Source organism: Schistocerca piceifrons, chromosome 4, assembly GCF_021461385.2.
Source record: "Schistocerca piceifrons isolate TAMUIC-IGC-003096 chromosome 4, iqSchPice1.1, whole genome shotgun sequence".
Lineage (NCBI taxonomy): Eukaryota > Metazoa > Arthropoda > Insecta > Orthoptera > Acrididae > Schistocerca > Schistocerca piceifrons.
This window is the reverse complement of record NC_060141.1, coordinates 735,732,662-735,876,840: the sequence shown is the minus strand read 5'-3', so window position 1 is coordinate 735,876,840 and position 144,179 is coordinate 735,732,662.

The window sequence follows — 144,179 nt, the reverse complement described above, 5'->3', positions numbered from 1 at the left end:
TCCCGTCAGATCACCGAAGTTAGGCGCTGTCGGGCTGGGCTATCACTTGGATGGGTGACCTTCCGGTCTGCGGAGCGCTATTGGCAAACGGGGTGCACTCAGCTCTTGAGAGGCAAACTGAGGAGCTACTTGATTGAAACGTAGCGGCTCCGGTCTCGGAAACTGACATACGACTGGGAGAGCGGTGTGCTGACCACGTGCTCCTCCAACTCCGCATCCAGTGACGCCTGTGGGCTGAGGATGACACGGCGGCCAGTCGGAACCTTGGGGCCTTCATGGCCTGTGCGGGCGGAGAGGTTTTTTTTTATAGAAAGGAGCGTGCTGTCATGTAGCCGGCATTGCCGGAGAGTGTCGTTTGATGAAGATAGCTCTGGGCCATGTTTTTGGATGTGAGGAGTGAAAGAGAGATGTATAGAGATAGCTAGACAGATAGAGAGAGAGAGAGAGAGAGAGAGAGAGAGAGAGAGAGAGAGCAGAACTAGAAGTTGTCTGTTTTCTCTGCTCAGTAGGAGACCCAGTGTATGGTGAACAGCCTAAAATAGTGTACAGGATGGCAGCCAGTCAAGGAATATTTTAGGGAACCAGTTTAAAAAGATTTATTTCAAAGGCCCAGTGCAATCTTTACAAGTTTTCTCCCAGAGTGATTCACACCGTGTCTACGTGACACAAGTCGCTTGCCTTTCAGAACTGAGGTAGTCCTGTCCAGTTAAAACTGCTAGCGAATTCACGCCATTGATTTTAGCCAATTGCGTGCGCGGGATACCGATCACGTGTGTGGACGCTGGAGTGTTCCGCGGGCGCGGGGCAGAACACAGTTGCTTGTCTCTCTTGCAAACCAGACCTCGAGCTGAACAGACGTCTTTTGGAAGGCAGAGCCTCTGGCTCCGCTTTTCACGACCGACCACCAATGTAAGCTAACATGAACCGCTTCCCCTTCCGTTGCCCATTTTAATTAATTCTTCGACATCCTATACTGGCCTAAACCTGCTAACTTCCGACCCTAGGAACGCCCTTTGTACTCCGTATATTGAAATATATCCTTTTTATTGTACTTAATTTCCTGTTTTGTCATTTAACGGCAGCCCTGGTTGTCCACTATCAAATGCTGACCGCTCGACCTCCTGCACACTGCCGCTACAAGGCATATTTAACAACCTTCTTCCCCCTTCCCTGCCTTTTATACATTAACACTGGTGTCAGAAGTTTCTCTCCCCATCCCCAAACCACGTAGTCTTTTACAATTGGTGTCAGGAGTGGGGTGTAACAATTATATTCTTCCTTCCCGGCGCGTACTCTTTTACAGTAGGGTTATAGAACTAGTCAACATTTTAACATTTTATTTGGGTTGCAGCACATCAACATTAACTCTACTGTTTTATCTGTGACGTTCTTTTGCTGTAATAAATGTCATGGACGAAAAGCCTTAGCCGCGCGAGATTAGCCGAGCGGTCTGGGGCGCTGCAGTCATGGACTGTGCGGCTGGTCCCAGCGGAGGTTCGAGTCCTCCCTCGGGCATGGGTGTGTGTCTTTGTCCTTAGGGTAATTTAGATTAAGTAGTGTGTAAGCTTAGGGACTGATGACCTTAGCCGTTGTCCCATAAGATTTCACACACATTTGATTTTTTTTGAAAAGCCTTATATTCATATGTACGTCGTCTCAAAGAGACACAAGCCTACACAACTAAATAAAAACGTTCTTAGTTCTAGAATATGTTCAGTGCGTAATGAATGCCAGAAATCGATTATGGAAGAATCATTTTGAAACGAATAAAGCTTATCTGATTTCATTTTTTACAATGAAATTGATTTAAACTAATCAACTCCACTCCGGTATCATTAGGAACCTGAATTATATTTTGTAGTTTACAACTTATGAAGACGACTTTCGAATGACCCTTGCATTATCTACGTCTTTCAGTGAATACTGACTGGAAAAAAAAGAGTCGTGCAACGTAAAACAAAGTTGGTAGGATTGTTTCTACATCCGAAAAATGATGTCTGTTAAAATTTCGCGCCAGTTGCATAAGAGTGACGTTAGTAGCGCCACTATGACGCTTGCTTGAAATACACGCTGTAACGGTTGAGTACCTTTGAGACTGGATGTGGCGAATTGATGTTAGTCAAGAATATCTTTAAGGCGGCCGGCTGGTGTGGCCGAGCGGTTCTAGGCGATTCAGTCTGGAACCGCGCGACCGCTACGGCCGCAGGTTCGAATGCTGCCTCGGGCATGGATGTGTGTAATATCCTTAGGCTAGTTAGGTTTAAGTAGCTCTGAGTTCTAGGGGACTGATGACTGTTAAATCCCATAGTGCTCAGAGCCATTTGAAACATTTTTTTATCTTTAAGGCGACAAAGACGCCATTATCAGTACCTCACTGGAAGCCGGATTTTCCTTCCGCCGTATCACAGAAGGACTTGGCAGCAACGTAGCCGCTAAGGGTACCAGCGGCAGCGCTGGCCTCGAGAATAAACTGCAGCAAGCAGACCGGGCCCCGGACGGCTACGTAGCACTACCGACGGGAAGATCATAATGTTCGGCTTATGGCTCAGCCGCATCGTCCTGAATCTGTGGTGCCGTGCCTCGAAACCCATCGCGACGTTTTGGTATTTTTCGACTTTGAGCCTCTCTGGCGGAATCGCTAGTTTTGTAGAATCTCTTCGTTAGAGAGGCTTGTGGTGCGAATGCGGTGGGTGAGGTGGCGTGTGACGGACAGCAACGAGAGTCTTAGCAGCGGCACCCACTGGGAAGGTGGCAAGCGGGGCCCCGTGCTGGGAGCAGCCCGTGTATGTGCCGGTGAACGATTTGGCCACACAAGGAGCGATAGCGTGGCCTAGCTGTAGACTAGAATCGTTGTTTGGTAAGTTGCAGGCTCCCATTTTGCATGTACAGGGTGTTTCAAAAATGACCGGTATATTTGAAACGGCAATAAAAACTAAACGAGCAGCGATAGAAATACACCGTTTGTTGCAATATGCTTGGGACAACAGTACATTTTCAGGCAGACAAACTTTCGAAATTACAGTAGTTACAATTTTCAACAACAGATGGCGCTGCAGTCTGGGAAACTCTATAGTACGATATTTTCCACATATCCACCATGCGTAGCAATAATATGGCGTAGTCTCTGAATGAAATTACCCGAAACCTTTGACAACGTGTCTGGCGGAATGGCTTCACATGCAGATGAGATGTACTGCTTCAGCTGTTCAATTGTTTCTGGATTCTGGCGGTACACCTGGTCTTTCAAGTGTCCCCACAGAAAGAAGTCACAGGGGTTCATGTCTGGCGAATAGGGAGGCCAATCCACGCCGCCTCCTGTATGTTTTGGATAGCCCAAAGCAATCACACGATCATCGAAATATTCATTCAGGAAATTAAAGACGTCGGCCGTGCGATGTGGCCGGGCACCATCTTGCATAAACCACGAGGTGTTCGCAGTGTCGTCTAAGGCAGTTTGTACCGCCACAAATTCACGAAGAATGTCCAGATAGCGTGATGCAGTAATCGTTTCGGATCTGAAAAATGGGCCAATGATTCCTTTGGAAGAAATGGCGGCCCAGACCAGTACTTTTTGAGGATGCAGGGACGATGGGACTGCAACATGGGGCTTTTCGGTTCCCCATATGCGCCAGTTCTGTTTATTGACGAAGCCGTCCAGGTAAAAATAAGCTTCGTCAGTAAACCAAATGCTGCCCACATGCATATCGCCGTCATCAATCCTGTGCACTATATCGTTAGCGAATGTCTCTCGTGCAGCAATGGTAGCGGTGCTGAGGGGTTGCCGCATTTGAATTTTGTATGGATAGAGGTGTTAACTCTGGCGCATGAGACGATACGTGGACGTTGGCGTCATTTGGACCGCAGCTGCAACACGGCGAACGGAAACCCGAGGCCGCTGTTGGATCACCTGCTGCACTAGCTGCGCGTTGCCCTCTGTGGTTGCCGTACGCGGTCGCCCTACCTTTCCAGCACGTTCATCCGTCACGTTCCCAGTCCGTTGAAATTTTTCAAACAGATCCTTTATTGTATCGCTTTCCGGTCCTTTGGTTACATTAAACCTCCGTTGAAAACTTCGTCTTGTTGCAACAACAATGTGTTCTAGGCGGTGGAATTCCAACACCAGAAAAGTCCTCTGTTCTAAGGAATAAACCATGTTGTCTACAGCACACTGGCATGTTGTGAACAGCACACGCTTACAGCAGAAAGACGACGTACAGAATGGCGCACCCACAGACTGCGTTGTCTTCTATATCTTTCACATCACTTGCAGCGCCATCTGTTGTTGAAAATTCTAACTACTGTAATTTCGAAAGTTTGTCCGCCTGAAAATGTACTGTTGTCCCAAGCATATTGCAACAAACGGCGTATTTCTATCGCTGCTCGTTTAGTTTTTATAGCCGTTTCAAATATACCGGTCATTTTTGAAACACCCTGTAAGAGCGCTTCGGTTGCAGAATACTAGTGTTGCCCTAAGGATATCGGCGGTTGGAGATCTGTACAGCCGTCGTTGTACTGTCGCTGCATCCTGGTTGCATTTAGACGTGAGTTCTGGATAGCTGCACGTGACGCTGGGTAACCTTATTATTGAGTACTTGCCCATTTGTGTGATATAGGTGTTCATCTCGCAAAATTGTAGTTGAGCCCACCCTTGTTGGGCCCAATTAGTTTCACCATTCCGTGACTGGCCATTTGTTGGTTTTAACTGTTCGTGGTACAAGATTTCCATTGACTTTGCCTAGCATGAGGTTATTACGTTGTATGCATCTGTGGGACCAGTGGTAACTGATTTATGTTTCAGTTCTTATCACGCCAATTTAAAGATGTGTAACATATTGCCAGGAGGTGTGCGCAAGACTGACGAATGAAATAAAATAAGATTGCAAGGTTACTGCTCTGTAAACCCACTGACGTAGCAGCGGATGAATCCTAATGCTGCAGATTTGTTCTTGAGTTAAGTAATTACCTTTTGTCACGGAACAGTTCACGTCTCTTAATTCGCCGTTCATGTGAAGGAGTTTTGCACCTAAACTTGTTTTCAATTTGTTCGGTTATCCTCTACAGTACATGAGCAAATTTTAAATTGTGCCACAAGAAAAACAGGTGTGTACAAAACTTGTGATAAGGTGGATCCCGCTGTAATTTATTGCATATTTCAAGTGATTTTGTTAAATTGGGGTTATCTGTATATTGTTTTTGTTTTTGAATTACTGTCAGTTTTTTATTACAAATTGGTTTAATGGTTACTACAAGCAGTTTTGAGACAGTATTCGGGATTTAAATTTTTTTTATTTCAATTACTTACCGAGTTTGAGTTGAAACTTTTGATTGATGTTATAATTGCTTTGGGCTCAAATTTCGTACTACTGTATCACCGGTATTTTACCCCTGATATGGGATCAGTGTAAATATTATCGATTAAGAGTAAGCCTAGCAATGGCTACTCTTTAAAAGAAAAATGTAGAAGGGGATGAGCCGTGGCTGGCTCGATTCATGCTTATCTTGGGTTAAACCCTGGTTGCAGTCTTGTGGTTTTATATCTCCTGCGGTTATCGCGGTAATGTTGCTGTCTGCGAGTGCAGCAGCAGCGTGTATCGATAGTAGTACTGCTAAACTATCTTTGGTGTGGCGGATATACACTCCTGGAAATTGAAATAAGAACACCGTGAATTCATTGTCCCAGGAAGGGGAAACTTTATTGACACATTCCTGGGGTCAGATACATCACATGATCACACTGACAGAACCACAGGCACATAGACACAGGCAACAGAGCATGCACAATGTCGGCACTAGTACAGTGTATATCCACCTTTCGCAGCAATGCAGGCTGCTATTCTCCCATGGAGACGATCGTAGAGATACTGGATGTAGTCCTGTGGAACGGCTTGCCATGCCATTTCCACCTGGCGCCTCAGTTGGACCAGCGTTCGTGCTGGACGTGCAGACCGCGTGGGACGACGCTTCATCCAGTCCCAAACATGCTCAATGGGGGACAGATCCGGAGATCTTGCTGGCCAGGGTAGTTGACTTACACCTTCTAGAGCACGTTGGGTGGCACGGGATACATGTGGACGTGCATTGTCCTGTTGGAACAGCAAGTTCTCTTGCCGGTCTAGGAATGGTAGAACGATGAGTTCGATGACGGTTTGGATGTACCGTGCACTATTCAGTGTCCCCTCGACGATCACCAGTGGTGTACGGCCAGTGTAGGAGATCGCTCCCCACACCATGATGCCGGATGTTGGCCCTGTGTACCTCGGTCGTATGCAGTCCTGATTGTGGCGCTCACCTGCACGGCGCCAAACACGCATACGACCATCATTGGCACCAAGGCAGAAGCGACTCTCATCGCTGAAGACGACACGTCTCCATTCGTCCCTCCATTCACGCCTGTCGCGACACCACTGGAGGCGGGCTGCACGATGTTGGGGCGTGAGCGGAAGGCGGCCTAACGGTGTGCGGGACCGTAGCCCAGCTTCATGGAGACGGTTGCGAATGGTCCTCGCCGATACCCCAGGAGCAACAGTGTCCCTAATTTGCTGGGAAGTGGCGGTGCGTTCCCCTACGGCACTGCGTAGGATCCTACGGTCTTGGCGTGCATCCGTGCGTCGCTGCGGTCCGGTCCCAGGTCGACGGGCACGTGCACCTTCCGCCGACCACTGGCGACAACATCCATGTACTGTGGAGACCTCACGCCCCACGTGTTGAGCAATTCGGCGGTACGTCCACCCGGCCTCCCGCATGCCCACTATACGCCCTCGCTCAAAGTCCGTCAACTGTACATACGGTTCACGTCCACGCTGTCGCGGCATGCTACCAGTGTTAAAGACTGCGATGGAGCTCCGTATGCCACGGCAAACTGGCTGACACTGACGGCGGCGGTGCACAAATGCTGCGCAGCTAGCGCCATTCGACGGCCAACACCGCGGTTCCTGGTGTGTCCGCTGTGCCGTGCGTGTGATCATTGCTTGTACAGCCCTCTCGCGGTGTCCGGAGCAAGTATGGTGGGTCTGACACACCGGTGTCAATGCGTTCTTTTTTCCATTTCCAGGAGTGTAGTTTCTACTGGGCGGTGTGTAACCAGTCGGTCGGTTGGCGTGGAGCAGCAAGGAAGTCTCCGTCGCGCGTACTCTACCCCGGGCCGCTGGCGGTGTGCACGGCGGTTCGAGTGTGAGGTGCTGCTTGCGAGTGCTACGAAGTTCGTCGCCCACTGATCTTGGACATGAAAGTTGAGTCCTCACTTAAGCTACTATCGAGCTTCAACTGTTTACATTTTCTCGATTGATCCTGGTTGTCTCTTTTGGGACAATCCCGCGAGCAACAATGCGTGTGTATTCAAGTCGGCTAAGATTCCAGCCGTCTTTCTGTGGAGTTTAACTTAATTTATTCCCTGTTATTGAAGTTGACCAGCGGTATCTTCTGCATTGTGGCCGTTGACGTTCCGGTTACCTGCCCTCCTCGTTGACGTAATTTTCTGCAGTGTATTTTCCTCGTCGGGTTGTTGCTGTCCAGCACGGTGTGTGGTTCTACAGCTGAAGTGTTGTTGGTCGTTGCGGGCGCCAATATTCTGTGTGTCGTTGTATTGAAATCTTGTGCTCGTTTTGCTGGTTGCGTGGAGCGGAACTGAATTTGTTCATTGGTCGGTCGGCTGTGTATTTTCACGGCCGCAACCGTTCCACTGCATTTTAAGACACCTTCGTTCAGTCACAAAACATTTCAATGCGTGATTTCGAACACACGAAACCCAACACACAGTTTGCAAAGTATTAAAGATGCTACAGTGCAAAGATACAGCATTTTTTGGGGAGGGGGGGAGGAGAAGGAAAAGTAAGTTACTATCATGATATATTGAAGTAGTGTTTTACATTAAATCTAGAGCATCAAATACCGACAGAAACGATAAACGCATGGGATTATTTTAATTACAGTACTACAGATTTATTTTAGGCAACGGTTGGGACACAAGTGTAGGAAAGCAGTGTGTGAATTCTTATGTGCTATTTGAACATCGATGATGATAATACATTAGAGTTTGCTAGTATTTAGTGCCATAAATGATACTGTTGCAGATTCATAAAATATTATAAGATTTGTTACTTAACCTGCAGACAGGTGTACAAATATGAGAGTACTTTCTCAATTTTTCAGGAAAGGAGTGTTACCCAATTCAGTCTTATCCTTAATGAAAAGAGGAAGTGTTTTTGTGAGTACATATTTCTCTTTCCTCTAATATATTCATAGTAGCACCTTTTTCTGCTAAATGTAATATTTTCATATTGCTTTCAATGTTTGTCACTGAATGGTTTTCTTCTGCACTGTGTGTTGCAAACGTAGATTTTTTTCTTTTCCATGCTTTAAGGTATCGAGGTGTTCTTTGTACCTAATCTCAAAACTTCTGCCTGTCTGACCAAAGTAGAATTTTGGGCATGAATCACATTGGAGCTTGTATATTCCTGATTTGGTTACGGGACCTTGGAAAGGGTTACATCATGGATCACGTTTAGCTGTAATTTATTGTTAGTTGAAAAGCTAATATTAATATTCTTTCTTTTAAATAAGCTTGGAGTTTGGTATGATATTGGGCCAATGCATGGTGTATCAGTATATTTAGATTTGGTTTATTCAGGAGACTGGTATGTTTTGGATTGAATGCTGTGTGAGCTGCTGTTCTGTGGGGCTGTGGCTCTTGTTTTTATGTTGTTGTGGAGTTTGTCTATAATTATAGGATCACAGGTATTAATTGTGTCTGTGGTGTTTCTATTTTCAAAGGTATAATATTTGGCAATGAGGTCTTTCAGGTAATAGCTTATAAAAATATATAGAGGGCTGTTTCTCGACTTCACTGTTGAGCGAATAGAATAGCTTTCTTTATGTTTCTTTGGCTGTGCCCATAGTTTTGGTGAGAGGGTTTCATTGTTATACAGCTGCACACTTAATAAATGTTCAGTAAAAAGTTAGTCATTTAGAAGTGTACGGAGTTTATTTTGAAATTTCATTGCAGGTCAGACTTTATTTTGGTATCGTTGTTGCTATGGAATATTTTTAATATTTTCTCTATAGATCCCTTTTCATCTAATATGATAATAGACCTTCATTTATAAGCCTTCACTAGGAATACTTTACCTTATGTTAATTTGATGTTGATATCTTTCAAATCGTGTACGTCAGTGTTTCTGTGGGTGTTATTTCCTTTTAGCTGTTTCAACTATCAATTTATTTGACTTAAAAGCTACTGCATTTTTCTCACATGTATATAGTTTCGCTGTGTTCAAATGTGTGTGAAATCTTATGTGACTTAACCGCTTAGGTCATCAGTCCCTAAGCTTACACACTACTTAAGCTGAATTATCTTAAGGACAAACACACACACCCAGGATCGAGGGAGGACTCGAACCTCCGCCGGGACCAGCCGCACAGTTAGTTTGGCTGTGTCACATTTGTTTGTGGCTGTGAAACTTCAAACATGGCTGAGAATGTATTATTGCAAGAAAACTACTAATACAAATGCGCCAGATGGACAATTCATGTAAGTAACATTCCAACACAGATATGTAGTGAAACCATTTTGGTTACACACTTGCAATTTGTATTATTATTTTTTTTTTTTTTTTTTTTTTTACTGGGGCAACTCGCAGGAAACCTGTGTACTATCTTTATTGATGAAAGAATGAAAAACCGTCTGATGATGAATTTGAAAAAAATCGAAACCAGTAACAGTACTTTTTGATTAAAGTAACGTAAAACCAATTTGTGGCTTGTTGCTATTCTGCTATTCACCGTCAACAATTTATTCTGTCTAACAGCCACGGTCTCCAAAACTGTCTGTCTGTGACAGAATTTTGTTAAGTTTACCTCGCCCGATAATGAGAAATATGTATGCTTTCAAGAAACACAAAATGAACCAAACAACAACGTCTCTTAATATCAAATTCAACAATGAACGTCTCTCTCTAAATGTAGTCTCGAAACATGTGAAAGTCAAAGTCAACTGCAAGAATAAAGCTGCTAGGTTAGCGAAACAAATTTGTGAAATTATTTGGTTAAAAACTGAAATAAAAACGCAACACGAGAAAAAAGAAAACCTAAACAATTCATGTAAAACTTGCATCTGCAGACAGGAAACAGCCTCTCGCCTTTACAGTTCTCACACAACTTCCAGCACACAGATGATAAAGAAAATAAGAACAATAAGGAAACTCATGTAAACAGAAGACGAAATAAGAAGCCTTAAAATCCATTAATAATTCTGACTGGGATAAATGTAAACGAACAAGTCAACACAAATTTTTTGACAGGGTAGTTAAAACCTCTGACATCCAGTTCAGTAACAATGAACTTACTCTATTAGATAAGAGTCTGAATCATCCTCTCACAACAAAAGTCAACAGTCACAGTGTCAAAAATCTCATATCCTGTACAAACTAGATACATGTCAGAATGAAGCAACAGTTTTTAAATAAAACAAATTGATAATGAAAGAGGTAAAAGGAAATAATACCTACAGAAACAATGAGCTAAAAGATTTGAAAAATATCAATATCAAGTTATCTGAAAGTAAAGCAGTCATAATAAAGGCTGATAATTTTTTTGAGAATAAGCTTACTTGGTCATGAGAGAGCCCACAATCGTGTATGGATAGCTGTGTTTGTTTTTCTGTGATATGAGAGATCTACCACAACAGCTGGAGTATGGTAAGATAGTACTTTACCCGTACACTGTTCTGCTGTTAAGTTTGTCTGCTTCTTGCTGTATGGAACCTAAATGCGAGAACTTCTTAGTATCTGCTGTGTCGTAAGTTCTCACTAGTCGTGTGAATCACACAAGGCTGCATTTTCCTACTTCCTATTAGGTCGGCTTCTTTATCTATTGAGTAAATATTTCATTAATGATCTTAAACTAATTTCTTGGCGAGCTGGAGCCTTGAAAATTTAAACACAGCTCAGAACTGAAAGACAATGAAGTATCAACTCGCTTTCTTCTCTGGTGTGTGATGGAAGATACTTTGTGAGTCAATGACCATTTCTCCCTTGTATTGTTCCAGTTGCAAATGGTTCACGGGAACAACAATTGCTGCTAAGCTCTGTGTAAGCTCGAATCACTCTAATTTTTACCTGCGTTGTCTTTTAGCGAGATACAAATAGGAGGAAACAAAGTATTGTTTGACTCAAGTGAAGAGAAACAGAAAAAAAACCGAAACTTACCACACGTTTCTGTTGTAATCTCATAAAAATGTTTGAAATCGATTAAAAAATTTAACACATACGACACCTTAAATCAGAAAATAATTTTAATAACCTGACATTGTCGCAAGAGGAGGGATCTCTACATCAAAGTAAAAAAGCTTCGAGTAGAAGTTTTGTTGTGCAGATCGCAGTTGATAGATATCCAAATTAGTAGTTTCAGGAAAGTTATATTGCCATCTTCAGATCTGTAAGTATTACAAATATGTTACAGAGTTTGCACCTGTCATACATTATTTCGAAAGTAAAAAAAGGACTTTAACTCAGTTTTACGTACTATCAGATATGTGAGATATAACCCCCCCCCCCATGTGAGGCACATTGCCATCAGGCCATTGAGAACGTTGAGGTAAACTGTGAAAACTTTAAATATTACCAATATTTTCATACCTATTAAAAATTCACGGTTACAAATTGTCAGGATTGTCTTTGTGGATTTTTGAATCTGTATGAGGCTAGGAAAAAGTCCTTTATAGTTTGTAGTCCGATGTAAAAACGTGGTATATACAAACTAGCTAAGTACGAAGCATTTCGCAGATATGTAGTTATTCCAATCTTCTATTAGTCCATCTTCTCCTGCCCCCTGTTTCTACCCATCTGTTTCTCCCCTCTGTCTACCTCGTCCTCTCTCCGCACTGCATGCCTATCTCCTCCTCTTGTCTATCTGTCCATTCTTCTCTTATTCATTCTACATCCATCTCCTACCACTCCTAACTGTGTCCACCTCCTTGTTTCCCCTCTCTGTCTCTACATCTCCTCTGCACCGCTTCCCCTGTCTGTCTCCATGTTCTCATCCACACCCGAATAACAATATACTGGTTCTTGTACCCAGCGTATTTCATTCCAAATAGTAAATAACGTGCTTATACGTGCTTATCTAGTTTGGTTGAAATCTATCCAGAGTTATAGGAGGAACTTTATATCTGTGTTTTACTCTTGCACACAAATTTCAAATGTATTTTACACACATTTAACGTGTTTCACGCATATTTATAAACGTATTTCACGTTTATCTTGTCAATTTTGCCCTGAAGTTACATTCTCACGTAGATTAGTGTTCAAGACGTCTTATCTCCTGAACTATTTGTCATACATTTTCTTAAAAGACATCATAGACTGTATAAAATATTTATTATTACGTTTGAGATATCGGCCTTATGACCATTTTCAAGTAACACTGCAAAAGTTACATTCTGTCAGAATATAAGACTATCTGACATGAGTCTTATATTCTGACAGAGTGTAACTTTTGCAGTGTTACTTGAAAATGGCAATAAGGCCGAAATTGCAATCACAATAATAAATATCTTATACAGTCAACGGCGACTATGATATCTTTTAAGAAATAGTATATGACTGTGTATCCCAACCATGAGAAGTTAATCATTTGTCATACAGTAGTGTATTTTTAAGAATACGTTGAGTGTTATATGTGAATACTGTTTGCTTATTGTGTCGTAACTAGAGTTTGGAATAAAGACTTAATAAATTAAAATGTCATGCCTGATGCGGTAGCAATACTACATAAAAGCGAAAAAATATAGTAAGGGATCGACTTTTTCTCCTTAACAGTTAGATGCCGTTGGGTGAGAGGCGAGGGGGGCTATCAGCCAGAAAAGGTCTCGATCAGTTATGGAATTATATTCACAGTTTGTTGCAAGTCACTAAGTGTTTTCACTCTCAGATATTGCATGAATCGTAACGTCAAGAAGAAGCCCTGCGACAAACAAGAAAGTTGGTAGGCTTGTTTCGACATGGTGTCTATTCACATTTCGTGCCACTCGCATAAGCGTGGCGCTAGTGGCGTCACTATGAGTATGCTAATCAGGTTTGTTTTAAATACACGCTGTATCGGCCGTGGAGTTAGTTATCTTTGAGATTGGACGTGGTGAGTTGACGGTAGTCAAGAGTGCTATTAAGGAGTCAAGGACGGCATAATCAACAGTTCACTGATTTCGAACGACGTCGTGTAACGGGGTTACGAGAAGCTGGATGATCCCTCTGCGCTACTGCAGAAAGAGTTGGCAGGAATGTAGCCACTGTACAAGACAGCTGGCAGCGGTGGTCACGAGAATGTACGGTCGCAAGAAGACCGGGCTACGGACAGCCTCGTGGCACTACCAAAAAGGAAGACCATCGTGTACGGCGTGTGGTTCTGACGCATCGTATTGAATCTGTAGCAGCAATATGAGCAGCATTTATTATCATAGAGACACAAAGAACTGTTATAAATCGATTACTACGACGACAGCTCCGAGCTAGACGTCCAGTAGCGTGCATTCCACTGACCCCTAAACCGCCGCCATTTGCGACCAGTGGTGTCAAGTGAGAGCTCACTGCAGTGCAGGGTGGAGGTGTCTTGTGCTCTCTGATGAAATCTGGATCTACCTCGGTGCTAGTGATGGCCGTGTGTTGGTTACAAGGAGACCAGTTGAGGGCCTACACCCAACCTCCCTGCGTGGTAGACACACTCGATCTACACTTGGAGTTACGGTCCGGGGTATGATTTCACATCACAATAGGATCACTCTTACTGTTATCCCACACACTCTGACTGAAAATATGTACGTCAATCTGGTGATACGATCTGTTGAGCTACCATTCATGAAAAACATACCAATTGGTGTTATCCAGCAGAATAACGTTGGCCACATACCGCTGTTGTAACCCAACACGCTCTGCAGAATGTCGACACGCTGCCTTGTCCTACTCGATCACCATATCTGTCTCCAGTCGCCGGCCACGGTGGCCGAGCGGTTCTAGGCGCTTCAGTCCGGAACCGCACGACTGCTACGGTCGCTGGTTCGAATCCTGCCTCGGGCATGGATGTGTGTGATGTCCTTAGATTAGTTAGGTTTAAAGTAGTTCTAAGTTCTACGAGACTGAAGACCTCAGATGTTAAGTCCCATAGTGCTCAGAGCCATTTGAATCATTTTTTTGTCTCCAGTCGAGCACAAATGGTACATCTTCGGACGAAAACTTCAGCGACATTCACAAGAGGCATTAACTGTCTCACCAGCTGCGACGTAATCGCGTGTACAAACAGTGATCCCATACTGTAAAATGCTTTATTATTCCAGTCTCTGATCACAAATGAATTCTTTAGACGATGACCGGTTTCAGTCTGTAATGACCATCTTCAGATCTTTTTTACATCATGTCCTAAAGTGATACGGCCAACTAGGTTGGCAATAATCACTATGTGGACGATGTGGCCTATTCCACACCATATTTCAAATCTAAGTGACGATGCTATGCCGATTATATTTATATGTTTTGACGATGCCACTATGGCCGTATCACTTTAGGACATGATGTAAGAAAGATCTGAAGATGGTCATTACAGACTGAAACCGGTCATCGTCTAAAGACTTCAATTGTGATCAAAGACTGGAATAATAAAGCATTTACGCATTAACTGTCCCTGTGTTGATTGACCAAATGTAAGCGGCGTGGAAATCCATCCCACCCGTACAGTACATTAATTGCACGTTTGCAAGTTTGAATTCAGCACTCTGGCGGTTACACCAGTTATTAACGTACCAGCATTTCTCATTTTCAATAGTTTATCTCGCGCTTACGTTAACCAGTGATCTTGCAATGTCAGTCACTTAAGTATGTCAGCTAGGCAAATGTATTCCCGATATATCATTCCACTACATTTTTATATTTTGGTGTTGCAGTTATATTTTAAGAAGTGTAGTCGCTGGCTACGTGCGCATCGTTAGCTACTCCTCTTTCTCACCCTCAGTACCCACACTTCTTTGGGTGGCGGTTCTTATCACCACAGTGGTTCTTTCCAGACAGTAAGTGATATGTGTAGCAAGTATGGTTGAAATGGATAGATCGGTCTAGGAGGAGATGTGGTACATTCATGGATATGTACATACATCCGCTTTCTTAATATATAGATTCATTTCTCTGTAAAGTATTGTTTATTGTAAGAATCTCGATAATATGGAAAGGTCCTCAAGAATTGCTCTGAAAAGTATAAACGCTTACACAATCTATTTAACGTCTCTTGAAACCAACCCCGAATCCACGATATTTCTGAACCGGGCAAAAAACTGATAGTAGCGCCCAACCTACCGCTCGAGGGTTTGAGATAGGATGCCAAAAATTTCAAAAATCGATTTTTAATAATATATTCATTTGTAGCGCATATTTTTTGGAAGAGTTTAATGCATAAAACATTTATGTTCGAGGAAATATAAGACATGTTATTTAATCTTAAGTGGGCCAAAGTGCAATTCCACGCCTCTTCACACAGTGAACACAAGACCGTGCAAGGTAGTGCTCATTTCGTCAATCCTTTGGGCCCTAGTATTTTTTCTCTCTTCTCTTGCTACAGCTCTACAGGGCGTGCTTTCCTTTCTGCGAAAGAATCTATTACCTCATCACCGTTCGAAAAACGTTTTGGTACATGAAAAGTCAAAACGTTGTTCTTTTATACTGAAAAAACTGTTGATACGAATATTACCAAGACTGGTGCTGTTTCTCGGTCAGATTACGTGTATTTTGTCACTGTCTGCTACTAGATAAGACGAAATAGGCCTTCCTAATATCGCAGCAGTTGTAACAAACGCCAAAAAAGAGAGACTGTTTTGGCACAAATGGTTATTTTTATGTAACTCATTTACATTAGTAACAAGACAGACTATATTTCACGAAGTAGCAATATCGAATACCTACTAGGCGTGTTACAAGCAAAAAGTTTTATGTTAGGAAATAGTTTCACATTTCATTGATACGCTCCAGTTTCTCAAGCATGAGATCGAAAAGTAGCAGTAGTTCAAAAATTTTATATAAATTTGGAATCGTCGTATTTTTCCGTATTATTTGTGTGATGTCCCAGTTTCTTCTCATTCGTCGTTCTAAGAAACAATCTTCCCATCACTAATTCCTCAATTATTGCTGCCTCTGCCAAATCATATTCACCAACCCTCCCAATTATCCATCGTTTATTCTCCGCTTAGGCCTTATAACGTGTTCGTTCAACGCGTTTTCCGCGCCATTCCGAGAATCGAACTTAAGCGGCTGCTAACCGAGGACTATACAAGTGGCCCTTAGTAGTGTGGCGATCTGGCAACAATTTTCTGTCAGCATTTCGTTTTCTTGAAGACACCGAGAAGATAATATGCAATCTTTCTTACTTGTTATTCTTGTTAGTCGTTTATTTTCGGTATGGTAGTCTGAATCTATGGACCTCACTAGTAATTATAATAATGCTTATCATTCGTACACACAGTCAACCACATAAACAAACAGTGATTGGTATCATTCGTACACACAGTCAACCACATAAACAAACAGTGATTGGTATTAATTTGTTCGGGTTTATTCGGATCAGCTCATTAAATCCCGTCCCCTTTTTATGGGGGAAAATTATATTTTTCTTGATGCGATGGGGATTTCCCTGGCAGAGACATGGTTCAAGTGGCTCTGAGCACTATGGGACTTCATTGCTGAGGTCATCAGTCCCGTAGAACTTAGAACTACTTAAACCTAACTAACCTAAGGACATGACACACCTCCATGCCCGAGGCAGGATTCGAACCTGCGACCGTAGCAGTATCGCGGTTCAAGACTGTAGCGCCTACAACCGCTCGGCCACGCCGGCCAGCGGCAGAAACATCATGTGCACTATGCGCACATTCGAAAATCAACTTATGAGTCATTAGTAGATCAACTTAGAGTGTGTTGGAAAATATTAAAAAGCAATAGAAATGCGTTTCAAAACCATATGAAAAATTGATAACTAACGTGTGCTGGATGTTAGGCGCTTTGTGAGACAATATTTTGTTCTTCAAGAATATGAATTTGACGCCCCATGAAATTGCCGATCGGAGCCGATACCTTGGTTTCCCCTGGCAGATCCGTGCCTGCTTGAAGCAACTAGTACTTCCTGTGTGTACCAACTTCCCTTCGTCATCCCATGGTTTCCAGTTTACGGAAAAGACGTGGGCGAAACGTTTACTTACTACAGGGTGACGGACAAAGTCCGTAGATCTGAAGGTGGCAGCCACACAATAAAAAGTTCCAATGATGTGCGACGTTGTCAAATGGAGCTCGTATTTCATTTATGGCACACATAAGCGTGTGAGGTGCTTATCGCTCACTCAACGGCGGTTGCCCCGTTCAGTCGGCCAAGCCGGAGTGCTCGCGCTGCGCTTCGTAAAGAGCTCTCGAAGAGGGGCCATCAAACATTTACGCGACGGCCGACAATGCTCGCCTGTCGAGCTTTCAGCGAAATCCGGCTCCGGCCGTGGGCCTAAACCTGTGGATGGGGCGGGCATTAGCTGCGCGCGCTCGCGCGGGAGCTGAAACTCGCGGCGGCGCGGACTTTGTCTGCTCTGCCCTTACTGCTGGACCCTTCCGTTTAAGTGCTGCTGGCTCCAGCGACCGTCAGTTCTGCGTCAATACTCATTACGAGATCTGACCCAGCAGCCTGACATCGGTGAACGCAAGAACACTGTCTCGCATATCGTTAGTGATAAAGTGACCGGCACTTTCAAATTTGTAACCCGCTTATGAAAAGTTGGTATTACACTTGTCACCTCCATCCCACTATCTTCACTACTGGCCATTAAAATTGCTACACCACGAAGATGACATGCTACAGACGAGAAATTTGACCGAAAGGAAGAAGATGCTGTGAAATGCAAATGATTAGCTTTCCAGAGGATTCACACAAGGTTGCAGCCGGTGGCGACACCTACAACGTGCTGACGGGAGGAAAGTCTCCAACCGATTTCTCATACACAAACACCAGTTGACCGGCGTTGCCTGGTGAAACGTTGTTGTGATGCCTCGTGTAAGGAGGAGAAATGCGTACCAAGACGTTTCCGACTTTGATAAAAGTCAGATTGTAGCCTATCGCGGTTGCGGTTGATCGTATCGCGACATTGCTGCTGGCGTTGGTCGAGATCCAATGACTGTTAGCAGAATATGGAATCGGTGGGTTCAGTGGGGTAACACGGAACGCTTTGCTGAATCCCAACTGCCTCGTATCACTAGCAGTCGAGATGACAGGCAGCTTATCCGCATGGCTGTAACGGATCGTGCAGCCACGTCTCGATCCCTGAGTCAACAGATGGGGACGTTTGCAAAACAACAACCATCTGCACGAATAGTTCGACGGCGTTTGCAGCAGCATGGACTATCAGCTCGGAGACCATGGCTGCGGTTATCCTTGACGCAGACAGGAGCTCTTGCGATGGTGTACTCAACGACGAACCTGGGTGCACGAATGGCAAAACATCATCCTTTCGGATGAATCCAGGTTCTGTTTACAGCATCAGGATGGTCGCATCCGTGTTTGGCGACATCGCTGTGAACGCACATTGGAAGCGTGTATTCGTCATCGCCATACTGGCGTATCACCTGGCGTGATGGTATAGGGTGCCATTGGTTACACGTCTCGATTACCTCTTGTTCGCATTGACGGACGTTACATTTCAGATGTGTTACGACCCGTGGCTCTACCCTTTATTCGATCCCTGCGAAACCCTACATTTCAGCAGGATAATGCACGACCGTATGTTGCACGTCCTGTACGGGCCTTTCTGGATACAGGAAATGTTTCATGGCTGCCGTGGCCAATACATTCTCCAGATCTCTCACCAATTGGAAACGTCTGATCAATGGTGGCCGAGCAACTGGCTCGTCACAATACGCCAGTCACTACTCTTGATGAACTGTGGTATCGTGTTGAAGCTGCAGGGGCCGCTGTACCTGTACACGCCATCCAACAAACTCTGTTTGACTCAATGCCCAGGCGTATCAGGGCCGTTATTACGGCCAGAGGTGGTTGTTCTGGGTACTGATTTCTCAGGATCTATGCACCCAAATTGCGTGAAAAGTTCTAGTATAAAATATATGTCCAATGAATACCAGTTTATCATCTGCATTTCTTCTTGTTGTAGCAATTTTAATGGCCAGTAATCTGTATAACTAAATGGTTAAAACAGTTGCCCGGAGCGAGTGGTAGGGCGCATATCTAAAGACTTGTCCATACCAAAGTAGCAACGCCAGACGATAGTAAGAATTTGCAGAACGATCTGTAGAGAATTGAGGAATGGTGCAAGCTCTGGCAGTTGACCCTGAACGTAAATAAATGTAACATATTGAACATATAGATTGGAATAGAAATCTACAACTGTACAGCTACACTATTGATTACAGACAGCTGGAGACAGGGTCTGCTGTAAAATTTCTATCAGTAACTATCCAGAACGACCTTAAGTGGAATGACCACATTAAACAGATGGTGGGAAAAGCAGATACTAGCCTCAGACATCGGAAGAACGTTAAGGAAATGTAACTCATCCACGAAAGAAGTGGCTTAGATGGCGCTTGTTCGCCCGATTCTTCAGTATTGTTCATCTATCTGGGATCCCTACCCGGTAGCACTGATAGAAGAGATAGAGAAGATGCAAAGAAGAGCGGCGCGTTACGGCACGGTATCGTTTAGCTGGCGAGAGAGGGTTACTGAGATGCTGAACAGATTCCACTGGCAGACGCTACAAGAGAGGCGTTGTGCATCAGACGGAGAGATTTACTATTGAAATTTTTGGACAGCACTATTCAGGGGTAGTCGGTCAACGTATTACTTCCCCCCACATACATCTCGCGTATTGACCACGAAGAGAAAATTCGATAAATTAGAGCCAATACAAAGGCCTACCTACAATCGTTCTTCCCACGCACTATTGGCGAGTGGGGCCTACCTACAATCGTTCTTCCCACGCACTATTGGCGAGTGGAACAGGGTTGGAGGAATCAGATAGTGGTACCGAAAGTACCCTCCGCCACACAGCATTATGTGGTTTGCGGAGTGTGATGTAGATGTAGATGAAGACTTCCACAGGCGTATCATAGATCCTAAAATAAACGGTTTAACACCATGCAATATTCGCCAAGGAGGTCTTACGTCAGAACGTAAAGTAGTTATCATGCTTTCAAATGGTTCAAATGGGACTTAATATCTGAGGTCATGAATCCTCTAGAGCTTAGAACTACTGAAACCTAACTAACCTAAGGACATCACACACATCCATGCCCGAGGTGGGATTCGATGGATGAATGGATGGATATGGTGTTATGGACGCTCAACAGTGTAGTCTCTAGCGGCCTGGGATTCGAACCTGCGACCAGAGCAGTCGTGCGGTTCCAGACTACTGAAGAGCCTAGAACAGCTCGGGCACACCGGCCGGCTTCAGGTTTTCAGTTAATTGCTTTTGGTCGATGGGAGAAGAATACGAAACTAATAAAACCGAGATAATTAGAGTATTGCAGTTATAAACATTTCACGTGCTTAACGTCAGATACACTGCTGACGATTCTTCTGGGTTGTATGGCCGTGGTCCAACGTAGCCTTGGAGGAAACGTTAGGGATTGAAGTATTCCATGGACCATTGCCATACAACACGGAAGAATTCTCAGCAGCTGAAACATCCGGTCGTGAAATCCTTCATTCTATGGTCAGATACACTGACAAGGGGATATCACGGCGTTGTTATCATGGATTTACTTAAAACTTCGTATAGCATTAGCAGGCTATTAAAATAATATAATGTGCAAATAGTAAAGTACACTACTCTGACAATTCCGAGAAAAACGTATGAGCAGGTTTACGCGTCTGTTATGTAATGATGTAATTGTACGTAGGTACTGGACGTTAGAATTCTTAATGGTCAGGTGGTTGGCGTTCAAGCTTCGTGAAACAAACGTGTATGAAGTGACGGTTTGGCTCGCGCTCAAACCTTCGTTTTTGTAGTTCAAGTGAAAACTCTGTGATAGTCAAGAAAGTTGCACCTACACTATTCGTTCTTGCTACGTTGGCAACGTCTCACCACTACGCAGGCTAATTGCCACGTGAGGCCTGCCTCTGCGTCTGCAGCTCGAAGCGTCGAGGTGCAAAGTAGTTCCGGGTACGTTACCAGACTGCATGAATAAGAGATTTCGCAAATCACGACAGGCATACATTGTCAGGAAAACTCTATAAGAGTTTTCATTTACTTGTCGATAGTTAAGAACATAATTGTTCTAATAATCAAATTTAATTAAAAATGGTAAGCACATAAATAAAATGCAGTTCACTAACATTAAATGCAAATACACGTACTTTTTGAATATTATACGGGGTGAGTCACCTAACGTTACCGCTGGATATATTTCGTAAACCACATCAAATACTGACGAACCGATTCCACAGACCGAACGTGAGGAGAGAGGCTAGTGTAATTGGTTAATACAAACCATAAAAAAAATGCACGGAAGTATGTTTTTTAACACAAACCTACGTTTTCTTTAATGGAACCCCGTTAGTTTTGTTAGCACATCTGAACATATAAACAAATACGTAATCAGTGCTGTTTGTTGCATTGTATATATGTTCTTTTTTCATGTATTTATTTATTGTTGTATTTTTTTATTCTTGCTTTGGTTATTTTTAACTGGATCCTACAACCGCCACCAGAAGCTTCCGAGACGTCTTCGCGTAATGAATGTAAGGGGGACTCCATCTAAACCATTTCCTCAGAGTATCAAAATGTTCAAATGTGTGTGAAATCTTATGGGACTTAGCTGCTAAGGTCATCAGTCCCTAAGCTACTTAACCATAAATTACCCTGACGGCAGACACACACACCCATGCCCGAGGGAGGACTCGAACCTCCACCGGGACCAGCCGCACAGTCCATGACTGCAGCGCCTTAGACCGCTCGGCCCTCAGAGTATCAATCGTGTGCCGTGAATCATTTTTAAGTGTGTCTTCTAGTACTCGGAACGCCCCAAATGGCAGGAGGATCCTCGAATAATGCGCCTTAATAATTCGATTGTCGTGTGCGGTACAACGCGTGGTGGCTCAACGCCTCATGAGCCGTCGTCAGGCGGACCCACAAGTCCAGAGCGCTCTCGGGCGCGGCTGGCCAAATGTAATACAGCAACATGCCTTCAGCCAATTGACGGCGTTCGTTCTGATAGTGGGAAAGTAAACGGTATCTGGGTGTAGGAGCTCGTCCGGCGCGTTAGACACTGGCTGTCGTTGCAACAGGAGCGGCAGCATACGTTGTACAAGATCCCAGCAGCTGCTCGTGACAGCATATGTCAAGCGCTGCATGTCCGAATCGACGTCTGTGCAGTGCGGACACTAAGGGTTGTCGTTGAGGGGAATGGTATGGAGGCGCTGGCGTGTGGCTAAGTTCCGTTCACCTCCACATACTACAAGGAACGAGCGTACGTGGGCAAATATGAGGCGTGGACTGCTTGCCTCACGCTGGTCCAGCGAGTGGTTGAGTGTTGTTGTTCGACGTTGTTACCGCGTTGTCACGCCTGAGAGATGCAGTAGTAATCTCTCGTGATCTGCGCCCTTGTCGTGGGTAGAGCCTCGATCATGTAGCTCAGTTCGACCAGGAAATCTCGGATGTGGGCAAGAGACGGATCTACGTGGCCCACGGCTACCAGTGGACGAAGAAGATCTCGCGGTGCGACGATCTGTAGCAGCGACACCGTCAAGCTGGTGCTGGCCGTGCTCCATGTGAGCCGCATCGTCCGTAGGTTCAGCGCCAGCGCACGATTGTGGACATAAGTCAAACCCAGGCCCCCTGCCATTGAAGGCCTTGTTAAAGCAGTGTAGCGAACTTTGAATATGTGCCCTGAACTCACAAGTCCATACGCCGCCTGGAAACTGTGGGCCATGGTGACTGTTAGTGGAAGAGTGTGCGCAAAATAATTAAGTTTTGACGCTAGGTAAGTGTTCACGTAAAGCGTTCGGAGACTCATATCCATACTGCGGCGTCTGCTATCACAGACCAGCGCCCGTGTCCTTTGTAGTATCTGGCGATGTGTGGCTGTCGCAGTTCGGCGAACTGAACTGCGGAACTGCACCCCCGAGGAGTTCAGTGAGAGAACCTTTTGGAAGGGGATCGCTGTTGGGTAGAGAAGGCCTCTCCTGACATCCATATACGTCGTCTCGAGCATGTTGACGACGCTGCCTCATACCGCGCCATAGCCACACAACTACTGAAGCGTCGCTTGGATTTCGTCGGCCGATCACACCAATAGCACCACGTCGTCTGCGAAGGCAGCACATCAGAAGGTCACATCTCGAATGCTAATGCCTTCCAGTCGTTGGTGAAGGCCGTGCAGCGCAGATTAGAGGGACGCCGCGAATAAGACTTCTGATAAAGGACATCCCTGTCGCACCGACCGTCCAAGAGTGATGTGTTCAGTCTGTTGGCTATTGACCATAATCCAGGAGCGCGCCCCGTGGATTAAGCATAAGACCACCCTGACGCCTGCGAGAGACTCATTCGTTCGAGCATGACGCGAAGGAAACTGTGGTCGATTTGATCAAAGTCGTGATCAAAATCGACGGCGAAAAGGGCGCGTCGCTCGGAGGCGACAGGCCGCTGCCTACGCCGTGACACCGCGGTAGGCGTCAAGTGCCCTGTGGTTGTTGTTGTCACCACCTAAACACCTCTGGTCAGGATGGATCATGCGTCCGATGGTTGTCTGAAGACACGTGCGGAGGAAAGGGGCGAAAAGTGTATAACCGCTTTCAGCAGTGTAAGAGGACGATAGTCGTGACTACGGTGAAACTGCTCGGTTTGGGAACTGGTATCATGATGCCTTCAAGGAAATCTGTGAGGATGGTAAAATAATCACGGAGGAGGTCTTGAAACATTTGAATCCAATGAACGCCCATCAGGGGATAGAAGGCGTGGTAGAATTCGTTCGGTAAGCTGTCTGGGCCCGGTGACTTGTTCTGGGAGCCGCGTGCCAAGGCCACTGTTAAGTCGTCAGCAGTAATGGGAGCCAGCAGGGCGTCGTCCTGGGCCACCACTCTGGGGTCAGGCAGACCGCACAGGATGTCTTCGTACTCGCGAACAGTCTGTGGGGCCGGCTGGAATGGCCGAGCGGTTCTGGGCGCTACAGTCCGGAGCTGCGCGACCGCTACGGTCGCTTGTTCGAATCCTGCCTTGGGCATGGATGTGTGTGATGTCCTTAGGTTACTTAGATTTAAGTAGTTCTAAGGGGAATGATGTTAAGTCCCATAGTGCTCAGAGCCATTTGAACCAGTCTGTGGGTCCTCGCCATAAACCGTCCTGTAATGCTGGACGAATGCCGCAGGGATGGCACTCTGCGAGTCGATGCATCCACCCTCTGCTGCCTCTGCTGTTATTATAAGGTGGCGCTTGCGGTGGCGTCCCTCTCTGATATCGTGATACACGTATGCCGTTTTGGTGGGGATGGTATCTTGCAACCTCGCCCAAAATCGGGCTCCGTCAAACTGTTCCATGGTGAGACGGATTAGGCGAGCCTTCAGACGATTAACCACTGTCTGCCGTTGACGTAATGGCCGCTGGATCATTAGTTCCCTCAGTGCAGTGTAATACAATTCCGACGTCGCCCGACGTCCGCACGCTCTGTCACTGCCAAATCCCTTGAGTGTCCGTCGGAGGGCCAGGTTGGCGCTGTCGAGCCACCAATGTAAGGTGGAAGGATGTGCATGCTAACTCCGGAGGCACCGGTCCCAAGTAGCAGCCGTGTCCCGCCGACATGCGTCCTCATACGGGTAGGAAACGTTCACCGTCCATGGACCACTGCTGCGGTATGTGAGCTGTCGGGGGAGTGTGACCGAGCATATGTATGCCAAATGGTCGGTGAAGTGTGTCGGCCAAAGTTCCGCGTCCCTTGTCGCGGCGCGGAGTCCTTGGGAGACGTATATCCAGTCAAGGCTGCTGGCAGAGCGGTTGGTGAAACATGTATAGCCACGGCGGTCCTCGTGAAGGAGATGCCACTTCCTGTGGGGAGCCAGGTCTCGCACGAGAGCCCCTAGTGCTGGGCATGTAGAGTAGAGCGGTGTTTGGTATGCTGGATCCAAGACACTATTAAATTTGCCGCCTATGATGTAGTGGTCCGTATTCCCATTCAGGAGTCCAGCAATTTCGTCGTAATAAAAGATGACCTTTTTCCTGCGATGAGGTGAGCTGGAGGGCGCGTAAACATTGACAATGCGGACTGCTCCCACAGTGACGGCAACACCTCGTGCAGATGGCAGGTACGTAACTTCCAATGCCTCGATGCCGTCGCGTAATAGGATGGCGGTTCCGCCGGCACCGTCGCTTGAGGGATGCTGTAGGCTGCAGGGGCGGTGGTAAGGCCATGGAGTATCATATTACAGTGGATAAAATTACTTCAGAAATCAGCGAATTACAGATTCAACCATTTTTTAAATAATATTTAGCAATATAGGTTACAATGTATTTCAGACACATTTTAACAAAAGAATAAGAGTAGAAAATAGCTTACTATCTAAACCAATAAATATCATTTAACTTAAAATAGGACTCTTATTATTTATTAAAACACATTTTTTCCCTGAACTCGAAAATTATTACCAAAAACTACTTTAAGCAACACTAAATTTTACCAATTTGTCGTTAGAAGACCCAAACCCTCCTTTTGTTAAGCGATATTCCATTCCCCGAAACCCCCTCCCCTGCCATTAGACTCCCCCCCCCCCCGTCCCCCTCTGAACCGACTTCTAGAATCGCCCCTGGTAGGCTGTGTATCGACAAATGTTCAATTGTAGCTCAGGATGGGCTTCTTGAAGGGAGGTGATACCCACGTCTGTTGCCTGGAGCATATCATGGAACATGCGCGTTTTGATGACACAATGTATGCTGTTATCGTTGACTGTGCACACACAGTAGGATTGAGACTTCCAAATGCGGAGTGTGGAGATGCAGATGACGGCCTCCCGGTGATAATGGGGCCACCTGGCTACCCATCCTTGTGACAGGTATCTTTAAAGCGGTCCTTCTGTGGGTGTTAGGCTCTCCTCTCGTGGGGCGCCGGTCCCGTGTGGCGAAGGAGTGTCCAGGGTGTCTGGTGAGTCTTCTGCCTTCTTTTAGGGAGCCCAGTCACCGAGCGGGGAAGGGCTCGGTGACGGCTTCTCGTCATAGACATTGGGCTCCATCACCTGGTCTTTCTCCTGAGGGCTTCAGTCGTGGGAACGTCTAGGCTGGGTGAGGCCACCTTACTGTCCGTTGCGTCAGATGCCTACCTTGAGGCGGTGCTGGTAGATTCCGTTGGCAACGACGTGTCAGAGACGGCGTCGGCAGCGTGCTCCTGTCTCCGTCCTGTCGGTCGCCGAGAGGCGGAGTTTCTTATGACGCTTCGGCGGCCGTTGTTTGCGCGTCCTTGTGTCCGCTCCCGTCGAAGGGCTGGGGTCACTACCGTCGGCCATGAGGCCGGCGTCCGGAACCGACGCCTTTGGTACGACAACGGTGGTGGTTGTAGTGGTGGTGGTGGTGGTTTTAGTCGTTGTGTCTGTCAAGGGCGTCTCGTCTTGCGGAGCCGCCGCCACGGCGTCGTCGGCTACTGATCTCTCAGGCGCATTGGACTGCAGCATGGGTGCCGCATCTGTGCACACCGCCTGCATCGCATCCACGTACGTAAGCGGTAATGCTGTCGGCACAGCTGTCTGTATTGGTTCCACACGTGGCACCTGAACAAGGCGGCGCTGGCCTTCTTCTCCACACCGGTACACGTCCGTGGTTGCCCGTCATAAATAATGATGGCTCAACAACATTCGATGAACACGTAGGACGGCTCGTGTTTGCGGATTTCCATGCATACCTGTCGGAGGCCATTCAGCACGAGATAGGTTTCAAAGGTGTTCTACTTCTCTTCCGTGTAGCTTAGGACCGTTCCATATGGCCGCAACGCATCGGTGACGAGCGCTGCCAGGGCTTCGAACGGCAGTTCGAATGTGTCCACCATGCGCACTCCATACACGCGTTGTCCACGGTATGGCCAAGAAATCAAGACAAACATCCAGGAATGTGAAAAAGAAGCTGGAAGACCTGCTAGAGGCCAAAGAAGGGCCATCATATGCAGCAGGACAGTTTTAATTAACTGTAAGTAACAAATTTCAAAGGTATTTTTCTTTAAAGTCAGTTTCCCGCAAACTAAAATTTTCAATACATGTTGTTGTTGTTGTGGTCTTCAGTCCTGAGACTGGTTTGATGCAGCTCTCCATGCTACTCTATCCTGTGCAAGCTTCTTCATCTCCCAGTACCTACTGCAATCTACATCCTTCTGAATCTGCTTAGTGTATCCATCTCTTGGTCTCCCTCTACGATTTTTACCCTCCACGCTGCCCTCCAATACTAAATTGGTGATCCCTTGATGCCTCAGAACATGTCCTACCAACCGATCCCTTCTTCTGGTCAAGTTGTGCCACAAACTTCTCTTCTCCCCAATCCTATTCAATACTTCCTCATTAGTTATGTGATCTACCCATCTAATCTTCAGCATTCTTCTGTAGCACCACATTTCGAATGCTTCTATTCTCTTCTTGTCCAAACTATTTATCGTCCATGTTTCACTTCCATACATGGCTACACTCCATACAAATACTTTCAGAAATGACTTCCTGACACTTAAATCTAAACTCGATGTTAACAAATTTCTCTTCTTCAGAAACGCTTTCCTTGCCATTGCCAGTCTACATTTTATATCCTCTCTACTTCGACCATCATCAGTTATTTTGCTCCCCAAATAGCAAAACTTCTTTACTACTTTAAGTGTCTCATTTCCTAATCTAATTCCTTCAGCATCACCCGACTTAATTCGACTACATTCCATTATCCTCGTTTTGCTTTTGTTGATGTTCATCTTATGTCCTCCTTTCAATACATATGCCCTATTATATCAGAAACTGTCGCAGCTAAATGAATATTTTCAGAGATTCTGCATAACATAAAAAGCCACCTCTCGTACTAAATTCATTAATTCACCCATTAGCAAGTTCACAAAAAGTATTTTCTGCATAAATAACTTAATATTTTTGTTAATAAATTGAAAAAAGTATTTCTTAAGAACCATAAAATGGATAAAGTAGATTTTAGTACAGTTGACACTATTAGCATCATGTAACATACAGAAAATACATTAGTTTTCTCAGAAATGGGTCAAATACTTGCCTAAATTAACATGTGTTAGATAGGCACGGTATGGTCCCCTTAAACATCAGCTGCACCAACGCCCTCAAACGGGAAATTTTTGATCGTCCATTATAATTTTTCGGTGCGGTTAAATGGAATAGAACCTGACGAACAGGTGCCTCGTGTCGCGTTAAGGCGCGAGATCGTTAGCACTTGGACTTCGCTGAACTAATACCAAGACAGTGCCTCCAATCGGGAAAGGCGCAACCAGCTCTGATTGCTCCAGAGAACCTGATAACGGTAGCGACTGACTGCTTCTTACCACTATCTACAGTAGTTAATATGCCTTACACACTTGAAATGTACAAACAGCTTCTAGCAACTAGACTGAACCATTCACTAACATTTCTCTCTCTCTCTCTCTTTAACACACACACACACACACACACACACACACACGTACACAAAATATTTTTATGTCTATGGTTCTTTTTCCGTCTACCTACCAAAATCACAGTCCTCTTTTCGATCCCTTAGAAAGATTTCTTAATCAGGGACCAGTACACAGTGCTACTCTTTGACAGACTAAGAATCCATCTATTTTAACCTGTTACATACAAAAAGAAATACTCGATCCTGCACTAGGATTTCACATTTCTGTCTTGTGCAATACATAGGGCTGTGCCTCTCCAAATCTTTACAGTTGTCTCCCGTTTAGCTTCATGGAACATTATGTCGTGTCATGATCAAATATTTCAGATGGGACGCTAACTTACAAGAATAGCACATGCCACTCTGATTTTTGTACTTTTTTATATTTATGGTACATGGAGTTCGCAACTCAAATATCACTAATCCAAAGCAAGTCTATGCAAGTCTAAAAAATGCTCGAGGAAATCAACTTCGAAATTTCCGAGCATCTGTAATTCCTCAAATACAGGTAAGTTTTTGGATGGGCTACGTGGCACTCCAGTAGAGCGCTCGTTTGCCATGTGGCTGGCATCAGTTCGATTCCCGGCCGGTTCAGTTTTTTCGACAAAGGTGCATGTTCTATAATCATTTCCACAAACCGCAGATACATATAGAGGGAAAACAGATAATTTCTATTTTCGTTTTAATTTTAACGACGTTCTCGGTGGAATGAGACCTATTAAATCTATTATTAACAATCTGCAATGAAAACTAGAGTTTTCTGCGCGATACGTAATTAGAAGTGAGAAGACGTGCACTTTCCACGAACAAAAATTGACAGTGTGATATATTCTGGTTAGTATACATTTGATGAACTTAATATTTAAACGACGTAGGTATTCGAGCGGTACGGAAAGAAATGAAAAACCTAACAACCAAAATAAGTCTTGAACCATCGATCCAGCGATTACTCTGTTTGTGTATTTTATCATTTACCTAAATTATCGTAGAAGATGCGTATTTTGTAAAAATCTCCCTTAGACAAGAATCGAATCCACGCCAAGCAAATGGCAACCATGCATTCTACCACAGAGCAAAGCGATCCATCGAAGTATGGTAATAGTTTTAGGAAAGTAATAATGATCGGAAAACTTCGAAGCCGGTTTTATCGAGAAATTTTTAGATTTTCATGGAACTGTTTTGGTAGATTCACATTTCAGTTCTGAAGTTCAAGTATCACAAAATAGTCTTAGTGCTCGCTGCTTCGCTCGCGTATGGCTAGCAGAGATTTTTAATTTTTTGTTTTCATTTAGTGGAACTGTTATGTTGTTTACAAACTGCAATACCTTCAAAGCTTCACATGCTAATTAACGCCATGTAAACACGGTCTTTTCCGAATTTATTTTTGACCAAACAGCGAAACCAGCAGCTGAAGTCCAAAGATTTTGTTAATCATGCCTTCTGCGTTCTTGTGAGGCTATTTCCATAGCAACTTTCATCCCCTAATAAATATTTCTATATATCTAACCTAGAAGGGAAACAACAATTATCGTAAATTTAGCTTTAAATTTTTTTTAATGTAATGACATACTTTCTTAAGAAATTTATCCCTTATTGCACTCCCTTGTGTATTGAATACCCAGAAACACTTATTTTCTTATTTTTAACCGACAAGTGAAATACCAACTGTGATAGATGTAGCCTTAAAATTCCTTAGTAGTCCTTCAGTAATTCTTTACTTTGAAGAAAATTTTCTCACACTGTTTTTCCTTTTAGTGGTTGAATTAACACAGATGCTGAACACGTATTTATTTACTTTTTTTATTATCTGTCTGAGAAACCAAGCAAAAGTATTCGTAGTTCTAGCTTCAAAATTTCCTTAACAGCGACAGACTTTCACTTTGCCTTTCATCTCCATTTCACCCCCTTGGGAGCGGTATTTCGGGGAGTCCCTTCTTAAACGATGTCTGTACTACACTGATATACGCATGTGTATTCAAATACAGGGAAATGTTAACAGGCAGAATATGGCGCTGCGGTCGGCAACGCCTATACAAGACGAAAAGTTCCTACCGCAGCTGTTACATTGGTTACTGCCGCTACAGCGGCAGGTTATCAAGATTTAAGTGAGTTTGGACGTGGTGTTTTAGTAATCGCACAGCACCTCCAAAGCAGCGATGGAGATTTTTCCCGCACCACCATTTCACGAGACCATCGTGAATATCAGGAATCCTGTAGAACATCAAATCTCCGACGTCGCTGCTGCCGGAGAAAGATCCTGCAAGAACGGGACCAACGAGAACCGAAGTGAAGCGTTCAAAGTGACAGAAGTGCAACCCTTCCACAAATTGGTGCAGATTTCAGTGCTGGGTGATTAAAAAGTGTCAGCGTGTCAACCATTCGACGAAACATCATCTATATGGGCATGCGGAGCCGGAGGCCCACTTGTATACCCTTGATGACTGCACGACACAAAGCTTTACGCCTCGCCTGGACCCATATGCACCGACACTGGACTGTTGCTGACTGGAAACATGTTGCCTGGTCGCACGAGTCTCGTTTCAAATTGTATCGAGCGGATGGACGTGTACGAGTATGGAGAAGAGGTCATGAGTCCATGGACCCAGCGTGTCAGCAGGGGAGTGTTCAAGCTGGTGGAGGCTCTGTAATGGTGTGGGACATGTGCAGTTGGAACGATACGGGACCCGTTATACGTCTAGATGCGACTCTGAGAGGTGACAAGTACGTAAGCATCCTTGCTGATTATCTTCGTGCATTCATGTGCATTGTACTTCAGGAATTCCAGCACGACAATGCGACACCTCACAAGTCCAGAATTGCTACTGATTGGCTCCAGGAACACTCTTCTGAGTTTAAACATTTCCACTGGCCACCGAACTCCCCAGACATGAACATTATTGAACATATCTTGGATGCCTTGCAAAGTGCTGTTCAGAAGAGATCTCCAACCCCTGGCACTTTTAGGGGTTTATGGACAGCCCTCCGTGGTGTCAGTTCCCTCCATCACTACATCAGACATTAGTCGAGCTCATGGAACGTCGTGTTGGCCACTTATGAGTGCTCGCGTTGGCCCTACATAGGCATGGGCATGTAGAAGATCCACACACGCTCCAATTTTTCAGTTTGTATCCTTAGCGGTTTGGGCTTGGATGATGAGTGAATGAATCAGTCAGTCAGTCAGTCAGTCAGGACACTGCCTTTTATATACAGGGACTACATAAATCCGAATTTCATGGGTCTCCTTGATAGATCAGTTGTACCCTCACTGCTGCCGCTTTCTCCTTTCCTCGACTCGGCATAAAAATGAAGCACAATATTCATTGTGACATTCGACGACGCCATATTCTGAATACCTCTAAGTTCTTAACACATACACCGCCTTCCTCATTCTTTGCCTTTATTAATCAAATCCCATATATTTTATTGTTATATACAAAAATTGCAATAGAGACTTTAGCATTTGCCTTACGACATCGTCGTTTTCATGGAGCAAAGCAAACATAATCTAATGACACTGTTTCAGACTGAAAAGAAGTATTACAACGTGAAAGATGGGACGCATAGTACTAGAAATGAATTAATAACACACCTTCCGACAAACTCAGAGAGACACCCTGAAGACATGTCATGATTTCAGTGTCATTTCGCATATAAACACATATGGCGAGCATGTAAACGAGCACATTTGCAATTTTTTGCACAGATACAACGGCCACCAGAGTTCATTATCGTTTTCCCCGTTTTGTGTTGTTGTCAGGCCTGGTAGGGTGTGTAAGGAGCGTGAACTGCTTCAGATTTTACGTAATTACTTTGAAAGACACGGAGATGCTGCATACAGAGATGCGTTATCAGCACGTTACAAAATCTGAAATGGGTCTCACTATGGGCCTCCCCTTGACCGGTTGGTCGACTAGCGCAATATCCTGGATTGTTCGGAAATTTGCATGTGGCAGGGCACCAATGTACACTGAAGAGTCAAAGATGATGATGATGATGATGGTTGGTTTTTGGGTCGCTCAACTGCGCGGTTCTCAGCGCCCATACAAATTCCTAACCTTTGCTCAGTCCAATCTCGCCACTTTCATGAATGATTAAGAAATGATGAGGACAACACAAACACCCAGTCAAAGAGTCATAGAAACTGCACGACGTGGTATGCACCCGACTGATATCCGAAGTACCGCTAGAGGGGATTAACACCGTGAATCCTGCAGGGCTGTCCGTAAAACCGCAAAGTACGAGGCGTGGAGATCTCTTCTGAACAGCGCGTTGCAAAGCTTCCCTGAAATGCTCAATAATGTTCGTGTCTGGGAAGTCGGTGGCCAGCGGAAGTGTTTAAACTCAGAAGAGTGTTCCTGGAGTCACACTGTAGCAATTCTGGAAGTGAGGGGTGCCACATTTCTAATTGTCCAAGTAGGTCGGAACGCAAAATGGACATGAATGGATGCAGGTGATCATACTATGTCCATTCGTAAGGAAGGTATGGATTTGACGTCAAGTACTTTGATAGCAAAGAGAAAAATGTGTGAAGTCATAAGAATGGTACTTCCAGAGCCACAGCTGGCAACAGGGTGTATTTCTGAAACTTCCCTTATTGTCGAATGTTGTTCAACTGAGACGACGATCGTAACATTTAGTTGTAATTACAGGAATAAAATATATATGTGACCGATTTCTTAGGAGGATTAGTCTACCTGTGCGTGCATGGCGCGTAGCGCCGGTGACCTGTGCGGAGATGATTCACGTTTCCCATTAACGGTAGGAGCTGTCCGAATGGAGAGCCCTCTTGGACTGTAGGAATGTAGATGGCTGAAACTTGTTGTCCTCTAGACGACAGAACTAACACTTAGTATGTGTTGAATAGCTTTCATGACCATGTAGGTATTTGAGAAGACTGAATATAGAGGTGTGTTTGCGCTGGATAGTTATCCCATTCCATGCAAATTGTTTGGTTGACTGCCTCTGCACATTTCGCGCCTTTATTTAGTTGAGAGAAGATCTATTGTGGTGTGTGCATCTAGCATGTGGAAGATTCGTTTGCCGATTTCCTAGACTTGAGAAACACCTTAGTTCACCTTGTAAATTAGAGGGATGGTTTGGTATTGCTCCATTACCCACATCAGTATTCATGGGCGGAAATTTGAGTTTTCTCTGTTTTTTCGAGTTTCCGCCTTCGCAGACATGACAAGTTTCTAGTTACTCAGTGGTTTACAGTACGCCCCACCTAGCTAAAGTTTCCTGTTTCTAGATAAATAATTTCCAGTCTATATTTTCGAAATTATGTGGTGCGAGCGAATGGTACTGATCTGCTGTGTCCTTAATATCGAAAATTATTGAGAAATTGGTATAATATTATGGCAAACCATGCAAAAATACATGTGCTCTTGTAATCCCAGAGTCTCTAGATGGTTGTGGAAAAAGGAAGCAAACAAGCAGGTCTGGACCAGAAACAGTAATGCGTTTGCGCCGAGGGGGAACGAGCCCGAATTTGTAGAACAGTTCTGAGAGTGACTTTGGTCCTCTGAGGGCGCTCTGGTCACCCATTGGGTGTGGATGACCGCCGACCTCGCAAGGAAATATCTATTGCTGCGAGGACAGTATGCGTTTATGTATGAATGATGTAAAAGGGCTGATTTTGTATGGCGAAGGATAGGAATTGTGTGTTTACTACATCTACACGGTATGCCGTGATATATTGATGGGTTGGAGATCTGTTTTGAGCTCTAATATTCAAGCTCCTGTCCTCTTTGGGAGAGGAGTGTAATTGAGTAAGAGTCTCTCCATATTGGACGATCTGTAGGCCACTTTTCTGCGTTTAATTGTTGGTGCAATATGGTGATCTGTAGAAACTACGATCATAATGCTCTATTCTTTCAGAAGACATCTTTTGTGCTGGGACATAGGAGCGTCTACAAACTGATTCGAACAAAATGGAGGCAAGGTATGTACGGAAAGTTCTGAGAAAGGAGGTGTTGAAAGACAAGTTGTAGCAGATCATCTATCTCTGGCGGGGATGTGGTCATTCATCTGCCACTGTGGAATTAGGACATCTCCAGACCTGTAGCTTTAAGATCCAGAAAATTCTGGCCTTTTTTTTCTCTTCTGTAAGACATGTTTCGAATTCTGGTTTTCGTAATTATTCTGATTCAAAATGGTTCAAATGGCTCTGAGCACTATGGGACTTAACTTCTGAAGTCATCAGTCCCCTAGAACTTAGAACTACTTAAACCTAACTTACCTAAGGACATCACACACATCCATGACCGAGGCAGGATTCGAACCTGCGACTGTACGGTCGTGCGGTTCCAGACTGTAGCACCTGGAACTGCTCAGCCACCCCAGCCAGCTGTTCCGATTTCTCCCGCCTTACCCCCGTCTGTGTTTAGACAGTGCTCTCTTTCCAAACAACAAGAGTGCTTTTATGATTAACAGTGTTTTTGTGAGCATTCTTAGGCTTTTAGCAGTGAGAACGTTTAACGTTTCTGAGATGTATACTGATAGCAGGATGAACATTTCGCACCATGCGTCAGCCATGATGGGTACACGTGGACAGCTAGACGCATCTTGCATGTCCCGTTAGGACCGCTAGGAACAATGCACTCTGTGCAACACTGTGAAGTCAGTATCTGCAGGTATGGTGTCAATGGTAAACACATGTGCTGCCCAGAGGCGTCTCGCATATGGGGCTTGTGTAAGTGTTTCTTGGAGTACTGTGATGTCATTATAATACTCAAAGAACTCTAACTGTACACCCAAAAATAGATCCAACTTTCACTTGCTCGCTGTAGGCAGCAGCGGCGTGAGAGCGATGGCTCATGATGGCCTGCATTCAGCAGTCGCTCGCAACAGCGTGGATGTGGGCGCAACCTTGCAGCATCTGCGCCCTGCAAATAGGTCTTCGCTCCCATCCAGTCACTTCAAAAACAGTGCCCAGGTGATCACGTATTACCAGAGGAATTTCTCTAGTGTCAAGTATGAAAGGGATGCTGCCGCCTCATGTCTGAGAGACCTGAACAGGCACCTGTGCATGGCTTGGCAGCTGCAGGTGCATCCTGACATCTGGGAGCGTGTGTGGTAGCTCCTGTGCTGTCCAGTGGACAAGGGGTGGCGAGCGGTGCCTGCACATGTTGTTCTCACGTCTGTTGCATTATTTTTCGAGCAGGTCTGTAGGCTGTGCAATGCGTTATTTGGACAGTTTACGAGTTGATTTCGTATCTGCACATCAGTGTACTGCATTCTTTAGCAGGAGTTTGCATGTCTGTGCGCTGTGTAGTGAAATTATTTCGGTAATTAAGGAGTTGTGTGCGTGTCTGCAGAGCGTTATTTCAGTAATTTACCAGTAGGCTACAGGTCTGTAGGCTGTGTGTCGTGACCCCAAGGATGTCAGAGTGTGTGTTTTGTATCAGTGTGATAAATATACTACCTGAAATTCATCCCTAAATAAGTGTCTCAAAATAAATAAAGTAAGTTACCTTTAATTTACGCCAATGGTCACAAACTTTTTGTTAACAGATTACCAGTTTCGGTCTTGAATGACCATCATCAGATCTGTTTCATAAAAACAAAGTCCTAATGTCTGAAGCCATAGTGGCATCGTCAAATGTTAAATGCAGAATCAGCACCAGCATCGTCAAATACATGTAAATAACATCACATGCACAACTCATGTTGTCAGTAGTACTATGGCCGCAGTACATTAGGACTTTGTATTTATGAAACAGATCTGATGATGGTCATTAAAGACCGAAACCGGTAATCTGTCAACAAAAAGTTTATGGCCATAGACGTAAATTAAAGGAAACTTATTACACATGTGAGTAACTTTTTTTCGCGACGATGTCGCAGCTCGTGAAAGTAGTGCCATGTCTGGCTTACGACAGAGTCAAAAGGCTCTGTAAACTGAAGCAGAAAATCAGTACCGAGGCAATGAAGATTACATTCAATAAGCAGTGTCTCGCAGCTGGTGTCACACCGAACTATGCCAAAGTGAAAATTAAACAGCAGTCAGATCTCGCCTTATCAATTAAATCTAAAAGTGAGATCAAGTGGGTTAGGGCGCAGATACGTAAATCATATAAAGACTTGCTAAGAAGTGAATCTTTCGAACTACATTTACAACTAAGCAACGAACTTTCTTGTAGCCAGTTTCAATTTGTGTGGAAAGAGAATACTAATAGAGTTAAGATTGATGTCGAGAAAATTACAGAGAGGCATAACAAAAAATTGGCTAAATTGATAAAACCTTAGAATGTACATATTGTGAAAGGTAAGGGTGGCATTGGGGAACATCGTTTCAATCACAGGGTAGCTAATTTAACAAGTATTGTACTGATTAGTGATGAAAATATGTTGCTGAATAAAGGCCTACAACATAACATCACTCCACATGTTAGTCAGGAAAATATTAAGCGAGTAATAGTTGAAACTAAAATGGCTTGTGAAGCGGCTGGGATGACGAAATTAGAAATTGCGTACACAGCTGTTAAGGTTAATAAGGCGTTGTCTGTTCAAAATAGTTCTAATAATGTGGTAAATCACAAGAGCCGTATTTTAAAAGGTCTCACTACCAAGATAGAGAAGGAGAAAGCAATGGTCATTCGTGTTGACAAAGGGAACACGGCAGTTCTTATATATGAAGATGATTACATTAAGAAAACAGAAGAGTTTCTTGCAGAAAACGATGTTATAGAAATTCACAAAGACCCAACTGATAAGTTTTAGACTAGTTTGCAGCAAAAGATTGACAGCTCCCAGTTTCTTCTTAAGGATTATGAAAAGAAATCGCTCAAAATGATGAATGTCAAACTTCCCCAGCTAAGATCTCAAGTTGAGATCCACAGAGATGAAAAATCCGGTTCGACCGATTGTTACCAGTATGTCATCACCATGCTATAAATTACATAAGTTCCTTAATAATAAACTTAAATCGGTTTACACATTCAGTAATTGTTTTGGGCTCAAAAATAGTGCTGAGCTATCGAATGTAATTAAGAATATACATCTACCAGATAATGCGACATTAGCATCCTTGGATGTAAAAAATCTTTACAGTAATGTCCCAGTAAAAGAAACTATTGACATTATTAGACGCAATCTCCTCTCCCACAACAAGATTAGTGTTTCAGAGTCTAGAGAACTAATTAAACTTCTAGATTTTGTCTTAGCTTACAATTTCTTTACCTTTAATGACAAAATTTATTATCAAAAGGACGGTCTTGGGATGGGTAATAGCCCGGCTGGCACTTTAGCAGACATTTTTATCAGTGATTTAGAATGTAAATTTTTTTGCAAGTATCCACAACTAAAAGATAAAACGATTTGTTAAAAACGGTATGTCGATGACAGTTAATTACTGATAGAAGGTGACACCAGTGAGGTCAACACATTCGCCCAAGCAATAGGTAACATGCACCCCAAAATAACTTTTACCACTGAAATAGAAGAAGATAGCTCCATCAACTACCTTCATCTCACTATTAAGAAAGTTAATAACAAACGTAAGTTTTCGATTTTTAGGAAACCAACTTGTACAGACAGTATCATCAATGCCAGTTCATGCCATTCTCCCCGATGCAAAAAAGCTTTCTTCACTTCCATGGTTCACCTGCTCCTTCGTCTACCTTTGGACGAAAACGAAATACGTAAAGAACTTAGCATTTTAAAGCAGATCGCGATAGCTTACAGCTTTTCTATAAATGACGTCACGCACCCCTACAGTAGGCTAAACAAAAGTTTAACAACAGCAGGCACACACACACCCACACACAAAAGAGAACCGGTAAAGATAGAATAAAAACCATTCCTTTGAAAGATAACGGCAAAATCTCCCTGCAAATAGAAAAATGTTTTAAAAAGTCTGATGTCAGATGTGGCTTTCAGGTTAATAACACCCTAAAACTACGAATAAAACATAAACTGAAAGGTAACTGTGATAAATTTGATGGCTCTGGAGTATACAGGACTGACTGCAGTAACTGTGACAAATATTATATCTGCCAAACAGGCAGCTCTTTTAAATTAAGTTTTAAAGAACACTCACAGCCACGATACAAAACGGCTTTGGGACAGCATTTATCTGATGCTGGCCATTCCATAGGGAGCATTGAGAATTGTATGCGTATTCTTCACAGAGTGGAAAAGGGCTGTGCCCTCAATTTGTTACAGGCGCTTGAAATTTATAAAGCTAAAAATAGAGAACCAACTAAACTGTTTAACTGGCAGAATGACTTTGTGCCCAATGTCTACTTATAAATAAAGTACAGTCCTTCCTCTCTTTAGCGGCCCAGTGCAGGCTCAGTTATTTTCCCCTAGAGTCAGCCATCTTGGGTTACATCACGGAATGGACAACAGCACCCACTGGTGAGGGTATTGTATACTAGGTAAGTTGGACTCCAGACCCCATGGCGACTACACTTGATGGTGGTACTGCCTCTAATTGTTTAAATAAATAGTCCATGCTGTTCATATACCACATATCTATCTTGGTTATTCTGTTTCCCCCCGTCAGTTTTGTGCTGCTTTCCGACCTGAAAATCCCCTCGACCAAGTCTATCGGTGTTACATCTCGTTCTTTTGCTCCATCGTCGATTACGTTCATTGGTCAGTGTCGTCGCTAGCTTCAGACGTTTTACACTTTCAAAATCAGATACGTCGCTCAGGCAGCCACTAGCAAGCAGAGACCTCCCACCTGCTCTCATCTGGAATGCAGACCGTGTGGAGGCCCCACATCCAACAGGTGCTGGTAGGCCTTCCAATTTTTCATACAAATAACCTAAAGATAAAAGTTTGTTACTAAAGGTACGACCTATTTTGATATTCAGTCCCACGGATACCGGGATACCGGCGCTTCTCTGTTGGTCTCCAGGTCGATGCGATGCTAAGCCTAAACGTTCCCTCTTTTCACCGAGAACAATCACTGCAATCACTTACAACGCTGTCGACCAAAACAAGGCGACAATTTTTTAAGTGACGTCCAAGCTCGTTTTCTTGCTCATGCCTCATCCAGTTTTGTTATTGAATGGTTCAAATGGCTCTGAGCACTAAATTCTGAGGTCATCAGTCGCCTAGAACTTCGAACTAATTAAACCTAGCTAACCTAAGGACATCACACACATCTATGCCCGAGGCAGGATTCGAAGCTTCGACCGTAGCGGTCGCTCGGTTACAGACTGCAGTGCCTAGAACCGCACGGTCACGCCGGCCGGCATTTGTTATTGACAGAGACGCACTAGCACATGGGTTCTCAAAACGTGTACAGTGTGCGTCGAAGTGAAAAAAAGTTCAGGGCGAAAGGAAACCGAGGACAGGATTTGTTGAGGACACCGACAACTGAATGGAATGATTTCCTGAGCAGAGAATATGGACTGAGAGTAAATCACACAAAGATGAAAGTATTGGCGAATAGAAGAAATTAGATTAGATACAAAATATGAATTTGGCACCAGAGGGCCCACTACGCGAAATGATTCTGCTAGTTTGGAGACAAAACTACAAAGGAATTTTCTAAAAGCATGGAGCATAAAATCGAATTGAAATGACTGAGAGACTGCGGCAACCGCAGATGTCTGTGCAACAACCACTCACAGACCGCATGTGGCAGCGCTATCTGTGGGCGACATGTAAAGTGAGACGGAGGCGGTGGGCGGTGGTAGGGGGGGGGGGGGAAGGGGCGGGACGCAAAGAATAGTGCTGTTGTTGTGGTAATGTGGAAAGGGAGAAATTTTTCTGACGTCCAAAAGTGCTTGATCAGTGGCTTCCGGGCCAAGGGGGGGAGCGTTCCTGAAACGCTTAATTTTTTAAATAGGCTGGTCGCACGGATAATGTATACCATGCTTGGCAAAACACCTCTGCCCAAAACCGGCGGTGAGCAGCTGTGGTGCACATCTGACCATAGATGACACGAGTGAATAACGGCTGCGGAAATGAGTACGAGTGAACGGACGTGCAACTGTTGAGAAACTGACTGTCCAGATGAACAAAGGGGCTACCAACAGTGTCTTCTCAACGAACGTCCAGTGAACGTTGGTCCGTATGGGCCTCACCAGTAGGTCTGTTGTTCATCGGCTACAAATGCTGGAATTTGCGCGCCATACAGCCAATGGATGTCGATTGAATGACCCTGGGTAATCTCAACAGTTTGGAAGACACAATGGATCAACACAAGTACGCACCTACCTTGGACACCGGGTCCAGCCGTACATGCAGTTTGTTTTCCCTTGGCACAATGGCATATACCAGCAGGACGATGCAACGTGTCACACAGCTCGCAGTATATGTGTGTGACTTGAAGAGCACCAGTACAATTCTACCGCCTTCCCCAGGGCACCAATTTCCCCATATTTAAATCCAATCGAGAATCTATGAGACCACCTCACCTCACAGATTCTCAACCGAGAAGGCCACTGCACTGAAGAAACCATGGCTCCAATTCCCTATCGATACCTTCCAGAACCTCACCGACTCGCTACCTGCACGTCTCGCAACGTTCCGCCCTGCGGTAGGTGGTCATTCAAGTCTTTGACAAGCGTTCAGGTTAATGTGTCTGGAAAATGTAGAATCGAAGCGTTCTTGGTGGTGTCAAAATTGAATGCTGAAAATTATGTGCGAAAAAGCTTGTCTTTACATCCCCATATTGCACCGAGCGAACCTGGACATTTTCTGCCTTTGCAGCTGAATCAGCGTCAGTGACGGCCGTGTGGAGGACCCTGGTTCGATTGCCGATGCATGCAGGGGCCTGTACATGGTGGGGCGAATGGAACGGGATGCACGCAGCCTCGCGATGCCAGCTGAGCAACTGCTTGACCGAGTAGCAGCGGCTCCAGCCTATATCTCTGACATCGATCTGTTGTAGAATTGTAGAACAAGTTTTTTGTTCGCGTATAATGTCATTTATGGAAACTCAGAATCTACTCTGTAGGAATCGACATGGATTCCGGAAACAGCGATCGTGTGAGACCCAACTCGCTTTATTTGTTCATGAGACCCATAAAATATTAGATACAGGCTCCCAGGTAGATGCCATTTTCCTTGACTTCCGGAAGGCGTTCGATACAGTTCCGCACTGTCCACTGATAAACAAAGTAAGATTGGTTCAAATGGCTCTGAGCACTATGGGACTTAACATCTGTGGTCACCAGTCCCCTAGAACTTAGAACTACTTAAACCTAACTAACCTAAGGACATCACACACATCCATGCCCGAGGCAGGGTTCGAACCTGCGACCGTAGCAGTCCCGCGGTTCCGGACTGAGCACCTAGAACCGCTAGACCACCGCGGCCGGCAACAAAGTAAGAACCTACAGAGTATCAGACCAGCTGTGTGGCTGGATTGAAGAGTTTTTAGCAAACAGAACACAGCATGTTGTTCTCAATGGAGAGACGTCTACTGAAAGTAACCTCTGGAGTGCCACAGGGGAGTGTTATGGGACCATTGTTTTTCACAATATATATAAATGACCTAGTAGATAGTGTCGGAAGTTCCATGCGGCTTTTCGCGGATGATGCTGTAGTATACAGAGAAGTTGCAGCAATAGAAAATTGCAGCGAAATGCCGGAAGATCTGCAGCGGATAGGCACTTGGTGCAGGGAGTGGCAACTGACCCTTAACATAGACAAATGTAATGTATTGCAAACACATAGAAAGAGGAATCCTTTATTGTATGATTTATGATAGCGGAACAAACACTGGTAGCAGTTACTTCTGTAAAATATCTGGGAACGATTTGAAGTGGAATGATCACATAAAATTAACTGTTGGTAAGGCGGGTGCCTGGTTGAGATTCATTGGGGGAGTCCTTAGAAAATGTAGTCCATCAACATAGGAGGTGGCTTACAAAACACTCGTTCGACCTGTACTTGAGTATTGCCCATCAGTGTGGGATCCGTACCAGATCGGGTTGACAGAGGAGATAGAGAAGATCCAAAGAAGAGCGGCGCGTTTCGTCACAGGGTTATTTGGTAAGCGTGATAGCGTTACGGAGATGTTTAGCAAACTTAAGTGACAGACTCTGCAAGAGAGGCGCTCTGCATCCCGGTGTAGCTTGCTCGCCAGGTTTCGAGAGGGTGCATTTCTGGGTGAAGTACCGATTATATTGCTTCCCCCTACTTATACCTCCCGAGGGGATCACGAATGTAAAAATAGAGAGATTCGAGCGCGCATCGAGGCTTTCCGGCAGTCATTCTTCCGGCGAATCATACGCGACTGGAACAGGAAAGGGAGGTAATGACAGTGGCTCGTAAAGTGCCCTCCGCCACACACCCTTGGGTGACTTGCGGAGTATAAACGTAGATGTAAATGTAGATGTAGAAAACTGACAACGGCCGGGGAAGACCGGTGGCAGACCGCACGGCGCTCCATACAGGATCCAAACACGCCATTGGCGAAGGACGACACGGTGGTCGGTCGGTATCGATGGACGTACCAGGACCTGTGATCGAGGTTCATGTTTGCGAACACAGACAGTACCTAAGACATTCTGCTCGCAGTTAACACGGACATAGTTCAAATCCTTGTTCTGCCATCGAAGTTTGTGTTACTTTGGTTACGCTTACAAGAAGACTGTACGAACTCTGTTGCACCGATTTGATTCATACTGACAGCGTGAGTAAGGGAACGATTAGGTCTCCTTCGTATGTAAATGGGGAGACGCAACTCTCTACCGTTTCCGAGAAAATTGAGTCTAAAGATTTTAGGCTTGGCTAGTTACTTCGTATGATGGTCACTCATATTCAATGAGTCCGCTGACGAGCGAGTAAGCACCAAGTTTCATAGTCGCCAGGTCTCTGGATCTAGTCTGGCTCCCGGTAATTCTTTTTTTTTTTTTTTTTGTTTTCGTTCCATGGAATTCTAACAACAAATATGCGTGGTAAGCGACGACACTGAGTGGAGACCGAAAAAAACCATGCACACGCCAACAACCAACTTTCATTACATATGCTGTACGTTGTAATAATCATTGTTTTTCCATGTTCCTGTTATCAGCATCATCCTGATTCGTGCAGTGCTCCACAGGTAACACTTTATACTTTCCACAAATAGGTACAATAATATAAATGAAGCTGCTTCTCTGATCTGATTCACAGTTGTTGTTGTGTATTCCATTTTTATATCCAATCTTCTTACGAATTTTTTTTCCTTTCCTCAAGATAAAGATCACGAAAAAAAATGAATCAGTAAACACTGATAATTTGCACAGTCATAATAATTCGGTGCTTCTGAACACAAGGGCTTACTCGCTCTGCAGCGGGATCGTTGAGAATGGCGCCCTTCGGAAGTAGATAAGCACACTCGAAATTTTCAATCTCCAATTTCTTGAAAACGGTTGAGAATTGCATCGTCCTGTTTGCATACGTTGAAGTGTTAGTCGTGTCCTGTACGCCTTGTCAATATAAATCGAATCTGCGAGGCAAGTTTGTACCGTCCCCTTATTAGACATATGAATTAAATGGCGGGACGGATTCTTTGAATAATCCCCATTCTTCTCGATCTTAGCTGCTATCTCGTCGTTAATAACGTCGACGGAAAGTTAAAGACTAATATCCCTTTTTCCATCCCCGCACAGTGTTTTTAGTTTTAAGCCTGCGCTGCACAGAAATACGTCGAAAACTATAATACGTGGCGTCAAAGCCAAAGGACGCGCAACGCAGCCAGATCGCAGAGTACCAGTCTAGCTGAAAATTGCTGTAGCTGACAGAAAGTTTCGAGCGTAAAAACAACTAACAACGTAAGCGTACGGAAACGATTGATCGCCTCGTATCACAAAGGGAGCTTCGTTTGGGACAACGGAGCGCCACTCAGAGAGCAGGTGGTGGGCGGGGGTCGGTCACAAAGTGACCGGCGCGGCGGAGACGCTGATTAGCAGTGCTGCCAACCCCCGTGGACCTCTTCCTCCAAACCTTTTTCGCACGCAGCTCGGCTAATTGGATCAGGCGACATCGACTGGCGGTCGCCTCAAAGGGCCCTCGCATCAGCGCCAGCTACCCGCCACGGCTGCCATCGCCTGCGTCACCCCCACCCCTCTCCCCTTGCTCCTCCCTCCTCCTTCCACCCCCGAACACACACGTGAGCGCCGCCGATTTTAAAATTAGCCTGTGAAAATTTACAGGTGCTTTTGTGCGGAGCGCGCTTGCTAACGGCGACGTTTTTCGGGACTGACACACACACACACACACACACACATACATGTGCGCACACCCCCTGCACTATGCTCGGCCGTGTCGTGCAGTATAAACAAGCACCGCTGTCCGCCGAGAGCGCGCAAACAGGTGCGCCGAGCCGGCTATTTTCTCTGTATCACAAAGCAGGCAGCAGGCGTCGCCAACCGCGCTTCCAGTGCCGTCTCGTATTCGTTAATTGGGTGAATGTTTACCTCTCGGCATCGATGTAGCTTTTGCTTCTGCTACATCAGACCGGTCAAGGAGCCGCAAGACGAAAAAATTGTCCAAACTGTGCATTGAGTTTATGTAGTTCCAGCGTCTCATTAGAAGAGAAAAGACCTTCAATGTATGGTCATATTTTCAATGCAGAAAGACGTATAAAAAGAGTTGAGCAGTCCAGATAGGTGCAACGTTTTCGAAATTCAGAGAAAAATGGCAATAAGCTATGTGGAAAGACGATTAATCCATATACAGGGTGGCGAAACACTGTGTCACGAATTTTTAACCGTGGATAGCTGATGCCAGTAGGAATCAAAATTACGGATGTTGTGTAGGTCGACAACGCACAATTTTAAAACTACGGATACTTGACACCACGTGCTCCGATTCGCCGCGGGATTGTGCCGTTGCCGGGTGCTCTGGACAAAGCATGACCGCGAATGCTTTGCCTGCCGGAGATCGCGATGTATCCAAGGCGACCTGCACGCTCTGTGGTAGCGCGCCAGCCTCCTACTCTAGGGCCTGGAGGCGAATTCGCCCTGGTTCCGACACATCCATTCTAGAGTCATGATAAGACGTACCGGGAACAAACCCGCCAACAGCTGTTAATTCGCGTACAGAAAGACTTTTACAAATTGTGTCGACCCTTTTTTGTAATTCGGATTTTCTTTACTTGAAGCAGGTGCTCGAACTGACGACCCTCTGACGCGACACAAGCTTGGTAACGTCGAACTGTGTTTTCGCGAACTCTTTCAAAGATTCCTGGCGTTGCCCTGATGTGATTGACGGTATGCTGAATGCGGTCCATTTACTCTTCTTCGTTTCTAGGTGGTTCGCGACGGGTGGGTGAACTGGAACTTGAAGAATCCTCACAGGTAAAAGTCTGGTGGCTTGAGGTCTTGTGATCGTGAGGGCCATGTCCTACGAGCACATCTGCCAATTACGTGGCCGTCGAAAATTTCGTTTAAAAATCCGCGCATAGTACGACTGTTACGCGCGGGCGCCCCATCATGCTGCAACCACATGCGTAACCGTATTGCCCAGGGGAACATCTTCCAGCGGGCTTGGTGGAGTTTATTGCAAAAAGTAAAGGTAATTAGCCATGGTAAATCGAGGAGGTAGGTTGACCGGCCCTATCAGATGGTCACCCACAATACCTGCCCAAATGTTGAGCGAAAATGGTGTCCGTGGATGTACGTGACGTGATGATTTCCCCTTTCCAAGTAATGCACGTTTCGACTGTTGTAAAGGACACCCCAATGGAAGGTGCACTGGTCAGTGAACAATAAAATGGCGGGAAAGTAGAGATCTCGTGCAACGCGTCGCAGAGACCACCGGAAAAACCCTTGCCTGTGTTCATAGTCCGCCACAGGATTTAGGTCTAGGACAGTGTGGAAACTAAACAGATGCTGGCCATCATCCCTCAAAACCTCCCAGACTAACTGATGAGTGACCCTCATGTCGTATCAAACCGCTCGAGTACTTGTCGTAAGTGCTTCCTCGAAGCGCTCGAGAACAGTCTCTTCAAATGTAGCATCCCGTCGTGTTCGAGGTCTTGCGGTATCTCCGTGATATCGCGCTAACGAGCCTGTTTCGCCAAGTCGCCGGTGAAACGTTTACTGGCTACTGTTCCTCACAAAACCATCGAGCTTCATGCACATTGCCGTCGGCTAGTCCATAAACAAAAACCATATCTCGTTGTTCTTCAAACGAATACTGTGCCGCCATGCTTACTGTATGACTAAATCGCAGGTGACGTGTGTGTGCTCCGAAGCGAAGGTTACGTGTCAATGCCACTGAGGTGAGGTAGAAGCAAACAGGAAGATCTGATCGACACGTGTGCGTATCACGTTGGGACAGCGAGGGGCGAGCTAAGTTTGATTTGTGAACCGACAACCATAGCGCTGTACGTCAACCGACGAATGCCAGCATGGCACTCCCACGGCCAACCGGAGCGCGTGGCGCCAAGTTTTCATAGCTAAAAGGTGGTGCGTTGTCGACCTACACAACATTAGTAATTTTGGTTCCTACTGGCATCAGCTATCCAGGGTTAAAATTTCTTATCACAATTTTTCTGTATATTATAAAAATGTATGTATGTATGCGTGTACGTATGCATCCATGTTTTACAAAAATGGTTCTAAAGGCTCTGAGCACTATGGCACTTAACAGCTGAGGTCATTAGTCCCCTAGAACTTAGAGCTACTTAAACCTAACTAACCTACGGACATCTTACACATCCATGTCGAAGGCAGCATTCGAACTTGCGACCGTAGCGGTTGCGTTGATCCAAACTAAATGGCCTAGAACCCCTCTTCCACACCGGCCGGCCCCATGTTTCACATATCCGACGAAACCACTGGACCATTTTCAACCAAACTTGGTACGCGCATCACTTACTGTGTGGAAAGCACCATCTACTTCTCAAAGGCATGGGGGTCGGGGTGAAAAAGCAGTGTAGGCCACGGCGATGCACAAATACCCACACTTTATTCTACCAGTATTTCAGAATGAGACCACTTAGTGACTCGCATTAAACTTTACACATAATTTCAAACCTTTACGGAACTTTTCTCAATTATAGCATGTTGAACCCTGTATTGTCGTCGAATATGTGGTGTCTGGGAAACCTGCTTTCCTGGATCGCTAGACAACAATAGAAGCAAATCGTATTAAAGAGTTTTATTACGAAATGAATCAACTACAATACTTAACTTTGACGGTGACATAGATGTGTCGAAAGCAAAGGGCGACAGATAAAATAAACAATGTTCTTCAGTACATACAGTTCCTAAGTCGCTGCTGTCTAAGTGCCTAATCTTGATGGTACTGCAGAACTGGGCCGAGACCAGTCTGACCGATGACCACGCTGTCTGGTCTCCTTCCCCAAAACAACCAACCGAGACCAGTCTGCGCTGCACTTATGTTCTCTTTGCACAGAAACCGCTGCCGTCGCGTTTTCGTCCTGGAGAGGGGTCGGTCAGCTTTCAGTTGGCTGACGTCTTCTTCACAGCGCTCTCTCCTCTCTCGATTTCGACTGGCGTGCCGGCGCTTGACTTTACGCCATAACATAGCCTTTTTGAAAATGGTGAAAGGAAAGAAGTTTATCGCTTACTTCATCGAGTAAAACTGCCACATGAAGCACGACGTTTCAATTGATTACTTCTGTACTACAAGCTGTCTGTCTGTGGCTCTGAGCACTATGGGACTTACCATCTATGGTCATCAGTCCCCTAGAACTTAGAACTACTTAAACCTAACTAACCTAAGGACATCACACAATACCCAGTCATTACGAGGCAGAGAAAATCCCTGACCCCGCCGGGAATCGAACCCGACTACAATCTGTATTCGCGACACATTTTGCAGACAATATTCACATGTACCACGGAATTCTTTCCTTCTTTCTTTCTTTTGCTTGTGCCTGTTTTCCCTCCAGCGGAGACGCAGCAGGGTTGGCATGGTGATGTGGCAATGTTAGTTTAAGGGGTGGCCGGATGCCCTTCCTGCCGCCACCCAGTACGCCCCCCCCTCACCCCCCCCCCAGGAAGGAATGAGTGTACCCCAACAGTATGCGACTAGTGTAATCCATGGAACAGAGCAAAAGTGAGCAGATGTCTGCGAGCCGTGGAACTGAGCCGCAACTTGGGGACCAGCCCGGTATTTACCTAGGGGGATGTGGAAAACCGCCTGAGAGCCACATCCAGGCTGGCCGGCACACCGGCGCTCGTCGTTAATACGCCGGCGCGCCTACCCGAGTCCACCTGGCGGGTCTCACATGTAGCACTGAGTATACCATCAAAATTATACCACTGCACGACACATAGTTCAGGAGATACGATGTCTTAAACATTGAAAATGAAACTGCAGGGCCAAATTCGCTAGACGTACACGTGAAATATGTGTACAAACACGAGGGATATATGTTCAATACATGTCAAACGTAGGAGTGTTTGAAATGTGCGCTCGCGGGCGAAGCCAGCGCTAAAAAGTTCATTCTAAACCACTGTAAGATTTGCGCTCGGATTAAAAAGGATTGAAGATTAGGACGCTAAACAGGATCGTCATCAGCACGGTTTAAAAGTGTTACGGTGATTAACCCCCACTATTAAGTGTATGCATCATCGACGCAACGAGGAAAATGAAACATTCAGGAATGGGATTGAAATTAAGGGTGAAACGAGATGAACGACAAACCCCTCTTACGACGTTGCTGTTCTCAGTGCCAGCGAGGAAGAACTGCAGGACCGATTAAATGGAATGAACAGACTATTGAATCTGAGAAAATCGGAGAAAGACAAACGTATTTATGAGTAGCAGAAATGAGTTTACAGTTGAGCTTAACATCAAAATTGGGGGGCCACAAAGTAAATGAAGTAAAGGAATTCTGCCGTAATGGCGTGGAGGTCGTTAAAGAAAGAGTAACACAAGTGAAGAAAGCATTTCTGTCGAAAAAATTCTACTAGTAGCAAATAATGGCCTGAATTTGAGGAAGGAATTTTTAGAACATGTATTTCTGGAGAGCAGAGGTGTTTGGTAGATGTTTGGTAGTGAATCGTGGACTATCGGATAACCAGAACAGAAGAGAATCGATGCGTTTGATACGTGGTGCTGTGGCTTTACTGAATTAAGCATTGATCAGAAAAAAACCGAGGAGATTCTCCGCAGGAAAAAAATGAGGAGAAGAAGAGACAGAAGGAAACGGCATGTGTTGAGACATCAAGGAATAATACAATATTGCAGTGCCTGTATTATTCTTATTACGAAAGTTTTAGCAGTGCAAGGCCTTATTGAAGTGGTACTGGAAATGATGGAACGTGATGGAGGTACAACGACAATAGCGTAATGGCTGCAGAACACTGTCCCCAACAAGTGCAACAATTCGTGATACTCGGGATACATTTGAAGCGGGCGGTACTGTTCAAGATGCGCATAAGGAATGGTCTGGCCGACCAGAAACGTCAACAGGTCCAGCTTCCAGCGCTGGCGTGTTGCAACATTTTACTTGGTTGCCACAGAAATCTGTGGAGCAGATGCACATGAAAGCAGGGTCAGCCGATCAGTCGAACGATGAATTCTGAAGGCCGCAAAGCGGAAAGTGTGCATTCCAAGATAGCTGACCGCTATGAATGAGGACGACCCGGATTGAAGGATGGATTACTGTGGGTGATTTAAAAGCATACTTCGTGAGGATATAAGTATGTTTCAATGCATTTTGTTAATGTGGGTTACCTACATCAGGGTCAGGTATGCACTCAGGGGCAAACCTACTGTTCTCCTACGACTGAATGGTACTTAACCTATTGTTCTGTTAAAAGGATCCTTCCTTTTGATTGGCAGGTACTGAATCTATCGTTCTTCCACCCCCCCCCCCCCCCTCCCCGCACAGACACACATACCCCAATCCCCTCCCCCACCTCGCTGCTACAGGTACACTTCCAGGTCTGAGTTATTGGAATAGTACCCTCTCACTCTTAGGATTTGACTGACTACTTAATTAAATCGATAAATTAATTAACATCTGCCCCTCTGGTAAAACCCCAGCCACTACAACCCCCCTCCCGGAAATTGGAGGCAAAAAGACTCAGCTGATCGATCACTTGGAGGGAATTCGATTGCTGTGTATGGAACATTGATTAAACAATTTAGACAATGTGTGTAATATTGTTTATTTCAACAATTTAGGGGATTCAAGCCAGTGTATGGAATATATGGAAATCGGTGGTTCTTTGGTGGAGGCGAAGAATCTATAACAGGAAATTCAAGGATGTAGTGTTTATTTTTAAAAAATTCAGTTTGTGGGGGCTGGATTCCTCTTGCACATCATTCTCCGCTGTTTGGGAACATGTAGGTCTTGTAGGAAGTAATTACTTGGGGCAAACATGTTGCATAACCTAATGTTCGGCACTGTACTCTGGGTGTCTTAACCTAATGTTCTGTCCTTTGTCGGCACTTAACCTATTGTTCTGTTACGTAGTTTTCCAAGGCATCTCCATTTCCTCAAACTATTATACCGCCTTTGATACCAGATTAAGCAATTAGTTATGTCATCTCACCATTTTCTGGTGCACATTTCACATGCTTCTGAACGCCGTTTCTGCCGCATTATTCTTTGTCACCCACCCCCTTAAACTATTGTACTGCATTTTACATAAAAATTATGCAAATTAACCTATTGTGCTGCACTTAACCTGCTGTTCTACTCCATGTCACACACTCACGCACACCCTCCCCTTAACTATTGTACCACTAACACCATTTTGATGTAAAAAAATTATGCAAATTATTTAAATCAATATTCTTTACATATCTGGGTAGTTTTTTCTTTTTTTTTAATTCGTAGCATCCTATTGTTTGGTGAAATCGATGGAATGCAGTTTAAACAAAAGATCGCTAATGAAAACCACATCCAGCCACTCGACGCCGACGCCGACGCCGACGCCGACGCCGCCGACACCACACACATGCCCAGGATTTGGGATGGACCAGCGGTCCCTGCAAAGTGATGACGTGGTCATCAGCTGCCAAAAGACGCGTAGGTGTCAGTTCAGGTCCCGCAAGGATGGGGCAACGGCATATCTTTCATAGTTCACACTTGAGACATTCCTGTGGAAATATGTTTTCAACTAGGCACCGTTGCTTGCGCGATGACGTATAGCTCCAGTGCGGGCTAGCGCCGAGAGAGATGTTCCAGTGTTTTCCAGAATAGCACAGAGTGCAGAGTTCCTAGCGATACTAATGGGACAGCCCGTTCCTCACAGAAGTTACCCATCAAACTGCTAATGCTGCAGGTGTGGGAGCACCGTCTCCCATTGTTTCCTGCAGACGAGACTTTCAGCGGCAAAATTATTTTATACGGATGTTTACATTGCACTGACAGTTAAACCCCGCAAAAGTTGTCTACAGATTATCAAATACATACAGGGAGCCAGGAACTACAATAAAATATTACGATTTCTGCAGCAGTCTCACACCAATCAATGTACAGGTAATGTCTCCTCCTGACGGCTGTGGTTCTGGAACGAATATCAGTATCTATAGCGCATATAATTTTCCACGTAAAAATCTTTCTCATACCGTCACATTTATCGATATGCTGAATCTATACATCCCTCACAATGGGACACATACTCCTCTTCTCTGATCACGCCACAGCATAAGCCGCAGTAACATTACATTGCAAAACATACACATTTTACACAAACAGTGCTGTTATCTTTTCTGTCTGTACAGCGACCGAAGAAATTATGCTATGCCTGCACTCACACTGGCTATTTGTCTCTGTTCTCCTCAGTCCTAGGAAATTATCTAACAAAGTCTTCGAATCAGCGCATCTGGAAGGAAACACATCCTGCCAATGTTCTCTCAAACAAGTTTTATGAAGGAGAGGCGTCCAGCACTATGTGTGATAATGAATGCTGCACCCGAAGACGTAACGCTTGAAAAGAAATCACCGATGCGGGTCGGTGTACTTAAATCAAGATCGCTATCGATAGGACAACAAGTAAAATGCGAGGGTACGCTTAGGGGTACCGATGAGGGGACGTATTGTTACAGCCGTATTGCACATCGTGTATGTTCACTATAGTAGGTCCAGTTGAACACTTGCATTGCTATATTGTTCAGCTTTTTACGAAATGAATCTATCACCACTTACTTTCGGGTGTACTTCTCAGTGCATTGAAATCGCTGTTCACCATGTCCAATCTATCCTTCCACTACGATTAGACATACGCAGCCTTTTTTTTGTTTTTAAGTGAATAGTAGTTTGATTACTTCCCACAGTCGTATGTCAGAACATAAACCACGTTACCTTCACGTTGAAGCAGCAGCATAATATTTCTCACTCTCAGTTATAGGTGTATAAAAATATTATGATACGTCCACATTTGCATCAGCTGGGTGTCGTTTCCGCATTGCAAAATGTCTCCCGCCATTACGTATTTGTCGATGAATAAAGGATGTAGCTACAATTTAAAAAAAGCCCTAGAGTATTTTCAGTTTATCGATTTCACCACTTCCACGAAACCTTTTGGTATTTGTATACTTGTAAATCCAGCCATCACACAGTGGCTTCTTTTATGTATTCAGACCGCCAAGTCGAGTTTTGTGTCAGTACGTTCCATGCATAGCCTCCACCACACACGATTTTCCCCTGACTAAGCTATCATTGTGAGTGGTAAATGTACTAGAGTACGCTCAATCTGAGTTAATTTTCACAGGCGGAGCAGGTGGGTGGAGAATCCGCAAAACTGCTGTACTCTAAGCCCATTTTTAAGTTCATGTTTTTAAGCACCGGATCTGTTTAACACTTTGGAGTAGGAGTAGGACGGATCTGTTGTTTCAACTGGCGAAATTGAGTTTGTTACGAAAAACAAAAGAGCCTTCTAGAGTGTCATACAAACTTTTTGTTTGTTACATGTGCGAGAAACGGTGACTTAGCGATACAGCCCTGTTTAGATCCTATAATGTGTGTGTGGGAGCTGAATTTTCGAATATCATGTTACGTAGAAACCTCCTATAGGCCTGAATGCAAAGAATGCTTTATAAACAGCGTGCAATAGACTTTTGTTTGTATCTTTCAGCTCACTAGCTTTCTGTAACTGAATAATCACTATGAATCCATTGTCTTTCAGCTATCAACTTCCAGTGAGTGTTGGATGCCTGTTATTAAGGAAATGTCTTTGTTCTGAGGAGCGGTAGTGAGTGTACTGTGCAAAGTATGATCGTGCTTTAGTTATCGCTATTAAGGGAAGATAGTGACTGCGTGACTCTGCTTGTTCAGCAATAGATCTGTAGCCACACATTAGAAAAAATATTCCATAGCTCTTACTTCCTTAATATGATACGACAATTAACTTTGAGAACTACGGATTCAGGGGAAAAGAGAATGCTACTGCTTGCAGCGTGTTTGAGCTGGTGAAATCAAGAAATGCGTGTAATATGCTCTTGGATATTTATATGAAACTGATGAAGAGTCGTCACCACATCAACGCTTTTGATTATTACTTGTTCCCTACACAACTTGTACATTACTACGTGATATATATTTTATTTGCCACCTGACTTATTTCCAAAGTATGACCCATGCTTTAAGTACTATGACTCGAATTTGCGATGCCACACTGATGGGCAGCCATCAGCTTCCCTTACGTCACTTTACTTTAAGCTTCACAGTAACGTGATTCGCTGTTTTGTGAATCGTGTAGCGGTTAATTTGTGAATAATGGTTTTTCATAAAACGAGGGAGGCGTGACTGTGATGCAGAATGCGGGTGGGGGAATAGCAGATATTAAGTATCATTTAGCTGACGTAAAGCACATATCAAACATTCACTTTGAAATCACTTAAAGAATTGGACAGTTACTTTGTTTCGAATTCATTCAAACAGAGGAAATTAGTAACAGCAGCGAAATTAACAAATGTGCCGTCATACCGTAGAAAATCATGATGCCTTTGAAATTGGTGAACTATACTTTCACGCTAAGCTCCAAACTGTTTAATGTTTCCAAAGCCATAAGGAGCGTGACTATGGGCATAACAAAATCATCTGCAATTGTAAAATAATTGTTAGCAATCGACACTGGCAAACAAATACGTAGCTGCAGCTGTTCGCAACTAAAAGCACCATTTGCTCCAATGTTTCACTATTGTAAGCTTAAGTGAAGTAGCCCGCTTTGCCCCGATTTATGCTTCCCAGATTACGTCCATTTATAGTCAGTTTGAGGAAAATGTCCCGGTTTGTCAGATAGAAATTTTTGGCAACCCTAAATACATAGAAAGGTGAACGTAAAGTTATCGCGAATTCTTACGTTCGGTTTTGTCGAATAGGAAAAATTCCACTTCCAGCTGGACACAGGCAGTGCTCGCAAACCGGCACAGACTTGTCCAGCGTGGTCAAACTGGCTCCGACCTGTACAGCGCGCTCAGACAAGCATTCACCTACTGGTGGGGTAGAATGCTGCGTTCCTATTGGCTCCGTGAGGGAAATGGAAGGTTGATGGGGCAGAGGGTACATAAAGACCATTCTAACCCCAGTTGCCTTTATTCTTTTGTCAACCACCATAGTGTGAAGTCGATCGTCTTGTTCTTTTTTTGTGAGCATCAGTCTGTTCCTTTCTTGTGTGCGTGTTTCTTGTTTAGGTACAAAAATGAAAGGTTCAGCAGCGGCATCAAGCACTGTCGGTAGTGCCAGTGATGGCAAACGGCAGAGATCGTTGGAGCATGATGGGGAATTACCTGGTAAGTACAGATTCCAATCGCTGACTCTAACTTTTCTCTTCCACTAAGAGTTTCATACTATTGAATAAATTTTTTCTTCTTATTGTTTTAGCGCATATGCACCAACACCAAAGTGTGGATGATATGAACCCTATCGTGCAACAGCAGACACAGTGGCACCAGCTGCTCCATCAGCAGCAGCAGCATCGGCAGCATTGTAAGTATTCATTCAATCCCCACACTACTGGTGTGACCAGCGAGTCCGTAGATGATTTCGAGAGAGATCAAAATCGATAGCGGTAACTTCTTTTTTCACTAAGTATTTCATATGAAGTACGTGTCTTATTGTTTCAGCATACATCCAGCGGATAATTGAAGAAGCTGAAAGGCAACAGCTTCAGCAGTGGCAGCAACAACAAGGCTTGCTACTGCACCAGCTGCATCAACAGTGGCATGAACTGCAGCAGCGATCTCATCGTAAGCAGTATATATGTCTTTCATTGTATATGTAATCTAATGTGACCAACGAGTTTGAGACTGTTGTAGATGATTTAGAGGGACCAAAATAGATAAATATTACTTATTCACTAATAATTTCATATTCGTGCAGTGTGTGTCGTGTATACGTAGTTTCTTTCGAAGAAATTCATTGTTTATGTAATATGTTGTAGCTGAAGTTGTTGTTGTAGATGATTTCGATAATCAAAAACGATAATACGTACTTCTTTTCTTTTCACTAGGAATTTCTACCACTTCCTCTAACATCGCTAGGACTGGCTGTATTTTTATTCATTTAGATAAAAAGGAATAGAAATGTTAAGATTCACATTCATGCCAAAATCATTGTTTCGATACTAAAATTGACCAAATTAAAAAATTTGAAATGGGTAACACCCAATGCGTGAAAAAAGCTTTACAGTCCCAGAAAACTAACTGCGAGTGGGGCACGCATTTAACACCTAAGTTAACGATACTAATATTCGCAACATTGTGAAATGTTACCTGAGTTCCAATGCTGCAGTACCAAGAGGTCCTGGACGCCCTGCAGGTAATTCACACCAAAGCAGAGTGCTGCATGATATTAGATATGACGAAACAAATCATCTGGTAGCCATGGTGCCACAGCAAAAAAAAAGACGCTGTGTGGCAGAAAACTGCAAAAGGAACCCCAACAACAATATGATGTTGGTTTGTGCATAGAACGTTTTGTGCCATATTATAGAAAGCGAATACTGCGCCTGAACTTGATGTAAATCACATACAGTGTATTATTTTACTTGCTGTCATATATTCTGCCTAAAATGTATGTTCTGCCTAGCGTGACATACATGTTACGCCTTTTTTTGTTTCAATTATTGATTATTTTTTTGTTTTGATTGTTTATTGCTTTTCTTTGATGACAATAAAAACATAAATATCTAATTTGTAGAAATTAGAAGAAAAAATAATTCAGGCAGAAATGGATTAAGCGCTCTCTCCGAAAACAGGTTACAGTAAACCAAAACATCTTTCTTTTTGTCATCTGTGATTGGGTGACTGAGAAGCACTTCAGCTCGTGGTTGAGAAAAGAGTTTTGTAATGGTCCATTCGCGTTTATGAAGAGACTTTCGTCCTTTCTGAGACCTCTAGAATGCCATTGCCTCCATATCGGTCTTAGCGTTTCCCATAACTTCGTACTTGTACAATGGTGTCCAGAATTAAAGCAACAACTATTGTTTCCCAGTCACGTGATCACGATATAATCATACTATCGGCTTACGTCCGTGCGATCGTGATCTGCACGGAAGATGGCTTTCCGGTCCACGGACAACCACGCCATCGCTGACGTCAGCGCACCTGTCAGACGGGGTGGCATGCCGGGTAGTCCAAAGCCACAACCGCTGTGTTCACAGTCACAGACGGTGCAATATGGCATAGAAAAGACTTCTCGAGACTCCCTGCTATGGAGGGTCACACGAAGAATGGAAGCGGGGCAGTTTGAAACTTATGTGGCCCGATGCCTTAATATGAATCGTTGTGTTGTTCCTCGGATGTTGCAACAGTTATAGAGACGAGGGGAGGGCCAATCATGTGTGACATGAGGAAAAGAAGACCGTTAACTGGCTGTAATAACATGACGGTACCGCCTTAGTACTGCACGGCAACTGGCATCTGTCCTCAAAGCATCCACTGGACGTCTTGTATCGAGGCTAAGGGTGTACAGAAAGCATCGGCAAAGGGGCCTTTATTGTCGGAGACCTGCTGTATGTGCACCTCCGACGCATCTTCACAGAAGGGAACGTCTGGAGCGGAATCAACAGTATGCCACCTGGACAGATCTAATTTGGTCTGGAGATTGATCCTGGACGGATTCGCATCTGGAGGGAACATAGAACACCGCTTCGGCACCCAAACATTGTTGAAAGAGATCAGTGTCGTAGAGCATCACTAATGGCGTGGGCAGAGATTATGTTGGCTGCTCGAACAGCTCTTCATGAAATTGTACGGTGAACTGCCAAGGTTTAACTGCTGTCAGGTGTCGAGATCTGAGACTTCTTGTCCGATTGTTCCTAGGTGCTGTGGACCCAGACTTCGTATTGATGGACGATAATGCTCGCCCTCATGGAGCACAGATGGTTGATATTTTTCTTGCAAACGGAAGATATTGCACACATGGTGCAGCCTACTCGCTCTCCCGATTTGAATCCCACAGAGCATGTCTGGGAAGCACTAAGAAGACGGGTTGCATCACGGCAGCATCCACCAACAACTCTTCAAGTCTTACCAGCAGCTATCCAGGAAGAATGGGCCCTATTGCCTCAACATGGGGTTGATGACATCAGTCAGAGCATGCACCGTCGTTGTCAGGCCTGTATTGGTGCCAGAGGTGGTCACACCCCATGCTGAGCCCATTAGTCAGGTGTTTGAATGTGTGCGCAAATCCATTAAGCTGGAAAAAACTAAGAAAATTTTTGTCCAGCGTTATGCATCTTGCAGTTGTTTGTTCTGCATTCTTTACATCGTTTGTACTTTACTATCACCCGTTAGTACTGTTTTGTGGAAAAATAAAGGCAACCTTGCCAAATTTCCATTTTTAGCTTTAATTTTGGACACCAATGTTCGCGAAGATTCATTTCATTTCACTTACGTGATCTAAATTTGGTAGACCTTTAGACAGGGATTTCACGTCTGTCATACTCCAGTCTTCACCAAGGTTTCTTACTTCAGCCATTGATTCGCAGACCTCATTGTATTCCTCTTTTGTTACAACTGTTGGCCTCTTTCGTAGACGTTTCTCTGCTCAACGGGAAATTGTGTCAGCAGGTAACTATGGCCTTGTAACAAAAATTATTAATATTGGTAGCAAGCAATTTTATTACGAGGGAGCACAGAATCACAACTGATACTAACAGCTGCTCTGCGCGGGAACGTCTGGCCGTGACAGGAAATCACGTGACTGGATTAGGCGTTTCCTATGGGGAATAATGGACTAGTTCTTCTTTGCACGAAATATATATGTAGACATATTCGAATTTGCTCTAAACCAAGAATTTATACAGCATTGTATCATGACCCATGTTCAACTTCACTTAAATTGCGTGGCGTATTTAGATTCTGCTCATCCGATACGTACCGTTCCATTAGGCCTTTCTAACGCAAAACATCAAGTAGTAGTTTGGTCTCAAAATTCATTAACACCAAGAGACTCATGCACTCAAAAGCGCAAGTGTAATTCCGAGGCAAGTTATCGTAGAGGAATGCCCTATCACGCCGGTGCTGCATCTCATGCTCACCGTAATTATTCTCGGAAAGCTGAGGTCGTTGACTTGCCGATGGCTCTGCTCTGGAGGACGTGGGCGGGCTACAAACTGCTGCCTGCAACTCCGAATCCCGGTCCCCCGGTAAGGTGAACTTAAACTGTTTGTCCTGACGCCACTATATCATCCATCTCTGAAAGGAATCCAACAAGAACCCCCCCCCCCCTCCTAGAATGTGGAGACCAAATAACTAATCCCCTATTACACCATGTATGTCTCGTGTCCTAGGTAATACGAAAATGTTTGTATGTGCTAGAACGTGGCACCCATTCAAATGAGGATTATACATGACTGTTTTCGCCAGAATGCAAACCACCCCTACGCGACACGGACACATACACATCATCTTCTTCGAGGGACTGTGCACCCCTCCCACCCCTGCCCTAGCAGCCAATCAATCGCTTGCTTCTTTCTTTAAAGGTCCTCCACCCCGTCCCCCCTCCTCAGGCTGAATGACACCACTATTTCAGAAAGAGGAAGAGGCATCGTACTCGCCTACGGCGCCAAGATACACCGAGGAGACAAAAGTCATGCGATACCTTCTAATACTGTGTTGGAACTCCTTTTGCCCTGCCTAGTGCAGCAACTCGCATTGGCATAGACCCAACAAGTGTGGGTGGTCAAATCAATCGTTCGAATTGTTCAGAAAGTTCTTTAAACAAATCACGACGAGTTGTGGTCCAGAGAGAATGTGCATTGTCATCCATAAAAATTCCATCGTTGTTTGGACATATGAAGTCCATGAGTGACCGAAAATGGTCTCCAGGAAGCCGTGCACAACCATTTCTAGTCAGCTGTCGGTCCGGTCGGACAAGAGGACAGACCACACCATTATGGAGACACTAACAGCCTGCACAGTGCCTTGTTGACAACTTGGATTAGTGACTTCGTAGGGGTCTGCGCGACACTCAAACCCTAGCATCATCTTTGACAAACTGAAATCGGGAGTCGTCCGACCAGACGACTGTTATCCAATTGTCTAGGGTCTAACTGATGTGGTTACGAGCCAGGAGAGGCGTTACAGGCGATGACGTCCTATTAGCAAAGACACTCGTGTCGGTCGTCTGCTGCCATAGCCCATTAACGCTAAATTACACCGCAGTGTCCCACACTGATTTATGCTCTTATTTCACGCAGTGTCGATTATCTGATAGGACTGACAACTCTACCCAAACGCCGTTGCTCTTGGTCTATAAGTGAAGGCCCTTGGTCACTGCGTTGTCTGGTGAGAGAGGTAACACATAAAATTTGATATTCACGGCGCGTTCTTGACAAATGGTTCAAATGGCTCTGAGCACTATGGGACTTAACTTCTGAGGTCACCAGTCCCCTAGAACTTAGAACTACTTAAACCTAACTAACCTAAGGACATCACACACAACCATGCCCGAGGCAGGATTCGAACCTGCGACCGTAGCGCTCGCGCGGTTCCAGACCGTAGCGCCTAGAACCGCTCGGCCACCCTGGCTGGCGCACTCCTGACACTGTGTATCGCGGTATACTGAATGCGTCTAGCTCAAAATACCATTCCACTTTGAGAGCCTGTTTCTTTCTGGAACCGCGCGACCGCTACGGACGCATGTTCGAATCCAGCCTCGGTCATGGATGTGTGTGATGTCCTTAGGTTAGTTAGGTTTATGTTGTTCTAAGTTCTAGGGGACTGACGACCTCAGAAGTTAAGTCCGATAGTGCTCTGAGCCATTTGATTGTGTTACTTCCTGTCGTACAGCCATAATCACGTGGAACACCTTTTCACATAATTCACCTGGGTACACATGGCACATACTACCTTCATTTTTATATGCTCATATCGTTTTCCAGTGACTTTCGTCCCCTCACTGTACTTAGAGCCGGTCATAGTGCTGCCACATGTCCCAATTTTCGTGGATGTTTCCGATTTTTAGGGGTATCCGTGGGCGTCCCGCATGAGCTCTCGCTGGATACCGCTGAAGTCTCAAATGGTGGTGGTTTGGAGCCAGTGGAATGCACGCTGCTGGACGTCGGGCCCGGAGCTGTCCTTGAAGTGCCAGATTTGTAACAGTACGCTGCATCACTGTGGTGCCGACTGCTGCTCACACCTCTGCAGCACACGCAGTACGATGCGCCACAGCAATACGCCAAACGCGATTGTCTTCGCTCTCTGTTGTGCCACGTGGCCGTCCAGCGCCCATTGTTCTTCCGAACGTACATTCATGTGGCCACCCCTGCCAGCAGTCATGTAGAGTGACTACATTCTTGTCGAGTTTTTCTGCAATGCAACAGACGCAACATCCAGTTTCTAGTAGCCCTATTACGTAACATCGTTCAAACTCAGTGAGCTTGGTGGCAAGGTAGTACATTAACATATACATCTATATGGTTACTCTGCAATTCACACGTAAGTGCCTGGCAGATGATTCATCGAACCATTTTCATATTATTAATTGTACAATCTAACGTTAATTATTAAATATGTTTCCGGATTCAGTTATAAAATAATGTTATAACTTGGTGATGATTCATCTGTTTTGAAGAAGATATGTAAACACTTTTACTTTGTAAAGTCTTTGGAATAGTTACTACTGCAGTGGTGGGCATAGGCATACCTGAGATGGAAACGCACGTATTTTGCTAATTTGCGGCGTGACAAAAATCGAGATTGTGTGATCAGTGAGGTATAGAACAAAGGGGTAAAATAAAATATTATAGCAACAGGCAAATCTTCGCCACTTATTTAGTGCAACAAGAACTCGTAACGTTAAATCAAAATTTAGTGGAGCAAGAATGCACTCCTAGACACTGCAAGACTTTGAGCCATTGACACCAACAACAAAATAACGAAGATAAGTTATTATTTTGTATATCTTACACCACTAGAAACTTTTGAAAATAGTGAAGATACTATGACAATGAATTCAGTAGTGTTGTGTGGGAGGGTAAGATTACAACCACCAGTTGCAAGTCTCGATTTTCTGCTAAATAGATCGGGCAACTCCAGCAGCTCCTTACCCGGATCACAGTGCCCCCCGCCGCTTCTGACGCACAGTGTCAGATGTTTGGCGCGAGACGCCCTGTGTACTAATTGCTGCAGAGCCGTCCACGACCGCGACCGGATCCGGCAGATTCTGCCTGCAGCGCACACAGGCAGCAGCGTGTGTAGTGAAGCGAGCGGCTGCAGAGAGGCGGCAGGCGCCCTGCGAGCGCGCCGACTCTTCCAGCGCGTGGCTGGCGGTTACCGCAGCAGGCGGCCGGCGCCGAGGCGACACGGCTCTTCCATTAGACACGGCGGGCCAGCGGAGCCAAGGTCGCGCCTCCACCAGCGCTCCACCCACCACCTGACACCGCAACCCGCGCGGCCACCTGCGCCTGACCTACTTCTGCGTAGTTAGTCCCACCACCCCCACTTCCCCCTGCCCCCTCCCCAGCTACGCCCATTGTATGGCTCCCTTTGAGATTACGAGGCTCGTATGAAAATAAGACAACCAAGAAATACCGTAAACCGAGGTTCCTTTAGCCCAGTGTTTTTTTATTATTTATTTATTTTTATTTTCCATGCGATACGGGAACCTTAGTCGAAACATGGACTCTGACCACGATCTATTGATTACGAACTGTAGATTAAAACTGAAGAAACTGCAGGAAGGTGGGAATTTAAGGAGATCGGACCTGGATAAACTGGCTAAACCAGAGGTTGTACAGAGTTTCAGGAAGAGCATAAGGGGACAATTGTCACGAATGGGGGAAAGAAATACAATGGAAGAAGAATGGGTAGCTCTGAGGGATGAAGTAGAGAAGGCAGCAGAGGATCAAGTTTGTAAAAAGGCGAGAGCTAGTAGAAATCCTTGGGTAACAGAAGAAATAATGAATTTAATTGATGAAATGAGAAAATATATACTAATACAGTAAATGAAGCAAGCAAAAAGGAATGCAAACGTCTCAAAAATGAGATTGACAGGAAGTGCAAAATGGCTAAGCAGGGATGGCTAAAGGACAAATGTAAGGATGTACAGGCTTATCTCACTAGGGGTAAGATAGATACTGCCTACAGGAAAATTAAAGAGACCTTTGGAGAAAAGAGAACCACTTGTATGAATATCAAGAGCTCAGATGGAAACCCAGTTCTAAGCAAAGAAGGGAAAGCAGAAAGGTGGAAGGAGTATATAGAGGGTCCATACAAGGGCGATGTACTTGAGGTCAATTTTATGCAAATGGAAGAGGATGTAGATGAAGATGAAATGGGAGTTACGATACTGCGTGATGAGTTTGACAGAGCACTGAAGGACCTAAGTCGAAACAAGGCCCCAGGAGAAGACAACATTCCACTAGAACTACAGACAGCCTTGGGAGAGCCAGTCCTGAAAAAAACTCTACCATTTGGTGAGACAGATGTATGAGGCAGGCGAAATACCTTCAGACTTCAAGAAGAATACAGTAATTCCAATCCCAAATAAATCAGGTGTTGACAGATATGAAAATTACCGAACTATCAGTTTAATAAGTCACGGCTGCAAAATACTAACGAGAATTCTTTACAGCCGAATGGAAAAACTGGTAGAAGCCAACCTCGGGGAAGATCAGTTTGGATTCCGTAGAAATGTACGAACACGTGAGGCAATACTGACCCTACGACTTATCTTAGAAAATCGATTAAGGAAAGCAGACCTGCATTTCTAGCATTAGACTTAAAGAAAACTTTTGACAATGTTGAATGGAATACTCTCTTTCAAATACTGAAGGTGGCAGGGGTGAAAAACAGGGAGCGAAAGGCTATTTACAATATGTACAGATACCAGATGGCAGTGATAAGACTCGAGGAACTTGAAAGGGAAGCAGTGGTTGGGAATGAAGTGAGTCAGAGTTGTAGCCTCTCCCCGATGTTATTCAATCTGTATATTGAGCAAACAGTGAAGGAAACAAAGGAAAAATTCGGAGTAGGTATTAAAATCAATGGACAAGAAATAAAAACTTTGAGGTTCACCGATGACATTGTGATTCTGTCAGAGACAGCAAAGGGCCTGGAAGAGCAGTTGAACGGAATGGACGGTGTCTTGAAATGAGGATACAAGATGAACATCAATATAAGCAAAACGAGGATAATGGATGTAGTCGAATTAAATCGGGTGATGCTGAGGGAATCAAATTAGGAAATGAGACACTTAAAGTAGTAAAGGAGTTTGCTATTTGGGGAGCAAAGTAACTGATGATGGTCGAGGTAGAGAGGATATAAAATGTAGACTGGCAATGGTTCAAATGTTCAAATGTGTGTGAAATCTTATGGGACTTAACTGCTAAGGTCATCAGTCCCTAAGCTTACGCACTACTTAACCTAAATTATCCTAAGGACAAACACACACACCCATGCCCAAGGGAGGACTCGAACTTCCGCCAGGACCAGACTGGCAATTCCAAGGAAAGCGCTTCTGAAGAAAAGAAATTTGTTAACACTGAGTATAGATTTAAGCTTCAGGAAGTCGTTTCTGAAAGTATTTGTATGGAGTGTAGCCATGTATGGAAGTGAAACATGGGCGATCAATAGTTTGCACATGAAGAGAATAGAAGCTTTCGAAATGTGGCGCTACAGAAGAATGCTGAAGATTAGATGGGTAGATCACTTAACTAATGAGAAGGTATTGAACAGAAGTGGGGTGAAGAGAAATTTGCGGCGCAACTCGAGTAGAAGAAGGGATCCGTTGGTAGGACAAGTTCTGAGGCATCAAGGGATCACCAATTTAGTACTGGAGGGCAGCGTGGAGGGTAAAAATCGTAGAGGGAGACCAAGAGATGAATACACTAAGCAGATTCAGAAGGATGTAGGTTGCATTAGGTATTGGGAGATGAAGAAGCTTGCACAGAATAGAGTAGCATGGAGAGCTGCATCAAACCAGCTTCAGGACTGAAGACCACAACAACAACAACAACAACAACAACGGGAACAAAAGTTGGTGGTAGAGAGAAATTTTCAAATACATTTTTCTAGTACTGTCAGAACCTTGTGTGTGAACGTGTGTGCGAATTCCTAAGGGACCGAACTGCTGAGGTCATCTTTTCCTAGACCTACACACTACTTAAACTAACTTATGCTAAGAACAACACACACACCAATGCCCGAGGAAGGACTCGAACCTCCGGCCGGAGGGGCCACGCAAACACGGACATGGAGCCTTTAACCGCGCGGCCATTACGCGCGGCTCGGAAGCTTGTACCATCAATTATAGCAGATATTAAATTGTAGGTTGGGTGTTCCGCCTGTTTTGCAGAAACATTGTTTGCTTTTTTTTACCCAATCATGTTTCAGCACTACTGTCTTATCTTCCTAAATGCGAAGTAAAAGGCGTTTATGAAGAAATGAATTACACAAAGTACATTAACATGTGTGTGCAGTGTCCTCGGAATGCAATTTTAACACTGCAAAATCACGTTTCTTTAAATCAAGATATGTGTTAACTCGCCGATTAAATTCACATTTACATTGTTTGGTTTGCATATGACACGCAATCAGAGCAGGACACAGTGAAGATAGTCCTGCGAAACCGTAGAATGTAAGACCACTCTAAGAAGCAAAACGAACAAAAAATTTCCTTAGGCCACACTTTGGTAGATCAGTTACAGCCTGAAATATGTTCACTCTTTACAGTTTTCATTACACAGTAACTCACCAATGACGGCAGGGAGCTGTTGAAACATGTTTGGCTAAAAGGAAGAAAAGAGTGTGTTTGCAAAAAGGCAGAACCTATAACCTACAAGTTAACTGCAAACACCGAAAGAAAGGACAAGAGCTGCAAATCCAAAAGATGAAGATATTAAACAAAAGATATCACATCCGTTGCTGGGGTACGATAAAAAATTGGGCCAATGTTAACTGCATTGAGGGCTACTTTCACCCACGCAATCATTTCTTGACAAAAAAGTCGTAATGTACTGTTGGGACGACGTAAAGTCAATGAATATCACTCGAGTAGACGTTCAGGAATATGAACAACAACAAAAAAATACAAAATTTTGCAGTCAAGATCAGGGAATTCTGTACTTCATTCAAGAAGTGGCGCAGTAAATATACAAGTGTAGTGTATTTCATCAACTCCCAAATTATTTTTCAAATTACATTTTACAATACTGTAACTATACACTAAGGTGACAAAAGTCAAACGATAGCGAGACGCTCATATACAGATGGCATAGTGTCACGTGCACAAGACGTACAAGGGCACTACATTGACGGAGCTATCATTTGTACCCAGCTGACTCATATGAAATGGTTTCCGACTTGTTAATGGCCGCCGATAGGAATTAACATACATTGAACGCGGAATGTTAATTGGAGCTAGACGGATGAGACATGTCATTTCGAAACTCGTTAGGCAATTCGATACTCCGAGATCCACAGTGTCAAGAGTGTGCCAAAAATACAGTTCAGGCATTACCTCTCACCTCGGACAATGCAATGGCCAACGGTCTTCACTTAACGACCGAGAGCTGAGTCGTTTTCTTAGATTTGTCAGTGCCAACAGTGAAGTTACGAATATCCGATGAAAGCAATGTGGGACGTATGACGAATGTATCCGTTAGGACAGAGTGATGCAATTTAGCGTTCATGGGCTATGAAAACAGACGACCGATGTGAGTGCCTTTGGTAACAGCATCTCATCGCCCCTGTACCACCTCTCCTGTGCTCCGACCATATCGATTGGACTCTTCATATGACTCTCGATTTCAGCTGGTAAGAGCTGATGGTATGGTTCGAGTGTGGCGCAGGCCACACAATGTCATAGACCCAACATGTCAACAAGGCACTGTGATAGATGGTAGTGGCTCTGGCGTGGGCATCTTTACATGGAATGACAGAAAGAAAAAATTGGAGTAGGAATTAAAATCCATGGAGAAGAAACAAAAACCTTGAGGTTAGCCGATGACATTGTAATTCTGTCAAAGACAGCAAAGGAGCTGGCAGAGCAGTTGAAGGGAATGGACAGTGACATGAAAGGAGGATATAATATTAACATCAGCAAAAGCAAAACGAGGATAATGGAATGTAGTCGAATTAAATAAGGCGATGCTGAGGGAACTAGGTTAGGATATATGACACTTAAAGTAGTAGATGAGTATTGCTATTTGGGGAGCAAAATAACTGTTGATGGTCGAAGTAGAGAGGATATAAAATGTAGACTGGCAATGTCAAGGAAAGAGTTTCTGAAGAAGAGAAGTTTGTTAACATCGAGTATAGATTTAAGTGTCAGAAAGTCTGTTCTGAAAGTATTTGTACGGAATGTAGCTATGTAAGGAAGTGAAACAATGACGATAAATAGTTTAGACGAGAAGAGAATAGAAGCTTTAGAAATGTGGTGCTACAGAAAAATACAGAAAATTAGATGGGTACATCACATAACTTATGAGGGGGTACTGACTAGAATTAGGGAGAACAGGAATTTATAGCACAACTTGAGTAGAAGAAGGGATCGGTTGTTAGGACAAGTTCTTAGGCATCATTGGATCACCAATTTAGTATTGGAGAGCAGCATGAAGGGTAAAAATCGTAGAGGGAGACCAAGAGAAGAATACACTAAACAGATTCAAAAGGATGTAGGTCGCAGTAGGTACTTGGAGATGAAGAAGGTTGCACAGGATAGAGTAGCATGGAGAGCTGAATCGAACCAGTCTCTGGACTGAAGACCACAACAACAACAAACCTATGAGGGAGTGCTAGAAAGTAAGGCCTCCGAACTTTTTTATGTGTAAACTCTTAAAGCTGTGCCGTAAAGTTGATGGCACTTTAGGACATGCCGAATACTGTAAACTTACACATACAAATCTATATCTACATGCCAGTAGCTGCCATCAATCTTCATAGACCATAGGTGTCCTTAAGACCTTAGTGCATAGGGCACACTGTACGTTCAATAAAGATAATTTGCAAGAAGAGCTCACATACCTCAAGAGTATTTTTAAAATGGATGGATTTTTTCCACAACAAATTCGTGTAGCATTCAATGTAAAACCTAGAATGCAGGTATGTGGTGGGGAATAAGATAGTAATTCCTTCAGATCAAGTGCCTTTTAGCCATATGTGGGTGCTCTTTCCTCGAAAACAGGCCGTATGCTTGAGAAACACTGTGTTAAGGTGATCTTCCGGCCTCCCACTAAGACTTTACTAGGCTCTGTAAAGGACGATTTATTGCTTCGTAAGGCGGGTCTGTATAAGACACCTCGCGGAAATTTTGAAATGTCATACATAGGTCAATCAACACGCAACGTTCATGAGAGATGTGTGGAACATCGACGATATACAAGCTTATTACAGCCAGACAAGTCAGCTGTGGCTTGTATTAGTACAGGGAATTCTATGAACTACAGTGATGTGAAGATTCTAACATCCACCTCTTCCTTTTGTGATTATGTCGACAAGGAAACTATAGAGACTAGATTATCTAATAACTTAATAAATAGAGATAATGGTTTTAATTTTGACAAAGCAAGGAATCTGGCTCTTGGGATAATTAAAGTGGAGAGAAATCGCATGGAGTCATCGTCATTGAACATACATCCATAAACGAATGGAACGTCTGTACGCCTTCGCCACAGGCGGTGCGTATGTAAGCGCCAGCGTCTGTAACTGGGAATCGTTTACCGCCGCGATGAAGCATACAAGACCGCGCTTGCAACCTTGTCAGTACTGCGACTTACTCTGAAGAAGGTCGGACAATACGCGGTCTAAATTGCGTGGCTGTATTGGCGGAATTTAATGATCACTTAAAGGTTTGTAAATAAAGTCATTTAAGTTTAATTCTAGAGAGCTTAGTGGCAAGAGGGTACATCTACATGGTTACTCTGCAATTCACACTTAAGTGCCTGACGGAGGGTTCATCGAACCATTTTCATACCACTTCTCTACCATTCCACTCTCGAATGGCGCGTGGGAAAAAGGAACACCTAAATCTTTCCGTTGGAGCTCTGACTTCTCTTATTTTATTATCATGATCATCTCTCCCTACGTAGGTGATGTCAACAAAATATATTCGCATTCAGAAGAGAAAGTTTGAAATTTCGTAAATAGATCTCGTCGCAAAGAAAACCGCCTCTGTGGTGCTTTTCAAACCCGGCACGCAGACTGCGAGCTGTGTGGAATACTAAAGGTAGATGGTAGATACCATCGTCCCGATGATGGACAAGGGTAGATGCATGACTTCCTGATTGACGAAATCTCCGAGAAATGCAAAGACAACATTCCCCAGCCAACAGTCGATAAAGCTCCCCCCCCCCCCCCCTCCCCCCCCCCCCCCCCCCACCAAACGCTTGTTGTTAGAGCCTTTCGACAATTGCCGCAGGGTCTCTGCTTTTTAGTGATGTTGAGTAAACTATGAACTGTGAGTTCTGCTTTGAGGTGAGGACACAGTAAAACAGTTCCTGCTTGTGCAATGGACTCCAGTCGTTGGATAGAAACAATGCGTGTGACAATGTATAGCCGAATAAACCTCAGAAATACGTTAATGGTGCGTATTTCAAATCCTGCACACACGCGAACTGCAATCGAGCCCACAACGTCAAGCTCACGACGACCGCTGCGACAGCACAGACGTCTCCATCGTTACCTGGAAGAGATGGTTTTATCGTTTCCTGGAACAGATGGATAAAGGAACCGAGGGCATTAGTTGCAACACAGATTCGTTAAATGCTGTATCGCATTCCATCGTCACCACACCACCTCGGAATCCTGAAACGAGGTGAGGTAAAGCCAAAGCGTCAATTTTTGGAGCAGACCATTACATAATATTAGACTCGCAGTTGCAAAAGTAATGAATTACCTCTTTCCTCTTTAAAATAAAATTTTGTTTCAGTTGTAATATTGTAATTTGACTGTTGTGACGTGTCCTCTTATATTATTATGTTTTGCTATTGTTGTTGTTAGAAAAGTCTTTATTCAGTCGGTCGTCGAAATTTTGAAATAAAGTTATTGTGCATGTCGCGGAATAAATATTTCGCGTGAAGCGCTGTTGCGACACAGGCAAAGATCAATTGTGGAAACTAAGTCACTGAATATTACAAATAATGTTGTTAAAGAATACGGCCGAATGACTACATCACATAAGAGGGCACGTACATTCACGAATGAGTGGTCAAAAAGAAAAAAAAAGCGTTAATACTGTGTAGTAAATGTAGTTACGCTTGTACACACTCAAATGTATGAGAACATACGGACGGGATAGAGGCACGTACATTGTGAGTGTAATCATCCCCCGTGGCCTAGATAAAAAGAATTACAGTTAAGTGAATTTATTCATCTTAGAACGTAAATGCGTGGACTTCGAAATTAAATGAAAAGAAAAACTGTAGGTTCTGAATGTCGCAGCAAATATATTGAAATAGACGGTAGCGGCCACGAAAGGAAAAAGATAAACCCATGCACGTACCTCTACTGTTGAGCAGCGTCGTCGTGAAGATCGTCGCCTCCATCTAAATTCTCTGCATAAAATTAAAATAATAATATTAATTTTCCAGAATACCTATGGTATCACAAAAGACCAAATAGCTCTGCTTCAAAATCACTTTCATTATTTAACCCAATTTTAGCAATAAGAAATGGCACAACATCTACATCTACATCTACATTCATACTCCGCAAGCTATCCAACGGTGTCTGGCGGAGGGCACTTTACGTGCCACTGTCATTACCTCCCTTTTCTGTTTCAGTCGCGTATGGTTCGCGGGAAGAACGACCGTCGGAAAGCCTCCGTGCGCGCTCGAATCTCTCTGACTTTACATTCGTGATCTCCTCGGGAGGTATAACCAGGGGGAGCAATATATTCGATACCCCATCCAGAAACGCACCCTCTCGAAACCTGGCGAGCAAGCTACACCGCGATGCAGACCGCCTCTCTTGCAGAGCCTGCCACTTAAGTTTGCTAAACATCTCCGTAACGCTATCACGGTTACCAAATATGGAAGAACCCTGGAGATACTAAAAGGTATCAGATAGATTATATAATGGTAAGACAGAGATTTAGGAACCAGGTTATAAATTGTAAGACATTTCCAGGGGCAGATGTGGACTCTGATCACAATCTATTGGTTATGACCTGTAGATTAAAACTGAAGAAACTGCAAAAAGGTGGGAATTTAAGGAGATGGGACCTGGATAAACTAAAAGAACCAGAGGTTGTACAGAGATTCAGGGAGAGCATAAGGGGACATTTGACAGGAATGGGGGAAATAAATACAGTAGAAGAAGAATGGGTAGCTTTGAGGGATGAAGTAGTGAAGGCAGCAGAGGATCAAGTAGGTAAAAAGACGAGGGCTAGTAGAAATCCTTGGGTAACAGAAGAAATATTGAATTTAATTGATGAAAGGAGAAAATATAAAAATGCAGTAAGTGAAACAGGCAAAAAGGAATACAAACGTCTCAAAAATGAGATCGACAGGAAGTGCAAAATGGCTAAGCAGGGATGGCTAGAGGACAAATGTAAGGATGTAGAGGCCTATCTCACTAGGGGTAAGATAGATACCGCCTACAGGAAAATTAAAGAGACCTTTGGAGATAAGAGAACGACTTGTATGAGTATCAAGAGCTCAGATGGAAACCCAGTTCTAAGCAAAGAAGGGAAAGCAGAAAGGTGGAAGGAGTATATAGAGGGTCTATACAAGGGCGATGTACTTGAGGACAATATTATGGAAATGGAAGAGGATGTAGATGAAGATGAAATGGGAGATATGATACTGCGTGAAGAGTTTGACAGAGCACTGAAAGACCTGAGTCGAAACAAGGCCCCCGGAGTAGACAATATTCCATTGGAATTACTGACGGCCTTGGCAGAGCCAGTCCTGACAAAACTCTACCATCTGGTGAGCAAGATGTATGAAACAGGCGAAATACCCTCAGACTTCAAGAAGAATATAATAATTCCAATCCCAAAGACAGCAGGATGTGAAAATTACCGAACTATCAGCTTAATAAGTCACAGCTGCAAAATACTAACACGAATTCTTTACAGACGAATGGAAAAACTAGTAGAAGCCAACCTCGGGGAAGATCAGTTTGGATTCCGTAGAAACACTGGAACACGTGAGGCAATTCTGACCTTACGACTTATCTTAGGAGAAAGATTAAGGAAAGGCAAACCTACGTTTCTAGCATTTGTAGACTTAGAGAAAGCTTTTGACAATGTTGACTGGAATACTCTCTTTCAAATTCTAAAGGTGGCAGGGGTAAAATACAGGGAGCGAAAGGCTATTTACAATTTGTACAGAAACCAGATGGCAGTTATAAGAGTCGAGGGACATGAAACGGAACCAGTGGTTGGGAAGGGAGTAAGACAGGGTTGTAGCCTCTCCCCGACGTTGTTCAATCTGTATATCGAGCAAGCAGTAAAGGAAACAAAAGAAAAATTCGGAGTAGGTATTAAAATTCATGGAGAAGAAGTAAAAACTTTGAGGTTCGCCGATGACATTGTAATTCTGTCAGAGACAGCAAAGGACTTGGAAGAGCAGTTGAATGGAATGGACAGTGTCTTGAAAGGAGTATATAAGATGAACATCAACAAAAGCAAAACAATGATAATGGAATGTAGTCTAATTAAGTCGGGTGATGCTGAGGGAATTAGATTAGGAAATGAGGCACTTAAAGTAGTAAAGGAGTTTTGTTATTTGGGGAGCAAAATAACTGATGATGGTCGAAGTAGAGAGGATATAAAATGTAGGCTGGCAATGGCAAGGAAAGCGTTTCTGAAGAAGAGAAATTTGTTAACATCCAGTATTGATTTAAGTGTCAGGAAGTCATTTCTGAAAGTATTCGTATGGAGTGTAGCCATGTATGGAAGTGAAACATGGACGATAAATAGTTTGGACAAGAAGAGAATAGAAGCTTTCGAAATGTGGTGCTACAGAAGAATGTTGAAGATTAGATGGGTAGATCACATAACTAATGAGGAAGTATTGAATAGGATTGGGGAGAAGAGAAGTTTGTGGCACAACTTGACCAGAAGAAGGGATTGGTTGGTAGGACATGTTCTGAGGCATCAAGGGATCACCAATTTAGTATTGGAGGGCAGCGTGGAGGGTAAAAATCGTAGAGGGAGACCAAGAGATGAATACACTAAGCAGATTCAGAAGGATGTAGGTTGCAGTAGGTACTGGGAGATGCACAGGATAGAGTAGCATGGAGAGCTGCATCAAACCAGTCTCAGGACTGAAGACAACAACAACAACAACAGGACGAACGAGTGTTTTGTAAGCCACCTCCTTTGTTGATGGACTACATTTTCTAAGGACTCTCCCAATGAATCTCTCAACCTGGTACCCGCCTTACCAACAATTAATTTTATATGATCATTCCACTTCAAATCGTTCCGTACGCATACTCCAAGATATTTTACAGAAGTGCTACCAGTGTTTGTTCCGCTATCATATAATCGTACAATAAATGGTCCTTCTTTCTACGTATTCGTAATACATTACATTTGTCTATGTTAAGGGTCAGTTGCCACTCCCTGCACCAAGTGCCTATCCGCTGTAGATCTTCCTGCATTTCTCTACAATTTTCTAGTGCTGCAACTTCTCTGTATACTACAGCATCATCCACGAAATGCTGCATGCAACTTCCGACACCATCTACTAGGTCATTTATATATATTGCGAAAAGCAGTGGTCCCATAACACTCCCCTGTGGCACTCCAGCGGTTACTTTCTGTAGACGTCTCTCTATTGAGAACAACATGCTGTGTTCTGTTTGCTAAAAGCTCTTCAATCCAACCACACAGCTGGTCAGATATTCCGTAGGCTCTTACTTTGTTTATCAGGCGACAGTGCGGAACTGTATCGAACGCCTTCCGGAAACAAGGAAAATAGCATCTACCTGGGAGCCTGTATCTAATATTTTCTGGGTCTCATGAACAAATAAAGCTAGTTGGGTCTCACACGATTGCTGTTTACGGAATCCATGTTGGTTTCTACAGAGTAGATTCTGGGTTTCCAAAAATGACATGATACGCGTGCAAAAATCATGTTCTAAAATTCTACAACAGATCGACGTCAGAGATATAGGTCTATAGTTTTTCGCATCTGCTCGACGACCCTTCTTGAAGACTGGGACTACCTGTGCTCTTTTCCAATCATTTGGAACCTTCCGTTCCTCTAGAGACTTGCGGTACACGGCTGTTAGAAGGGGGGCAAGTTCTTTCGCTTACTCTGTGTAGAGTCGAATTGGTATCCCGTCAGGTCCAGTGGACTTTCCTCTGTTGAGTGATTCCAGTTGCTTTTCTATTCCTTGGACACTTATTTCGATGTCAGCCATTTTTTCGTTTGTGCGAGGATTTAGAGAAGGAACTGCAGTGCGGTCTTCCTCTGTGAAACAGCTTTGGAAAAAGGTGTTTAGTATTTCAGCTTTACGCGTGTCATCCTCTGTTTCAATGCCATCATCATCCCGGAGTGTCTGGATATGCTGTTTCGAGCCACTGATTTAACGTAAGACCAGAACTTCCTAGGATTTTCTGTCAAGTCGGTACATAGAATTTTACTTTCGAATTCACTGAACGCTTCACGCATAGCCCTCCTTACGCTAACTTTGACATCATTTAGCTTCTGTTTGTCTGAGAGGTTTTGGCTGCGTTGAAACTTGGAGTGAAGCTCTCTTTGCTTTCGCAGTAGTTTCCTAACTTTGTTGTTGAACCGCGGTGGGTTTTTCCCATCCCTCACAGGTTTACTCGGCACGTACCTGTCTAAAACGCATTTTACGATTGCCTTGAACTTTTTCCATAAACACTCAACATTGTCAGTGTCGGAACAGAAATTTTCGTTTTGATCTGTTAGGTAGTCTGAAATCTGCCTTCTACTACTCTTGCTAAACAGATAAACCTTTCTCCCTTTTTTTATATTCCTATTAACTTCCATATTCAGGGATGGTGCAACGGCCTTATGATCTATGATTCCCTGTTCTGCACTTACAGAGTCGAAAAGTTCGGGTCTGTTTGTTATCAGTAGCTCCAAGATGTTATCTCCACGAGGTAATTTTCGGATAGTACACTCAGTACAATGTCACTCGATGCTCTGTCCCTACCACCCGTCCTAATCATCTGAGTGTCCCAGTCTATATCTCGTAAATTGAAATCTCCACCTAAGACATGCTGAGAAAATTTATGTGAAATATATTCCAAATTTTCTCTCAGTTGTTCTGAAACTAATGCTGCTGAGTCGGGAGGTCGGTAAAAGGAGCCCATTATTAACCTAGCTCGGTTGTTGAGTGTAACCTCCACCCATAATAATTCACAGGAACTATCCACTTCTACTTCACTACAGGATAAACTACTACTAACAGCGACTAATACGCCACCACCGGTTGCATGCAATCTATCCTTTCTAAACACCGTCTGTGCCTTTGTAAAAATTTCGGCAGAATTTATCTCTGGCTTCAGCCAGCTTTATGTACGCATAACGACTTCAGCTTCGGTGCTTTCTATCAGCGCTTGAAGTTCCGGTACTTTACCAATGCAGCTTCGACAGTTTACAATTACAATATCGATTGCTGCTTGGTCCCCGCATGTCCTGACTTTGCCCCGCACCCTTTGAGGCTGTTGCCCTTTCTGTACTTGCCCGAGGCCATCTAACCTAAAAAACCTCCCAGTCCACGCCACACAACCCCTGCTACCCGTGTAGCCGCTTGCTGCGTGTAGTGGACTCCTGACCTATCCAGCGGAACCCGAAACCCCATCACCCTATGGCGCAAGTCGAGGAATCTGCAGCCCACACGGTCGCAGAACCGTCTCAGCCTCTGCTTCAGACCTTCCACTCGGCTGTGTAACAAAGGTCCGCGATCAGTCCTGTGGACGATGCTGCAGATGCTGAGCTCTGCTTTCATCCCGCTAGCGAGACTGGCAGTCTTCACCACATCAGATAGCCGCCGGAAGCCAGAGAGGATTTCCTCCGATCCATAGCGACACACATCATTGGTGCCGACATGAGCGACCACCTGCAGATAGGTGCACCCTGTACCCTTCATGGCATCCGGAAGGACCCTTTCCACATCTGGAATGACTCCCCCCGGTATGCACACGGAGTGCACATTGGTTTTCTTCCCCTCTCTTGCTGCCATATCCCTAAGGGGCCCCATTACGCGCCTGATGTTGGAGCTCCCAACTACCAGTAAGCCCACCCTCTGCGACCGCCCGGATCTTGCAGACTGTGGGGCAACCTCTGGAACAGGACAAGCAGCCATGTCCGGCCGAAGATCAGTATCAGCCTGAGACAGAGCATGAAACCAGTTCGTCAGACAAACTGGAGAGGCCTTCCGTTCAGGTGCTAAAACGCGATGCTACAATTCTCAAATACTGTAATACGCCCGAAATTTATGAATTAAACAATGCAAGTACGAAAAACAAGCAAAGAAATTAAGAATTAAACTATGTAGCAAGTAAGTGAGCTAGGAGTATACGACTTGCTGCTGGCAGCTGCTTATCCAACGGCGGCAGGGAGCACACTGGCTGTGACCAACCGACACTGGCCGTTCAAAACAAAAACAGAAACAGACGACTACGAGAATTTACACTATTCAGGTACTAAAACGCGATGCTACAACTCTCAAATACTATAATACGCGCGAAATTTATGAATTAAACAATGCAAGTACCAAAAACACTCAAAGAAATTAAGAATTAAACTATGTAACAAGTAAGTGAGCTAGGAGTATACGACTTGCTGCTGGCAGCTGCTTATCCAACGGCGGCAGGGAGCACAACACGTCTTAACACTAGGACAGGATAACAGCGAAAGGTAACTTATTCTAAAACTAATAAACGAAGAGCGTAAATCTTCTTTTGTTCAGCAAATGCTTTACGCATTAATCTTTGGTAGTTGAACTAGTATCTATATTTTCATAAAAAAGTTAAATAATTCCTTTACACTGTCTATGGCAACATTGTCATTGTAACATCAATGTACTGTTTGTTCCACTTCGACCCTATCATTTTTCTACCATTTAGCTAAATAATAGTCACCCATGATCGCAAACATTCAGTACATTGTTGCACATCGAACCAGTAATTAACTGTAGTAATATAATTTTGTATGAACCAGTTGGGATGACGTTAAATGGTACATGTCGGCTGCGTACGCAGCTGTGTCGTAATCATCGTCAACGCTGGGGTTGTGTAGTACAAGCATCAATAAGATGCGTAAAAACACAGGTCTTCTTAAAACGGAGCATAAATTATGCATACTGTTCTCGTCCATTCTTTGAGAGCGAGTATATTTTCGACTTTAAACATAATTTCGTACCGTTTCTGTACCTTTCCTCGTTTACAGGCCCCTAAAAAAATTAAAACCAAAGAATTTATCACTCAGGATATGTTCGTTTGATTTTACGTTTCATTAGTCTGCTGATGCATAACCCGAAACTAATAAAAGCAACATAATTACTGTTTTGTGAACTCAACCATAAAGGTTTTACATTTTTTGTGTCAAACGTTTAATGTGGTAAATCGTCTGTTAGTAATGAGGGAATTACTACTTTACACCATTTAAATTTTGGTTATATATTCCAGTGTGCACAGGTGGAATTATTGATGAGACATGTTGCAACCTGACAGTCTCTTGATACAGTTGCAGCTGAATTATTTTTAGTACCGTAAGCTGAGGTCACTTTCGTCTTTAGCTGGTAACTTTCGCCCACTGGCTGGGAAAAGTTTTAAGTACTTTTCTTGCTGAAATTACGTCATTAGCATGGACTAAACAAGGCAGTATGCAAATACAGTGTGTGAATAACAAACTAGAAGATTGTGAGTTCCATGAAGTGATACTTTGTTGGCACCACTAGACTCAATGTAGATGACAAAAATTCTCCCCGCGAATAACTTTTCGTAATTTGAGGTCCATGACGTAATACGCGGCCCCCCTTTTCAGGCAAGATTTAACCCTTACGTCAGTATTTGGGACAAAACCACCCTCACCACCAGCATGGGTGATGTCATTCTGCAGGTTTCGACAGACCCTGTAGTGGGATGTCACTCTATCAGTACGATACCTTGTGCCAGGAGGATTCACGTCAGTTAAACTAAAAATACGCCTGTTTTGCATTATATCAGTATAAGTTATAATCTGTGTGATATCCGATTAAGATAACTTCAAAATGCAGATGAAGTGGTATTAAACTCTGGTGCTAGTTCTGAAACTTTGTCTGATGTATGACGTCAGGTGCAGCACCTCACAATGTTGAAAGATAAATTGGCAGTTGGGCAATACGCTACAGTTTTGTACGAGAAATAAGAATATTCCGGAACTAGAACTGAGGATAGCGACGATGTTACTGAGGTGGACAGTATGAGGAAGACAGAGTCGTACCGTAAACGCCCAGAACACAAAAATAAACTATTTTGTCACTGGAAGGATTTGGTAAGAATTATCATCCCAACACGACTAACAGAACGCGCTTGTTTTAAAGCACTACTAGTACTAGAACTTCAATGATTTGTGTAATATGGCTCATATACATACTGTACGGGATTCCTAACATATTACATACTGAAGCGCCAAAGAAACTGGTATAGGCATGCGCACTCAAATACAAATATATGCAAGCAGGTAGAATACGGTGCTGCGGTCGTCAATGCCTATATAAGACAACAAATGTCTAATGCAGTTGTTAAATCGGCTACTGCTGCTACAATGCCAGGTTATCAAGATTTCAGTGAGTTTGAACGTGGTGTTATAGTCGGCGCACGAGCGATGGGACACAGTATCACCGACTTAGAGGTGAAGAGGGGATTTTCCCGTACGGCAATTTGACGCGTGTAACATGAATATCAGGGATCCGGTAAATCATCAAATCGCCAACATGCGAAAAAAGATCCTGCACGAACGGGACCAACGACGACTGAAGAGAATCGTTCAACGTGACGGAAGTGCTATCCTTCTGCATATTGATGCAGATTTCAATGCTGGGCCATCAACAAATGTGAGCGTTTGAAACATTCAACGAGACATCATCGATATGAAGGCCGACTCGTGTACTCTTGATGACTGCACGACACAAAGTTTTGCACATCAAATGGTTCAAATGGCTCTGAGCACTATGGGACTTAATTTCTGAGGTCATCAGTCCCCTAGAATTTAGAACTACTTAAACCTAACTAACCTAAGGACATCACACACATCCATGCCCGAGGCAGGATTCGAACCTGCGACAGTAGCGGTCGCGCGGTTCCAGACTGTAGCACCTAGAACTGCTCGGCCAATCCGACCGGCTTTTACACTTCGCCTGGGCCCATCAACACCGGCATTGGACTGTTGATGACTGGAATCATGTTAACTGGTCAGAAGTGTCTCGTTTCAAATTGAATCGAGTGGACGGACGTCTACGTGTATGGCGACAAACTTTTGAATCCATGAGCTTCCATGTCACCTGGGGAATGTTCAAGCTAAATGATAATTAATTGAAACCCTCAGCTCTCAACAGGTGTTGTTGACATACCTTGATGGCAACAGCTGAAAACGTGTGCCCCCACCGGGACTCGAACCCGGGATCTCCTGCTTACATGACAGACGCTTTATCCATCTGAGCCACCGAGGACACAGATGGATAGCGCGACTACAGGGACTTATCCCTTGCACACTTCCCGTAAGATCCACATTCCCAACTGTCCACAATCTACACACGTATCGTTCCTAACAGACACTTTGCCCATCCATGTGGCTCAGATGGATAGAGCGTCTGCTATGTAAGCAGGATATCTCGGGTTCGAGTCCCGGTCGAGGCACACATTTTCAGCTGTCGCCATCAAGATATGTCAACAACATATGTCGGCAGATGAGGGTTTCAATTAATTATCATTTATTCAAGAGATGCTGCACGGTCACCAATGGTATCTGTTCTTTCGAGAAGAGTTACTATATTCATATAATGTTCAAGCTGGTGGTGGCTCTGCAATGGCGTGGAGCGTGTACGGTTGGAGAGATATCGGACACCTGTTACGTCTAAATACGACTCTGACAGGTGAAACGTACGTAAGCATACTGTCTGATCGCCTGCATCCATTCATGTCCATTGTCCATTCCGACGGACGGGAAATTCGGGCAGAACAACGCAACACCCGACGCGTCCAGAATTTTTACTGAGTGGCTCCAGGAACACTCTTCTGAGTTTGAACACTTCCGCTAGCCACAACCTCCCTGGACATGAACATTACCGAGCATATCTGGGATGCCTTGCTACGTGCCGTTCAGAAGAGATCTCCGCCCACTCGTACGCTTACGGATTTATGAACAGCCGTGCGGGACTCATCGGGTAAAAATTCCATCCAGCACAACTTTAGACATTAGTCGAGTCCATGCCACGTCGTGTTGCGGCACTTCTGCGTGCTAGCGGAGGCCTTACACGATATTAGGCAGGTGTACAAATTTCTATGGCTCTTCATTGTACGAGGGTGAGTCAAATGAAAACCTTAATTTTGTAACAACAAATCGAAATTCCTCGCCATTGTCCTGTAAGTTGGTAAGCGTGCTACAAACAGCGCGCAGAATGGCCTGTAGGTGGCAGAATAGTGCAGATGCACACATACAGTCGCAGTATCAGTATAAAGATGGCCGCCCCACTTGCGACTTGCACCAGAGAAGATCAGCGTTTTGTTATTCGGTTTTTACGTAGTGAAGGTGGGAAACCTATTGAAATTCATCGACGAATGAAGGTTCAGTACGGTGATGCATGTTTGTCACAGCAGCAAGTCTACGAACTGAGTAGGAAGTTCGCAAATGGTGTGACTTCAGTGGAAGATGCTCCTCGTCCAGGTCAGGCACAACGAGTTGTGACTCCACAAAACATTGCAGCAGTTGAAGCCATAGTGAAGGAAAACCGCCGAGTGACACTGCATGACAATGCAGCATGTTCACAGATTAGTCATGGGTCAGCACACCACATTATGCATGATGTGCTCCAGTTTCACAAGATGGGTGCCACGGCAGCTGACTCCTGAAATGAGAGAAAGACGTGTTAATGCTTGTGAAGAACTTCTTCGGCGCTTTTAACGAGGTAGGTGGCAGAATAGTGCAGATGCACACATAACGTCGCAGTATCAGTATAAAGATGGCCGCGCCACTTGGGACTTGCACCAGGGAAGAACAGCGTTTTGTTATTCGGTTTTTGCGTAGTGAAGGTGGGAAACCTATTGAAATTCATCGACGAATGAAGGTTCAGTACGGTGATGAATGTTTGTCACAGCAGCAAGTCTATGAACGGAGTAGGAAGTTCGCAAATGGTGTGACTTCAGTGGAAGATGCTCCTCGTCCAGGTCAGGCACAACGAGTTGTGACTCGACAGAACATTGCAGCAGTTGAAGCCATAGTGAAGGAAAACCGCCGAGTGACACTTCATGACAATGCAGCATGTTTACAGATTAGTCATGGGTCAGCACACCACATTGTGCGTGATGTGCTCCAGTTTCACAAAGTGTCTTCAAGATGGGTGCCACGGCAGCTGACTCCTGAAATGAGAGAAAGACGTGTTGATGCTTGTGAAGAACTTCTTCGGCGCTTTTAACGAGAAGTTGACGGCTTCTTTGCAAGAATCGTTACTGGGGACGAAACCTGGGTTCACTTCCACCAACCGGAAACGAAGAGAGCGAGCAAAGAATGGCGACATTCCTCATCACCAGACCAAAGAAGTTTCGAACAGAACCATCGGCAGGGAAGGTTATGCTGACTCTCTTTTGGGGCGAAAAAGGCGTCATTTTGGAGCAATACTAACCACTGTCACCTGGGCATCATACGCAGATCTCCCAAAAAATCATCTGTAGCCTGCAGTCAAATCAAAGCGACATGGATTGCTGTCAGCAGGGGTCCTTTTGCAATATGACAATGCAAGGCCCCACACTGCCCGTACAACAGTTGCAGCAATCACAGACATGCATTTTGAGAGTGTTCCTCATCCACCATATTCACCAGACCTTGCCCCAAGTGATTTCTGTATGTCTGAATCACTCAAAGACGCAATGGGAGGAAAGAAGTTCCGTTCTGATGAAGAGGTACGCCACGCGGTGCATGAGTGGTTGCGCGGACTACCAAAAGAATTTTTTATAAGGGAATTCATGCACTTTATAAGCGCTGGAGGACTTGCATTGAGCGTGGGGGAGATTATGTTGAAAAGTGATATAGCTTTGTACCACTTCTGCACAATAAGTAATATTTAAAAAATATTTAAGGTTTTCATTTGACTCGTCCTCGTATATTCTATTTGCATACACTGAGGTGACAAATGGCGTGGAATACGTCCTAATATTGTGTCGCACCTCCTTTTGCCAGACATAGCGCCGCAACGCGATGTGGCATGAATTCAACCAATTGTTGGAATTTCCCTGCTGAAATTCTGAGCCGCGTTTCCCGTAAAGCCGTCCGTCACTGTGCACGATTTTGTGCACAAACTGACCTCTCGATTACGTCTCATTTAAATTCGATGGAACTCATGTTCAGCGGTCTAATTGTCCAATACGTTCTTCAAAGCGATTGTGAAAAAATGTGACACGGTAACATGGTGCAGTGTCATCCATAATTCCATAACTGTTTGGGAACATGGCATACACGAACGGCTTTAAATTGTCTCCAAGTAGCCGAATATCAAGAGGACAGCTTGCTCAATACATAGATTGAATAACATCGGGGATAGGCTACAGCCCTGTCTCACTCTCTACTCAAGCACTGCTTCCCCTTCATGCCCCTCGACTCTTATAGCTGCCATCTGGTTTCTGTGCAAATTGTAAATAGCCTTTGAACCCTGCCACCTTGACAATTTGAAAGAGAATATCCATGTCAACATTGTCAAAAGTTTTCTCTATGTCTAAAAATGCTTACTACATTTCTACGAAATCCAAACTTCTTCCCCGTGGTCTGCTTCTACGAGTTTTTCCATTTTCATAGGCGTGGCCTCGTAATTCGCCACATGTGTGGAGAGGTGGCATGTGTATTACAATCTCAGACCGAGGAAGTCTGCCCTTCTTGAGGTCACCGTTTCTGCCGTCACGCTCCGCCGAGCCGACTGCATGCGCTGCTCCCCCCCCCCCCCCCCCTCCCACCACCATCCCCACTCCTCCCTCCGACAAGCCCATACCCCTCCGCCGCGGCCAGTAAGGTTGCACCTACTGACGGGGCCGGCGCGCTAACTCCGAGCCAACTCAATTCCCCGAGCAATTACAAAGCTATAGCTCTGGGCGGCCGGCGCGGCTCGACTCCAACGCGTCTGCACCTCGGAGCGGCTGTGCAGGCGCGCGAGCCTTGGGGGGCCAGTTGGCCCGAGATCGTAGCCTGTACTGCACGATTGCAGCTGCCGCAGGGGCCTGGCCCCACACACTGCAGTTGAACGCGGATGTCTCGGCAGCTTCCTGTGTGAACAGCCGTCTTCTTGCCCCTCAAGATGCTCCTACGTTGCCTTTCGCTTTTCATCGAAGTGTATGCTGCTGCCTCCGAAAGAACTTGCCCCCCTTCTAACAGCCGTGTACCGCAAGTCTCTAGAGGAACGGAGGGTTCCAAATGATTGGAAAAGAGCACAGATAGTCCCAGTCTTCAAGAAGGGTCGTCGAGCAGATGCGCAAAACTATAGACCTATATCTCTTACGTCGATCTCTTGTAGAATTTTAGAACATGTTTTTTGCTCGCGTATCATGTCATTTCTGGAAACCCAGAATCTACTATGTAGGAATCAACATGGATTCCGGAAACAGCGATCGTGTGAGACCCAACTCGCCTTATTTGTTCATGAGACCCAGAAAATATTAGATACAGGCTCCCAAGTAGATGCTATTTTTCTTGACTTCCGGAAGGCGTTCGATACAGTTCCGCACTGTCGCCTGATAAACAAGGTAAGAGCCTACGGAATATCAGACCAGCTGTGTGGCTGGATTGAAGAGTTTTTAGAAAACAGAACACAGCATGTTGTTATCAATGGAGAGACGTCTACAGACGTTAAAGTAACCTCTGGCGTGCCACAGGGGAGTGTTATGGGACCATTGCTTTTCACAATATATATAAATGACCTAGTAGATAGTGTCGGAAGTTCCATGCGGCTTTTCGCGGATGATGCTGTAGTATACAGAGAAGTTGCTGCATTAGAAAATTGTAGCGAAATACAGGAAGATCTGCAGCGGATAGGCACTTGGTGCAGGGAGTGGCAACTGACCCTTAACATAGACAAATGTAATGTATTGCGAATACATAGAAAGAAGGATCCTTTATTGTATGATTATATGATAGCGGAACAAACACTGGTAGCAGTTACTTCTGTAAAATATCTGGGAGTATGCGTACGGAACGATTTGAAGTGGAATGATCATATAAAACTAATTGTTGGTAAGGCGGGTACCAGGTTGAGATTCATTTGGAGAGTGCTTAGAAAATGTAGTCCATCAACAAAGGAGGTGGCTTACAAAACACTCGTTCGACCTATACTTGAGTATTGCTCATCAGTGTGGGATCCGTACCAGGTCGGGTTGACGGAGGAGATAGAGAAGATCCAAAGAAGAGCGGCGCGTTTCGTCACTGGGTTATTTGGTAACCGTGATAGCGTTACGGAGATGTTTAATAAACTCAAGTGGCAGACTCTGCAAGAGAGGCGCTCTGCATCGCGGTGTAGCTTGCTCGCCAGGTTTCGAGAGGGTGCGTTTCTGGATGAGGTATCGAATATATTGCTTCCCCCTACTTATACTTCCCGAGGAGATCACGAATGTAAAATTAGAGAGATTAGAGCGCGCACGGAGGCTTTCAGACAGTCGTTCTTCCCGCGAACCATACGCGACTGGAACAGGAAAGGGAGGTAATGACAGTGGCACGTAAAGTGCCCTCCGCCACACACCGTTGGGTAGCTTGCGGAGTATCAATGTAGATGTAGATGTAGATGTGAAAGTAGCGCCACGGGGGATCAGGTATCCAAGACGAGAAACACATAAATCAGGTGTAGAAGTAATTGAGGATTCTGTTCTGAGAACCGAGGCGGCATACCGCACCAGATTTACGTAGGTTATAACCGTAAACAACTTTGGAGTAAGCATTCACATGCGCAGAACAGTTTTTGTGTTGTCAACACACATTGCCGGCCTGGTCACGTGTTCTCGGAACGTCATGTGTTTGTCCGTATAGCGTCCTGTATATTTAGAATGTCACTACATTCCTAGTACATACGGATTCTTTTCGAACGTGTCGTGGATTATTTATATATGTTGCGCAGACATTTTAACAGTATCCATTTGATACCGGGTATGAACCAGCTACGTAACTTTAAAGGGCAAGTGATATTACAGCTTGCTTCTTTGAGATAGGTGTCATAGTTAAGATGCATTCGATTTTTGGTAGTTTTTGGTATGATACGGCACTTTATAGTATTACAGAACCTGACGTACATTTTTGCAATGATAGTCTTGCAAAACGACTTGACAGTCCGCTAGTACTTTTGCAAGTGCAAAACGCCTAATTTGCCACTCATTAGCGATTATATCCCTGCTAATATGTCCTTTTTTCCTGCTATTTCTGCGTATTTATTTTCTCGTTTTTGCGACCTAAAGCACAATTTTTCTTACTGGTGACACTTTGAAGTATTTATTTAACGCGTTTTACGTACTTGCTCCCAGTTTATGAAATAAATAGAATGCGTAATTTAAATACATAATCGACAAGTCACTAATAAATGCATGGAGGATAGTATTTGCTGAAACAACTAACCATTCCCTTTCCTGTTCCACTAGCAAATTTACAAGAGGAAGTAATTGTTTGTAAGCCTTTGTACGAGCCGTAATATCTATCATATAGTCATAAAATCGTAGAAAAATAGGTCTACAGAATCAAGCCTTAATTATAATGCGTCTCGAAATTTTTAAACATATACAGTGTCTCTTAATAACATAACTATAATTAGAGCTACATGGTATGTACCCATGAAAAGTTACTATCCCTCCTTTCACATATGTTTCTTTGCATCCGTAACAACAACAGTAATTCACCATCGCTATTACACTATCAACAAACGGTGAAACTCAACAAAAATTCTTGATATTATAAACTTAAAACGCTGCAGAAAGCACACACGCACAGCGAAGTCCAGAAAACACGTGACAATCCTGGTTTAATGTTGACAACATGCGCAGAACGCAATGCTCACTCCAGAGATATTTGGAAAAAAATGGAAATGAAGTCCCTTGCTTCTCTACAGGGCGTAGGGGAACGATGCGGGAGACCCGCACCGCCTTATTAGGCAAGGTCCTAATGGAGGTGGTTTGCCGTTGCCTCCCTCCGACCGTAATGGGGATGAATGATGATGATGAAGACTACACAACAACACCCAGTCATCTCGAGGCATGGAAAATGCCAGACCCCGCCGGGGATCGAACCCGGGACCCCGTGAACGAGAAGCGAAAACGCTACCGCGAGACCACGATGGGCGGACGCAGAGATATTTACTCTATGGTTATAACACACAGAACAACTATTTCTGTCGTTATGAACAAGTTGTGAAGCATAATGATACCCGGCCTTGGTTATGAAGGAAGGAAAGTGAAGTAGTAAGACATCTTCCAAAGTTGCACAATAAAAAAGATAATACGCCATGTCACGAGGCCAGCAGTGTGGTTCGAGCAACACAGGGGCGACTTCCAGTTGATGTGCTGGTCCTACAACTCGCCAGGTCAGGACCCGATCGAACACACCTGGGATGTAAGTGAACGTGGCCGTCCCCGGATTTTACGGCGTAGTGTTGACACTGTCCATAGCGTTGACAACAACCGACAATGGTCACATTCGTCAAAATTATATGAAAAAAATTATTAAAAATGACTTTACTGTGACGGAGCAGGCGGCAGTGAAAATTTTCAGACAGTAGTGACCCACGACGTGATTCGGATGCAAACAATCTGGCAAAAAGTATCAGCACTCATAACAGTGCGCTTTAACCCTCCAAATTGTACTGGTGGGGGGGGGGGGGGGACACGGGGGGAGGTGACACTTCACTCCCACCTGCTGAAAATATTCTAGTCTAGTCAGTTACTTTCGAAAAAAAATATATTTATTGCCTTTAATGAATTCTTCTTCCAGTTTCCACGAATGTTTAAATTTCTTACACTACTGGCCACTAAAATTGCTACACCACGAACATGACATGCTACAGACACGAAATTTAACCGACAGCAAGAAGATGGTGTGATACAAATGATTAGCTTTGCAGATCATTCACACAAGGTTGGCGCCTGTGGCGACACCTACAACGTGCTGACGTGAGGAAAGTTTCCACCCGATTTCTCATATACAAACAGCAGCTGACCGGCGTTGCCTGGTGAAACGTTGTTGTGATTCCTCGTGTAAGGAGGAGAAAATCGTACCATCACGTTTTCGACTTTGATAAAGGTCGGATTGTAGCCTATCGCGATTGCGGTTTATCGTATCGCGACATTGCTGTTCCCGTTGATCGAGATCCAATGACTGTAACAGAATATGGAGGGTAATACGGAACGCCGTGTTGGATCCCAACGGCCTCGTATCACTAGCAGTCGAGATGACAGGCATCTTATCTGCATGGATGTAACGGATCGTGCAGCCATATCTCGATCGCTGAGTCAACAGATGGAGACGTTGCAAGACAACAACCATCTGCACGAACAGTTCGACGACGTTTGCAGCATGGAGACCATGGCTGCTGTGGTGTCACCGCCAGACACCACACTTGCTAGGTGGCAGCCTCTAAATCGGCCGCGGTCCGTTAGTATACGTCGGACCCGCGTGTCGCCACTGTCAGTGATTGCAGACCGAGCGCCACCACACGGCAGGTCTAGAGAGACGTCATAGCACTCGCCCCAGTTGTACAGCCGACTTTGCCAGAGATGGATCACTGACAACTACGCTCTCATTTGCCGAGACGATAGTTAGCATAGCCTTCAGCTACGTCATTTGCTACGACCTAGCAAGGCCCCATAGCATTTGATACTGAGATTATAACATGTACCGTCAAGAGCGATGTACACCAGTTGTGGATTAAAGTTAAGTATTATGTCAACTACGTACTTTATTTGCTACTATTAATTCCCTTAACTGTTCCAGACCTCACGCCAGTCAGCGTGTAATTAAACGCGTGCATTTCGGCCTCCTCTAGCAACACAGTGTTGGCTCTTCAGCCAACACTACAGCTGCTATTACCCTTGACACTGCATCACAGACAGGAGCTCCTGCGATGGTGAACTCAACGACGAACCTGGGTGCACAAATGCCAAAACGTCATTTTTCAGATGAATCCAGGTCCTGTTCACAGTATCATGATGGTCGCATCCGTGTTTGGCGACATCGCAGTGAACGCACATTGGAAGCGAGTATTCGTCATCGCCGTACTGGCGTATCTCCCGGCGTGATGGTATGAGGTGCCACTGGTTACACGTCTCGGTTACCTCTTGTTCACATTGGCGGCACTTTGAACAGTGTACGTTACATTTCAGATGTGTTACGATCCGTGGCTCTACCCTTCATTCAATCCCTGCGAAATCCTACATTTCAGCTGGATAATGCACGACGGCATGTTGCAGGTCCTGTACGGGCCTTTCTGGATACAGAAAATGTTCGTCTGCTGCCCTGGCCAGCACATTCTCCACATCTTTCACCAATTGAAAACGTCTGGTCAATGGTGGTCGAGCAATTGGCTCGTCACAATACGCCAGTCATTACTCTTGATGAACTGTGGTATCGTGTTGGAGCCGCATGGGTAGCTGTACCTGTACACGCCATCGAGGCTCTGTTTGACTCAATGCCCAGGCGTATCAAGGCCGTTATTACGGCCAGTGGTGTTTGTGATGGGTAATGTTTTCTCAGGATCTATGCACCCAAATTGCGTGAAAATGTAATCACATGCCAGTTCTAGTAAAATATATTTTTCCAATGAATACCCGTTTATCATCTTCAATTCTTCTTGGTGTAGCAATTTTAATGGCCAGTAGTGTAGTTAAACTGAACCCACAAGTTTATGTTTTAGCGGTAGATGTCACTTTTCCCAATGAATGTCATATCGAATATTTTATGGTTCTGGATCTTACTTGACCATCTATATATCTTCAAAAACTACCTCGTGAGTGAAATACTACAATTAACGAAATTTGCAATTTTATAAAATTTTTCTTCTGGTGGGCATAATGTGCGGCCACACTCTTCGGTTGTACGCGTTATTGATTGTGCGTTGATGTTACTAAGAGTGCGGTAGAAGCTGTTTTCATGTTTTGGACCCTACTTACGCATCAGCGCCTATTTAAAAAGTATACTGATCAGCCAGAACATTATGACCACCTACCTACTATCGATAGCAGCGTTACCTGGCGAGGCATTGTGGCTAGTCAGACACACTACGGCGCATGTAGTATCAGTGGACGTGCTGTCCGTGTGTAGAATAGAGAAGACCCACGATGTACCTGAGTTTGACCCAGGGCTGATTATGTTGGCTCAGAGGCTCAGCACGACTTGTGAGGTGTTCGAGGAGTGCTGTGGTGAGTGTCATCAAAACGTGGTGTAATGGAGGTGAAGCCACGTCCAGACGTTGTGGAGTTGGGCCGCCTCTCCTCATTACAAATATCGAACGTCAGAGGATGGGCAGACTGGAAAAACAGAACGGGCAGCGAACAGTGACGGAACTAACATCAGACTTTAATGCTGGGTGGAGTATAGGTGTGTCTGAACACACAGTGCAACGAACACTCCTGATGATGGGCCTCTGCAGCCGACGATCCAGGTATGTGCAGATGTTAACACCACGACACCAGCATCTAAAACTGAAATGGATGCGAGACAATCGGCTTTGGACGTTGGAGCAGTGGCAGATCGGTGCATGGTCTAATGAATCCCCGTACCTTCTTCATCACGCCGATGGGAGGCCGCTAACCCGTCGTCTTTCAGGTTCACAGATTCTTGCCACCTGTACTCTGGGACGGATACAGGCTACTCTGGGACAGATACAGGCTGGCGGTGTCTCCATTATGCTCTGTGGAACATTCACTTTGGCATCTATGAGTCCAGTAGAGCTCCTGCAAGACAACACGATGTCCAAGCAGTATCATACTCTTGCTTGAAGACGACGAACACCCATTCATGACGATCACCCGACGACAGCGGCATTTTTCAACAAGATAATGCACCAGGTCACAAGGCCAGGAGGGTTGTGGAGTGGTTCCAGGAACGCTGATGTGCTGGCCCTCCCGGTAGCCAGATCTGAACCCAATCAAAACATCTGGCATGTAATGGAGTGTGGCATCAGAGCTCCTCGCCTCCTCCCCGGAACTGACGGGAATTAGGTGACTTGTGTGTGCAGATGTGGTGCGAACTCCCGCCTGCGACCTACCAAGGCCATATTGCTTCCATGCCATGGTGCGTCGCCGCTGTTATCCTTGCCAAAGATGGACATACCGACTGTTAGATAGGTGGTCGTAATATTCTGTAAGTGTAGGTCAACAACAATCATCAATTTTGTTTTTCTTATTTCTTTTTCTTTAGCGAAATTGCGTTGTTATTGCTAGGGTTAACATGGCGTATGTCAACCTTTCGTCTTTATGATGACTTCAACTCCGCTGGGTGCATTTTCAATGACGTCTCTGGATGTCTGTGGAGGAACGGCGCACCACTCTTCCCCTCACTCTGAAACCAGATAATTTCAACTGTCTGTGATGTGCTCTCTGTAGAATTATTCTTCTATACTACACAGTGTTGTGAATACATTTAGAAACGGTTAGCATTCTGATACTGCCCTCTGTGTACCCGAACCTCGTTCCAAATTAATACTCTTGACAACTGTCCTTGATTCTAATACTGTAATGCTTACTGCGTCTTCTTTCGTGCAGGGTTATGGAAATCCGTGCTTCGTACCATAGCTTTGGTGGTGCTGTTATCCGTAGTATTGTCTCTGCCATTTTGATTGAGTCTTATCGCTGGTATACTTCGCATACGAGGATAATATCTTTGGATTTTCTGCCAGAATTTGAGGTAGGATTTGCTTGCCGAAATTATTACGGGTATAAGCATCTAGTACTGAAGTGCGCATTAAGTTTCTTCCAACTGCAAACTATTGATTGTGTTGGATATTTTGCTTCCAAGATAGCAAAATTTATTAATTTCGTCTACTTCGAGGTCGACAATTCTGATACAGTGTCGCTAGTTTCGTTTCAGTCATTTCTCGTTTCTTTTGCTTTTCCCAGCTTATTCTCAGTCTATACAGTATTCTCTGGTCATTAGTCTGATCATTCATGAGACCATATACAACTACGTCTACACCTTTATACGTAGCAAGCCGTACGATGCATGATTGAGGGTAACTTGTACCACTGCTCGTCATTCCCTGCCCTGATCCACTCGCAAACAGAGCGAGGGAAGAACGGCTGTCTCTATCCTTCCGTACGAGGCCTGATATCTGTGGTCTCGTCTTCGCGGTCCCTACACGAGATGTTCGTTTGCAGCAGTGGAGTAGCCAGGAAATAGGTACAAATACCGATTCCCTAAACAATCTCCACAATGTTTCGCGAAAATAACGACGTCTTCACTCCAGGGGTTCCTTTGACTTCACGAATCACTTCTGTAACTCTCGCGTTTTGATCGAAGCTGTCGGTAACAGTTCTAGCAGCACGCTTCTGAATAGCTCGGATGCCTTCTTTAAACACACCCGATCGGGATCCCAAACAGTCGAACAGAACTCAGCACTGGGTCGCATCAATGTTCAACACGTGGTCCCCTTGACAGATGATTTACACTTCCCTTGAATTTTCAACTTAAGCGAAGCCGACAGTTCGCCTTCCTGACTACCCTCATTACTTGCTCTTTCCATTTCATATCGCTTTACAACGTTACGGCCAGATACTTTATCGACGTTTCTGTATCAAGCAGCGGACCACTAATACTGTATTCTATATTTATAAAATTATTTTCCCGTTCACTTGCACAAGATAAAATTTTCTTCACAATTACAGGAAGCTATTACTCATCTCACCGAAGTTCAATGCATTTCGTCTTGTACCCTCCTACAATCACTCAAAAACGACTCCTTTCCATACACTACCGTGCCATCAGCCCACAGTGACAGATTGCTGCTCACCGTGTCCATCAGACAGTTACCTATGCAGAGGACAAGATCAGCCCCATCGCACTTCCCTGTGGCCTACTGGCGATATCCTTGTCTCTGATGAACATTTGTCCTCCAGAACAGTGCAATGGCTTGTATACCTATGCCGTACAGAGACAGCGCTCTGCTGCACACCGTTTCCGGAAATGTTCCTCATTTTCATTCAGGATAGCAAAGTCAAAAATGGTTCAAAATTCTCTGAGCACTATGGGCCTTAACATCTGTGGTCATCAGTCCCCTAGAACTTAGAACTACTTAAACCTAACTAACACACATCCATGCCCGAGGCAGGATTCGAACCTGCGACAGTAGCTGTCACGCGGTTCAAGACTGAAGCGCCTAGAACCGCACGGCCACACTGGCCAGTTAGCAAAGTCACCAGCGAATCTTATCAACTTGAATCTGAGCCTTTCTTTTACTTGCATCATTGCTTCTTCTATGTAGAAGAGAACAGCTGCATTTCTGTCTTACTCCATTTTAATCCACGCGCTTCTCTCTCAGTCTTCCAGTCTCGTTGTTCCCTCTTGGTTCTTGTACGTATTGTGTACTATGTAAGTAGGCTGTTTATGTTTTCTCTATGTAAGTAGGCTGTTTAGGTTTTTTATTGGTAACGCCACCTCTGTATGACAATCACTGGCTGTGCTGTGGGCAGTCTGTGTCTGCTTTGAATTGTTGTAATACTCGCCATTGTAGTGTTGGGCAGCGGCAGCTGGCTGTGAACAGCGCGTAGCGTTGAGCAGTTGGAGGTGAGCCGCCAGCAGTGGTGGATGTGGGGAGAGAGATGGCGGAGGTTTGTAATGTGTCATGAACTGATATATATATTATGACTTGTGATGATATCAAGGTAAATACATTGTTCGTTCTCTATTAATATCTTTCATTTGCTAACTATCCCTATCAGTAGTTAGTGCCTTCCATAGTTTGAATCTTTTATTTAGCTGGCAGTAGTGGCGCTCGCTGTATTGCAGTAGCTTGAGCGGCGAAGATTTTTGTGAGGTAAGTGATTTGTGAAAGGTATAGTTTAATGTTAGTCAGGGCCATTCTTTTGTAGGGAATTTTGAAAGTCAGATTGCGTTGCGCTAACAAAATATTGTGTGTCAGGTTAAGCACAGTCGTGTAGAAATGTTCAAAGGGGACGTTTCATATGTCGACCCTTAGCCGAGGATACCTCACTGGAATCTTCTGATTTTTTCTTGTAGTTTGTGTAATTGGTGTAGCTATTGTTTATTGGTAGCGCGTAATCATAGAGAGAATTTCCTTTGTAGTTGTAGTTTTTCATTGTTGTACAGTAAAACAGTTGTGGCATGCATGTAGATTTGCACCAAGTATTTCGCAGCTGCGCTTGCAATTAACTAGATATTATTTTCAGTGCTATGTTAATGTGTTCTCTTATTTTTGATCTTCAAATTGTGTTTTTCTGTGTTGTCGTGTGAAATACTGTGACAATAATGGCGTGTGAAAAACGTAATACTAGGCTCCAAAGTAAACTGAGAAATGACAGTGAAAATGAAAGCAGTGTGTTAGCGCCACCGAGTAATGAATTAGCTGATGTTCAAAGTAGTAATTTGGTAACTGTTCATAGGGAAATGGAGCAGGCGGCAAACAATGGCGTGGACAGTGAAACAATTAGTGAAGAGGGACGCATTATCGATCGATCGGTCGGCAACAGCTTGCCTCAGGAATCGGGAATGTCAGGACACAATTTTGCAAATACTGTAGATTCAGGTTTTGCGTCCTCACCGTTTTCTCAAATGAGTCAAGACACATTTTCCGCTTGTCAAAATGTGAATGTTGCCGGTGCAAATTCACTGCCGAAAAGCACTGAGGAACATGTTTCAGACTCCAGTGCATTGTTATTACAGTTAATGCAACAAATGGGACAAAAGCTTGAAAAGTTAGACACAATGGAACAAAATCTTCAAAAGTTAGACACTACACTTGAACAAACACGTGTAGATTTAACCACTGAGTTACATAACATCGAATCGAAATGTCAAAAGGTCTGTAATGACGTAAAAACTCAAATTGGTGAGCATTTTCAACCTATTTTTTCGCGGCATGAAAATGCATTACGGAATCACGAAGCAGCCATAAAAGAACTGCAAACTATTGTTCATGAAAATCATGAGACCTTGCAAGCTAAATTTGACTCAGTTGCATCTACCGATTCGGTTACGCAACTTGCAAAAACTCAGGAAAACTTAAAGGACACAGTAGATACTCTGAAACTTGGTTCAGAAAACACACTGAGGAAATAAGTACACTATCGGATAAAGTAGCCGAACTTTCAGATCAGTTCACTAACTTATCTACAAAGGTAGATGATGATCTGAATGACACAACACCTGTAGCCTTCACTGACACAGAAGAGTATGAACAAATTAGGAAATTCAAACAAAATCAGAATCAAATTAATACGCAACACCAAAGAGAAATCCGGGAAGTACAAGATCAGCTGACACAGGTAATACAAGAATTACGTATTTCAGAGGACACTCGCGCCCCAACACGGGAAGAGGGACTTAGAAATACGGAAAAGACGCAAAATAATAACACAGGGCATTTCGGAAGTTATGAAAGAAACTGGCAATGTGCACCGAATTTCGAGATGGAACGGCCGACACGACCTAACAATGACCGATATGCGACTCGCCGACATGATGATTTTGACTATAAGCTGTTCATTACTACACGTAAATTCAAAACATTTAAGAATTCTGGCAACGACATCCATCCACAAGCATGGCTCCATCAATTCGCTCATTGTTTTCCTCCCAACTGGTCATTGGAGCACAGATTAGAATTTATGTGTGGCTACTTAGAGAATGAACCAGCTGTAAGAATGCGATCGGTCATTCACGATTGCCACAGTGAAGGAGAATTTTACCATGCCTTCCTCTCAGCATATTGGTCTCAAGCCACACAAGACCGCGTAAAACATGGCATCATAATGATGAAACATTTCGAACAATCTGAATTTTCCAGTCTTGTGAAATATTTTGAAGACATGTTGCACAAGAATCAGTACCTGTCAAACCCATACAGCCCCTCAGAACTCATCCGCATTTGCTTAATCAAATTACCTGAACATTTACGACACATTATTTTGGCAGGGCGTTGCAAAGACGACATTGAAGCATTTCAGGGACTGTTACAAGAATTAGAAATTGACACTGACATTCGCGGAACGCGAAACCAGGAACACAACAATTACAGGTCACATCCGTCGCAATTCCGCGATGAAAGAAGTAATAACTTGACACGACAAGGCTATCCTCACAACACAAATCGTGACCAAACCAGACACCACCCGTATGACAACCGTTGGCAGAGTAGTAATAACTACAGGGAAAGATCACCTCTCCGTGGTAATGACTATCACAGAGACAATAACAGAAACAGACAATATGGGAACCAAAATAAATACTATCAAGGGAGACAGAATAACTTTAGACGCAACGGACCAGCGCGCAGTTACGATTCAGGGAGAAATTCTCCACCATGTGACCGACAAGAAAGAAACTATGGAATCTACCGACATGACGACAGACGATATGATCGTAACGACAGACCTGAATTGCATCAGAACTGGCGGGATTCAAACAGAGCAGGGCCCTCTCGTCACGGTGAATTTGTAGAAGTTAGGTCTCCAAACCCCAATAACGACGCGCGCCAACAAAGAAACAGACAATGACTCACACCGCAGGCAGCCGCGTGCGCCGGCTGGCTCAGAGAAAAATAACATTGACGCTAACCTTGAGCAAGATTCCAGTATTCTTTACGGGCGAATACCGCATGATAATTGCATTCAAGTTGAAACTCTGCGTACTAGGAAGAGTAAAGGTTTACACCACATTTCACATGTAAAACCGTTTATTGAAAGATAATCTGCTTTTTAACTTTGTCTTTGCCATAAAGCGTTTCACTTCACGTTACTAGTATGCTTTAGAAACTGTTACCATGCAACAATGTTTGAAGTTCAATATCCAGCCAAGAACCAAGAGAAATTATTTAAACAGAAATTACGAATGCATTGTTATTGCGAACAGACGACACAGTGTAATTGTGTGTGTACATTCTTGCTTGTTAGTTGTACGATTAGAACATTTACCAGTACTGCTAATGAGATTTTAATGCAACATTTTGGTTTACTTGAAAATACATTCCGGATTTAAAGTACTTTCTGTGAGATACCAGATGAGACAATAGTTAGTTTATGTGACAGCTACACGATTTTATCACGACGCTACTAATGAGTGACAATTTACAATGTTGATTTTGCGATGTTTCTGTTTTATATCTGCACAGTTTTCTGAATTCTTCTAGGAAGAAAAACATGTTTTAGTAGTAACTTTTGTGGTATAGCAACAATGAGACAGCGTTTTTCGTGGCATAACAATACGTTACTGTACAGTACTTTCCTCATCACGGCAATAAGCGTAATAACTAAGATATCTATACGTAAAGCATTTCAATTTTGTGTATCATGAGGTAAGTACATTGACTTTAGCAGAACTTTGCTTACAGAGGACGATAACTACGACAGTTCCACAGAATTATCTTACAGCAAGACGCGCATTTAGCGCTACAGGACACGCATTTCAGTGATCAATTTTATACTTAAAACATTTAATTTTAAAGATTTTTGAATTACAAAGAAAGTTGTCCGTGATACATTTCATTCCATTGCTGTAATCTGTAACACCTGAGGCTATAATTACATTAATCCTCAGGGGGGTACACGCTTACTTTGTGTACCATGTGTGTGGCAACCACAAGGAGCCCTAGCTAATATGGTATTTGCTTATACAACTTTACACATCGGTACCATATTTCTCTAACACACAAATTACACAGCTATCTGATCATTTAACTGAGAGATAAACATGTTTTTTTACTACATCAGTGACAGATGTTTACGCAATTACACCGTTGGATAACTTCACACTTATGAAACTGTATTTTGTCTGTACTTTGTAAACTGTTCATATTTCTTCGGAATCATTGTGATACTATGAGAGCTTTGAATGATGTATTTGGTATGAGATCATGATTTTTAAAGTACGTTTGAGGCAGCTGACACTTTTGACATGAGCAGAGAATTTTTTTAGGCTTAGAAATTATTGGAGGAAGTTACGACGATTTTGAGATTTGACTGAGGTGTTATGATGTTATTATTACGACGACGATGTGTATTATGTTGTTGAGGAATGTTTATTATGCTACGTATTTCTCATGATGAAATATTGAAGAAGTGTCGACGAATATGTATATGTATAATGAGGTAAGGAATAATGAGTAGTGTTTAGGGACTCTGATTTATGAAAAGGATGTTGGAAACCAAGAAACGTACTTTAAGAGTTATGAAATGTGTGTGTATATTCGTGAATGTATTACAATGCAGACGAAAATTTTTTTTGGACACTGTTATATCAATAGCATTTTGTTTCTACAGATTTGTAACGCAAATTCTTGACCGGTGAAATATTTTTATATGCGACTGTCTCTGTAGCGGAAACTGCTGTCGTAAATATTTCCGTAAGAAAGTTAACGGACCACCTACACATAATGCGTCGTGGGCACCCAGCTGTGTCAGACGCCTGGAGAAAAAGCCATTAGCGCGTGCCTTTCAGAGCACAGGAAAACACCTGGAGAACAAGCCATTAGGGTGTGCCTTTCATCGCTAATGCGACACCCTCGTTACTTGAAAACATATGATTACTCGCACTTTGTGCTAATTGCTGAAATGCTTATGAATTGATGGGAAATATTCGTACATCTGCACACCTGATTATGACAAGTGTCTTTCTATGAGAGTTGAGAGCTACTGACTTACGAAATGCCACATGACTATTGAATGATGTTTTTATGCTTTGGTTTGCGTAATTGCTTATTTCACTTGATATCTGGTTTCCAGCTGTGTTGCAGCATTGCTTTTATAAAATAAAATGCATTTGCTAATGTGAACACTTTCTGTCAACAGATCTATTAAATAATTATTTTATGATCCACATTCTTTAAAAAAAAAAACGAGCACTTGGAAAGGAAAGAACAATAAGAAGGAACTAGTAACTGCATACATAATATTCTTTTCAAGTACATGGTAATATTTCTTTTACAATAAGTTGTTGTGGTGCACCACTTTAATTACATAGATATTAAGATGTGAATATACATTTCCCTTATCTGCGTTGTTGTTTAGTGTAATATTTTTTCTGCTTGCACTATGTCATGTTTAGGTATAAGTTGCTGCTGTTTGCCAGGCATAGTGTTATTGAATTTGACTTTTGCTCATTTATGCTGCTAGCTTTGCCAATTTGCATTTTTTTGCATTGCTGTTTGTGTTGATTTGTTATGTGATGCTGCATTGCCTCGTCCCTTAGTTTAGCATCTGAGCTCAGTAGATTTAAGTTAGCTTAAGAGGGGGTAGCCTCTAAGAGAATGAGTTGCGATGAATTGGAAGAAATGCATTGAGAAAACAGGTTTAGGTAGGATTTTCTTGGAAATAAATGTTGAGGTAAGAAATGTGTGAACATATAAATACAGAAAGCATGCTTAGATAGAATTTTTTTTGGTGGAAACAAAGGATGAAATAAGAAGAACGATATATGAAGTTTTGGGTTGGACTGCAGTACCAAATGTTACACTGAAAACGTACCCTGTCCTTTCCTATTGGTGTTATCCCACTATGTGTGTGTGTACTCTTGTGTATTTGTTTTCTTCCTGTCTCTGTGTAGTTTCATAGAATTTTTTCTTCTATTAATATTAAGCTACATTCACTATGATGAGGAATACTGTTATCCTCAAATATAATTGGCATTAATAATATGTTATTTACTTTGTAAAGATATTAGACATTATTCATTCTGTTTAAATGCTCATGTGTGAAGTTGATGTTTCAAAAGTTATTGTGATCTTTTATGTATGTACTCATGTCATAATTCCACTGATGTATATGTTAGTTCGATTCTTTTGTAAAGCCTGTACTACAAATGTTATCTGTATTATTATGTTTTTAATGATGTGTTTTGTACCTTTGTTATTGTATTCTTATGTTATAAAATTGTAATTGTCACCAGTTCATGATATTATTAACTTGTTAGTTACATTTCACTGCACACGTTTCTGTTGGTCATAGTATATGGATAATATGTGAGAAGTTGGGACTGTGAGTGTTTGCACGTGTGTTAATAACTCAGCAAGGGACTGGATAACAGCATTGCTGGATCTAAGGACAATTCCAGAAACTTTGTGAGTGCACAAGTGGTGGTTTATGGACTTGCTATATTCTCCGCAAGACTCTTCGATGGTGAATGTGCACCTGCACAATCGCAACAGATGGCTGCTGGCCATTTCTACAAGGACTGCAGTGGGTCTGCACCTCTGGTGGCCCACCAATACCACAATCTCTACCAGGACTCCAGTGGGTCTGCTCTGTGATGACCTACCTACCAATATTCTTCCAAACTTCGAATGACTCTGCTGTGGGTTTGCTCTGTTGTGGCCCATTACCTGTCTGCATGTCGAGAGTCAGCACTGTCTTTCCGTTGGAAGGTCAACACTACTTCTTCAAGACTGCATGGAAATCCACTACTTCTATGTGCATTTTCTTTTACTGCTTGGACTTTGAGAAAAACTCTGCATTTTTACTGTGATGAACAATGTGGACTGTCTTTATGGACTGTGAGAAATTTTGATCTTTTGACCAACATAATATTAATAAGTGTGTGCATTTTATATCTTTGTTACTGTAATTGTGAAAAATTTTTGTCAAATCTGTATTGGCCAGTGCCCAACACCATTTGTAAAAATTTTTGTGGGGATCATGGGGGCTATGTAAGTAGGCTGTTTATGTTTTCTCTATGTAAGTAGGCTGTTTAGGTTTTTTATTGGTAACGCCACCTCTGTATGACAATCACTGGCTGTGCTGTGGGCAGTCTGTGTCTGCTTTGCATTGTTGTAATACTCGCCATTGTAGTGTTGGGCAGCGGCAGCTGCTGTGAACAGCGCGTAGCGTTGAGCAGTTGGAGGTGAGCCGCCAGCAGTGGTGGATGTGGGGAGAGAGATGGCGGAGGTTTGTAATGTGTCATGAACTGATATATATATTATGACTTGTGATGATATCAAGGTAAATACATTGTTCGTTCTCTATTAATATCTTTCATTTGCTAACTATCCCTATCAGTAGTTAGTGCCTTCCATAGTTTGAATCTTTTATTTAGCTGGCAGTAGTGGCGCTCGCTGTATTGCAGTAGCTTGAGCGGCGAAGATTTTTGTGAGGTAAGTGATTTGTGAAAGGTATAGTTTAATGTTAGTCAGGGCCATTCTTTTGTAGGGAATTTTGAAAGTCAGATTGCGTTGCGCTAACAAAATATTGTGTGTCAGGTTAAGCACAGTCGTGTAGAAATGTTCAAAGGGGACGTTTCAACTACTCGCATTTACCTGTACCTTACACCAACTTCCCTCAGAATTTTGAAAAACTTACACCATTTTTACTCTGGTGAACGTTTTTTCCTAAGTCGACAAACCTTATCTAGGTGCCTTGGCCGGCCGGAGTGGCCGAGCGGTTCTAGGAACTTCAGTCTGGAATCGCGCGACCACTACGGTCGCAGGTTCGAATCCAGCCTCAGGCATGGACAGCGTGTGATTTCCTTAGGTTAGTTAGGTTTAAGTAGTTCTAAGTTACAGCGGACTGATGACCTCAGATGTTAAGTCCCATAGTGTTCAGAGCCATTTGAACCATTAGGTGCCTTGACTTTTTCTGTCTTGCCTTCTTTCTCAAGCACAAGGTGAAAACTACATATCCGATACCTTTATCTTTCTTAACCTCAACTGATTATCTAATAGATCCTCAACTTTCTCTTCCATTCTTCTATGTATTATTCTCACCAGGAAATTGGATGCATGAGCTATAAAGCTGATTGCAACATATTTGCCACATTTATGTGCGCTTGCTGTCATTGGGATTGTGTGGATAACATTTTCCCGAAAGTGTGATGTCATGTCTCGACATTGCTATACTCATGTTCAGAAAAAAACAGAACATCTTGAACGACTAGAGATAGGACGTTCGTATTCACAGGACATGTACATTGGTGTCCTCTGCAGGAATGATTAGCATTTCAGTCATCTCGGTTCAGCATGTGTCCTGTCGCCTAGTAGGCACAGTGTCCACCATGGGCCCTGATAACTTGTTTTATGCGTGGTGGCATCGACGCATTTAAGGTGGGAATGGCGTCGTGTGGTATAACCCTCCATGCTGCATTCATCTGCTTCCGAAGTTCATCTGTGGTGGTTGGCATTGGGTCACAATAACGCAACTGTCGTTTCACCATGTGCCACACCTTTTGATTGCCGACAAGTCTTCTGATCTGGCGGGCCTGTGACACCAAGAAGGCATGTGTTCGTGCAGGAAGATGTGGTCGTGCATTGTGCTGCTGAAAAATAGCATCTGTGGTGCTGTGCAGGAAAGGTTTGACTACGGGTCGCAGAATGCCATTCACATGGGTCACGGTTTTCACAGTGCCTTGGAAAACCAAGACGGTCATTTCTTTGTGGGAGGTACCAGCGAGAAACAGTTCCGCAAAGATTTAAAGTTACTTGTGAAGCTTGCTGGAAGGCGCTGAGTGCCCCAATTCTCAGACAATGGACGAATATAGCCTGGGTATTTTATTTAGCATGTGGCTACATTACAAAAAATAATACATTCTAAGACAAAAAAGACGCACTACGAAGGGATTCTCCAAGTGAGACGAAAATCAGTAGACGTTATGTACATGTAAATGATTACGGCTTTAGAGAAACTGGAGAAAGAAAAAGAGCTTCACAAACTAAGGAAGTCAATAATGCGTTGGTCCACCTGTGACCATAATGGTCGGCTACGGTGGCCGGGCGGTTCTAGGCACATCAGTTCGGAACCGCGCGACAGCTACAGTCGCAGGTTCGAATCCTGCTCCGGGCATGGATGTGTGTGATGTCCTTAGGTTAGTTAGGTTTAAGTAGTTCTAAGTTCTAGGGGACTGATGACCTCAGATGTTAAGTCCCATAGTGCTCAGAGCCATTTGAACCATTTTTTCTTTTACCATAATGAAAGCAGTCCCTTACCCTGACACTGATGGATAAAGTTATTGCATGTCCTCCTAAGAGATATCGTACCAAATTCTGTCCAATTGCTGCTTAGATCGTCAGAATCCCGAGGTGTCTGGAGATCCCTGCCCATCATGAGTATTCGGACAACCTATGTTCTACGCCAAAGTAACGTCATCCCAGATGGCGGCGATGACGTCATCCAAGATGGCGGCTTTTGGCGAGAAGTTTGAATTTCGGTGGGAAGATAAGTCAGTTGGGCTCCCCCACTAACCTAACCCCCATCCCCTCCCCAACCCCAGAAAAATGGCGGGAAATTCAAATTCCAACCGGATAATGCATCACACTACGGTTACCTCTACTAGCCTAAGAAAATACTGGGAAAATAGGTCACTTGGGCTACCCCCACTAACCTAAGTCACCCGACCTCCACCTCTTCCTTGGAACTGGCGCCAAGTTTGAATTTAGGTGGTAAAGAAATGTCAATTCACATATCTCTACTAAGCTAAGAAAATGGCTAGAAAGAAAGTGCATTTGGACTAACTTGTCACACAACTGCCACCTCTTCCTAGGGATTGGTGGGAAAAGTACTCAGCCTGCACTGGGCTGCTGGAGAGAGGAGGTAGTGTATTTTATTTATTTTGGAACAATTTATTTAGGAATAGATTTTGAAAGATGGTATATTCATCACAGTGATACATAACACACCCTCTGACATGACACAAGCAATCAGACTTGCCAACTACTCCATGATTGTAAACTGTCAAAATAACACATTCCACAGCAAAAGAAATGCAAACAACTCGTAAATAATGCAATACATTTATGTCCAGAGAGCCAAACAATTCGTAAATTGTCAAGATAATAATCCATCTAAAAGACTCTGCAAACATGCTTGCTAATCATCAGCTGTCAAAATCATGCACCAGTCTTTATTTAGACAATTAGAGACAGCACCACCGTCCAGTGTGTTCACCACAAGGTCCACACTCTGACCTAGTACACAGTACCACCACCAGAGGGCGTTGTCATCTGTTCCATGATGTAATCCAAGATGGCAGCCATGACGCCAGCTGATGACACAAGTTCCCTTATCCAGGATGATGGCAGACAGTGTGTTCACCATGAGGTCTGGACCTAGTACACAGTACCACCACCAGAGAGTGCTCCGGAGTATATTTATCACTCCGATGTGTGGACACGACTTCAACTCGTAAACTCGTAACATTTCCCCCCACCATCTTGGATTACATCACAAAACAGACGACAGCGCTCTCTCTTGGTGGTACGGTGTACTAGGACCAGACCTCGTGGTGAACACAGTGTTTGCCGCCATCTTGGATAAGGGCACTTGCGTCATCAGCTGACATCAGGGCTGCCATCTTCGATTACGTCACAGAATAGATGACAGCGCCCTCTGGTGGTGGTACTGTGCACTAGGTCAGTTGGAGTGTGGACCTCATGGCGAACACACTGGATAGTGGTGCTGTCTCTAATTGTTTAAATAAAGACTGGTGTATGATTTTGACAGTTGATGATTAGCAAGCATGTTTGCAGTCTTTTAGATGGACTATTATTTTGACAATTAACGAGTTGTTTGGCTCTCTGGACATAAATGTATTGCATTATTTACGAGATTTTTGTGCGTCTGTAGGCTGTGCAATGCATTATTTTGACAGTTTACGATTAGCAGGTGCATGTGTAGAGCTTTATACATGACATTTTAGGAGTAGTTTGCAGGTATGTATGCTGTGGGGGCATGTCAGAGCATGTGTTCTGTATCACTGTGATAAATATACTCTATCCCTAAATAAATTGTTCCAAAACAAGTAAAGTACACTCCTTGCTCTCTCCACCAGCCCAGTGCAGGCTGAGTCCTTTTCCCACCAATCCCTAGGAAGAGGTGGCAGGCGCATGACTTAGGTTAGTGGAGGTAGTTCAATTGACCTATCTTCAAGCCAAAATTCAAACTTCCCCCCAAAATCCGCCATCTCGGAAGACGTCGTCGTCGCCATCTTGGATGACATCATGGGCTGTTGACAAGCCTACACCCTTGTCATCGTCACCATCTTGGATACATCTGGCAACAAAGGAATGTGGTTTATCGCCTTTGTTGCCCACTACTATCATGCTACAAACGTCCTCAGCTGGGGAGAAATCCGGCGTCCTCGCTGACCAAAGTTGGGTTTGGTAAGCCTGAAGCAAGCTGTAGAAACTCTCCCTGTGTCCAGGCGGGCATAGTCTGGCCGAAAAGTATGCCCAGAATGGTTTGCCATGAAGGACAACAAAACGGCATGTAGAATCTCGTCGACGTAGCCCTGTGCTGTAAGCGTGTCACGGATGACAACCAACACCAACAACAACCACCCTTTCAGAACAGTCGTATGTCGACTATATTCTATGCCCCGTTTTGTTGTACTTTGTTGTCCTTTCTGGTCTCATCTTTCACCAAGGTAGTGTCTGCCTGGGGACACTGAGAGTTTCTACTGCTTGTCTTTTTGCTTGCCAAATCCGACCTTGGCCTATTTCTTCCAATTGAGAACATTTGTACTATAAAGAGTTTGAGCCTCCAGCCAGTTAGAGATTTGGCCGATTTAACACGACAGTTGGACAGAACTTGGCACGTACTGCTCAGGAACATATCCAGCAACTCTATCAATCAATGACAGGCTGAATAACTGCTTATACAAAGTCCAGAGATGGATCAACGTGTTATTGATTTCCTCAGTTTGAGAAGCTCTTTCTTTTGAACAAATCATTCAAATTTTTCTGAAATTGTAATCATTTGTCTGTTTATATGTGTACAGCACATCTACCGATTTCCGTCCCATTCGAATAATTCCTTCAGGGTCTGTCGTTCTTTTTCTTTTCTTTTTTTTCTCTTAGAGGATTTTATAATAACCTCAAACTACACTCATATAGCCAGGTCACGAATGCAGTCTATTGATCCATCCACCATCATCAAGAACTCTGTTGGATCGCCAGGGAAAGAGGAGGTCTTGAATGACATAGCGAACAGTTTGCCCTTCAGCGCCACAGCCACAACCTGGTGAAGTTATTTTCTTCCACTTGTGCAAGAAGTCGGCACAACTAACAGCATTGGTTCTTATTCAGATAAGAACAGACCAGATCTTGGGTGGCAAGTCAACGTCAGGTGGTTTGGACGATATACACTGCATCTTTGTTTGTTCTGTCATAGCAGTAATCTGCCATTTGTGTCTCCAGCAGTCATCTGATTTAAAGCTGTTTTCAACTAATATTCTTGCAGTTTTCAGGGGTGTGTGACGAAAGTGTAGCCTAGCTTTGCTGATGCTCGATGTGTCTGCGTGAACAGGTTAGGTGAGAACTTTTATGTAGTTTTTTGTACCGCCCCCCCCCCCCTCCACAACCTTACGAATGCACTTTCCCATCTCAGAGATCGAACTAGTATGTGGCTAAGTATGGGTAGCCAAAAAGTAGGCGTGCGTCTGATGGCACTGGTTGTAAGACGAATGGTAAGGCTGAGCTCTGTATCAACAAGTTTTGTGCTAGGACTGTCCATCCAGGCTGGCGAGCAATATTCCGCAACAGGGTAAACCAGTCCCAGGACTGAAGTACAAAGTATTGATCCTTGTAATCCCCATGGTGTACCACAGAGTTTCTGGAGGATACTATTTCGAGTTTTAATGTTGGCAGCTGTTCTTATTAGATGTTGTCTGTAACTGTTCGTTGTATCAAGGGTGAAACCTAGATACTTTGGATTTCTGTTACTTCCCATTTATCTGCCTTCAAGGTGGACAGTGAGCAATTTGTTGTCTTTAGATGAATAGTTGAAAATTATGTCTTAGCGGCACTTGGCTGTAACCTCCATTTGAGGAAGTTTTCTCCAATAGTTGATAGACCCATGGTCAATAGGGATTCGGTAACATCGAGATTTCTATGCCTCGTCGTGAGCGTCCAGTCGCCGGCATACCAAGACCTTTTTGATGTAGTTCCAGACATATCGTGTAATGACACATTCCGACGCAGAGAGATACAATACTTTAAAGTCTGCGCCAAAGATTAAATTGAGAGGAATGTAGAATATAATCTCTGTAATGTTCATATTGGAATCTCCTCTGTTTCATACTCCAAGAAGGTGTTAAGATACACTCTCGATTGTTACCATGCAGGGGATGGACGTAATTTTTTGTGTGTGCTGAAAGGTAGCCATCTTGTTAGTATTTATGGTTTGTGTGACGAGCAGAGCAAGTTTTATTGTCTTGTGAATAAAAAATAGTGAAACTATCTAAGTTTTACGAGAATTATTTAAAGCGACGTAGCATTGTATTCGTTTGTTTCCACCGTCTTCGTGAAGAAAACCGATGCCGACGTAGGAAGATACACACGGTCAACAAAGAGAAGAACATCGATTGTGACTAATGAATTAATATTGTGGCAGGACTAATTCTACGTCTAAGGTGAGAACTCTGAATAAATCAACAATGACGTAGAATTCAAAAATATTAATAATGGTAATTGTAAATTATATTACAGGCAAATTTCACGCAGCACTGAATTTGTCCGCATTCAAGACGGCCAGTACAGTCCGTAAAAACGGATCTCAAAAATTCTAAAGTTAAAGTTCCATTTCCATAATTTTTTTCTTTTAAAAAATAATAAATTTGATTTTTTTATTTATTTCGCCACATTGCCGACCGTGACGGGACAGTGCTGGTGGAACAAACAGTAAGTATTTGATTGTTGTACTACAATTGTACTTGTACTATATATTGTTTTTCTATTACATGACGCACATGGAAAATGACGAATAAGGTGAAACAATATTAATTGCATAAGCGAATGACACAATAACCAGAAGGATCAAGGACAAGGATTTCGCCACAATAGGCTACTTCCAAATGGAACGGGAGAGGGCCCAGGACAGATCCTCGTGGTAGTACATTGTTTAGCTTCACTGTGAATTCATTTTCATGCATTGATGTTTGGAAACATCGGTTACTATGCATATCAGTGTTGAAATTCCCTAATTTTTAGGCTTGCGATGACGTAGAAATTTCTTTATGATATCTTGACTGCAAAGAGTATCAGACGTTGCCGTCAGATCAAAGAATCCCACTGATGATTTCCCTCGATTCCGGAACACAGGTTTTATGAAGGTTAATAGGGATCTGTGCAGCTACAGTCAGCTTTGATTCCTGCCTGTAAAACCGGTATATTTTCGAAGATCTTGTAACATTCTCAGTTATACACCACTCTTTCCAGGAGCTTATATAGCAAACGAAGTAAAGCTATGGGATAACTTTCTGGCTTGTCGTTTGGTTTATCTGGCATCAGTAAGGCTATGACTTCTGCTCGTTTCGTTATAAGCGCTATGCTGCCCGTTTGCAGAATGTTTATGTCGAAGTCAGCCAGCCACTTTTTCACATACTTGCAACAGTACAAGAGAAATTCTTCGTAAAAGCCATTAAATCCTGGGGCTTTCCTTGATTTAGTTTCTTTTAGGGCTCTCGCAACTTCTTCAGTGTTGAATGCTAGAGAGTTTTCAGTTTCAGCTCTTCAGTCTGAGTGCCTTTAATTTCGTCTTAGCCGCAGTAGTGTGCGCTCGGACTTCAGGAGTTCTGAAAGTGAACTCAGTGTTGGCTGCGACGTGGTTGGAGCTACCTGCATCATATGTGCGATAATTTGGATGCTGCCATCTTGTTTTCCGAGCAAACACCAAGCTTTCCTGCTTGATGTACAGAAGTCAAGGGGCTCAAGCATCTCAGTCAGGGAAATTTGTGCACCATAATTTACTCTGTCTCAAGACATATACAGATTATCTGACTTCAATACTGCTGTGGTTGTTGTAGGCGGGGATAATTCTCCTGGAACAACCCTGTTGCCCGCCGCTCTTTGCCATTTGCCTTTCCGTATGTAAACACCATGTCGGCAAGCTCTCGATTTGGTTGCGGAACTATTGTGTTCAGTCTTTAACGTAATATTATACTAATTCGTGAGAGGTTAATGATATCATTTCATATTTTTAAATTCGGTCAGAAATTGCTGTATGTGAAATCCTGAAAATGAAATTTTTGTTGTCCTTTGAAGCCGTTGGGTAGGTAACTTGCAACTGGGATTGTGTGACGCCTTAAGACCTTTAGGACGATTTTTTTCCACAGCGTACAAACTCTAAGGATTGATCGATGAGAGGAGCTTATTCTTCGTTACAGAGTCTGCAGTCTAATACGCGGTTTACCGTGCGGCCACAGCTGCAGTATGTGTCGAAAATTGTTCCCATGTCCCTCAACGCATTCGTTTAAGCCCCGTAGAACGTTCTGTCTCACACGTTCACATCGGCCAGGCTGCATCCGAACAGTGTCAAGGGCAGCATCAGTACGCTGCTCCAATGTCTTCAAACCTGGAATGGACTCTGCATACACGATGCTTTTGAGATGCCCTACAACCACTAATTGCATGCCAGTAATCGCGGGCCATGCAACTGAACCCCTCGTCCGATCCATCGAGCGGGGACTCCACTATTGAGAACCTTCTGGACGTTAATGTCTAAGTGGGATGGAGCACTGTCATTTAGCAGCCACATAACCCCTCGAATCATCAGTGGCACTTCTCCCAGCAGGGAAGGCAAAGTGAACGCTAGAAACACATAGTTCCGGCCTGTTAGGCGACGTGAAAGGGCGACTGGTCCCAAAATACGGCCCCCAGCTGTCCCGACCCACACATTCCAATTGAACCGATGCTGATGATTCGCTGTCACCATAACGTGTGGGTTCTGCATACTATCCCACAGATGACAGTTACAAAAGCTGAAGATACAACTCCGCGTAAAGATGGCCTCGTCTGTGAATGTGATGGATAGCACAAATCCCGGAATCCTGGTTGCCTGTTGAAAAAACCAGTGACACAACTGGTCCCGACGTGGAAATTCAGACGTTAGTAACCCCTGCATGCGCTATAAATGATAATGGCAGTCACAACTGTGGTGGAGAATGTTCCACGCAGACGTCTGGCTTACCCTGTACTGGTGGGTCATCTGCGTGGTACTGACACGGCGGTCGCCTTCCACAGTGTTATCAAATTTTCCTCCAAGTTCGGTCTCCGAACATTTCGGGTACATCACTTCCTGAAACGACCCTGTCTCAGACAAATAGCTAAACACTGTTCCAAACATTGAATGCTGTAGTTGTTATAAGTGGGGATAATTCTCCTGAAACAACGTTGCTGCCCGCCGCTCTCTGCCATTTGCCTTTCACTATGTAAACATAACGTCGGCAAGCTCTCGATTCGATTGCGGAACTACTGTGTACGTCGCTGTATGACATCCACTACAAGGTGATTCAGAAAGAGAAATTAATCGGACGCAACATTACCAATTATTATGACAGGAGAGGGCGCGATGGCATGACATATGAGGAGCAGCATCACCCTCTAGGAGGAAATCATGCGTACTGTGTGGCTGCATGGTACAGTACGTATTAGATTGTAGTCTCTCTAACAAAGTATGATTGAATAAATGGTCTCTAACACGGAAACTAAGCATTTCCCGACATTGGTACATTAGGCCTTTTTGTTCCGTACCCTCTCATCGATCAAACCTTAGAGCTGTACATTAATGGATATGCATAACGAAGTGCTCTCCGTGTTTCACCGGTACCGATAGAGAAAAGGCTCATTTCCGATGCGAAACCGCGATGTCATTAGCAACAATCTATTATCAATATAGGACGACCACTTTTACAATATCTGAGTCGTAAGTATTCATTATAGATACATATGTATAGCTTCGATGCCTGATGTGTGGATTTGAGCATCGCGTCCGGTTTTACTAACAACGTTTTTTGCGAGACAATCAGAAAATTATAATTATCCGGTCTGTTATGCCGTGGTCGGTTGATGAATTCTGTGTCGATTCCCAACGTTTCGTCTCCGATTGCGGGAGACATCTTCAAGGGGGTCCGTAGCTCAATGGAAGGGCCAACACACCCACTGGCTCGCTACTGACTGAGTGATTGTCATAAGAACGCGTAAGACAAAGTGAACATATTTTGCAGAATGTGTGTAGCAATCAGCAACCATATGGAAAAAGAAAGAAAAGTAAAAAATTTTGTAAGGCTTTATCTGTACGGAAACAGGTTTGCCATACGTCCAGTTATGGGAGAGACATCAGTAGCGAGCCAGTGGGTGTGTTGGACCTTCCATTGAGCTACGGACCCCCTTGAAGATGTCTCCCGCAGTCGGAGACGAAACGTTGGGAATCGACACAGAATTCATCAACCGACCACGGCATAACAGCCTGGATAATTATAATGGACATGATATTTCCGGCCGTGAAAGTCTACATTTTAGTAACAATCAGAAAAATCCCGGATATTTGCCGAAACATAGAAGGGCCTGCCACGCCGAAGCGGAAATATTAAAATACCTGATGTCTCTCCCATAACTGGACGTATGGCAAACCTGTTTCCGTACAGATAAAGCCTTACAAAATTTTTTACTTTTCTTTCTTTTTCCATATGGTTGCTGATTGCTACACACATTCTGCAAAATATGTTCACTTTGTCTTACGCGTTCTTATGACATTCACATTTTCGATTCCGAAAAACAATGTTTCTTTTTCCTGTGCCGGTATTCTCATATGTTTTCCGGAAATATATTATTCAGATTGACTTCATGTCGCAGGACCTTCTCCTTCCCAAAAAAGTCCCTTCTAGGCTGTCAGCATTTAGAAATAACTGCAGAACAGCAGAGGTATTTTTTTTCCTGGTTGCACAAACTATTTTATAATGATCTGACTGTGTATATGCATATCCAAATTAAAAAGTCTTGTTGAATTGTTTAATCAGCGACAATCGTAGCTGAGTGACGACTGAGGAGGCGAGGTCAGCCACTTGCTAAATAATGAAATAAAGATTTTATTTCAAAATAAAAGAAGAACGTATGAAGTAAAACTAATTCCTTCAAAAAGTTTATAACGCCTATCGTCTCAGGTACCCAAAAAAAAAAAAGGTATAGGGGGCTGGCGAGATTTACTCCAATTCTTGAAGTACAGGATTGGGGAAATAAAAGTGGCCTGGAGAACAGAGTTCCAAGAAATACAGGTGGAAAGGTAGTACTGTACTAACGTTACTATAGCAGATGTTAAAAGTGACCACCATTCATTTCTTGGAACTTTAGGCCCTGGTCTCCAGGTGAAGGCAGATCGAAGCTGGATTGCTGGAACTGCTGCCGTCGCATCCGACGTGTTTTGCTGCTGCCCTTGAACACTATGAAGGCAGTTGCCATTCACCTTAGACTCGAGGGCTCCCCACACAACGTAATCACGCACTGACAGATCAGGGGACCTGTGTGTCCAGCTAGGGCCGCGTTCAGATTGTCCTCTGCTAACAACTCCGTCAGGCATGAAGACTGTGTAAATTTGCTCCATGGTTCGGTCGGCTGTATGGGCAGTTGCTCCATCCTGTTTCAAGTTAGCTATTTTCCTCCTCCGTTAATGTTGCTACAATTGGTTGCAAAATGTTGGCAATGTAATGCACCGAAGTCAATGTCTGATGAAATAAGATGGGACCAATAATGCGGCGTGCAGACACTGCACACCAAACCCCACCTTATGATCATGCGGTGGTGTTTCTTGGAAGTTACGCTGGTTCTCCGTTGCCCAGCACCTCTGATTCTGTGAGCTGACATAACCACACAGGTGAAACCAGGCTTCATCAGACACAAAGAGCAGATCCATGTGCTAGCCATTCATTGTTATCTCGGCCAACAGACACTCACAAGACTGGACGTTCTGAGGAGCAACTGCTGATTTTAATACATAAACAACGGACACTCGGTAGGGATGCATTTGCAGCTCGAAGTGGAGTATGTTGTGTCAAGGAATCCTGCATATTCTATTCGCTAGACAAACAACCAGACAAGTCGTATTAATGAGTTTCATTGCCACAAGACAAATACAAATAGTTGACTTTGATCTCTGAATTCTTGTAGTCCTATATACATGATCATCTACAAGTGCAATTACACAGATGTGTCGCAAGCAAAGGGCGACATACAAAACAATCAGTCTTCTTAAGAACAGGCCGGCCGATGTGGACGAGCGATTCTAGGCGCTTCTGTCCAGAACCGCGCTGCTGCTACGGTCGCAGATTCCACTACTGCCTCGGGCAATGGGTGTGTGTGATGTCCTTAGGCTAGTTAGGTTTACGTAGTTCTAAGTCTAGGGGCCTGATGGCCTCAGATAAGTCCCATAGTGCTTAGAGCCATTTGAACCATCTTAAGAACAGACAGTCACAAGTAAAACCTCTGATCCTAGCGACCGCTACTAACAAAAGTCCATCAATTAACTTGAGTGATGCTGATCTCTAACTGTGCTACGTAGATTGCTAATGAAGAGGCTACAGTACGGTGGCTAATGAAGTACCGAACGTTAAAGATGCTATTGAAGTAGGTGCCACACGTCAAGGCACAGTGCTGCTGTCGCATTGTCGTCCTGGAGGGAAGTCGGTCAAGGTGCGATTGGCTGACCTCTTCTCATAACCTTCTCATCTCTGTCGTTCCCGACTGGCGTGCTGGCGCTGACTTGACGCTTTAACAGAGTATTTGTCCGCATGATCGACGTGATATGACGGTTTCTTCCGACAGGCGTCGGGTTGATTTGTTAGGACTCGGAAGCATATTCAGGTTAACAGCAGGTACATTTTCTGGTGCGCAGACACGTTTCGCAATGTTTTTGACTTGTTCAAAATAAATCCTGTGTGAAGCCACTTTCGTCGCAGGGCACTCTTTGTTGGCACTTTGGCAGCATCAAACTTCTCAGCAAATAATTGACTACATCGTTTCCACGACTTCGTTGTCACGTAAGTTCCATAACGAACACCCGCTGCTTCACTGTGAGTACCATCGTCCTCTTTACTCTGCTCCCCTCACACTATCAGTCCACACTGCACTTTGAACCGGTCTCGATCACGTGGCTGACGCACACGTGGTGTGCGCATCGAGGCGTCCAGTCGTATCAAATCGTCTGGGCCTCTTTTAATTGCCTCACCCTTTAGCACGCCACTCAGGAAACATTCACTGTATGGCGAACATTTTGCCGGAGTTTCAGAGTTATCCCTTAGCTCGACTAGCATTCAGAGCGTCTCCTGTAACGTCATGGAATCTTTTCTGGTCATTAGCCGGGAAATTACGCTATTGGCCATTAAAATTGCTATACTAAGAAGAAATGCAGTTGATAAAAGGGGATTTTTCCCGAGGACATGCAGCTTTACTGTATGATTAAACGATGATGGCGTCTTCTTGGGTAAAATATTCCGGAGGTAAAATAGTCCCCCATTCGGATCTCCGGGCGGGGACTACTCAAGAGGACGCCGTTATCAGGAGAAAGAAAACTGGCGTTCTACGGATCGGAGCGTGGAATGTCAGATCCCTTATTCGGGCAGGTAGGTTAGAAAATTTAAAAAGGGACATGGATAAGTTAAAGTTAGATATAGTGGGAATTAGTGAAGTTCGGTGGCAGGAGGAACAAGACTTTTGGTCAGGTGATTGCAGGGTTATAAATACAAAATCAAATAGGGGTAATGCAGGAGAAGGTTTAATAATGAATAAAAAAGAGGAGTGCGGGTTAGCTACTACAAACAGCATAGTGAACGCATTAAAGTGGCCAAGATAGACACAAAGCCCATGCCTACTACAGTAGTACAAGTTTATATGCCAACTAGCTCTGCAGATGATGAAGAAATAGATGAAATGTATGAGGAGATTAAAGAAATTATTCAAGTAGTGAAGGGAGATGAAAATTTAATAGTCATGGGTGACTGGAATTCGTCAGTAGGAAAAGGGAGAGAAGGAAACATAGCAGGTGAATATGGATTGGGGGGAAGAAATGAAAGAGGAAGCCGCCTTGTAGAATTTTGCACAGAGCATAACTCAATCATAGCTGACACTTGGTTCAAGAATCATAAAAGAAGGTTGTATACCTGGAAGAATCATGGCGATACTAAAAGGTATCAGATAGATTATATAATGGTAAGACAGAGATTTAGGAACCAGGTTTTAAACTGTAAGACATTTCCAGGGGAAGATGGGGATTCTGACCACAATCTACTGGTTATGAACTGCAGATTGAAACTGAAGAAACTGCAAAAAGATGGGAATCTAAGGAGATGGGACCTGGATAAACTGAAAGAACCAGCGGTTGTAGGGAGTTTCAGGGAGAGCATAAGGGAACAATTGACAGGAATGGGGGAAAGAAATACAGTAGAACAAGAATGGGTAGCTTTGAGGGATGAAGTAGTAAAGGCAGCAGAGGATCAAATAGGTAAAAAGACGGGGGCTAGTAGAAATCCTTGGGTAACAGAAGAAATATTGAATTTAATTGATGAAAGGAGAAAATATAAAATTGCAGTAAATGAAGCAGGCAAAAAGGAATACAAACGTCTCAAAAATGAGATCGACAGGAAGTGCAAAATGGCTAAGCAGGGATGGCTGGAGGACAAATGTAAGGATGTAGAGGCTTGTCTCACTAGGGGTAAGATAGATACTGCCTACAGGAAAATTAAAGAGACCTTTGGAGAGACGAGAACCACTTGTATGAGTATCAAGAGCTCAGATGGAAACCCAGTTCTAACCAATGAAGGGAAGGCAGAAAGGTGGAAGGAGTATATAGAGGGTTTATACAAGGGCGATGTACTTGAGGACAATATTATGGAAATGGAAGAGGATGTAGATGAAGACGAAATGGGAGATAAGATACTGCGTGAAGAGTTTGACAGAGCACTGAAAAACCTGAGTCGAAACAAGGCCCTGGGAGTTGACAACATTCCATTAGAACTACTGATGGCCTTGGGGGAGCCAGTCCTGACAAAACTCTTCCATCTGGTGAGCAAGATGTATGAGACAGGCGAAATACCCTCAGACTTCAAGAAGAATATAATAATTCCAATCCCAAAGAAAGCAGGTGTTGACAGATGTGAAAATTACCGAACTATCAGTTTAATAAGTCACAGCTGCAAAATACTAACGCGAATTCTTTACAGACGAATGGAAAAACTGGTAGAAGCGGACCTCGGGGAAGATCAGTTTGGATTCCGCAGAAATGTTGGAACACGTGAGGCAATACTAACCTTACGACTTATCTTAGAAGAAAGATTAAGAAAAGGCAAACCTACGTTTCTAGCATTTGTAGACTTAGAGAAAGCTTTTGACAATGTTAACTGGAATACTCTCTTTCAAATCCTGAAGGTGGCAGGTATAAAATACAGGGAGCGAAAGGCTATTTACAATTTGTACAGAAATCAGATGGCAGTTATAAGAGTCGAGGGGCATGAAAGGGAAGCAGTGGTTGGGAAAGGAGTGAGACAGGGTTGTAGCCTCTCCCCGATGTTATTCAATCTGTACATATAGCAAGCAGTAACGGAAATTCGGAGTAGGTATTAAAATTCATGGAGAAGAAGCAAAAACTTTGAGGTTCGCCGATGACATTGTAATTCTGTCAGAGACAGCAAAGGACTTGGAAGAGCAGTTGAACGGAATGGACAGTGTCTTGAAAGGAGGATATAAGATGAACATCAACAAAAACAAAACGAGGATAATGGAATGTAGTCAAATTAAATCGGGTGATGCTGAGGGAATTAGATTAGGAAATGAGACACTTAAAGTAGTAAAGGAGTTTTGCTATTTAGGGAGGAAAATAACTGATGATGGTCGAAGTAGAGAGGATATAAAATGTAGACTGGCAATGGCAAGGAAATCGTTTCTGAAGAAGAGAAATTTGTTAACATCGAGTATAGATTTAAGTGTCAGGGTTTCTGAAAGTATTTGTATGGAGTGTAGCCATGTATGGAAGTGAAACATGGACGATAGATAGTTTGGACAAGAAGAGAATAGAAGCTTTCGAAATGTGGTGCTACAGAAGAATGCTGAAGATAAGGTGGGTAGATCACGTAACTAATGAGGAGGTATTGAATAGGATTGGGGAGAAGAGAAGTTTGTAGCACAACTTGACTAGAAGAAGGGATCGGTTGGTAGGGCATGTTTTGAGGCATCAAGGGATCACAAATTTAGTATTGGAGGGCAGCATGGAGGGTTAAAATCGTAGAGAGAGACCAAGAGATGAATACACTAAGCAGATTCAGAAGGATGTAGGTTGCAGTAGGTACTGGGAGATGAAGAAGCTTGCACAGGATAGAGTAGCATGGAGAGCTGCATCAAACCAGTCTCAGGACTGAAGACCACAACAACAACAACAAATATATTACACTAGAACTAACATGTGACTGCATTTTCACGCAATTTGGGTGCATAGATCGTGAGAAATCACTACCCAGAAAAATCACCTCTAGCCGTAATAGCGGCCTTGATATGCCTGGGCATTGAGTCAAACAGAGCTTGTGTGGCGTGTACAGGTACACGCGATACCACAATTCATCACGAGTAGTGACTGGCGTATTGTGACGAACCAGTTGCTCTGCTCCCATTGACCAGACGTTTTCAATTGGTGAGAGATCTGGAGAATGTGCTGGCCAGGCAGCAGTCGAACATTTTCTGTATCCAGAAAGGCCCGTACAGCACCTGCAACATGCTGTCGTGCATTATCCTACTGATATGTAGGGTTTCGCAGGGATAGAATGAAGGGTAGAGCCACGGGTCTTAACTCATCTGAAATGTAACGTCCACTTTTCAAAGTGTCGTGAATGCGAACAAGAGGAGACAGAGACGTGTAACCAATGCCACCCCATACCATAATGCCGGATGATACGCCAGTATGGCGATGACGAATACATGCTTCGAATGTGCGTTCACCTCGATGTCAACAAAGACGGATGCGACCATCATGATGCTGTAAATAGAACGTGGATTCATCCGAAAAATGACGTTTTGCCATTCGTGCACCCAGGTTCGCCGTTGAGTACATTATCGCAGGCGTTCCTGTCTGTGATGCAGAGTCAAGGGTAACCGTAGCCATGGTTTACGAGCTGATAGTCCATGCTTTTGCAAACGTCGTCGAACTGTTCGTGTAGAAGGTTGTTGTCTTGCAAACGTACCCATCTGTTGACTCAGGGATCGAGACGTGGCTGCACGATCCGTTACAGCCATGCGGATCAGATGCCTGTCATCTCGACTGCTAGTGATAGGAGGCCGTTGGAATCCAGCACGGCGTTCCGCATTACCCTCCTGAACCCACCGATTCCATATTCTGCTAACAGTCATTGGATCTCGACCAAAGCGACCAGCAATGTCGCGGTACGATAAACCGCAGTCGCGATAGGCTACAATCCGACCTTTATCAATGTCGTAAACGTGATGGTACGCAGTTCTCCTCATGTCAGCACGTTGTAGGTATCGTCACCGGCGCCAACCTTGTGTGACTGCTCTTGAAAGCTAATCATTTGCATATCACAGCATCTTCTTCCTGTCGGTTAAATTTCGCGTCTGTAGCACGTCATCTCCGTGGTGTAGCAATTTTAACGGCCAGTTGTGTATGTTACGCAGAGTTTTTCTAGTTAGGAACATGGGGTGCTTTTATTACCAGTTGCAGAGAGAGCTGAACCAATGAGAAGGCTGGCGGGCGAGAAACGTGGCAGCCACCCTTCTGATTGGCTAAAAGGCTTCTAGTGTCTTAACACATTTAGAAATCGGTGAACCGCGCAGTCGGTCGTGAACTCCCAGAGATGGAAGAAGAACAGCAGCCTGGTGGGACTTGCGGGCGAGAGTCGGTGGCAGGGCTAACTTCCAGTTTCGTGTCTCGGCGCAGTTATCTCTGCTCCAGTGTCGTCGCATCTGCACTTGTGACTTTCAACGTGTGCAATAGTCTCTGTTAATCGGTGGCAGCCTTGCATTCCATCAGTGAGTTAATCGTGGAACAAAGTGCCGGTTAAGGGTTTCGAGTTCGCCATGTTTGTTACACCTACAAGTACTCGTATATTCGCCTCAAGCCGCTGTTTAGTTCATGGTATATTAGTACATCCGTAGGTGCCCTTATTTTACTCTCATGATCAAGAATACAATTAGTTCCCTAATGACATTGACGTTTCTTCCGACGATATTCTTGCATAAAACACTCACGATTTTCTCGTCACATCAGATCTGTGTAAATTCATGCGCTTTGAAACCTCCGTCACCAGTCTCATCTACATGGATACTCAGCAAGCCACTGCACGATGTATGGCTGTGGGTACGCTGTATCACTACTAGTCATTTACTTTCCTGTTGCACTCGAAAATGGAGCGAGGGAAAGCGACCGTTACATGCTTCCGTATGAGCTCTAATATCTCGTATCGTATCTTCGTGGTCTTTACGCGCAATGTATGTCGCCGTCAGTAGAATCGTTTGGCAATCAGCCTCAAATTCCGGTTCTCTAAATTTTCTCAATAGTGTTACTCGGAAAGAATGTCACCTTTATTCCAGGGATTCCCTTTTAGTTCCCGAAGCGTCTCCGTAACACTTACGTGTTGCTGGAACCTACCGGTAAAAAATCTAGTACGCTGCTCTGAATTGCTTTGACGCCTTCCTTCAGTCCGATCTGGTACGGATTCCAAACACTCGAGCAGTTCTCAAAAATAGGCCACAGCAGTGTCCACAGAGGGTCTCCCTTACAAGTGAACCACTCCTTCCCAAAATTCTCCCAATAAACGGAAGTCGAGCATTCGCCTTCCCCGTCTCAGTTCTCACACACTCGTTCCATTTCATATCACTTTGCAACGTTATGCCTGGATATTTAAACGATTTCATTGTGTCGAGCAGGACACTAATAATGCTTTGTCAGAATATTACGGGTTTGTTCTTCCTACTCATCCTCATTAACTTACATTTTTCCACATTTAGAGCTAGCTGCCATTCACCACACCATCTAGAAATTTGGTTTAAGTCGTCTTGTATCTTCCTTCATTCACTCAACTTCGACACCGTACACCACAGTATCATCAGCATACAACAGAAGATTGCTCCTCACCCTGTCCGCCAAATCATTTATGTATGTAGAGAACAACTGTGGTCCTACCACATGTCTCTGGGGCACTCCTGACGATACCCTTGTCTCACTCGTCGAGGATAACGTACTGGGTTCTATTATTTAAGAACGAGCCACTCCCATATCTGTGAACTTATTCCATATCCTCGTACCTTCGTTAACAGCGTGCAGTGGGGCACCGCATCAAATGCTTGCTGGAAATCCAGAAATATGGAATCTGCCAGTTACCCTTTATCAAAAGTTCGCTGTATATTATGTGAGAAAATTGCAAGTTGAGATTCGCACGAGCGATAGTTTCTAAAACCATGCTGATTCGTGGACATAAGCTCTCAGTCTCAAGAAAGTTTAATATGGTCGAACTGGAAACATGCTTTTGAGTCTGCAGCATACCAAATTTAGGGATATAGTTCGTAATTTTGCAGATCCTTCTAATGTAATGGAGTTACCGGCGCTTTTTTCAAGTCACTTGGGACTTTGTACTGGACAAGAGACTCATGATAAATGCAGCCTAGGTAAGGGAGCAGTGCCGTAGTTCTTTATAAAACCGAATTGGGATTCCATCCGGACATTGTAATTTATTCTCTTCCAAATCTTTCAATTGTTTATCGAGAAAGGTCCCCCCACGGTTATTACAAAGGACTCGCTTTCGGCAGGACGACGGTTCAAATCCGCGTCCGGCTATCCAGCTTTAGGTTTTCCGTGATTTCCCTGCAGACAAATGCCGGGATGGTTCCTATCAAAGGGCAAGGTCGATTTCCTTCTGCATCCTCGTCACAATTCGTGCTTGTGCTCCATCTCTGATGACCTCGATGTCGACTGGACATTTAACCCAATCTTCCTTTTTCCTTTCAGGTTTTTCTCTACGCCAGGGATGATTATTACAATTCGCCCATACGGAAGTCTGTCCGATGGTCAAGCGACAATATGTTTTAACGATTCTCCCGTGTGAACGGTTTCTTGAAAGTGAAATTTAAAAATTCGGCTTTCGTTTTCTGTCGTCAACTGCCACACCAGACTAGTCAACAGGGGATTGAATGGAAGCCTTAGACCCGCTTACTGATTTTACATTCGACCAGGATTTTGTCGGGTTCTCTGTACATCTTCTGCTAAGGTGTGAAGGTGTTGATTGTTGTATGCTTCGCTCATAGATGTTTTCACAGACGCACGAATCTCTACTAACCTTCGCTTGTCATAATTTGTACGTCCTCTTTTGAATCGAGAGTGCAACAGCCTCTACTTCCTCAGCATCTTCCGAATTTCGTTGTTAAACCATGGTGGATCTTTTCTATCGTTTATCCACTTATTAGGCACATAACTCTCCAGATCACGATTTACAATCAGCTTAAACTTTGCCAATAATTCCTCTACATCTGTCTTACTGGAACTAAGTGATGTCAATTTACTCTCTAAGTGAGGTGCTAACAACTGCTTATGTGCCCTATCTACCGGAAACAGTCTCCTAGCTTTCTTGAACTATCATAATCATAGTTGTTATAATGACATCATGATCGCTAATCCCAGTTTACATGCTGACATTGTTGATAAGGTCCGACCCCTTTATAGCTACAAATGCTTTTCTTTTTGTTTTCGTTGTTTCAACTCCCTACGAAGGCGCGGGATGGATATGGGTCAAAAGTTATACGTACTTAGAAGTTTTGAAATACATAAAAAGCAGTTGACTACAAATGGCGTTTTTTAAAAACATTTAATTTGTATGATCTTCAAAGACGAATGTGTGTGTGTGTGTGTGTGTGTGTGTGTGTAAAATTAAACATCTAGAAAAATCGTATCGCATGAAAAAAATGTTTATATTCAAGGGGGCATCCGTCTGTCCTGTAACTGGCCATGCCTTATTCCCTCCCCCCCCCCTCTTCCCCCCCACTCACAACCATGAGAAGTCAACTTTTAATTTTCAAATGCAACAGTTTTTTTTTCCATTTGTGGTTCTGTGAGCAGTTGTCCCGCTTGACATTGATTGATATAGTTATATATCGAAATGATTAGCAACCAGCTGCATATAAAAAATCTTCAGAAGGTTATACCTATAGCATTATTTGCGAGTGTCAACAATAGGACGCACGCAGCGTATTGCTGTGTAAGTAGCTAACCACTTCTAAATGGTTAGCCACTTCCATTTTTCGATGCATACAACATGCTGAAGATGAAGAGAACACTAAACTATTTACAGAGTTGTTGGACGTCCTGCTGACGGATATAGTGAAAAATTCTGTACAAATGGCGCGTTAGATCGGCAAAATCCCGAGATGCTTGGAGGGCCCTGCACAAAATGCTTCAAAATTCTCATTTCAGAAAAGGCCTGGTGACGTTGGTGGCCAAGGCATTCTTTTGTAAGTTTGAAGACAAGCAGTAGACACTCTCGTCCTGTGCTGGCGTCCGTTACCTTACTGAAATGTAAGCCCAGAATGGCTTGCCGTGAAGGGCAAAAAAACGGGGTGTGGAATACCGTCGACGTACCGCTGTCATGTAAGGGTGCAATGGGTGACATCCAAAGGCGTCCTGTCAAGAAAAGAAATGACACCCCACGATATCACTCCCGGTTGTCGGGCCGTTTGGAAGGCGAGAGCCACGTTGGTATTCCGCCGCTAATCGTGGCGTCTCAGACACACCCTCGGCCTGGATTCTCACAGGTTGGAGCAGAATTGTCTTCAGTGATGAGTTCCGCCTCGAACTGAGTCCCGATAACCAGCGAATTTTGTTATTAAAATGATACCGTAGGTCTCTAGAAGAGCGTAGCGTTCCAAAAGATTGGAAAAGTGTACAGGTCATCTCCATTTTCAAGAAGGGACGTCGAACAGAAGTGCAGAACTATAGACCTACATCTCTAACGTCGATCAGTTGTAGAATTTTGGAACACGTATAATGTTCGAGCTTAATGTCCTTTCTGGAGACTATAAATCTACTCTGTAGGAATAAGCATGGGTTTCGATAAAGACGATCGTGTGAAACTCACCTCGTGCTATTTGTCCACGAGACTCAGTGGGCCATAGACACGGGTTCCCAGGTAGATGCACTGTTTCTTGACTTCCGCAAGGTGTTTGATACAGTTGCCCACAGTTGTTTAATGAACAAAGTAAGAGCATATGGACTTTCAAACCAATTGTGTGATTGGACTCAAGAGTTCCTAGATAACAGAACGCAGCATGTCATTCTCAATGGAGAGAAGTCTTCCGAAGTAAGAGTGATTTCAGGTGTGCCGCAGGGGAGTGTCGTAGGCCCATTGCTATTCACAATTTATATAAATGACCTTGTGGATAACTTCGGAAGTTCACTGAGGCTTTTTGCAGATGATGCTGTAGTATATCGAGAGGTTGTAACAATGGAAAATTGTACTTAAATGCAGGAGGATCTGCATCGAATTGAAGCATGGTGCAAGGAATGGCAATTGAATCTCAATGTAGACAAGTGTAATGTGCTGCAAATACATAGAAAGAAAGATCCTTTATCATTTAGCTACAATATAGCAGGTCAGCAACTGGAAGCAGTTAATTCCACAAATTATCTGGGAGTACGCATTAGGAGTGATTTAAAATGGAATGAGCTTATAAAATTAATCGTCGGTAAAGCAGATGCCAGACTGAGATTCGTTGGAAGAACCCTAAGGAAATGCAGTCCGAAAACAAAGGAAGGAGATTACAGTACACTTGTTCGCCCACTGCTTGAATACTGCTCACCGGTGTGGGATCCGTACCAGATAGGGTTGATAGAAGAGATAGAGAAGATCCAACGGGGCGCAGCGCGCTTCGTTACAGGATCATTTAGTAATCGCCAAAGCGTTACGGAGATGATAAACTCCAGTGGAAGACTCTGTAAGAGAGACGCTCAGTAGCTCGATACGGGCTTTTGTTGAAGTTTCGACAACATACCTTCACCGAGGAGTCAAGCAGTATATTGCTCCCTCCTCCGTATATCTGTCGAAGAGACCATGAGGATAAAATCAGAGAGATTAGAGCCCACACAGAGGCATACCGACAATCTCTCTTTCCACGAACAATACGAGACTGGAATAGAAGGGACGACCGGTAGAGGTACTCAAGGTACTCGCCCCACCACACACCGTGAGGTGGCTTGCGGAGTATGGATGTAGATGTAGGGTAGATGTAGATGTAGATCCCAAGCCCAAAGGTTATCCAAACACCTGACTTCACCTTTCCGTTATCAATAGAAACCGAGATGTGAGCCGCGACAAAATTCCGTTCGTATGCGCGGCGTTTTGGAACATATTAGGTAATACATGTCGTCAAAAACAGAACTTCTGTAATGTCGTTATCCGGTCGGCCGCACATTCGAACACGGGTGCCGCCAGTCACACCGTCGCGTTTCCAACAGCCGCCACCGCTTCATTAGTGCGCTGCTAGTAACAACACCGCTGCCAATGAGATGCAAGCATCGTCTCATCAGGACCCCAGCGGAGGGTGTACGTAAGGTCGAACGTTCTTGCACTGACCCCCATTTTGTGCGTTAGCCAGTTGAATAACATTTACAAACTTTCATATTGGTCGGGGCTGGACAGCTTCTGACTAGACATTGTATCGAAGAGTGACAGACTTACAAATCTTTCCTATCTGTATTTATTTATAGTACATTGAAATATACTGTCAGAAACTGCTGAATCCTGCCTAGTCGTCGAATATGGGGTGTCTAGGAGACCTGTTTTCTCGTATCATTAGACGACGTTCAAACAAACCGGATTAAAGAGCTTTATTACAAAATGGGAAATATTACAATACTTAACTGTATGTTAAACAGATGTGTCGTAAGCAAAGGGCGACTGACAAAATAAGAAATCTCTTCAGTATAACAAATCGAAGGCTGAGCTACATAGAATGTACGAGCAAAGTAATGAGCTACGACTCTTATATTCAGGTCGCTAGTCTTGAAGCTTATGTGGAACTGGTCCCTGACTAGTCGGACGCATCGCTTATGTTCTCTTCGCATAGAGGCCGCTGCTGTCGAGTTGTTGTCCTGGAGAGGGGTCGGTAAGTGTTCAATTGGTTGACGCCTTCTTCACAGCCCTATCTGCCCTCTCATGCCGGCGGGCCGTCGCTTGACTTTAGGCCATAACCGCAACGTCCATTACAAAGTTATGTATTATTTTTACTATTTGATATTAGATGTAGAATAAATTAATATCTGAATTCTCTCTTCATGAAGGGCGTCCGTTCCTCGCTCCATTATCTCCTAAAGAACTACACAGCGTGCAAAGGGAGTCACAACAGGAATCACTATCAGTTTTTAAAGAAATTGCCTTCACTAAATATCGAAATGTAATCACTCACTTGAATCTCCAAATTAGGGCCAGGGTTCGTCCCAATAACTTCCCTTCTTTCGCTACACAGTGCAATAGTGGAACCGTCGTAATTTTCCATATTAGCGACCAATTCCAAACTGTTATCTTCCGAATCTGGAAATTCCTCTTTCAAAATGTGGAAAAAAGGCGGTGTGTTTCCTTCGTGGACTTTTTTCCTCCAGTTATGCACTCGTTTCTTAATCAGCACACCTGGTTCGCCACGTGGGCAAGATTGTTGCTGTTCAGCTATTTTTCGGCCATTGCCTCGACACTTACAAGGGACCCCTTGAGTGTTACGCCATTCGACACCCCACTTAATGTTATCATACAACCCAAATATTAGCTGCTAATGGCAACAGTGGGCGGGACTGGAGGTATCCAATGGTGCGCACAGCATGAGGCTATGAAGCTTATTTGAAGTGCTTAGTCGACGAGTAACTCACAACAGTGCGACACTGCTAGTTGTGTTGATATAAAGCAGAGCAAAGGCAATGTCAAACAAAGCAAATGTTGCATTTTACCTACAAAAACAGTTGCCGAAGTCGACACTGCATCAGAAAGGAACCTAAGAATTTTGCACAGTAAGAAAGAAATGCCAGATTAAAGGTGAGTCAGTGGAATGTGTTGTATTGCATACGATCGACTGTACGGAAAACGTACATGAGAAGTACAATGAGGACAATACGTGCTTAACATGTGAATGTGATATTGTCCTTGTCGTGTCGGACAGGGAGCAACAAATCCTGTCTCCAGTCAACCATAGTAAAGGACAATCGTTGTTCAAGGAGCAGATACTCACCATAGTTGTATACATGGAAGATAATCCGCAGCATATTGAAACAACAATTATGAACAGATCTCGAATAAGTTCGCAGTATATGACCGTGTTGTGCATGAGAAAAACTATGGATATTCGAGGGAGGACAAAAACTGGTGTTTGTGCGTTTCAGGCACGCTCGATACAGTTTGAGGTATGTGCATGATAGTGACCTACTTCGTTATGGACATCTAACTGTGTGGCTCATAGATTGTAGGGTTTTCAAGGGAAGTTGTGGATTGCATAACTCCAAACCGTACTACCGAATTGGAAGAAGAAGCTTCGGAACCGGCCCGCAAATTTGTAGAAGAGATAAACCACTTTACCTGTCGTTCAGTAAGGAATTTGTTTTCAGCTCCGACCAATCGGGAGTTTGAAGAGGGAATGCACAGGAAAGGAACCCCGGAAACCAAGAGAGTTGTATCTAGCTCAACTAACAAAATAATGGTTCAAATGGTTCTGAGCACTATGCGACTTAACTTCTGAGGTCATCAGTCGCCTAGAACTTAGAACTAATTAAACCTAACCAACCTAAGGACATCACACACATCCATGCCCGAGGCAGGATTCGAACCTGCGACCGTAGCGGTCGCTCGGCGCCAGACTGCAGCGCCCAGAACCGCAAGGCCACTCCGGCCGGCGCTCAACTAACATCAATGCCTTATCGAATTCGTATACAATGATTCCGAGTGTTAATCTGGATGGTATAATGGCAGGAAACCTATTCATTCTGCTGTGGGAAGTTGGAGATGCTCTGTCCTCTACGATTCTTTCTCGTGTGCGTCATCTTCCAAGGGAAGTAGGAAGTATGTACGTGACAGAAATCAAGAGTGAAAAAGTGGGCGTAAGAGAACTACGACTTTGGTATGAACTCTGCTTTTGGCCAATAGCCGGTCAAAATAACGCTTTTGCTTGAGTCCTGGTTCGCGTATAATAATGATACTCCTTTAGAGCAAATTGTCCTCCTGAAAAAGTCTGAAATTGCAGATTATACCACCTGGAACCACTGGACAAATTCAGGTATTGGAATTTTTTTTTTGTTTTTGCCTGTCTACGAAACACATTACCGCACTATCTGCATCTAGGCCTTAAACTAAGACAGCCAGGTTCGCGATAACCTCCACGATAGGCTGTTTCGCATTCGGTTGCATGCCATCACATTTCTTCAGTTTTTGTCGCCCCGTTACACCGATATGATTCTGTAAGAGTAGATAGATGTTCGTAACTCCCAAGGAGTTCGCCTTGGATCTTGACGGAGTGAATCTTTGTGATCACTGTGGCGCCACATTTTTCTTTCGGTGTTAATCGTACAAGTTAATGGTTTGTTTTGAACACTTCATGAGTATCGACGATGTTCATTTTGTGAAGTGTGATACACACATACCGTGCTGGGCTGATTTGTGCACCTCCCAGGCGCTCATTCTCAACCGCCCTTCTGATGGACAAGGTGAGTCATTAGCAGCTAATATTTTTCGCTTTCAAATGAGATTGATTGCACTGGTGGCACAAGGGGTTCCTTGTGAAACCACCGCAGTTCGGCACAACTGCTCGGTCGGAAGTCCCACGGTACCGGCGATAGCTACAAAAGGGTCGCAAACACCACGAGCGCAAAACATCCACGGTCCCCAGCACTTCGTCGTACACGAGCGGTCTGTTGAGTACCCAGCGCGGTGGCTGATGCCAACAGACGAGGAAACGAGTTTCCCGATTTCATTGCTGTAAAAATTACTGTATGTTAATCAAGCTAACTCCTGGAGTTAGTTTTTCGGTAGATATTCTTCTGTTCCTGTAAAAAATTAAAAGCACTTTTTTTCGAATTTGCACGTTTTCATCACTATTATAATACTTCTCACTCGATTATGAGACGTGCGGGGCTCGTGTTCCCGCCATCATGTATTTTACACCCTGTTTCTACCGTACTTCCACCACACTACGTTAATTTAAATGACTACTGTCACTGAGTTGCTGCTTTGCCTGACCGTGGCCGGCACTAGCAGCGCGTACCCATATATCCCTTCCCATAGTATCTTTGCTCGACTGCTATTACTTTCCGGTCGTTGTCCGACGTAAGAGAGTTCGGGTAACGAGTTCGGGTCTGCCAATCAGTTGGAACGCGTCTGGAGCGCAGTCCAGACCTGCCAGACGGGGAGCTGCAATGTGGCACTAGTGCAGTCGTGTTGGAGCAGCAGTGAGGCCTGCGTCGACATTTACTGTTGGCTGTCGTTCAGGTCTCAGTGCAAGTGTTTGTCAGGTTGTGTGTGTAGTTTGTGTGAATTTGATTAACCAGTAATTTTAAATGTTGTCGGTGTATTGGCTCTGAGAGGTCAGTCGTCCTATGGGGCGACGTGTATTTGGTTCTCTAACCGCTTCTGGGCCCCTTCAGTTACAATCTTGTGGAACTAGGGCTGGTCCTTTACTGGTTCAGGGATATCGTTTAGCTAGTGGGTGTGTTCCCTCTTCACGGTTGGGTCCGATCCAGTATTTCCGCCATCGTGTCTCTGGAAGTGAGCGAGAGACGCACCAGCAGTGCAGTCGCTACGGAGCATCAGTCGCGGACGGACCAGCGGGCAGTCGGCCTGTTGCTGCGGACCAGGGAAGATGTCTCCGCGCGGTGCAATCGGCCGGGTCGTCCGCTGGCGGTCCCCGCGCAGTGTCGGAGCCTGTGTGGAGCTGTCCGATCGCTAAGACCTAAGAGGTTCGTGGTTCGCCGACCCAGGACTTCGGAGTTGAGTAGTGGTTTCAAGTGACCAAGCCACGTCCATTCTTGTTCAAATGGCTTTGAGCACTATGGGACTCAACTGCTGAGTTCATTAGTCCCCTAGAACTTAGAACTAGTTAAACCTAACTAACCTAAGGACACCACAAACATCCATACCCGAGGCAGGATTCGAACCTGCGACCGTAGCGGTCTTGCGGTTCCAGACTGCAGCGCCTTTAACCGCACGGCCACTTCGGCCGGCTCCATTCTTGTTGTGGTTCGTTTCGGTGGTTCGCTGTTGCGGACATTTTGTGTTTGAATTCTCATGTACCGATTGATGGCAAGCAAGTCGTTATGTCGGTCGGTCTGTGGTTGCCCCTAGTTGGGTTCCGACGGATCAATTGTAGTTGGGCTCACCACCTGTCTCGCCTAAGTGAACGAGGGCAGACCGACCTCCTGGAGGCTCCTCTATGCCACCGGTGTTTAATTATCCATTTTCAGCTGGTTAAAAATTTAAAGTTTACGGTTATTTTCCTTTTTTCTTAAAATTTTGCAAAATTAATTTTTAAATTTATCTTTCAAGCTTAAACATTGCGGCCTTCTGCCTTTAAAAGATTATGGAAATATATTTTAAAATTTTGAAACTTAATTGTGGCGTTCAGCCATTGGTATTGCACTATGCACAAGTATGTTTTATCTGCGTAGCCTTAAGGCTTTCCACGTAGCCGTGATACGTTTTTATTTATTTATTTATTTATTTGATTTGCTTCTATAATTGAATTTTAATTTTGTTGAATTTTAAGTTTTCTTGTTGTTAAACATTCTGGCTTTCTGCCTTTAACAGTATGTGGTAAAATATTCTAAAATTTGAAATTGATTTGTGGCCCTCAGCCATTTGTATTGCACTTTGCATATCTTTGCAGCTTTTTGTTTAAATTATTTTATTGCTATCTTAATTTCATTTTTATCTTGTTGATTTGTTAGCATTTCTTGTTTGGAGGCCTTCGTCCGTGAAAGAGTTGCACTCGGTAAAGGTTCGGCTATGTGCCACTTTGGTTTTAAAGCTTATTAAATTAAAATAAATTACAATTAGAAGGAGAAACTGACCTCAACCTTTGGCCCTTTCCACAATCCTACTACATGTTTTGCCCAGCGGGTTTGGAGGGCACATCAGATTATGAGGAAACAAACTGGCAAACACAAAAATGATTTGTTCGTACCTTATATTCTCATATCACCATCTGATGATGAAATGCCTATTTCTTCGATACTATCTCGGTTATTGTGGTACTTAATTTCTAGGTAGGTAATCGCATAAAATTTAAAAAGTTTACAGTGAAAAATGTGGGCACAGGCTACTTTGTATGGTTCATTTTAGGTGATACATTGTTGCGTATTAAATGGAGCTAACAGTGGAATGAAAACCATACCTCTCTACAGTATGGAGAAAAGGTTGAAATATTTCAATTGAGCGCGCTGGCGCCAGATGCACTGCCTTATCAGTTCAGATTTGAACAGTTTGTGGAAGTAGATGCATTATTCTGCCAGATTACGCCCACTCAATCACCACAGTACATTCAGCATGGAGAGATGAAAGATATTTTAAATACCAAATACTGAAGAAATATTGTATACAATAAAGGAGTAAAACTAATATTATATATTTAGAAAAGCATTTTCATGGAGAATTTCATTATTTTTATGAAGAATTCAGTTGTCAAGATTTGCTATATAAAAACTGTACTTGAATCTTATGTACAACGTTTGATTGTACCATTGACGATTTAAAACTGCTCTGCAATAGAATTCAACCAACAAAGTCTCGCCAGCTTGCTTCTTCTTTCCACGATTGTTGCAGAAGTTAGTAAAGCCATATAGACGACATTGCTAACAAACCACGTATCTTATCTGACAGAAGATGACTTTAAAAAAGAAAAACACTATGTTTTTGGGGCCGATGGCAATCCTGTAACTTTCTTGGCAGCATTTGTGGGAAACACATTCGCCTTTAAAATAAATAAAAAGTAAAAAAAGCAGTAAATGTGGTGCGATGTACTACAAATCCTTCTTTTCCATTGGATGATGAACTATCATTGAAGCAAAGTATAGGTTAGTTGTGGTGAATGTGGGTTTCTATGACGAAGAGAACGACGCTGATGGTTTTGATGAGTGCCCCTTACGACATGCAAAAGAAGTGGGAAGACAAAAAATCTCTAAAGAAGAATTTTTGCCCGTGACCCACTGTCAAGTGTCTGTATGTTTTCCTAGAGGATACAGCATTTGACCTGATGTAATATTTCATCCGGCCTTTTCCAGAAAGGGCAGTGACTGTAGGTGGCGCTAAAAATGGATACGGCAACCGGTTATCTTGGACCAGAATGGTGAGAGAATGTCCTTTTGGATCTACACGATGATTCCTTGATGATGTTACAAAACTTTCAGTGATAGCACGGAAGCGTAACTGTATCAGTTTGAGGTGAGGAACACCGGTCTGTAAAAAACGAGACAAAAGTCACAGACAAAAATCTTTCTGATACCTCTGACAGTGGACTTCTTCTAATGAGAGATCTTTGCTTTTCACATTTCGGAAGGAGGTCGTATGGACCAAAACTCTCTAAAATTCATACCTCCAGAGATACGAACACTTCTTTACTAACAGCAGTGATGAGGAAGTTGTCATATCTCTTAAAGTATCCATCTTAGTGCCCATGTTTAGTTGACATTGTTTTTGTCCGTACTACCTGCTTCCACAATGTTGTTGTTGTTGTGGTGGTGGTGGTGGTCTTCGGTCCTGAGACTAGTTTAATGCAGCTCTCCATGCTACTCTATCCTGTGCAAGCTTCTTCATCTCCCAGTACGTACTGCAACCTACATCCTTCTGTATCTGTTTAGTGTGTTCATCTCTTGGTTCTAACATTCTGCGTGGTGTCTTTTGTTCTATGTCGTGTCTCCCTACCACTTTCGCGCAACGACGCTCGGAGCGTGTTTTTTAGGGAATTGACTAGTTTGAACCTGGGACCTGTTGCTGGAAAGGAGACGCCAGACCACACATGACATGTAGAGTTCAGAAGAGTTCAGTGAGACTAGCGATGATATAACCAAATACTTAATGATTTCAGCGCCACCTCCACTGCACTCCCTGTAAAAGAATCTTAATACTAACTAAATTTAGTGGAAGGGGTTCAAGGCTTTCCTATTTTTAGTTAGCTGGTAAAATAACGTCGAAAAAACAGTTATGTTTACCACTGGAAATTTCATTCTACTCACAAAACGTTGTTTATAAATTGCACTACTGATAAAAGGAAATGTTTTAATACAGGATGATAAAAACCAACTGTGTTCAACAAAAATGTAAACGAATATTCCCTGAATGGGTTTCCAAGTTCTACAATGGATCGAGGGATGATCTATGCCATATCAGATCTATAATCTAGGTTTAAACTAAGTTTCACAAAAGAGAAAACTATCAAAATGGTCTACAGTGACCCTCAATTATCTTTAATTACTGATATAACATGTCGTAAATTACAGTGGCTGATGTGGCTTCTCAATAATTATATAACGGAAAAATCATCGCGTTTCAGATTTTAACTGACGTAGCAAATGTGAATACCATGAGCTTTAATTGACGATCGATACTAGTATTACGCAAAACGGGGATGTAACAGATGAGACTTCTGCATTTCTGAGTGAAGCCTTATGCGCTCAAAAATGCGGCATTACGTGCGTTCATTACCTTGTCGGTGTTTAAGCAGCGTCAAGGCGGCGTAGCTCCTCACATCTCGCCGTCTCGGAAGCAACTCTTTCCTAACTTCTCCTTACTACAATTTACCGAAGTTGGTTTTTTTAAAAAAAAAACTACCTGGCTGTGTTTTCATCTGACCAATCAGGGTCTCAATGTTAACCTTAAGCTCCGCCTACAAACATTCTGTCTATCCAATGAGAAACGTTATACTTTTCGTGGTGGGGCAATGTTTTTAAAGTTTACAACGTAACAGAGACGCGAAAAAGTCTCTCGCTAAAACTTGCAGCTGGTGTGGCCCTTTTAGTGTTATCGTAAGATCTATACTAATCTTCAGGAGGGCTCTATCTTTAAACATGGGCTGGGGGTGGTCCTGGTGGTTACCTGGCGACGTGGGTGTCCGTCCCTTATAGTAGGGCCTTCTCGCTTAACACGGTTCTGTTCTCGGCTTCTCATTTCTCCCCTCGGAACTGCGTCTGTCTCACGGTGGGAAGGTATGACATGCATTTAGGCATTCTTGTGTTAGTCTGTAGTATTCCGTTTGCTCACTCGTTACTTGTATTACTTTGGTTAATTTAATGTCACGATTTATTTGGAGCTATGTGACATACTACTGGATTTGCTTATCACGTCATGGTTTTCACGGAATGTGTTAGATTTGCCTGACACCTTACATGGTCTCCCTCCGCGATTTTTACCCTCAACGCTGCCCTCCAGTACCAAATTAGTGATCCGTTGATGCCTCAGAACATGTCCTACCAACCGATCCCTTCTTCTAGTCAAGTTGTGCCACAAACTTCTCTTCTCCCCAATCCTATTCAATACCTCCTCATTAGTTATATCATCTACCCATCTTATCTTCAGCATTCTTCTGTAGCACCACATTTCGAAAGCTTCTATTCTCTTCTTGTTTAAACTATTTATTGTCCATGTTTCACTTCCATACACGGCTACACTCCATACAAATACTTTCAGAAACGACTTCCTGACACTTAAATGTATACTCGTTGTTAACAAATTTCTCTTCTTCAGTAACGGTTTCCCTACCGTTGCCAGTCTACATTTTTATCCTCTCTACTTTGACCATCATCAGTTATTTTGCTCCCCAAATAACAAAACTCCTTTACTACTTTCAGCATCACCCGATTTCATTCGACTACATTCCATTAGCTTCGTTTTGCTTTTGTTGATGTTCATCTTATATCCTCCTTTCAAGACACTATCCATTCCGTTCAACTGCTCTTCCATGTCATTTGCTGTCTCTGACAGAATTACAATATCATCGGCGAAACTCAATGTTTTTATTTCTTCTCCATGAATCTTAATACCTACTCCGAATTTTTCTTTTGTTTCCTTCATTGCTTGCTCAATATACAGATTGAATAACATGGGGGATAGGCTACAACCCTGTCTCACTCCCTTCCCAACCACTGCTTCCCTTTCATGCCCCTGCCATCTGGTTTCTGTGCAAGTTGTAGATAGCCTTTCGCTCCCTGTGTTTTACCCCTGCCACCTTCAGAATTTGAAAGAGGGTATTCCAGTCATCATTGTCAAGAGCTTTCTCTAAGTGTACAAATGATAGAAACGTAGGTTTGCCTTTCTTTAATCTATTTTCTAAGATAAGTCGTAGGGTCAGTATTGCCTCACGTGTTCCAATATTTCTACCGAATCCAAACTGATCTTCCCCGAGGTCGGCTTCTATCAGTTTTTCCATTCGTCTGTAAAGAATTCGCGTGGAAAGCAAAAAGCGTGCAGCGCAAGAGGACCACTGTCAGAGTTACCAGAGCGATTACCGCTTGTAACTTGCGACTCATTCGTTTGCAGAGCAGGGCCCCTTACCTGAATATGATACATTTACCCTTCTCTGTCTTCCATGAAAACTTGTATCATCGTCACGAAATCATCCCGTATAACTCTTAAAATTAGAATTTCGCATAAATCTATCGAAATCAGCGTAGAAAATGCAGCACGTTTTGTGAAAGATGTAACTTGACTACACGTCGTCTCTAACCTCGATCCAATAAATAAAACTGAAGTTGCATTTTTCCTGAATGTGTTCGGAAACATACGGTATTTTACGGATTATAAGACGCTGCGGACTGTAACACGCACTTTAATTTTAAGCAATTTTTTAAATAAATAACATTTTTAACATTTTTAAGATTTGCAAAGCTTGTTTATGAAAAAATTCTTGGTTCATACAACCAAACTTACCTTTAAAATCTCTGAAAATCGTCATCTGAAATTTCTTCTTCCTTGTTACCATTGTTATCTTTATATGCATGATTGTCTTCACTGCCACCGAGAGTGTTCCGTATGCTGCAGTTCTTGAAGGGAGTGAATGAGCCACACAGCAATGGGCACATAAGGTTTTGAAAACAGCTCATAAATGTACGAAGACTAATGTCAGGATGAACATAGAGGCCAGTAGTGGTGAGGAAAAGAACTGCCATCGCCAGATGGCGGCGGCAGCTAATATGATATGTAAATGACTATCAAAAATTATGATCATACACTGCATATGAATCATATATTGTACAATTTGAAAACCAAGGAGGAACCCTGCAGGCACAGTATTTCAAAAATTTATATACATCGCATAATAAGACTAATAACGTAATAAAATATGAAGATTTTATGTGGAATGTTAGCTGCTACAATTGCTGATCAAAGCGCAGGCGTAAATTATAACAAGGTTCAAGATGTAAAATAAAGAAATAATAAGACTTATGTTCATAAGTCATTAAAATGCGAGTGTAGAATGTGACATAGCTTCACGCAAATTACCATACTGGTACCTGCACTCTATTTAGTAATTGCAGCAACCAACATTCCACCAATAATATGTGCATTTTGTTGCATTATTTATTGTTGTTCTGTGCTGTATATTAATTTTTAAGCAGTGTGCCTGCATGGTTTCTCTGTGGTTTAAACATTGTATTGTGCATAACCGATGTTGAGTTACATTTTTCGTTAGTCATTTATGGGCAACATTAGTTGCCAACGCCATCTGGTGACGGTAGTTGTTTTCTTTACCACTGCTGGTCTCCATGTACAGTTGGGCACTAAGCTTCATACATAACTCATGTGCCCGTGGCTGTGTGGCTCGGTCTTGTATTTCTCTGCAACTATTAATCCAACTGCTGACTATTGTTGTTAGAATAGTCTGTAGATAGATATTGTTCTAGAACCCACGTTAAACCTGTACCCAACATTGTTAAGTAATTACATAAGTGAATAGATCATTGTAAATGTAATAATATGAATGTAATATAAATTTTATGTTGAATAAGGAAGCAAAATCAAACAGTTTAAATACATAACAGAGACAGATCATACATATCACCCAGTTATACAAAATTATGTGTCCACTATCGAAATCGTCTAATGTTATTCCACAATTTATTTATACGAGATTAACAGTAGGTTCATGGTGGTTTATTATTTCACCAACAGCTATGTAGGAACAGTATATAAGTTAATTGTATTGCACTGAGGTAGGATATTGATCCAAAGCAACGCTGAATTTGTTTACTAACTAACCTAGTAGAAATAGTTATGTAACCTAACAAACATCGACACACACAGCACTGTAACAAACAATACCGATATAGATTAGATTCGCATGGACTTAACAAATTGAGTATTCTCGAAGTGGGATCTTCACATGGATAATTTCTAAGTTGGGTACCAGCACATTGGGACGCTGGACCTGAAGTTCAATACCAGGCTGTATTGGTGTAGGGATATGTGTATCTATACTTCCTTGTCTTCTTTTATTGTCTTTTTAAATTATACCACAAATTTATAATTTCCTGCATCCAATTTCCAGTATTTTCCTTTAAAAAGTAATCGTATTTTCTGTAAGTAAATAAAAGATAACACCAATGTGCAAACAAAACAACTCAAATACAGTCCCACCTCCATGTGGTGCTGGCCTCAGCTGTGTAGCACACTTTTGCTGTGCGGTGGCGGCAATGGGTACTGTCTAAGGGGTCTGTGTGGGGCACTACGATCTGCATCAAGTAATTAGATGGCTGGCCCTATTAGTCATAAAGCAGCTTGAAAAACAATGGATTGCCGGCCGGAGTGGCCGTGCGTTTCTAGGCGCTGCAGTCAGGAGCCGAGCGACCGCTACGGTCGCAGGTTCGAATCCTGCCTCGGGCATTGATGTGTGTGATGTCCTTATGTTAGTTAGGTTTAAGTAGTTCTAAGTTCTAGGCGACTGATGACCTCAGAAGTTAGGTTGCATAGTGCTCAGAGCCATTTGAAAAACAATGGATTGTTCGTATAACTGTTCAGTGGCATTTCATACTGCAATTCTTAGTTTTCGTTTCAACACGGCTGTTTTCTGACAGTGATGTAACGAAACATGACAATAAATTAAATTGCGACCAAGATTTTCCACAGTTCACTAAGCCCCAGTTTTATTTCTCTTGTCCCGCTACTCAAACTTTCTCGAAAAGCTATGCGCAAATATCCTGACATTGTAAGTCCAAACAATGGAAAATCCAGTGTGGAATGTCACAATATTATGAAAAGGAATGTTGCTACTCACCATATAGCAGAGATGCTGAGTTGCAGATATGCACAACAAGACTTCTTCAGCGCCTATCTGCGACTCAGCGTCTCCGCTATATGGTGAGTAGCAACATTCCCTTTCATAATATTGTGACATTGTAAACTGTATCACAAATCGCATACTGCGTCCGCTTCGTGCGAAAATATCAAACCGAGCGATCGCGTCCGCTTCGCTTCATCGGGCGCCTCTCTACTCTCACGCAGGGCAATTCAAATGCCGGCTTCTGTTTTATACTTTCGCGCAGTCGCATTCGCAAAAGTTCGTTCACTTAGGACGTCGCCTAGAACTGTGTGTACGGCAGAAAAATGCGCCCCCCGGCAGCTGGATGGGGCCGAGTCGGCTCACGTTGATCGCACAGCCGCCCCCGACCGCCCCCGTTATCTCGGCGCTCACGCCCACGCGCCCTGGGGCCAGGGCGCTGTGTCGAGCCTCCATCAATCTCGGCACCGGGGGCGGCAGCTGCCTCTCCCCTTGTAAGGGCCCGCATTCATCTGCGCCTCCTCTTCCCGGAATGAAGTTACCGGACTTGATTATGAATAACGCAACACGACGGCGCGGCAACTCGGCTCGAAGTGTGCCGCTACTCGCTGCCGACCGGGCCCGGCGCGGCGCCTGCCTCCCTGTGTGCGCGCCCGCTCTTTCACCTTTAAACACCGCAGCGATTCTTCTTTCGCCTCACATTAATTAGTTCCAAAGGAATTCTTGTTTTCTTTTGTTGCGAAGAAAGCCGCTAAATTCTTAACAAAGCCTCCCCGCAGCCGGGGAATCTCTCAGCGGGTCTAAAATCGCCTGTAATTAAATTGTTGGAAACAATTTTCTGTGGCCGCAATGAGAGACCTCTGCCATTCAAGCGCAACACTAAAATACGTTGAGAAGAGGCTAGAATGGTTTATTAACTATTTATCATCATTTCTTCTTTCTTTATACAGGATATTACAAAAAGGTACGGCCAAACTTTCAGGAAACATTTCTCACACACAAAGAAAGAAAATATGTTATGTGGACGTGTGTCCGGAAATGCTTACTTTCCATGTTAGAGCTCATTTTATTACTTCTCTTCAAATCACATTAATAATGGAATGGAAACACACAGCAACAGAACGTACCAGATTGACTTCAAACACTTGTTACAGGAAATGTTCAAAATGTCCTCCGTTAGCGAGGATACATGCATCCAGCCTTCGTCGCATGGAATCCCTGATTCGCTGATGCAGTCCTGGAGAATGGCGTATTGTATCACAGCCGTCCACAATACGAGCACGAAGAGTCTCTACATTTGGTACCGCGGTTGCGTAGACATGAGCTTTCAAATGCCCCCACAAATGAAAGTCAAGGGGGTTAAGGTCAGGAGAGCGTGGAGGCCATGGAATTGGTCCGCCTCTACCAATCCATCGGTTACCGAATCTGTTGTTGAGAAGCGTACGAACACTTCGACTGAAATGTGCAGGAGCTCCATCGTGCATAAACCACATGTTGTGTCGTACTTGTAAAGGCACATGTTCTAGCACCACAGGTAGAGTATCCCGTATGAAATCACGATAACGTGATCCATTGAGCGTAGGTGGAAGAACATGGGGCCCAATCAAGACATCACCAACAATGCCTGCCCAAACGTTCACAGAAAATCTGTGTTGATGACGTGATTGCACAATTGCGTGCGGATTCTCGTCAGCCCACACATGTTGATTGTGAAAATTTACAATTTGATCAGGTTGGAATGAAGCCTCATCCGTAAAGAGAACATTTGCACTGAAATGAGGATTGACACATTGTTGGATGAACCATTCGCAGAAGTGTACCCGTGGACGTCAATCAGCTGCTGATAGTGCCTGCACACGCTGTACATGGTACGGAAACAACTGGTTCTCCCGTAGCGCTCTCCATACTGTGACGTGATCAACGTTACCTTGTACAGCAGCAACTACTCTGACACTGACATTTAGTGTTATCGTCAACTGCACGAAGAATTGCCTCGTCCATTGCAGGTGCCCTCGTCGTTCTAGGTCTTCCCCAGTCGCGAGTCATAGGCTGGAATGTTCCGTGCTCCCTAAGGCGCCGATCAATTGCTTCGAACGTCTTCCTGTCGGGACACGTACCACTCCACGGCTATTGCTCCGTGCTAATCCATACATCAAATGGACATCTGCCAACTCCGCATTTGTAAACATTGCACTGACTGCAAAACCACGTTCGTGATGAACACTAACCTGTTGATGCTACGTACTGATGTGCTTGATGCTAGTACTGTAGAGCAATGAGTCGCATGTCAACACAAGCACCGAAGTCAACATTACCCTCCTTCAATTGGGCCAACTGGCGGTGAATTGAGGAAGTACAGTACATACTGACGAAACTAAAATGAGCTCTAACATGGAAATTAAACGTTTACGGACACATGTCCACGTAACATCTTTTCTTTATTTGTGTGTGAGGAATGTTTCCTGAAAGTTTGGCCGTACGTTTTTGTTACACCCTGTATACCCACAGGATTGTTGTAATTAGACTATCGCTACTTGAGCTAACGCAAACGGAAAACTATTTACAGCACGGGTACCCAACTTTATGTTCAAACTATGCGCTACAGCGTTATCGTTGATAGCAGAGTTAGTGACATGACGTGACAGTAGGCTCCGGAACTGGTACGGCGATGTACGGTTTAATCACATGCATCAGTGTGCGTTACAGCTGCACTCAGTTGCAATTGTAAAACTGCCGTAGTCTACTGTAGACTATTACGTGTAAGTAAGCGTAGAATGCGGTAGTTTTCCTACTAACCTTGATCAGTCAAGTTCATAGCCGCCTTACCTGTATGTTAGACGTGATCCATACCTACGAGTTGTGTCAGTTACATCGCTTTGTTTGCGTATGCGATCTGTGTCTTACTAGACTCCCTTAGAGACTGGAAGCAGTGAACCATCTAGAAACCGGGTGAGCATATGCAGAGTGAATCACCTAAAACTTACACCGCAAACACTGAGGAAATGAAAATCACTATTGACGCCTGATTTTCACAAAACGGATTGGCAGTCTGGGGCTCCTATTGTTAGCCAAAAACCAGATTGTATTAATAGCTAGAAAGTGTATTTTTTGTGCAAACAGCCGGCCGAAGTGGCCGTGCGGTTGAAGACGCTGCAGTCTGGAACCGCAAGACCGCTACAGTCGCAGGTTCGAATCCTACCTCGGGCACGGATGTTTGTGATGTCCTTAGGTTAGTTAGGTTTAACTAGTTCTAAGTTCTAGGGGACTAATGACCTCAGCAGTTGAGTCCCATAGTGCTCAGAGCCAATTTGTGCAAACATAGACGTCTTTACATGGAATAATGGCTACTGGCATTAACAAAGTAAAGTCAGGATCAATTAGAATGTTAGCGATGCTTATTGGAGGGCTCTAGTGGCAGTCTTTGTAGTCGGACAACCATCATTCTGAGCCACTTCGTTCGTGTTCGTAGCATACATTCAGGGACAAACTTGACTGATTTATGATCCTCTCCTTAACCTGTTGTTCTGCTAAGTGGTTTATGACCCCTGGAGTTGATTTAAAAACCCCTGTGGATAATCTGTCCTCCTGAGAAACCTGTGTCTCTGAACATGTAGACAAAGATTTACAACTCTCCTCAAAATACTGTGCCCCTATTAGCTAATGCTGGGGACAAAGGGAGATCTGACATAGTTTCGATATCGAAAATAGACATAAATAGTCCATTAGCACTCCCCTATCAAATTAACTGTTTAACAACTTACAATCAGGCTGCTTCCACTACAAATAGACCGTAGCGCTGAATATATTGAGGTCTTGTACGCACTGATGTTTGAGAACCCAGGCAGTCACCTCCACCGCAACATTTTCATTAAACACATCACGAGAAAAAATCACACACACCATAATCTGTTCACCATAAGAATAAACTTAATGTAAAAATTGTACCATGTATTCTTCCGCGTTTGCTGGAACCTCATTCGATTTCCGTTTGACGTGGGACTGTTGCTAAGCTGTCTCGAGTACTGTCAAGTACGATGATAATAAAGGTACGTTTTGTGCTAAGCATTACGACCACATCGACTTATCGATAATACGGGATAACAGATTTACCGGTGCATTTAACTTGAACAGCACTGGCAGGTCAGGTGGTACAGCTAGCCTGCACTTCACAAGTAAAACGAGACGAGCAGAGGAGCAATACAGCTTCCAATGTCATTTAATTTTTAAACAGAATGAAATAATACACTGAAAATCTCCCACGATACGCTCCTTTGACGACTAGACGAAAACCGCAACACGTTATCGTTTTTACCTAACGTACTACTGTAATTAGAAACAAGAATGATGAAAATTCCTGACTTAAGCTGCATAAACTGTGTGTGACGTAAGAGGGTATTGAAGGTTTTCACCGTATAGTTAAATATGGAAGTCACTGAAGGTATTGCTTACAGTCAGTCGTCTGGTAATCTCCTAGCTGCTTCCTTATCCGAATCTGAGAAATACATTTCAGTTCTGGAACTGTCACCTGCTACGTTGATAACGAGCCTATCAACAACAGAATCCACGAACCCAACCAGGCGCAGCATTTCCTCTTATTTTATGATAAATCGTTCTGTATCCCGCCAAGCGTTCGGCAGTGACGCGTGAAAAGCTGCGTGCGTTAGTTCCAGTACGTCTGGCAGCCTAACAGTCTTGTTAGTTCTCGGACCAAATCCCGCAGCTTGGCTCCAGATCATTTCTGTTGGGTTCATATTGTAGAGGTACAGTAGCAAATGTAAAAATGTAGCATTTGTATGATGTGCTCGATGCTGTGAAAATGATGTTTCTGCGGTACTTATCTATCTAGCTCTGGGGTATAAAACGATGGGCTCAATACAAATAAAGAGGGTTTGGTTTTAAATTTTTGCCTTAAAAATTAAATTATGTTTTCTTAATTTAAACAGCTTTTATGAACAGTCTTTCATAAAACACCGATGACTAAGAATTTGTCATGAAATGGAAACAGGAATTTCGCATCTACTATGTAATTAGAAACAAGAAGACAAGCATTATTCATAAAAAATGTTGATGAGTTTCATAATTACAAGATGTAGGTAATTCAAATTGAACGAGGAAAAAAAAATAATATGTGGGAAATTTAAACCATCGCACGAATTACCGCATTTGGTTGACATTCCATTACGCTACAGACTGCGCTCCACGTTCAATGTACGTTCGTTAATCACCTGCGTTACCTACACCCCTGGGATGACTTCGTAGCCCATTATCTCCGTAAATTTATGAGAAATATTAAGAACAACCTATTTATCAGCATTCTTTAACCGTGTTCCACGCGCGTGTTTCACTGCAGAACAAAAAGCAGCCTCAACCTTTTTCATACTACGCAGTAATACCGCGACAATCAGAGCAAAACGCTGCAGAGGCTGTGACTGTACACGATCTTTGAAATAAAAACTACGTAGCTAAAGCGCGATTAAGAAAACATTGGAATATGTAAAAGGACTTGGAAGAGCAGTTGAACGGAATGGACAGTGTCTTGAAAGGAGGGTGTAAGATGAACATCAACAAAAGTTAAACGAGGATAATGGAATGTAGTCGAATTAAGTTGGGTGATGCTGAGGGAATTAGATTAGGAAATGAGACACTTAAAGTAGTAAAGGAGTTTTGCTGTTTGGGGAGCAAAATAACTGATGATGGTCGAAGTAGAGAGGATATAAAATGTAGACTGGCAATGGCAAGGAAAGCGTTTCTCAAGAACAAAAATTTGTTAACATCGAGTATACATTTAAATGTCAGTAAGTCGTTTCAGAAAGTATTTGTATGGAGTGTAGCCATGTATGGAAGTGAAACATGGACGATAAATGGTTTGGACAAGAAGATAATAGAAGCTTTCGAAAAGTCGTGCTACAGAAGAATGCTGCAGATTAGATGGATAGATCACATAAGTAATGAGGAGGTATTGAATAGGATTGGGGAGAAGAGGAGTTTGTGGCACAACTCAACTAGAGGAAGGAATCTGTTGGTAGGACATGTTCTGAGGCATCAAGGGATCGCCAATTTAGTATTGAAGGGCAGTGTGGAGGGTAAAAATCGTAGAGGGAGACCAAGAGATGAATACACTAAACAGATTCAGAAGGATGTAGGCTGCAGTAGGTACTGGGAGATGAAGAAGCTTGCACAGGATAGAGTAGCTTGGAGAGCTGCATCAAACCAGTCTCAGGACTGAAGACCACAACAAAAACAATAATAATAATATGTCTAATACATAAGTAGGACCTACTTCCACGACCCTAACAACACCAGTATACGTGTGCTGCGGCTTCTGACCAATCATAGCGGATGCGTTTGTTTTCATCAGGTTTATTCTCATGATGAATGGATTATAGTCTTCCCCCGACTGCTGAGAGCTGCCGACGCGCCATCCACCACCGCAGGGATATCTCAGCTGTGGGAGCCAGTCAGGATAGACTTGCACATGTATCTGCTATGCCGACAACTGTATGCCAGTCTTTCGGCGTCTACAAGACCACAGTACAAAACGTTCAGAGTTTGTAGACACTGCCGTTAGTCAGTCAACCGATAAATTTACATCATGGGAATAACTCCCCAGCGCAAACACCCATCATTCTAAATTTCTCATGCAATACACACGTCTGGTTCAGCCGCTACTCACACACAACACTGGTCACATCGCCAGCCCCCGCTGCCGCGGGCTACAGCAGACAGGTCGGCGCCTTCTCTGCACCTAATCGCCCATCACAGGCTGAGCTAATCCATGACTTTCGGTCGCCGACTCCTCGTGACCACTTCTGAGAGTCAAGCAGCAGTGGCTTGGATGTATACAGTAGTTGTAACCAATTCCAACCTGACATAAACACCCCACTTCAAAAAAATCCACTTTACCCAATCCGAGACGGGGATGTTGTTGACCATTAATCTCGAATTTTACACACGAAATGTAGATCTCTCCCGTAGATAGAAGAAATCATGGCATACACGTCGTTGTTGTTGTTGTGGTCTTCAGTCCTGAGACTGGTTTGATGCAGCTCTCCATGCTACACTATCCTGTGCAAGCTTTTTCATCTTCCAGTACCTACTGCAGCCTACATCCTTCTGAATCTGCTTAGTGTATTCATCTCTTGGTCTCCCTCTACGATTTTTACCCTCCACGCTGCCCTCCAATACTAAATTGGTGATCCCTTGATGCCTCAGAACATGTCCTAACAACCGATCCCTTCTTCTGGTCAAGTTGTGCCACAAACTTCTCTTCTCCCCAATCCTATTCAATACTTCCTCATTAGTTATGTGATCTACCCATCTAATCTTCAGCATTCTTCTGCAGCACCACATTTCGAAAGCTTCTATTCTCTTCTTGTCCAAACTATTTATCGTCCATGTTTCACTTCCATACATGGCTACACTCCATACGAATACTTTCAGAAATGACTTCCTGACACTTAAATCAACACTGGATGTTAACAAATTTCTCTTCTTCAGAAACGCTTTCCTTGCCATTGCCAGCCTACATTTTATATCCTCTCTACTTCGTCCATCATCAGTTATTTTGCTCCCCAAATAGCAAAACTCCTTTACTACTTTAAGTGCCTCATTTCCTAATCTAATTCCCTCAGCATCACCCGACTTAATTAGACTACATTCCATTATCCTTGTTTTGCTTGTGTTGATGTTCATCTTATATCCTCCTTTCAAGACACTGTCCATTCCATTCAACTGCTCTTCCAAGTCCTTTGCTGTCTCTGACAGAATTACAATGTCATCGGCGAACCTCAAAGTTTTTATTTCTTCTCCATGAATTTTAATACCTACTCCGAATTTTTCTTTTGTTTCCTTTACTGCTTGCTCAATATACAGATTGAACAACATCGGGGAGAGGCTACAACCCTGTCTTACTCCCTTCCCAACCACTGCTTCCCTTTCATACCCCTCGACT